This window comes from Anopheles coustani, chromosome 2 (assembly GCF_943734705.1).
Source record: "Anopheles coustani chromosome 2, idAnoCousDA_361_x.2, whole genome shotgun sequence".
NCBI lineage: Eukaryota > Metazoa > Arthropoda > Insecta > Diptera > Culicidae > Anopheles > Anopheles coustani.
In genome coordinates this window covers 30,165,952-30,287,847 of record NC_071289.1, presented here as the reverse complement: position 1 = coordinate 30,287,847, position 121,896 = coordinate 30,165,952, and the positions used below count along the sequence as shown (strand labels likewise).

General features: G+C 45.9%; 9 protein-coding genes across 14 annotated transcripts; 5 read left to right on the top strand and 4 right to left on the bottom strand.

Moving 5' to 3' along the window:
- Nucleotides 1-1,709: 1,709 nt before the first annotated feature.
- Nucleotides 1,710-40,393, top strand: LOC131267245 (aquaporin AQPAn.G). 4 transcript variants are annotated; one of them, XM_058270067.1, is made up of 7 exons: nucleotides 1,710-1,827; nucleotides 4,630-4,962; nucleotides 22,565-22,758; nucleotides 33,814-33,957; nucleotides 39,582-39,791; nucleotides 39,893-39,973; nucleotides 40,054-40,393. In XM_058270067.1, the coding sequence occupies exons 2-7, from the start codon at nucleotides 4,947-4,949 to the stop codon at nucleotides 40,159-40,161; spliced, it is 753 nt and encodes a 250-aa protein (XP_058126050.1). In that variant the 5' UTR covers nucleotides 1,710-1,827; nucleotides 4,630-4,946; the 3' UTR covers nucleotides 40,162-40,393. The 4 variants fall into 4 exon arrangements, with proteins under 4 accessions (XP_058126050.1, XP_058126048.1, XP_058126051.1 ...); XM_058270065.1 differs by lacking the exon at nucleotides 1,710-1,827 and adding an exon at nucleotides 1,839-2,094; XM_058270068.1 differs by lacking the exon at nucleotides 1,710-1,827 and adding an exon at nucleotides 2,440-2,532.
- A 4,608-nt stretch (nucleotides 40,394-45,001) lies between these two features.
- Nucleotides 45,002-47,727, top strand: LOC131265852 (SET and MYND domain-containing protein 4-like). The gene is made up of 6 exons (XM_058268184.1): nucleotides 45,002-45,308; nucleotides 45,668-46,427; nucleotides 46,485-46,637; nucleotides 46,707-46,880; nucleotides 46,954-47,290; nucleotides 47,385-47,727. Exons 1-6 carry the CDS (start codon nucleotides 45,002-45,004, stop codon nucleotides 47,598-47,600), a joined length of 1,947 nt encoding a protein of 648 aa, XP_058124167.1. The 3' UTR covers nucleotides 47,601-47,727.
- A 374-nt stretch (nucleotides 47,728-48,101) lies between these two features.
- Nucleotides 48,102-50,555, top strand: LOC131265410 (SET and MYND domain-containing protein 4). The gene is made up of 4 exons (XM_058267669.1): nucleotides 48,102-48,402; nucleotides 48,647-48,842; nucleotides 48,909-49,496; nucleotides 49,621-50,555. Exons 1-4 carry the CDS (start codon nucleotides 48,102-48,104, stop codon nucleotides 50,495-50,497), a joined length of 1,962 nt encoding a protein of 653 aa, XP_058123652.1. The 3' UTR covers nucleotides 50,498-50,555.
- Nucleotides 50,556-51,038: 483 nt separating this feature from the next.
- On the top strand, nucleotides 51,039-53,637 carry LOC131262839 (minor histocompatibility antigen H13). Its single transcript, XM_058264920.1, has 2 exons — nucleotides 51,039-52,471; nucleotides 52,544-53,637. The coding sequence occupies exons 1-2, from the start codon at nucleotides 51,375-51,377 to the stop codon at nucleotides 52,650-52,652; spliced, it is 1,206 nt and encodes a 401-aa protein (XP_058120903.1). The 5' UTR covers nucleotides 51,039-51,374; the 3' UTR covers nucleotides 52,653-53,637.
- Nucleotides 53,638-53,675: 38 nt separating this feature from the next.
- Nucleotides 53,676-54,582, bottom strand: LOC131262840 (proteasome subunit beta type-2). The gene is made up of 2 exons (XM_058264922.1): nucleotides 54,387-54,582; nucleotides 53,676-54,297 (listed from the first exon to the last, which is right to left on the bottom strand). Exons 1-2 carry the CDS (start codon nucleotides 54,475-54,477, stop codon nucleotides 53,771-53,773), a joined length of 618 nt encoding a protein of 205 aa, XP_058120905.1. The 5' UTR covers nucleotides 54,478-54,582; the 3' UTR covers nucleotides 53,676-53,770.
- A 388-nt stretch (nucleotides 54,583-54,970) lies between these two features.
- LOC131266733 (crossover junction endonuclease MUS81) lies at nucleotides 54,971-61,579 on the top strand. 3 transcript variants are annotated; one of them, XR_009178373.1, is made up of 5 exons: nucleotides 54,971-55,984; nucleotides 56,067-56,452; nucleotides 59,567-59,603; nucleotides 60,132-60,511; nucleotides 60,615-61,579. XR_009178373.1 is itself a non-coding variant. In XM_058269349.1 (4 exons), exons 1-2 carry the CDS (start codon nucleotides 54,980-54,982, stop codon nucleotides 56,442-56,444), a joined length of 1,383 nt encoding a protein of 460 aa, XP_058125332.1. In that variant the 5' UTR covers nucleotides 54,971-54,979; the 3' UTR covers nucleotides 56,445-56,452; nucleotides 59,567-59,603; nucleotides 60,132-61,579. The 3 variants fall into 3 exon arrangements, 2 of the variants coding, with proteins under 2 accessions (XP_058125332.1, XP_058125333.1); XM_058269349.1 differs by having other exon boundaries at nucleotides 60,132-61,579; XM_058269350.1 differs by lacking the exons at nucleotides 59,567-59,603; nucleotides 60,132-60,511 and having other exon boundaries at nucleotides 61,292-61,579.
- Nucleotides 56,478-58,252, bottom strand: LOC131264191 (venom protease-like). Its single transcript, XM_058266479.1, has 4 exons — nucleotides 58,132-58,252; nucleotides 57,819-58,043; nucleotides 57,478-57,745; nucleotides 56,478-57,066 (listed from the first exon to the last, which is right to left on the bottom strand). Exons 1-4 carry the CDS (start codon nucleotides 58,250-58,252, stop codon nucleotides 56,478-56,480), a joined length of 1,203 nt encoding a protein of 400 aa, XP_058122462.1.
- LOC131266735 (hypertrehalosaemic prohormone) lies at nucleotides 60,456-60,880 on the bottom strand. The gene is made up of 3 exons (XM_058269351.1): nucleotides 60,812-60,880; nucleotides 60,599-60,733; nucleotides 60,456-60,494 (listed from the first exon to the last, which is right to left on the bottom strand). Exons 1-3 carry the CDS (start codon nucleotides 60,878-60,880, stop codon nucleotides 60,456-60,458), a joined length of 243 nt encoding a protein of 80 aa, XP_058125334.1.
- Nucleotides 61,580-76,590: 15,011 nt separating the features above from the next.
- Nucleotides 76,591-97,854, bottom strand: LOC131261996 (rho GTPase-activating protein conundrum). Its single transcript, XM_058263883.1, has 9 exons — nucleotides 97,525-97,854; nucleotides 82,959-83,026; nucleotides 80,331-80,772; nucleotides 80,171-80,258; nucleotides 79,511-80,093; nucleotides 78,799-78,976; nucleotides 78,541-78,724; nucleotides 78,316-78,475; nucleotides 76,591-78,247 (listed from the first exon to the last, which is right to left on the bottom strand). The coding sequence occupies exons 1-9, from the start codon at nucleotides 97,736-97,738 to the stop codon at nucleotides 78,122-78,124; spliced, it is 2,043 nt and encodes a 680-aa protein (XP_058119866.1). The 5' UTR covers nucleotides 97,739-97,854; the 3' UTR covers nucleotides 76,591-78,121.
- Nucleotides 97,855-121,896: the final 24,042 nt, after the last annotated feature.

Here is a 121,896-nt window from a genome sequence, read left to right as displayed (position 1 = left end):
GGTTAAGGGCGCCAAGCGAAATGTCACCCTTTTCTTGCGTTGCTAGCTTTCGTTTTCTTTTCTCGGGTAGACCCTTTCGATAAGCTACCGTCGATGTTTATGGTCGTCTGATAGTAGTTGGCCCAGCGCAATAGGTTTTCCGACCGCGGTAAGACGTTCGCAAAAGTGCACCCGCAAGGTTGGGTTTGTTTAAAATCTAGCCATTCGCATTCCGGGTAAAGTTTGGCAAACATGAGAAAAAAAAACATCATATTGCAACCGGTTAAAAAGCTGTGTGTGGGATGAATAATCAATTAATCGTCCAATATCATAGCGGAAATGACGAACGGTAGGTCAGTTTGTTTTCAACCCAACAAAAGAACTGCCCACCGGAATAACTAAAAATGGCTGTCACGGGCTCATTGAAATGTGAATGATAGTGATGGCGCACCGGCCGAATCATATCTATGCTCTGGGCCGGTGTCAGTGCCTTATCAACGCGGAAACCGAAGTTGCGGAGTTCCGATATGGTGTCGGTACGTGTGACATGGTTGGACAGTTTCGGCGTCAGCTCGCAGTGGAAGGGGGTGTATTGTTGCGATACTTCCGCCATCACGGAATGGGTTTGATTGATGGGTGGTACACGCATCGGTGATCGATGGGGGCGGCATAGATGACCACCAGTTTAGGTTTTTTGGGGAATCCACGTTTAATTCCCAGACATTTTGGTGGGGTGTGGAGCGTTGAAGCGACAAGCAAGACAAGTTCGACTTATTGATGGAACAAATCGACTCAATTCTATCAATTAGTGTTTATTGTTTAGATAGATAAAATAGAAAACCAAACCCGCGCCTCACTTGTGGTGGAAACTAAAACCAGGCTCCATATTTTGATATTGTACAATATGTAACGTGAGATTTAATCGTTTCATTCACTATTTTCCCATATCCAAACATTTAAAAATAAGATTTTATTCAAGAAATGCTTTGCACAGAGATATTCCGAGGTCTTCTTCTGTCATAATTCATCATTTTTCAGGAGCTTCATTTAATGTTTGTGTCCATTTTGTCATACGCTAATTTTAAAATCAAATAAAAACAAAGCAATATCAAAACCCATTGCTGCTGATTAAATAAAAGTTGCTGACTCTTAAACAAAATTATAAGAATCAAGAAAATTATTGCTCGTTTGAACAATTCGTGTTATAACAGCATTGAAAGTTTATGTTGTAAAATGTTATTGGTTTTACGGTTATTTAACAGTATAGTAATTTATTCAACAAGGAAAAGTTTCCTATCCAGTGTATAACTCTTTTCTCGTTTCATGAACAGTTCGCTATGAAAAGTATAATTCTTTTCTCCTTTATGGAAAGTTCGCTATTAAAATTGTAATATTCTGATAAGCGTATAAGTGTATAATCTTTTGTTTTTTTGATCAGACCATTCAAAAACGCCGGAAACCGTTCTGTGAACGCCGCCAGTCAAATTGGTTTTTCAAAGATTTTCCAACTGCATCAAACGATTGCCGACACTCAGTCGCGAGCGTGAAGTGAAACCCGCGGATCCCGCGATGCGTACGTGAGCGACCGTCGGCCAGAACCGCGAATAATACGGCGACACTCAGCCTCGCGCACCTGAGATGCACGCCCGCGATGCCGTGGCGGCTTGGCTGAGTGCAGCAGCCGCACGATACGGCCGCCAACCGTCGCAGCAGCATCGCCAGTCGAACCAGCCGCCTTCCCGCAGACGCACGAAAACCGTGCTCCACAACTCCACCAGTATATTTACTTTCGCGCGCCACTTCCAGTTGCCATTTAAACACCGTCCGTTGCAGGTTGCAGACCGCGTGGTCAGTTCGATTTTCGCGTTCGAGTGTGTCGAATTGTGTGTGTTTGTTTTGTAATTTGATTTTGTCCAGTTCGTGATTTTCCCCACCGTGCATGTTGTTGGTCGATTTGGTCGTAAACACAGAGTGCTTTGTTTTTCGAGCCAAAAGTTTTCCCAGTTGCGTGTGTTTATCGAATCCGGGCGTACAGTTTTCTTCGACTTCTGGTCGAGAAACCGAGAACCAGAGTGTTGGCAGAGAATCTTATCCGGCCCGTTCTGCACGGAAAAGGTTAGTGTAAAAGGCGTGCGTTGCTAGCGCCAGCACCCAAAAAGCGAATAGCTGCACGTAGCAGACGATACGGATCTGTTGCCGGTTTTTTGTCCGCCTTTCGGCCCCTGGAGTGGATGGACACTCATGCAGCTGATAAGAAGCTTGCTACCGATGTTGCAAAATGTGGCGATTTCCCCGATGGGGCACGACGATGGGGCTGCTCCGTCTATCCCCTTCTTCTAGTGACATAAGAGAGAGTGTGTTTAGGGGTTTGTTTTATTTCCTTCCGTTTTGTTTCAAGCGTGTGTGGACAGAAAGATTTACGGGTCACGATAGGCAGAAGGTGTCTTATCTGCGGAGAAGGATCGCTCAGGTGCCACACGGGTTGTGGGTGCCGTTCATTCAGTGTTCCAAGTGCCCTCGGACAGAAAGATAGGCGAGATCGTTTTATCGCAGGTTTGCTCCCGGTTGTGGTGAATTGATCAATCGGAGGGATTCGGTTTGTACGTGCGGGTTTTTTCGCATCCCATTGATTTGGTCGAGTAGATAACTGGTGATAAGTCAGTGGGGTTTTTTTTTATTTTAAAAATTGAAAAGTGAACAAGAACAGTGTTATGCCAATGTGACATTGCCTTTCGTTTTATTTTTTTCATAAAAAACTGAAGGGAAATGTTTTATCTGCTTATTCAAAGTGTTTACTTTACTAGAAAATTTTTTTTTTCTTTTAAAGTCAGCACCATTTCCTGGCTTTAACTCATCACTAGAATTGCAAACGATCGACCAAAATAATTTGCTATTGAAATCTCTACTTAAAAACCGCCGTTAAATGTGTTTAAATCAAACCACCCGAATATAGTGGAAGTCGAAAAAGCATGACAGCTCCCGGTTGTACTTCCAATTAGCATATCCTGTCACGAGCGCTTTTTGCCCTTTCAAACACAAGAGAAAAAGGATAAAAAGGACCCTGACGGGTGCGGGTTGCATTCTCGAGTTCTGGCCCGAGAACGAACGACTTCCGGGCGGGCCGATGCGATGAGAGCCGTTCCGCGCCAACTGGTGGACCAAGTGTTGGGCGAAACAAATGGGAATGTCTTCCGGGGTTGTGCCTAACCCAACTCGCGACTAGTTATTTACGATAGTGGCTCAATCCGGACCCGGAGTCGTTTCCACCAGGCGTGTGTGCATGTGTGTGCGTGTGTGTATGTGGAAAGTTATGATGGGGAGGATGTTAAACATACGATTAACTGCAGCGTGCTTGGGATGGTTTTTATTCCTGTATTCGGTTACATATACCGTATCGTGCACACTTCACGCCAGTGGGTCAGTAGGAGCATTTGCTTCGCGAGTGCATACGAGCGATAGGTTTATGCTTCTTTGAGTTGGCCGCGCTCGGACTGCGGAGGACGATAAATTTTCCGACCCGTACCTTGAAGTCCGGCACAGGAAGAGCGCACTTCCTTTCGCGAGCGGGTGAAAATGGAAATAGAACGATGAAGATAAAAATACGACCGTGCACTGGCCGTGCCTGTTCGGTTGTTGCCAAAGTCGGCAGAGACGATGATCTACGCGATTCTACACCTGTTTTCAGGTGCTTTTAAACTGAAATTAGAACATTTCAAATAGTTGAAAGATATTAATTTTATCAAAGTAGATTTTAAAGGGGTTTTACTAAAATTCATCCAAAAAGTTCCAGAAGCTAGAGACATTTTTAACATAAATAAAATCTCTCCTATGCGACTACGTAGTGGCCACATTCCGGTCAGTTTGCCCAGAGTGGTCAAACGTAGCAAATGGCGATGCGAAATGTACCGTTTGCTGGCAGAAAATGCTGACAAACAGCACACATCAGTTCGCTGGCGAGATACAGGTTTGGCGGGCAGATCGCACGATCGTGATCATGATCTTGAGCCGCGCAGCATCATATTATGCCACGTTACTTTCATTCAGGTTTGCTCACGTTGGCCTCCTGCCCGCCGTGAGGTGCACGAAAGTAGGTGAGAAGGACAGGTTCACGCCGCTGTGTTTGGCGCGTTAGAGGAAGGCTGGCTTTGGAAGCGAACTGCGTGTGTGTCTGTGGAAATTAATTTTCCCGCAAGCAGTACACAATATAAACAGCTGATTAAGGGGGTTAAGAATTTTGGTTCGAATAATAGGTCAAAGATATTTTTCAACAAGATAAGATACAGTTAGGCTTGCTTCTGTTGCTTGCAAATTACATCCCTTTATGTTACAATTGCATGATTTATTTTTCCATTCGTTGCTTACGTCGGAAATAGACCTTCAGACTTCTATAACTTTTATTTTAATCTATTTTGAACAATAAAACACCAAATTAAAAAAAAAGAACAACTCCACACACAGAACAAACGGCTATGATTGTTAGGTTATGAAATTGGAGATTCTCCTCGCGGTACTTCCTTGTACCCCAAAACAAGCTGTTCAAATAAGAGCGCCCCTCTCTGGTAGCCCTCGAGCATCCAAACAAGTCGGCATCTTTTCTAATGATTTTCTTTTTCTCAACTACTCTTTCCCTCTCTTCCGACACAACCCCAGACAAGGTTTAGGTAAAGCGAATTGAGCTGTTGGAGTCGTCTTCCCGGCTGGAACCCATCGTGGCGCCCAAAGCTTAGTGACTGTGAAGAAGACTTCCCTGTCAAGAGGCATAGTCAAGCGTGTCAAAGGAACCGTAACGAAACGAAACGAAAAAAACAGGAAAAGAAAAACGATCCATCGAGAAATAGAAAATAGCGCGGTAGCGGAAAATTATAGTTCGTTCACAGTTGATTAGAGCTGCAAATCGGCTCACCCAGTAAAGACAACGGGAGAAAGCAGTTACGCTGAATCGTGAAGAACCGCCCAGGGCAGCCAAAATGACCGAAAGCGCAGGTGAGTGTTTAAGATGGATTTAATAATGTGCAACCCCCTCCCCCGGGCCCAGGTGGAACGATTACGTATTGTAAGCGAGGGAAATGGCGGACGTTGAACTTTTTGCAGAAGCAGTTGCCCGAATGTTTTACTCCCTAATTTGTTCGAAACGCTTTTTCCTTAAGTCGAAACGCTTTTTGAAACTTAAGTGAAAATTAAATTATTAAAAAAAAGCATATTTTCCAAACCACACCAAACCAAATCCCTGGGAAAGAGTTGATGCACGTGGTAACCTTAACCTACCCTTTCTTCAAAAACAGGATATTACGTGGCTTATGCAAGCTGCAAACCGCAATAGAACGGCAAGCAATCAAACGCTTGCCCGTTTAATAGATGTTCCTGCCATTTTCGGTACGGTTCCTACGGTGGACCTTCAAAAACGTGCGCAAGACGTTATTTTACGCTTCGCGCTTGTCAACCGTGTATCGAATAAACCACTTCCGGTGACTCAAGTACCGACGACGTGGCCAAAATTTGTGATGCTCCACCGCAGCCCATGTCATTTTGGAAAAAAGAGTCCACCTCGGTACCTGGGTGGTCCACAGACGATGGCCCTTCGTTCCCAACTGACACAGTTCCCAAATGTTCGGCTTTTTTTTATTTCGGGTAAACAAGATTCACCTGGGCGACATTTTGTGGCGGAGTGTTCTTCAGATCTCCTGCCCTATTGCGTGCCGGAAGGCAAAGGCCGGCGTACCCGGGCGGAGGAAATGTGGATGAAATTGTGGATGTGACATTTGAAGAACCAATTTGCGTAGCTGCTTAAGACAATCGAAGTTGACGGTCGGAGAACCGGTATATCGATTCGGTGGGGTGTTGGAGTTCGTGACAATTTGGATACGGAGGAGACGGGGAAAGGGATAAAAAGCAATCAGTTTTTTTTTTGGCCACAAGGTTATGGTCACAATTTGGTTACAGCGGCGTTGCTCTTAGGTCACCGCACAGTAGTTTGAGAACAGCCGATGACTCAGTGTCTCCCGGGGTCGAGTGAGCAGCTTTTTTTAAATCCGTTTAGTACACACACAATTACTTTGATTGTGTCGCTAAATAACATTAGGTGCGCAGCTAAGTTTGTGTATGGATTACGTCCTGTTTTTAGCCTGTATTTTCAACAACAAGTTCTAATAGGCGATTTATTGTTGCTAATTGTTTTTCATCTAAAACGAACTTTGACTTTTTTAATTTTTTAATCTAAAAGCAGTTCATTTGGACTTGTATATCTTTGGATTTTCAGGATGCTATCCTTACATGCCATATGCAAGATTACGTCCCCAATACTACGATCCACACTTCAACAAAAATTTGAGTAGAAAATAATTTCCACTGATGATGATAACTGATTTCCATTCACCTATACTCGTATTGAACGTAAAATAATAAAAAATCTACGAATATGGAGCGAAAACTTGCCACAAAGATTATTGCCTTCACCTCAACGACAATTGAAAATTAAGGGAATAAAATTAATAATTCTTGAATTAATTCGATTGGCTTAAAAATTTGTAAATTTTAATTACAAAAGCTTTTCAATCCTCACATTTATTTTGTTTACTGATTGGCTGAAATCTATTTCGAATAAGCCCTCATTTTTTAAATGGATCTCTCCGAATTACGTATTATGAGATTATCTGCTGCATAAGTTTGTCTGGTCAATGATGAAAATTGTCAATCAGATATCCTAAATAAGAAATTGTATTTTCTGTAAAAGCTCGTCCCTTGTTAAGACGAATTGACATGGTTGACATGGGTTTTAACAATAACTTAAGATTTTTGTACTCATATTTTTTCTTGTATTTTTTCTTTTCTTAAAAACTCACCCAAAGTTTACTATACACATAACGACTTGTATTTGGCAGCTTCGTTTTGGTCAGCTTACCTTCCCGAGCCAGACAACTAGCGAGGGCGTACGCGTTGAAAACTTACTACGCAATTATCACGCTTTTCAACTGTCAAACACCAGAACCGCTTGACGGCTCGGTGACATTTGCAGTCGCACAATACCGAACGCTCCCAAGAGCAATCCCAACCCGTGCAACCGGCTCCCCCCAGGTGGCAGGTGCGCCTGACCTTTTGCCCGTTCTAAGTCGAGCACGTGCCCAACCCAACCGAACCGGACCGCGCTTGACCGACGGTCGATCAAAAGGGCGACGAGGATCTTAGCAGCAAACTTCGAATCGATTAAATCGCCCAATGTCAAGTGCCAGTTAATTGTTTTTCCTTCCCTGACCTTCCCCGTGATTTTGCTCGATTGCCAGTGGCCCAGGTTGCGAGGTGCGAGGTACATAAAACCTCCGCCCTCCAGCTTCGATTTGCCCACGAGGGTTACGTTTACGGAGGGTGGGACGAAAAGTGAGCCGAAAATGAAAATGCCAATATCCGAAATGCCGTTCACTTTGGGGGAGATGGGGTGGCGGAGAGGAGGGGAGACGCGAGAAGCCCAAACGCACTGGCCCACATCCAACGATACGATGTCCATTGCAAAGGGCTCCAAAGCGGGCCAGCAGGAGCTGCTGATTTGAATTTCCGATTCCGTGGGAAACACTTCGCCAGCGTATTGTTGCGGGCAAAGAACGTGAGCAGGAAGGGGGCTTTTTTGTCGATCCTTTTCCGCACCGCCCGGAAGAGTAAACCGACAGAAAAGGCACGCGGTCAGCAATCAGCCACTATTCGTAGTATGTTAATGCGCGCGGAAGGAACAGAAGGAAACCCGAAAGCCGAACATAATAAAGTAATGACTGCGAAACGCTTCAGGACCTGTGCGGTCGGGCGGTCGGGCTTATGTAAATCCGGCACCGTGCCATGGTTGAGGTTGAGGTGAAGGTAACCGCGGGCCGAAGGAATGGTACCCGCCGATCGGGAAGAGCCGCCGCGCACGAATGCAAATGAAGACGCTTCCGGAGATGCGTTGAAGGTTGGATCCGGTAAAGGTTCGGCCGGCCGGCCGATCGGATCGATCGCGGATCTCCGCGGATTCGGTGCTCGATTTTGAGGATAAGCATCGGGGCCCATCAGACAACTCGTGCATCCGGTGATCTTGAGGCGCCGAAACCTTCACCGCCCGGGCAACGTACCTTCGATTTTATTTAAATTACATAATAAATTCGACCGCTCATAAGAAGACGTCTTCAGCTGCTAGTGCCCCTTTTTTGCTGTCGGGATTTAGTCTTCTCGCGTTTACCACATCGTTCTTAATCTTCGCCAAATAACTTGCACTACTTTGACAGCGGCAATTCTTCACAGTCAATTCCTTTGCATTACAATATGAGCAGCAAAAGTGAAAGTGGCACAAGGTTGCGTCTAACGAAGAAGGAGCCCCACGAAGGAGGAGGGGTGTGGGGATGGAAAAAAAGAACTAAATGAGAGTGAGAGAAAAAAAAAGATACCCACCGGGAGATGGTAATTGGCATGTGGTCGATTTGCAGTACCCTCGTTTTTTTTAGGCGCTTTTAAGTGTTGTCAAGCTTACAAAACAAAAAAAGAAGTTACGTTTAGTTTTGGCAAATTAACAGAGAGGTCTTCAAGGAATGTAAGAGTGGTCCTATTGTTCCGACAAAGAAGTGGAACGGGAGGGCAAACTAATGCGAAAAACAAAAAAAAAGGAAAAACACTTCATACCTTCATTTCATGCTGGCTTTTTTTGTCTCCAACATACACACGTATGCTCTATTGGATATATCGTTTTCAGCAACGGATTTCTGTTGGGATAAATTTGCCTGAAATGTGATACATCAATTGACGTCATTTAGGTGAACGTTAATGTGTTGAGAAGCCTTCTCTTGCGATGGCATTTCTTCGCTAGTTCGATGAACCTGTTTGCCGGGGGGTTTTTACTTCTCGAGAGAACCTGAAAGCGTGGTGCAAAATTTTGGCACTGAACGAATCTTGTTCTTGCCATAACGCGTTTTGCATGATTGGGTCATGAGATCATTTACGTCACAGGAAGAAATACGGCGTGAAGGAATGTTAATCTAAAACAAACCTACAAGACAAAGCATGAAGGTTTTGAAAAGAATTTTGTAAACAAAACAAAACGTTATAACTTGCTTGCGAGTAGTTCTCCATTCTGTAACGAATTTCTGGTAAAATGGGTTACAGAAGATGCAAATAATTTTTTCCAAAAACCTTACATTTAAGGGAAACAGACTTATTATCAAAGGAAATGGGTTAGCTAAGTGCCGTCGTGGAAGACGTACTACTACTTGCCTGATTTTATGCGTGACTTTTCGCAGTAATAATCCAAATGGACGCGAATGGTCTAAGAAGTGCTTCAAAGAGGAACACAAATCATACTCACACCATTCGAAGGACACTCTTTGCTACCACCTTTACCTACTCTTCATCGCGTATTCATGCTCTGCAATCATAAACGCGTGTTTAGTAATAAAACTAAGTAGTCAACGTGTTCCATCTACCAATCGTAGTAGTCGTCATTGCATTTTCTAACATTATGGTTTGGTTATAAATTACGTTACTTTAACATAAACTTCGTCCTAAAAGTGCCCCGAACACAACAGCAGCAATAAAACTGACCCCGGCAGCATAAGTTCATAATCAACGAAAGAAAACACGAGGACAGTTACAACATGTCCGAAAATCCATGCCAGCGCGGCCGAACGGAATCGATCGGGAACGGACGTGGTACGTAAACGTAGTGGTAGGCGCTTAACCGAATCAATCAATCGTTCGAGGCTTTCTTCCGCCGGTGGCATAAAAATCACACCCCTCCGGAGGTTGAACTTCCCTCCCTAACCGGGCGAAAGGGGGAGGAAGTAAGATATTAAATAAGATGCGCGAAAAGCCACACGCTCGCGTGCAGTTTGGATACGGTTCGTTTGTGCGAAACAAAAACGAAGACGTTCGCCGTTGGCCGCAAATTTTGACAGCTTAAGCCAAACGGCAAAAAAAAAATAAATAAAACAATCTGTGTGCAGAAGATGATGCGGCGATCGTTGGAGACGAAACCACACAAACTCAAAGCGTACTCCTCGGATAACCAAACTTACTAACGAAAAAAACGTAAGCCGCTCTCACGACCTTGACCTACACGCGCCGCGGAGGTTTGTGCACGTCACGAAAGGAGCACTCCGCGGCGAATGGCGTTCAAAGTGGAGGAAAACAAAAACAAGTCTTTCCCCCCACCCAAGACGCTGTAATCGGCCTACAAGCGGCCCGCGGGGTACACCTTTTGGTGTGATGGACAGTAAACAACGCGAACGAGCGGAGATTGGGGACGGTCGGAACTTATTTCGCTGTGAATTAACGCAGCGCGTTCCTCGTGGGATAGGGGTGGACGAAAATATGGGAAAACCTGACCGAACGATAAAGAAAACAGAAAATAGTGCCACCCTTCGCGGGGGCCTGGGATGGGGGAGAGCTCAGAGGGTTGATAGTGGCCGTGCTGGTTGTTGCAATGGACCGTATTTAAATAAGCATCGCTCGAAAAGGAAGCGAACGGTGAAGGTGCTTAAATCTGCGTCATCAATCCACCCGAGGAGTGGGAAGATTGATTTTCTTTCGTTCGATTCGAGCCGCGAGCTTTATATGCCGACCTTAAGGTGTTGGAGTGAGTGTTGGTCGGCGATGGTCAGCTTAAGATTTCTACGTTTTCTTGTGTTTTCTATGAATGGGTAATAAAAATATCATTTAACTGGACAATGATTTCCTGATTATTTTTCAAATAAGGAGCCTGCTATACAAATACTCAAGGTGCGCTGTAGTTTAGAACAAAGGACATCCCTCTGGATGTTATATAGTTTAAAATGTCTACTTTAATAGAGACGGGATATGCAAATGAAATTCAATAGTATGAATTAAAAAAGAGTAAAAAGTAAATAAAAAATCCTGCCTTCCATATTCGAATGGAAATTTGGTGTTTGGCGTTTGAATGCCTAGTTTGGATTAACTAGTTATTTATTAACCCTTCCTCAGGAAGACCTCGAATCCCAAACACTGGAAATCCCGAAGAACGGAAACAAATCCCGAAGGAGTTACAAACAATGTCAATATTTTTTAAATTGATTAGTAAGATTCAATCCTTGCAAAACAATACTAGTGGAAGCAAAACAGTTTGCCCTTCGGCAGAAATTTATAAAATATAAAAATACTCATTCCCACTGGCTTTTTTTTTGGCAGTACAAATTGGAAGTCTTTCTAAAATAACGCGTACGACAAGGTTTTGTCGACGCTAAAACCGCCCACAAAAGTGAAAGGTCGAAGGGCAAAAATAGCAAATGATAATATTTCATACTGTTTAGTCCTGTTTTTGAGAAAATTTATGATGTATTTTGTTTTATCAAAAAACGTCTGATAACTTGCAAATATGCCCACTCATAAATTTGAACAGAATATTTAGATATGGTGAAAGAAGGTGCTTGGTCGAACTTGGCCCACATCCTTCACTCGAGCCCTACCCGGTGAGAGAGCTCCTTTTTCCAGTGACGAGCCAATTAGCTCACATTTCCTTGCCCAAAAATAAAGCCATCGCCAATCGGCTCCATTGAGTGTTGATGAAGCGACATGCCTGAAGTATCGATTATCGTGAGCGCGTACTAAAACCCCCTTTGGCTCGATGGCGCGCCGTGGAGTGGTGGTTAATCCGTGGACCGGCATGAAAGAAGTTAATCATCCTGCCGAGGCGGGCTACGCCAAAAATTCGCCGTTTTGAAATGGAGCCCAAAAATGGGCAAAATACTTTCTTCAAGTGCCAGCAGCTGGCTCCCGTCGGTGGATTGGGGACCGGGTAAAGTCGAAGAGGTATGGGTCGGTGTGTGCATAATTTGCCCATCGTCATCGTTGTTGTTGTGCCGCGTATTACCGCTTCTTTGCACTTTTTCTCCGATCGGGGTATTGGAGCCCGATCCGCACGAGATTGTGCGGATTTAGCGATTTTGGAGTGCGCTCGTACGCGCGCTTTTCACCTTCACTTCGGCCATTTGGCGTCGCTACTTTTGGGCAAATAATTGAACCATCCACCCGGCGAACGAAGCCGAACGAATCGAAACACACATAAGGGGTTGCATCATGGCAGGCTGCGCCGAGCTTCGGATATGGATTGTTTTATTTGTCTGCCTCGTTGCGTATCCGAGTGGCGGATCGATGTGGCCGTTGTTCGGCGCGTTTAATAAGATTATTTCGCACCTAATGGTGCGTCTATGGTGCGCCAATTGGGGGGGAATATTGGTTCTTTTCTTTTCTTGTTGACTCAGCAAAAGACGACAAGGGTGTGAAGTGAGTTGTGGGTTTCTACTAATGTGTGTGCTTGAGTGTATCCTTGCGCGGGAACTCCGCAGCGATGAGAAGCTGAAGCAGGAGTCGGCCGGTTGTCCTTGCTACAGTTCGATTTGTTACGGATTGTGCTAGAAAACTGCAAAATGGGTGCACTTGAAGAGTCGTTTACTCGTCTGACATTGTGTGAAAAGCTTTTACGTGTTTGCAAAATGCGTCCTAGAGCTGTGCAATAAAACAAAGTGAGAAACATGGCACCATAGCATGGGGAGAAATGTTAAGTAATATTCTAGAAACTGGCTCATACTGACAGACATAAATCGAGACGATAACGATCGCCACAGAATTTACTACCAATAATTAGCATAGTTACATTGCGAATTTGTGGCAAACGTGTTACCGCGCCACAGGCCTGGATTGGAAATTAATTAAACCGTTTGTCTTCTTGATATTTACGATGGAGTCGTGGTCTTATCACAATTGCACCCCGCCTTCATAACATTACACGGGTTGAGTTGCGACTTATTGAACCTTCCACTCCGCACCTCAACGTTGCCCTTTCCTTGTGCGATTTGAAATTATAATTGTTTACCGGTTTCTGCGATGAGTGATGATGAATGTGGTCCGGTTACGGCAGACGTCGATGGGAGAGTCGTGCTGGGACTAATTGGCGAAGAGCGCTGATGGCACGCTCTGAGGGTACCATTTACCGGTCATCAACCAGAAAGTGCTACACCCTTCGGGGCAGGGTGACTTAGCAGCTTCCCGGCGGCCGCCCTTAGGAACAGGGAGCCACCCGGAGATAGCGAACAAGCGATCTTCCTAATGATGCCCAGCATCACCACCATGGGTTTGAAACGCGAGAAACGGTGACCTCCCCTTCGGTGGCTTGTCGGTGCACTTGCCAACTTGTGAGGATGCGCCACCGTGCGCCACGCCGCGTTTACGTTTCGATAATTGCCGAGTGCGAAACAATAAAATTGCACTTAAATATGCATTGCGCTCGCGTACTTAACAACCGCTAATTAGTCCACCTGTGTGCCATTATGAACCACCGGTAGGCACAGCCACACACACACGCTGAGGAGGCTGAACTCTCGGATGGCCACCCCCGAATCGGTCGGTCAATGTTGCCAAAGCGGTACCACAACCATAACATGGACGAAAAGGTCGTCAACCAGGGTGATGGGTGAAGAAAATGGCATATAATTATCCACATAGAGGGGAAGGCAAGGAGAGGCCGATCGGGTGAAGTTGTGGCTGTTCGACAAGTTGTTTGTTGCAGGATTTGAATCTGATCTTTGTTAATCTCAACTTGAGCGTCTGAAGGACGTCTCGGCATCATTTTTGGGGCTCCACGCAACGAAAGTGATCGTGATCTAGATCGGTTTGTACAGCATGGAACCACAAATGGATACAACATCGTCCGCGTAGAGGAAGACGAAGGTTAAGGTCCACTCATCTTTCCTGCCTATATCGGTTACCCGATCAACTGTGGGCAGTCTGTCTAATAGGTAGCTTGAAGAAGAAAAAATGATCCACCACCGGCTGGTCGCTCAGCTTTAGTGAATTTGAATTGGATCTTATCGGATTCACCATAACCATCTCCATATCAATGTAGTCCAGCGAGGCAATAAATTACCCGATCCATCGCCAACGATCAAAAGCTACTGTGGCTTTCCGCCCGGCTAACCAACCAGTAGCCTACGGTTTCATTAACCTGACCCCAACCCGTCACTTGCCACTCGAGCGGCCCATCAATCTAAAGTGCTGCCGCTTCCTCTTCGGCGTTGTGCCTTGTGGATTCCGTGTCGACGACTTCCCTCAGCTTGATCGCGGTGATAAATTAGCGTGAAAACATTTCGCACATATTTACCTCGCTGCACGTGCGGAACGCGCGTCCGAACCAACGACGCGAATCGGTGGCGATCGATGGGATTTGGCTTCGTTTTGTGGTTGGAGTAAAAAGCTTTCTAACAGAAGACACCCTCGTGGACGTTGCGGATAAGGTCCTCTGACGATCCATGAATGAAATCAGTGTCGGAGAGGTTCACTTCGATGATGGAGTGCCATCTTCCACTGAGATGCTCGCTGATGGTTACGCTGTCTATTCCCTAGAGGCAATCCAATGGACCTCACCCTGCGCGATAAAGCTTGGTTACGGCCTCCGATCGCTCCAACCTTGTACGCTTTCTGGTACTACCCGTTTCAGAGCTTAAAATGGTGATAGGCCGCGGGTACCGGTTGTGTCCCAAAATAAATCGGATGGATCTCTCTCCCTCTCTCAAGCTCCCTTCGGGCGTCTGCACCGCGTCAGTGAAGTTGTATAGGTGGCGATCATCTGGACAGGATGGAAGCCCGTAGAGAAAGGCCGATGCGCAGGCCTTTTCAAGATCAGACCACCGAACGATAAATCAACATCCCAACATCGACGTTCCAGCGCCGTCCACTTGGGTGTCGGCCACTGCGTGACATTGGGGAGAAGGTATAATGGCACGAAATTTAATTAGTTTGCACTGCACTTTGACAAGTTTGCGCACGTCACCATCGAGGGGGACGGGTTTGGAGCGGACGACGGGGCTTCAACCGACGCGGTGTGCCCTCAACCTTGGCGTGATCGCATCCGATCGGCGCCTGATGATCGGTGATGCAAGGCAACACCTTCCTCGACAACCCCATCCACAAACCTACCGCGCCACAATTGGCCGTATTTGGGTAACGTTGCAATTTTGGCCCCCGGACCAGACCTAGTCTCCGGGCGGGCGCGTTTGGAAAAGGCGGTGATGTTATCTCACGGCCCCATCGGATAATGGTGCGCGCAATGAGGCGATGGCTTCGAAACGTCTCACGCAGCGTCCGTGAATGGGGAAGGAAAGCAGTAGCAGCCCGTGCGCAAAAAAGATCGCCAGATTTGCGAATAGAGATCGATCGCGATCCGACGAATCCGTGCGCACGGCACAGGAAGTACTCAACGCGCGACCGGTAGCGTCGTTTAGTGTTGGCGTGTCTCGACTTCGGGGGCTATACCGCCGGCTGCGGGTAATTAATTGAGCGATATCGGATGACTTCGCGCAACGTGCGGATCCTTCAGAATGCCTCGTAAAAACTTCGATAGACTCACACTCATTAGACTGTCGGATGTATCCTTGGATGGCCAGGGGTTCCGTTCGGGAGCTGCAGAGCGAAAGGTTAGCCAGGAAGACGAGGTACCGGGCGGCGTACCGTGTAATTTACTTATTAACCATGGCAGATCAGCGGTGAGGTGTGGAGAACTACAGCCTCACGGTGTCTCGGGCGGATGTAATAAAGCTACTAAACGTAACATTAATGTCACGTGAATCAACGCACATTGTTGTGACGGGAAGTATGTGTAAGCGGTACTGCGTACCTTTTTCGCGTGGCGCTTTTCGGCCCCAAAACCAAGGCCGTGAAATAATTGAAACCGATTTTCGATCGCATTTAATCAATCGGTTTTGTGGCCGCAGAAGGAATCACGTGTTGGCGCGTTGCCTACCGGTGGCGATTAAAAGGGATTTAAATTACATATCAGCGTTGAACAGGTCTAGAGTCTGGTGTTACGAGACGTCCCGCAAGGAATGTAGATAACGACGCAGTTGCAACAATCAATGACGTTGTTTCGGCTTACGTTCTTTTCGCAACGATATTGTCAGGTGTTCGCGTCTGGCGCTTTATTAAGAGACGATAAGACTAGACTGATGTTGTCTGGATCCGCACGGCAGCAGCTATGATTTCGATAAACCATGTTTAATCAAATCGATAACTGGACAGAGATTAGTTACCGTCTATCCTATTTACATCCGTTAAGGTTTAGCGAGTTAACCTTGATGCGCATCGCTTGAGCAGATTATTCAGTGTAAACAAACCTCTTCCGGAACAGCCGTAGTTGTTTAATCCTGATCAAGAACGAAGTATGAAGAAAAATTTACTAATATTGACGGTCGTGTTACGCCACAGGAGACTATTTGCTACACTTAATTTCATGTTTAACAATTTCTAATTTGCTCTGATTTAATTAACTGCATTGAGATTGTTCTAGCTACTTACATAAACTGCTACATCTGTGGACCGCATTGCAACAATACCTTCCAGATTAATGCTAATCCGTTCATCGCAATCTGTTCTGTGCTTTATCTTAATCTGATTGCTAGCAACTTTATTCCAATTTGTAGCTTTCGAGTTGAAAGTGGTCGGCAACGGTTTCAGGCGATGTTGTTTTGCTCGCTTCTCACCCTATTATAAGTGTACCGGGCTGCAAACCGATGATGATCACGTTGCACGGCGCATACGAAGCTCCGTTAAAGCATTCTTACGTATTCTCATCACACTTGTGCACACACTGTGCACTCCGGCACGAACGTTACATTCCGGGCTGACCCCTTTTCGAGCGTGGTTTCATCCGCTTGGTTGGAGTGAACCAGGTCGACCGGCCGAAGGAATGGAACCATAAAGTCCACTGTCACGACGCGGAAGATGGACTCGGAATGGATACCACCGGTAACCCTGGACGTCAAAACGTTGTTACTAGCGGGCGTTCACGCTAACCCCCGTCGGGGACCGTTACCTATCCCTTGACATTGAATTCCTTCCTGGCGCATGCAATTGCCAACGGTCGTCGGACAGAAGAAGCGGAAAAGAGCGTGCTATGCGCGTTGCTGATTATCCATGGATTGATATGTCTATGGAATGTACTTTCAACTAATATTTCATGTTCAGCAAGTTGCCTAAATTGTTTACTTTGTGTTATACTAAAAAATTTTTATACATTTAATTTTTTTTTAGAAACATTGTTTCATGCAAATTTCATTTTACATTGTTCATGTTCAACAAGTTTCCTAAATTGTTTACTTTGGGTTGTACAAGAAATTTCTGTACATTTAACCTTCTGTTAAGAAAAAATATTTAATGCAAAATTCGTTGCAATCTATGCAGTTTTTAAAGCACATCACCCTGTGAAACAACAGAATTCGATGTTGTTTTATATTGAAATAAATATGCAACGAACATTTCAATCGTTTTCGCATAAAAGCTTTTCATCCCTCGCAAAACATAGCAAGTCTTTGCTACCTCACCTTCCGCCGGGTTGCGAGACAATCTTTATGCAACTATGCCTGCCTTGTTTCGCAGCACAGTAGCGATGGCAACTCCGGCTACTATTACGCTAATTTGAACAGCCGGTTAAAAACAGTTGTTTTTCCACCTTCACAACACAAACACATACACACATACACACAGACACACGCGCGTTCGCTCGCATGGTTGCTATTTTTCACTGCCAACTGCGACCGAAACGAACCGCAGCTACTTTATGCTACTACCAGTGTTTTTGCGCAGGTGGAAGATGAACATGGAAACGAGCTGGTGAATTGATTCGCGGCAGCCTAAGATTGTTTTACAAGCGTACATCACAATTCCCATTGGAGAGGGTTGACTCGTGGAGGAGAGGTTGCGGCAAGACGTATGTCTACGGGATGGCATTATGGTTGTTTATTATGTATTCGTACCAGCCAACCGGTCGGCTGGTTAATGTTCGGTCGCGTCAAACAAACATGTTGCCGACACGATGTTGCTGATGGATGTTGGAGATGAGATAGCGTGCGAGTATTTCCCAGCTGGAGAGCTGCGACGAGCAGAGGGGCCAGCAGCATCAATGAGCATCGAGCGTAGCGATGAAAGCATAAGCCTTCCGCGTGCCAACATAGATGGGATCCGGTGCGCAAAGACACACAGACACAGCTTGCGTTGGGCGCAAAACTGTGATGCTGCTTCCGAGAGAAAATCTTTCACCCCTAAGCCGCCGCAATGAAAGCGTGTTGAAGAAGAAACACGTGGAAAACGGCAATCCACCGTTGGTGGCGAATACCGCCAAAACTATTGTGAGCGAGGAAAAATAATGGCTATCGCGCATGGAGATGGAAGGGAAAAATTTCTCTTTTAATTATCATAAACACATTTATTATGCAGCCTCCAGGCGTGTGCATTCCGGAATGCAACGATGCAGTGAGGATTGGCGTTTGGCAGGAAGATGGATTGGTAAGCCCGTTCGATCCGAGCGGCCTGCATTCAGTTTGATTAGCTGTAATTGACGCGTATTTTATACGATTCGTTAGTTTGTGCGTTTTCATCTTCTAACGTCGATCTGTCACGCTTCGTGCAAGTCATAAAGTATGATTAGGCTTCGCTGGAAGCTCCTCGATTTGGTTCCGTTTCGATAATTGACGAAGCTTGCGTAGAGTTTGGGAAAGCTGGGATTGAAAGCGAAGGGCAGCGACCCGCGCTGTATCCTTGTGCATGAAACATAATTTGTTGCTGATTATTGAAGCGTTTCCGATAGTTCGTTCCTTTGAGAATGGATCTTGGAGTTGCGAGAAATAGAAATTGGTTACACTGGTTCTGAATTATAGAAGACGAAAAACTTGTTGCGTAAATAAAATTTGTTGCGTAGATAAATCATTTAAATGAAAACGCAATTAAAGGTCACTCAAAAACATGCATTTATGACGTTATCGATGCATGAAGTTCTTGTTTGAGAAAACCGTTAAACCAAGACCGGTGAATCAAGTAAAAATAACTAAGGTCAAACGATGGTCAGGATCGAACTCGATGCTCGCCGAACCGACGTTGCACTTTCCCACCTCTATTTTCCATGGCCTTCACGTCGCAAAACGATTTTTCCGAGATGTCTGCTAAGTCAATTAGCTCCAGTTGACAGATATTGCCAATTATCAGGCTACCGTTGGGGACGAGGTTTATCTTACTGGTTTGGTTATGGCGTTCATACGATACGGATATTGCAACCTTGTTTGTTTCTTTGATATCTCACTTCGTCAACACCTCAACCCATTCCACAATTCACTTAGAACGAACAGATTCAATTTGAAGTTCTAAAGATGAAGCCCTCACGTTGCTCACGTACCAATGTGTCCAATGGGTTCTTATCGCACCCCAATGGCGATAATGTTCTATCGTGTTCCAAGTGTTCCAATGTCTTGCCCCGTCCTCTCTCGAGTCCGTTCTCCACCACGTAGAAATTTCTTGTTCTCGACTTGTTGTTGGGAAGCGTCTCGTAACAACTTTTCAAATAGTCACTTCACATAGCGACACGTTTGGTATGTCGAAACTGATAAATGTAGTGGCGTCTGGGTGGCGCTACTCGCGGGAAAACAACATCCTAATGTACACGTACCAATCATTCTTTTCGAATTGAAAACAACATAAAAGCCTACGACCCCCCTACGCAACCCTTCGGCGCCCTTTCGATGGGTGGCGATAGTTTGTGGACGCACGACGATGTTCAAACACAAACGCGGCGGAGACAAAAATTGAAACAATCTTCCACTTTCGCTCACGATGGTATTTCATCAATTCTTATCTAAATTGAATTTACCACTAAGCGATAAAGATCAAGCATCAGCACGCGCAGGAAATGTACGGCCCCGGTCCGTGCTGATAAGCGGACGCCATATGGCTGGACAGCGTCGATTGACCTATAATGAGAAGTGGTTGGAAGTGTTAGTGCAACATAGGCTGCTCCCGTGTTTTGGTTTCGAAAAATTAAAGGTGTTCTATGAAATTCGGAAAAAAACAAACAAACCCCACTCTCGGCCCAAGAGTTAGTCCTTGTGATCACCTTTTTCGCAACGGCGAGTGTCAGAAGCCAATCCGAACGCATCGATGCATACGGCATGGCATGGACCCTTTTGCGAGCCAGCGGGAGAAGGGCACGCGGCGGGCTTGCGTTCGCATCGGCACGTGAAAGCGCGAACATGACCCGGCGCAAACGTGGTAGGAGACGCAAGGGAAGGGAGACGGAGGCCTGTCGAACATGCTGAAAGGGGTGCTGTGCACTGTGATTTGCAATTCCCTCCCACCCGCTTTTTCACGCGGCTGCAACTTCATCAGGGCGGGCTGGGCCGTGTGATTGTTTTGCTCCGGCATCGATTCGGTTCCCTCGAGCGCCGTCGTCAGTAGATAACTTTCCTTCTTCCGAAACGGAGGCACAAACCGGTGGAAACTCTAGCGTCTAGAGCCGAGAGCGTCCTACAGGAGACGGCGAACCAAAATCCGCGTGCTAGGAATTGATAAAAGTTGTGTGTTGCTGAACCGATCGTGTGTTGGTGCCGTTCTCTGTTTGTGGTTTTATTTATTTTTCAACCGTCGTTTAATGTGAGCAAGTTTTCTACAAAACCCTCGCTTGTGGCACGAAACAGCAAACGAATTGGAAAAGTCGATTCCATTTTTCGTGACCAACGCGACCAGTTGCGTGTCGGCGGTAGTGTGCACATCCCTTGGTGACACACCGGCTCCTCCTCGGATCGCTGGTGAAAAGAAAGAACACATTTAAATTAACCACCATAATTCCCCGGGTGCCCGATTTTCCCGAGGCGACTTACATCGATCCCTCTCGCGTAATCAGCTTGCCGAATCAAAACCATTTCGTCACCGAGCAGCAAAACAAACGGCTCCCGTTTATAGACCTCCTCCTTCCCTGTTTTGGAAAGGAAAACAGCGCGCCCGCTCCGGATGTTGTTGTACATTCGTTGATTTATTATCACTTCAATTCACCAACCCCATCCAACCAGCGAGTCGGAAACGCTAGCTCCTGAACATCAGCGCCTTCGTCATCCTTCCTTAGGCGATTGCAAAGTTTGATCAATATCAAAACACAGTTTGATAGTAGTAGCGGCTTCGGTTCTGCCGTTCAATTGTTTATTTGTTTGGCCGCCAGCCGCCCTGCCTGCACTCGATTTCGCGACATTCCGTTGGCAAATGCCTTCGGTGGCGAAAGTTCCAGTGTCCCAGTGCTGACGTCGTAAGAGTGTCGTGGACTGATAAAATAATTGTGACAACAAACAACACTGCATATCGAAAGTATTCGTCAGCGAGGTGAATTTGCACAATATCGGACTGCCTCATTAAGTGCTTTGCGAACTTTTCCAAAGTGCTCTAGAACCCGGAACACCTTCCGGTCTACTCCGACGCGTCATCGAGATGATACCCATCCTGAGCAAGTTCGATCTGAAAGAAGGTAGTGTAGCGTTACGGTGTACTGGTCTCCGCTACCTGGTGTCGGCTCCGGTACGCTAAATGTTTGCGGTCCGTTTTCATGTGCGTATTATGCAGGCGGGAGAGCAGGAACCACCAGGTATTTGGATCCCGCCGTTGCGGCCATCGCAGACGCGGGCGACGTTGCAGTGGTGGCTTTTGGCCTCGTTTTGCACCATGTAGCTCAAGTGCACCTGGTCCCTCCTGTCCCTCCTTCGGAGGGGTGGGTGAAAAAAAACGGGGGCACATCAACGAAACCCGATGTATGACAGGTTTTGTGCCCCAGAATGCTGAACCCCCTGGCCTGCCCTAGAATGATGCATGATTTGTGTTGATTTGTATCAATTTTATAGCTGTTTTAGATTTCGGTCCGATTGAAATTGGAAGGCTATTTATCCATTCTAACTAGAGTTGTGTTTTGCTGTGAAACTTTTGAGACACCAATCATGAATGTTTGTGATTCGCCAGTGATTCATGAGTTGCCAGGATTTGTGGATTTGGCGACAAAAACCAAAAACCACGGCTCTTTAAGCGTTCATGAATCTGTCGTCCAAAGTTTCAGATACACTAATTTGGTTTAAAAAGTTATTCTGATCTGAATCTAAATCGGAATTGGCACAGCTCTAATTCTAACATGAATTGGAAGATAGGATTAGAGACATCAACACATTGTAGCACTGTGAAACGATTCGTTAAACAAAATGAATAATTTATCATTTATGTCATGGAATATCATCCACTGAACATCTCATGAGTTCCTATGAATTGATCCAAAGTTAACAAGGTTGATAAAGGCTGAAACGGCTTGTGCTCTTGCTCAACATTTGGCTTATACATTATCATATCTATCTTCCTATCCTTCGTAGCCGTAGTTTTGACGTAATATGTAGTCCTGATGTCCCGATGGGATTGTCAGGCTTGTTTTGTTCAGATTTACATGGATTGAAACATAGGATTTGGGACGTCTATTGATCATAATACTATGAAGCAAGTCGGTTTCCCAATCAATCGTTACACTGAACGCTTCAAAGAACTTCAAAGAACTTGGAAACCGAAATCAAACTTTAGGAGGGCGATAAAAACCTCAACTGCTTCTGCTCTTGTTCAACTTTTCCCCTACAAAGATTCCGATACATTTACCCCCGATTTCATCCTAGCCGTAGTTTTGACGTAATACTGTGTGCCATGCTGGGAAAACGATAATGAAACAACACCGCTGAGTCCAACACTAATCGCATTTCTCGTTCTCTTTCCCAATCGTCGGTCCCATCCGCAGGAGTGAAACAGATCGTCGGCGTCTCCGATATCACCGAAAATCGCAACATATGGCGAATGCTGATCGCCGAGTTCCTCGGCACCTTCTTGCTCGTGTCGATCGGCATCGGTAGCACGACGGGCTGGACCGACTACAGTCCCACGCTGACGCAGATTGCGTTCACCTTCGGCCTGGTGGTCGCCACATTGGCACAGGTAGGTAACGTGGTACCAGCAGCAACAGCAGCTTCGTGCGATCCGCTTGATTTACGGACCAGTTTGTCCACTTCGCCAACCGGTGTACGACCGCTGACCTTCGCGACCGATAACGGATCATGGGCCTTTCGCGTGCGGCGACCAACCGAGCGAGTCCTGTGGTTTATTTTGTGAATGAATCTCGTTCACACGAGTTTGGTTAGGGTTTGAGGAAGGGGGGGACCACGCTCGTCGACCTCCCTCCCCTCTTCCAAAAGCCCAGCCTCGAGGGGCAATGAATGATTCATGCATTCGCTGGCCAGTGGATCCTGTCCTGGGGGTGTCCTTAGGAGGCTTAGATGAATTTAGATTGCTTCTTTCTCGAACTTCCAATCCGTTTTGAATGGCACCGGTAGAGGGCAGGTTTGCCTGCCAGTTGAAGGGGGGTATCCAAGCGGAGGTAGAAGAAGAAGAAGGACACAAGTCTACCACCGCTCGTGCGGACAACTCTCCGGTGTTGGAGATCTTGAGATCAGCACCCAGTGCCCTAGGGCATGGTCATTATTGCTAGTTCTTTTCGCTTCACGTGTGACTGGAACGTGTTTGTGCACGGGTATGTGCACTACTCTCGCTCCCCTTTTCCACCACCCACCGTTTCTCCCGAGGGGGGGTTCTATAACCCGAGGTGTGCGATTGATCCGTTCTGCAGCCAGGAGAAGGGGTACTTCAATCAAACCATGCTCATGTTGGTGTCTCGTTGATGTCAAACCGTACGACTCTGCGACTCGCCTTTCGCCAAGTTCAACATGTACGTGTCCGTCAGTCCGTCTTCGCACACTTACCCGAAGTCCTCCCGTCTGTCCTGTCTTAAATGATCGATCGTGTTGGAGGTGCGCAATTTGGCCATCTAGAGAGCTGGGTAAAGCCCTCCAACGGCACGCTGGGAGATGCTTTGTTTAAACGGCTCGAGAGGATATTGTTATCGTGTTACGCTGGACTCGATTGGTCGCAGCCTCACAACCGGTAAACAATTTATTACTTCATTTCGAAATCAAATCAGTCACAGGTCGTTGCATTAAAATGATCTCTCTGGTCTTATTAAAATGATTTGAGCTCGTGCACTTCAGACACTGGGCCTGGGAAGGTTAAGCGCAGGACAAACCCCGTTGAGCCCTATCGTTTGGGTCGGGTTACACCGATCTCTAATGCTGCCACACAGCGTTCGGTTTGCTCCAATTATACTCTCCATATGCGAACACAACGATTTCTTCCGATAGCGATCGCCTCCACGTGCCAGAATGATCACTAGAGAGCCCAGATTTCATGCGCCTTATCCTTCACCACACATCATCAGCGTCGTGCGTTTTTCCAGATACGCAACCACCACGACGAAGGGCTTGGCGGAATGCCGTTGAAAATTCTTTCGAGTGCATTGGAAATCCAACCAAGGCTGCCGTTGGTCGCAAGTGCTACAACGGACGCGCAGGCGTCCCAGCCTACAGAAGGAGGGACCGATGCGGACGATCAAACAGCGATGTTTTTGTTTTAATAATAATAATTGTTATTACCGAGACACGATAATAATCATTACCGAACAATAACCCGGCTATTAAAGAAGATTAGAATAGCGGGATCGGTGCCCTCTGACCGCGGGGTGGTGGCATGCGGGTGCATCCCATAATCTCCAACTGCAACTACCATGGGCGATTTGCTTCCCTCCCCGACGACGGCGGCAATGTGGCGCGACTGCGGTTTACAAGCCGTTCGTCCAACGCAGGGAGCACGATATCTAAGCCGACGTAGTGAAGGTGAAGGTAAGGGATGGTCTTGCTCTAAACGGGAGGCCTCCGCGAGCCAAGGGGGGTGGGTGATGAGACCTGGGTAAAAAGTCAACACATTCTCAACCTCGACCGGGAGGAATTTTTGCCAATGACGTCAATCGGTGAGTTTACCGGTTTAATGGCCGTCTAGTTCCGCTCGGAAGGACTGAGTTCGGCACGCCTGGCAAGACCTAGAGAGTCGGAATGATCAACTGGACAAGGAGCTTCATTGCGCTGTTAAATTGTTCCACCACGTGCTAACAATGACCCACGGAGGGACTGATGAGTTTCTAGGTTAACCACCTGACAGACAGGCAGTGCAATGTTGTGCGCACCCTTTTTCTCCGTCATACGTTTTGATGTGGGTAACCATTCGGATACCGTAAGTCAAGCCATTGGATCGGCGACCTTGGACTGACGATTTAACTGCAAACGGAGCTCCGATAAACACGACCTAGCACGTCCTCAACCGGTTTCGGTTTAGAGATTGTCAAATCAATGTCCTGACAACTGGTCGATCTGATAGGCTAATGTCCCACTGTAATCATCCGCGTGTCATTTTAATTACCCCTAATCTTTTTTTTTTATTATTATTAATCTCAAACTCGTGCACTGCAGAAGTAGCCCTCTCCAAAAGGGAATCTCTGCCCGAGTTGTAAAAGATCAATAAAACTTCAGCTGTAGTGCTGCCCGTGCCCGCCAAGTGGTTGGTTTAGCTACTTAAAGCGGTAAATAGACGATTGCCCGTAACAAGCACTCGTAAAGGGGATCAGTGGGGAAGATAAGGCAGACCTTAGCAAAACCCCCTCGACCACACACATCGCCAAGGTGCCCAATTCGGTATGGCTGGGGTGGTGGCTGATAGCGATGTGAAGTGGACAAGTTTGTTGCTTCCTCGACAGGCTCGGGGGGCGCCAGCTGACTCTCTCCTCTAATGGGACAGTGATGACAATTTACGATTTAATTACCCCCTCATAGCCTGGAGCTTGAGGATGTGGACAGTAGTAGTAGCAGTGGTAGTAGAAGTAGTAGTTATGGTAAAATCGTCCGGGGAAAGCCCTTCCCATGCCCCCAAGGTCGGGGGTAGTTGTCCCTGTGTTCGCTGAGTCCGCTGTTGCGCTAGTTTTATCTTCCACTTCTTCGGAGTCTGTGTATGTTTGACTAATGCGTACGATAATTAAAAAGATAACAACGGCTACTGCCGGCTCGCGTACAACACCCGGCCAATACCTGGCCACCTTTGCAGAAGACACCTGACGGTCGAAACAAAGGGTATTCGGTGTTGAAGTTCGGTTTCGGGTAAATATTGAATCTACCGCAAGGCACCGTTCCGTAAGGCCTGCAAATGGCGGCTGCTTGGGGGCCAATATTGACACTAGCCGATATTTCAACGACGTGCTGCAAGAAACCGTGAAGCCGGTGAGTAACAGCACATCCGTAGAAACGGGTCTCTAGTTATTGCACCAACTCGACCAAGCACAAGCTGCAGCTCATTTAGTTTGCAGATGGTACAATCAAGGTGGGTAAATATGCCGTGCGACAAACGAGGCGGCTGTAGTGTACTGGACTAGATTCCGTTGTACCGACACGTTTAGATTCAAATCTGTATGCAAATAGGTAGGCACGTCTCCGGGTTGTACCCTAAAATAGCAGGGCGCCTGCAGATAGCCACGTGATTTGGAGGGGAAAAAAATCTCTTATATTCTTTCACTGTAAAAGAATTTGGTTCGTTGCGATAAGAACTCGAAACATAACCTGTTCCAAATGAAGAGCATTTTTTAGTTCATCTATTGAGACATTGGATTTGATGAATATAGCTTCTAACAGCCCGTTGAACCTTCATGGTCACTATTGCAAAACTATTGTTTCGTGAATCACATTCACAACAATTCCCACGAATCCGTGCTCCGCCGGGCGGCAGATTATAATCATTCGCGTACGTGCTTTTCGATTCCAAGGGATCCCTAGCCTAGCCTTGCCGCTAAACATCGCCAACTCAGTGGTAAGCAATTCTTTCCACCTTTTTTCGCCAAATTATCGCCAAACCCTACTGACGTCGGTTGATCACCGCACAAGATTGCGAACGGAAAGGAAAAAGTCAAAAAGCGCCTGCAAATCTCCATTGGAGAACTGGACCCCACTCACCAGTGCAGTATCAACGGCAGCAAAAGGGTAACAGCAGTGCGCCCTGATGGCCGAGCCGCTATGTCGTGCTACACGAATCCGAAGCATTCGTGGCTCGGTTTCGCGAACGTACACACACGTTCAGGGTCAGCGACTGTCACCGGCGCGCTGTCCAGGGCGAGCTGTCCGGTGTGGCTACTAGAGTGTCCCCGGTGTGCCCTCGCAGATCTTGATCAACCTGATGGCAGAGTACGTTAAAACGCACCCCCCCAAGGGCTCAAGATTGCAGCTCCCGTGGCACGAAAGTTCGTTCACTCGCGTCGAGCAAACGGTACGTTTTCGATAGCGAATTTATATCACCTCTCCTCTACCTTTCCATTCCCATCTCCAATGTGGCCGTCCCCCGGAGCTGGAACATGTGGTGCGTAGGGTGGAGCAAACATGCTCTGGCACGACGTCACTGAGTCACTTCTAGGCTAGACGGCAATTGATTCCACGCGGCGTTAACCTGTCAACGCAGGCCTCAGGTGCCGTTCGTATGGATTTGTTGAAACCTGCCTGCTGGTTTATGGATTCCGAGCGAACGTTGGGCGTGTGGTTGGCGGCTGTGGTAGGACGCATGTCTTGCCAGGTCCGATTCCACAAAGGTTGCACTCTTGTGCTAGGGCTTAGACACGAGACGCTCTAGTAGACACTTAGATGGGAGTGAACCTCAAACCGAGTGGACGGCTAGACCGTTTGGTTTTGCACGGGAAAGACCGTGCCCCTTTGGGTTTCCACCGCGAATCATAAGGCTCTTTACGCGTTCTTAGCTCCCATGCGAAGAGGGTGAAAAGGTGCAAGGTTGATACAGACAGGTTCAGGCTCCATTTCAACCATCGACGATCGTCGCGATCTGCTGCCTCGTCACTCTGCTTGCGAACCACTGAATGCAACAATTGACAGGTTGACAGTGTTTGCCAGGCAAACATTCCTGGGCAACCCCTCGAGAAGCGTTGAGTACCTTAGGGTTTTTTTTTCGGAACCGATCCCGATTGTTTTCTTAACATTCGAATGTGGACTAGAATATCTATGCTTATTGACACAACCAACCCTTTGTTTTCGTTACCAGCATAAAATTTGGACCACCATCAGGTTGGTTCGAGATGGTTCGGCAATTTGCGGCCCGTTGTTTACAGCCCAAAGCTAGTTTACACGTGGTAAACAATAACCGAAACCTTTGCTCGGCCAGTAAACAACTCAAGGTCTTAGAATACGTTCTATAGGCTGAAAGGCCCATAAGCCTCCGGATCGCTTCTGCTAGATCTATGTGGAGAACGATCTCGAAGATTTATATGTATCCTCCAAATAATGACTTATTCTTGTCGAGGGATTTTCGCGATCCGACCCTCTTGACGATGACGGTTGCACCTACGTTATCCTTCCCTTTTTCTTCGTGGCGTTTTTTTTCTTGTTCGTGCTGCCTGCTTCCTTTCTCTTACTCTGTTGGGGAGAGGCCACCAACGGAGACCCTTTTCTTGAACCCCGCTCGCCGGTAACAGTGATTCCGATGTGCGTTCGGCAACTTGTTTAGCGAATACATTGCATAATACCGTTCAATATAACTTTGTAACCTTGACATCTCTCACTCCCACCCTCCCTTCGCGGGTTGTCGCTCTCGGTCGCCCAACACCTTGTCCCCCTGTTACTCGCGTATCCGCAGATTCTTCACGCTTCACCTGCGAGTGCTGTAGGCAATCTGGCGGGCTGGTGGAGAGGGGAGACCGCCTTTATTAAGTTTGCTGAGAGAACAGAAAGACGGAGAAAAGGATCGGCTAAAAATAAACAAAATGCAAAAACCTTTAAGAAAAGTAAACAAACCCAAGTTAACAAAACACGCCGCCGATGAGCAATTTTTGCGCACCACACTTCAAGAGCGGGCCGTTTTAGCGTGGCCAGTTGGTGAACCAGTTCTTCCACGCGGCACAACCAGTCTATACCCGTGCATGGATATACACTGTTCCACGCAACTACTCAACACGTGTGAGCAAACGGTGGCAATTATTCATTCACTGACGTAGTTTCTGGTTTTTCTTTTGGCAGTTTTTAAACTACGACCACAAAAAGGCAAACAAAACTACAATCAATCCACTGTTGCGCTTTCGTCGCCACCACTGTAGAGACTCACGCGAGCGAAAGTGAATGGCCGAGTTTGCGAAAAGGGAGTCAGTCAAAACGGCGCAAACAAACGCGCCGGGCTAGACAAACTGGAACCACAGGCTGCCCCGAACTCGCCGACTCGCTTGGAGGGAATTACTTTTAATCGGTTGATTGTAGTTTTGTCAGCCGCCGGCGGCCTGGCTGGGAGTCACAAAAAAGACCTAGATGGAGGCATGGGACGGAGAAAAAAAAACCTTCCCCAACCACCAAGGATGCTTAACCGTGGTTCGCGCATCGTGAATGTCTTCTTACTCCACCGCGGTTTTTACTTACAACGGCCAGGCGAACCTACTGAAACGATAAGCCCTTGAGGTGACGCACCTACTGCTCTTGGTTGCTGGTTGGTTGGTTGGTCGACGCTGCGCAACGAATCTGCTCATCCTTCAGCCGTGGATTTCCTTGTTTAATGCCAACTGACATTTCGTGTTTCGATCGTTAAACAAAGTCACCGGCTAATGAGTGAATCTGCGAAATATAATAACCATTTTACGGCCTGATTGACATCCATGCATTATAGAGTCCATTCTACCGCAAGGACTCTCGCTCAGATGTATCTAAGATCGGTCTGGGATTCACCATTCTGGATCATTCTTCTGCTGGTGGGAGTGCTGAAATTGATCTTGAAAGTTTTTAGCCAAACACAACCCTGACGTTACCTGACGTTCCAGGGTTTCAATTGGACATCATTTTTCAAAGTACCCGCGATCGGTATCTTTAGCCTTTGTGGTGGTTGTGGCCTCAGATTTAGCTTGAGACTGTACCGAAAATGTCAACCCTTTCGCCATCGCCTCCGTTCCGCTCTCGGCTTATCAACGCTAATAGTTCCGGACAGATCTCCGATCGATGTTGGAATCATCATCGACGGTTTTTTTCATTGTTATTTTTTCCGACATTTAATGGTTTGCCAAAAAGAACGCACCTCCGCGTCCCGGTGGTAAAGAAGACGACCGAAACTTGCATCGTTAGCCCCGGGAAAGGTCGTCGCAGCGATGAGGTTTGCCATTGGGTTCGCTCGTGCTTCGTTCATTACCAGGGTAGTTTTGCATCTCAAACGTGGCCAAAAATCGATCCCATCTATTCGAACGAGCGACGAATAAATGCCTATCGCCACGTGGAGCACATGTACGGTGCAGCACTTCTCTTCGCTTCGGAAAAAAATGGTTTGGGGCAGAAGTGGAAAAGAACGATGATGGTCTCGGCCTGATGGGTTACCTTCGACCCAATCAATCAGTTCATTGTTGACTAGTGTTGGGTGCGCGCTTGTTCACCGCTTCGGTTTCTTCCCCGTTGTGCAAAACACAACTTCGAGGCAAGTGATCGAACCAAAACAAAAAATAAACTCCGAACGACTCATCATAAAACGGCTTGGTGCAAAGCGCGAAACAATCTGCATGCGACATGAAATTAAAACCACACCACCCTCGGACCCACCAAAACCACTGTGGCCACAACCGGTCGATCTCTGTCAGGGACACTACGGAATGGACAGCCCACCCGCCGAGGGTTGTCCGTGTTGTTTCGTTTTGTTAGGCCTGTGTTTTTGCAAACCGTTCCGTGGCTACCATCGAGACGTTTTTAGGCGCGTGTTGTTTCGAAGCGCAGAATGCGGAGGTAACACGAATCCCCGGATCGTGACGGATCGTGGCCGGGATCGATTTCGGTTATCGAATATTTGCGTGAACGAATTCGACCTTACAAGATGTACCTACATTTGCCCTCCTTAGTTTGAGGAAATGCTTGTGAAATGAAGCGTCATAAACTCTGTTTAACCACCCGATATTAGGCCTTCAAATGCCATAGAATTTTAGACGTCAATCACATTTCTAACCAAAAATAATAAAAAAAAATTCAAGTACCTGATTTTTGTCGCAATTTAAAGCCCGAGGTAAACGGCAGTGAATTAAAAATAGGCGAGCTTTCGTTACATGAATATTTATACGAATATAAAAACTGCTTTACATGACGATTAAACATATTTATTATTAATTATTGCTTTCCTATCGCTCCGAAGAAGTGCACCCAGCAATTTATTTACCATCAGGCAGTAATTGTATCACTCGCAGTGGGCTCCACCAAAGCGATGTGATTAAAGCGTAACGTGAACTAATTATACACCACACCGTCTCCGGCGTTCTCGAGTTGAACGGAGTCTCGGAGCCGAGTAGGGGTTGAGGTGATAAATGACGCTCCCAAATGGAGACAACTTCTTTCCTCCCTTAACGACGCGGTGGGCAGTAGGGCGAAGTGTGTGCGGGGAAAATTCTCGACGACCGACAGAGTGTGCGTGTGTGTGGCACGCGTCCGCACTTGATCTGCACTTCGATGGGTTCCCGGGCGAGTTGTGCAGCTGAAGACATCTAAAAGACGGCTAGACGAGCCAGTCTTTTGTGGTCGGAGTTGTGCGTGGAAACTTGACCGTCGGGCCGGGTCGGGAAAACCGGTTCCCCACGGGTGGTTCACCCTGCGTCGTTCCTCTTCCCGCGTGCTCCTGGAAGGGCACACTTGCGAGAACGAAAGCAAAACCGATGAATGATGGAAGCGTTTTCATTCAACCGCCCGCGGCATATGAGCGTCTCGTCGATCCAGTTTTCTACCCACCAATGGGGGGTTTTCTGCCGCTAATTCGATGCAGAAGTGTCTGATCGATCGATCGATCGATTGTTGCACCGCGTTGCACACGTGTGCATTTGTAATTCTGATCGTTTCGTTAATCGTTCTAGCCGGTTGCTCGGTAAGGGGTTAAGAGGTCCGCGGCATGCGGCGTCTAGTGGCGGTCAACGCTCCGATCTGATTCCATTGACTCACAACGGTACTATCCGGTCGACCGGAAAGAGCTGCACGTTGCAAAACACCCGCCCGAGAGGTGCGACCATGCAGTTATGCAACGTTTCTCCGGTGCGTCAACAGTTAATCACCGCGAGGGAAAGAACTGAATCGGGTGCTGGAAAAACCTACATGCGTGGTGACAATAAAAACAAAAGATAAGTCCCCGAAAAAGAAAATCATCGTTGGGTAAAACCACCATTTTTGCTGGTGGTCGGTTGTTTATCATTTCACTTGGAATTGCTGATTTGCCTGATGTGATTGTGCTTTGCTTTTGGCACGATTTTGCACACTCACGTTTGGTGAGCGGCTGGTCATGCTGGTGATCGACAAAATTTCCCAGCCGGATCTAGAAGAAACTTTCACTAGGATTTACATTGGCGAAGATGATGCATGGGATTTAAAGGCAAAGAACAGTTATATCTGATGCCTCGCAAAAAGAGTTTCTATAAAAAAAACATAACAGAATAAAAAAACTTTAAGTATCAAAATATTTAAAAAAAAACATACAGCTAAATATAATCTCCTTGGTTGGTCCAAGTAATCATAGCCTCGATCAACCTTTCAAACATCCCACAATTGGTATCGTCAACTCGTCGTACGTTCGTTCGTTGAAATATGATTAATACCTTCCCTCTAACTTCATTGCTCCTAATTGACGCATAAATTAACCCTGCCATCACTCAACAACCCTTCGCTTGTTTGTTCCCCTCCACGATGCGAAGTGTTGGTTTAGGGTTTTCCTCTCTTTTTTCCAATTCGTTTGGTTTATTTCCACTCCCCCCCACTTTAGGTGCCATATCGATTGCAAATGACATTCGCGTGCACATTCGTGACGTTGTCGTCTTCGTGTGTGGGAAAAATGGGAGCAAACACTGCGACAGAAGCACGGTCCCTTTCCTGCACCACCGCCGCTGGAGCAGCGGATTTATTTGCGCTTCGCAAATGGTGGTACTTTGACATGATGAACAAACATGTAATTAATTTTCCATCACAAGCACCCACTGGAAGACGATACAGGATGGCGGTTGCCCTTGCGATGGCGGGCAGAGCCAGAGCAACGTCAGTTACGTGCCTATTAACCGGCCCTTGAAGAGGGTCCATTTGTGCCGCCGGTTGAATATGCAAACACAAACACGCACCCCGAGCTGCCCTGGGAGCTATATGCACCGGAGTCGGTGTGATCCTGCTAATTTTAAACTGCACGGTAAATGGGGCGAGTGAAAATCGATAGTTTGGATTTTAATCACATCAGTTATGGACCATTATGGAGCATCGGCTTTTGGTTAGAAGCACGTTTAATAGTTTATTTAGGAGAACATTTTCAAACGTGAATCAGACAATGATAATATAACTTTCTAAACTCAAAAGATCATACAAAAAATAGACAAAAGTAATAGTAAAACTATTGTTAGCAGCAGAAGTGAATAACTTCTTCTAATAAACGCGAAAAAAATGTGGCATAAGAAGAGATCATTCAACCGGCATGTAGTGCAATCAAGAACCATCACGATCACACGTCCAATAAACACCTACCATCATCACCTTTTTCGCGCCTCGCCGGTTTACGACTCCCGATGTGGTTGATGAAAAATGGCCTAGTCGACCACAAAAACGGCCACATTCGTCGGGCAAAAATCGTGCTCAACGTGATGGAACGGGCAGGTGTTAACATGGTCATCCGTTCACGTCGCACGAGCCTTCGAAAGGTGGTCCTTTTTCATGCAAAAAAAAAAAACAAAATATCTATAACTGTACGAAAAGTCGTGGGAAAATGGATCAAGAAGCGATAGGCAAGAGGAAGGGCGAGGCGTGAAGTTGGGCTAGTTCTAAAAAGGCACAACAATAAATCCCCTAGCACGCCGCCCGATACGATCAAAGCCAGCGCGCGCGTCTCACACGATGCGTAACGGATTGCGAATCCGATTTGCGTTTTCGAGCCGTTTGTTTCTTTTTTTTCCCCCCGTATTAAATGTGGAGCACGTGTCCAGGTGGATCGCGTGTGCTTGGGGGAAGATATGATACAGCAGCAATTGACCGTTTTCTCACCTAGATTCAATTGTGATGTTTTTTTCTTTCGTCTGCTCATTTTGCCAACTTTTTGTTTCAGGCTTTCGGACACGTGAGCGGATGCCACATTAATCCTGCCGTTACGATCGGCCTGATGGTGACGGCCGACGTGAGCATACTGAAGGGTGCGTTCTACATCGTTTCGCAGTGCATCGGTGCAATTGCAGGAGCCGCCGTCATTAAGGTGAGTAAACAACAAAATGTCAAATTTACAACTACACTCACGAAGAGCAGTTTGCTTAACAGCATCGTAAAAAATAATGTAATATAGGGTCAACCATGATGTTTTAAATCAATGTTACTAAAACTGAGCCCTAGTTTTGAGGCATGTTGTTTGTCCGACGTTTTAAAATTTTTAAAATATTTTTATTTGTTTGGAAAGACCCTAACGTCTGAGGGCCTGAATCGTTTTGATATGACCAGTTAGGAGGAAAAACTCATTTAACTGGGTATGTCATTTCTAAAGAAGTAAATGGAATGATGTTAAAAATTTGCCTAATGCAATAGAAAGGTATTCGCTATTAAGGCGCTATAAGACGTAGAAAACAATACAAAAGAAAAATAAATCGATTTACTGTTCTAGTGGTGAGTGCATGTTTTTGTACAGCATAAAAACTATAACTATAACTTAATTTAAATATTAAATGGATTATTTTTTATCTAAAAATGGTAAACTGCTCCTGCAGCAATTAACCAGCACGCACTCAAATGGATCGATTTATTTCTGTAATGAAAGTGCCTGGCTCGGCATGCAAATGCACTTTCGATGTCATTTGGCACAAACGAGCAGCGAAACCGAAACGTATGTACATTCGTGCGTGTTACATTCCCCGACCGTCGGGCAGACTGGCAGGTCCCGGCGCAGTAACACACCCAGCTTTTTTTTTGTAGTAAATTTTAAATGGCGGAAAAATATGTCAACAACAATAATGGCGGTCATGTGCCGTTCCCTCGGCCCGTTGTTGCTCGAAATCGAAATCTCATGAAACCTGTTGTCATCGTGCTTCAACGGGATCAATGGAACGGAAACAACGCCTTTGACTGGGTGTACCGGGGTTGATTTAGAATGTTTCCAAACCGAACACGAAGAAGGGAGAATGGTACAAAACGCAAGTAGAATGCAGCGCAAGTCAACGCGTCTCCCAATCGGCACAAAGGCAGATGTCAAAGATGAAACCTTCTTTTCATCTGTCAGCCCCGGTCTGAAGCCCGTTCGTAGGGTGCGCGGGACAGGAAACAGCCCCAAGCGTGTGCTGCAATCGTGTGGCATACGCGAAACATAACCCAAATTGCCTACAACCGACGATGTGCGCATCGCGAGGTAAACCGGTGTCCCTTGCGCATGCACATGCATGTGAACAACAATAGGGCAACCAGTCCCCCAACAAACCCCCTACGACGCTCCCTGTTGCCTACCTTCAGGGGCCCCGGTGCAGTAATGCACTGTTTTGTCACAGATTAACTCGGGCTGCGATCGTTTTGTGTCGCATTTTTATTGAAATGTAAATGCACTTTTAGAACCGACACCGGAAAGCTGAAAGTTCAAAGCGCGTACGCGTGGTAGGCGAGTCCTTTCGCTTTTTCCCACCCCTCCAAGCGCGGGTTCGTCGCTTGCTTTTTGTTTGTTCACCTACCGAAGTCACTTGTTTTGACGTGGGGTGCTGCTGCCTCTATTTGCTCACTGTCATGTGCGCGCACATGAAGACAAAGTGCGAGTTTCGTTGTTCAATCGCTCAATCGGGCGCACTCGATCGAAAGCCTGACACAGTCTCGTGCGGCATCATGTGTGCCATTTTGGTCTTATCGATGCATTTTGTGCCAGACACAGGGGAGCTCAAAATGCCAAGGTACGCCAGACCGAGGCAGACGGTTGGTTCCATTTCTTGTAACCCTTGGTCTTGGATCGGTCCTGTGGTGTTTTATCAATCATATCTCTTTCAGTTCCTTTTTTTCCCTCTTTGCTTCTCCATTCCTGGTTCCGAAGGTACATAATGATGGTGGTATAATGAGGGCAAACGGGACCGGACCTTTGCGGACCCTTCGGAGGTTCGAGTTCGAGGGCACCTTCACCTTCGCCCGGCAGCGTATAGAGGGGTTATTTTTACCGTAAAAATGGATCAAATAAACTTTGACATGTTCACCTTTAATTTGCGACCATTATGAGCAGAAATGACAGGCCTGGCTTTTGGTAGATGTTGTTTTCGTTGTTGTTTTCTTTTCAGTATCAAGGATCGGTAGGTCGATCTGTTTTGAGGACAAACTGGACCTTAAAAGGAGTGTAATTCGTATGACATTTCATGGGCTTTGACATGAAAAAGAGTTCACAGGGAAATCTCATTTTTCTCCGATCGGCGTGTAAGGCAAGGTGAGGCAATATGCAACCTCTTTAGCGGAAACCCTTCGTTTCTTGTAGTTCATTCGAGAAATATACGCCAAAGTTCTATACATTTCGGTTCTCTATTTCCAATTTTCAAGACCAATATTTTCCACACACGTGAAAAGAGTTTTGCTAATGCTTTATTATCAATGATCCTAACACGACCAGACAGTTCTTTCTAATATAAAAAAAAAACAAAATAGGTTTGAGCATTACAAAATACCCGGTTGACAAAAATTCAAATTTTTTGCAGCTGTCATGTAGTACCAGCAAGTTTTTCCATGGCAGATTGCTGGGACTCTTGCTGGAACTACATAGTACCAGCAACAATATCAATTTCTGTCAACCGGGTATTTAATTAAATTTCAACCACACACCAAATACAAATTTGATTTTTCCAATGATGTTTTCGTCCTATAAATCGATACGTCACAGTAACAAATTTAATCTTGCCATCTTGCCCCACCTTACCCTACGTTTATTACCATGCACCCTATCATGACCTTCATAATTCGATAGTGCAATACGTCACTGAGTGGTTCGTTATTTATTTTATTATGTGGTTTGTAAACAAGTCTGTTGCTTTTTTGACGCCCTTAACAACAATGGTCACATTATTGGATTCGTTTCCTCGGGCAGCCCAGTAGAAGACGGAGAAAAGGGACTCGCCCTTGTGATTTATATATGCCACCCGAAAGGGTTCACTTCCTCTGCGAGACGCGTGCACACCGCAACTTCACGCCAGCCAACCTGTCAGCCTTGTCCGGGGCGATGTTCCACCACCTGTTGCATTCGACATTCGAACCCGAAACCGGAGGAGTGAAGGTGGTATAGAAAAAAAAAAGAAAAAAGAACACCAACCGCCAACAAATGACAAATTTCCAACTGGCCATCAATCAGCGCGAACCGTGGTAGCGTGAACGCTGCTCCGTACGGCGGAACCATTACAGAACCACCCCGAGACGGTATGTCTGTCGTGGCACTACTGCAAGTGGTTTCCCCCTACCGGTTGCCCCTGGCGAATCTTGATACACCGACGGCGGAAAGAAGCGAAACAAAAAACCTCCAATCGCGTCTCGTGGTGTCGCGTGTTCGTAACACTCGCGCCAGCTGCCGAAATGGCGGACCGAGCACGCGCTTCGAACCGATAAATTCACCATCATTCCATCAGCTCCCCTAATAATAGCCTTTCGGGTCTGTGCGCCCCGATGTCCCGACTAGCACCATGTAGATGTGATCTATAATCCAATTTTCGGAAGACGAAGGGACGCTAAAAAAGAACGCATGGTACGCACTCCATTCGGTGGTGGAACTATTCATTAGTAGGAGGCAGTAGACGATCTCCCCTTGCCCTAAACCTTGACCAAGTGTCGAGCGGGGCCGGCGACCGGTTAGGCCCCGGTCGCCCCGTGCCAGCCAGCAACGGCAGACCGCAGATCAATCCAATTTTGATTTGCCGCCAAACATTTTGACGCATAACAAGAGAACCACCGGGTGACGGGGAGAAACTCAAATGACTCCGGACCCCGGAGGCCCTGCATTAACCTTTCGCACCCGCACCTCGGTGGGCAGAATTCGGGGGCGGGAGTGTTATGCTTGCTGGCGTGTATGTTTTATGTATGTTTGGCTGCCAACCGATACCGATTGGTGTTTTGCTGGAAAACCCGTAGCGTTGAGTGACTCCGATTAGTGTTTCTCTTTCGGTTCGCCTTGCTCTTGTCATGCGCTAAGGTCTCCGCCGACCTGACCGCTCCTCTCATACTAAGTTGTGTAGTAGGTGCATGTCTGACATGATGACACCTCTCAAAACCTGTCTCCACGGCGACACGGGAGGACCTTCTCTTTCCGAGCGTGTGTCTTCGGCGACACTTACAAGAATGTAGGGTGCAGCATCTTCTCACTCGAGGCGTCAAGTAGAGACGCTTGTTTGGCGGTAGCTCGTGCATCCCCTTGGACATGATGTTTTGCATGTTTCAACAAACCGAACCGCCACTCTCGGTCAACCCACAGGTTGTCGTGAACATCGTTGTGCTCTTTAACTCCGCGCAAACAGCAGTCAAATGTTGCGATTTCGAGAGACATCTTGCGCCTTCTTCTTAACCTATGGATGGTCTAATCTGTTTTAATTGCTGCATGTGCTCACTCTCCGTCCAATACTGTCCAAGAATCGAGCTACAAATAGATGAAGTAGAATTGACATTAGGCCTCGGTGTTTGCTTTGGTCAGTCCTCAGCGCGATTCTAGATCAGATTCTTGACGTTGGAGATTTTCCGCGACGATCGATTTGACCGGGTTGAAAAAACAAAAATGGACACCCGGCTTGACCGCTTCCAGGGGACCGATTATTGGCTCGTTAATTGGCAACCTTCGCGCGCCAATCGCCGGCTAATGGCTCGTCCGAAACTACGCACGTACCTAGAGCGAGCGCGCCGTGAACGTGCTAAATGGTGCGCCTAATGGCGAGTTTCGATTAAAACGTTGCCTTCTCTAAATGGTTCGCCGGTGGTTTCGGTGCTGAAGTGTACGTTCTAGGTTCGACCGGTGCGTTCTTTCGTACCACTTATTTTCGAGTGTCTCCCGTTAGCGTACCGGCGTCGTGGTCGCAAGTACACGTTCACGCACCGTGGGCTAATTTGTTTAGCGAATTGGTAAACTCATCGCCTCCCCCCCGGAGTCAACGCCAGCAGCACGTCTCGGAGTGCCGTGTAAGGTATCAATTAAAAAAGCAGTTTGTTTGATTCACGAGTAAAGCGAAGGCCCGAGGGTGGATCTGTTTTCTGGAACGGATTTTGGTTTAATGTCTCGGGAGTCCAATTGGGAGGATTATTTGGATTTCCTTTATTACAGACGAATTTGATTTTGATGCATACCATGTCGCCGTACGATTTGATTCCAATCACTCTTAATACAACCACCTCAAACAACTCAACTTTAAGGAGCTTTATACATACAAAAAAAAAGAGAACTTAGCAAACAACATACATAGCTTTGTCCAGAAGGTCATAAATCTACAAGCGAAATCCAAAACATTTCATAACCGTAATCAAGCAAACTAAGATAGGTTAAACCTGCAACAAGCTTCAACTTGAGCTTAACTCATGCTCGTGTAACTAAAAATTATCGACACGCCTTGATTAAACATTCAAATTTGGCTACTTTACACCTACCTAAAACGTAATCTATCGTGATTGAAAAGTAAACAAATTAAAGATGAATTAATTGTGAGAAAATGATACACCCCACGTGAATACCCTTGACAGAGAACATCACACTGTATAAGATATTAAAATCTACCCCAATCTATGCTGCATGGGACATCGTGCTGGAGCCTTCATGCAAGGCCAGCTGGTTGTAGCTTTCGTGTTTAGTGGCATTTTCCAACAGGCTGTTGTTTTTGTACTGACACTCGCTTTTCTCCCGATACCCCACAGGCTGCCACACCGTCGGAAGTGGTCGGTGGACTCGGCGTGACCGGCATCGCCCCGGGACTGACCGCTGGCCAGGGAGTCCTGGTCGAGGCGCTCATCACCTTCATACTGGTGTTCGTCGTCCATGGCGTGTGTGACAATCGTCGCTCGGACATCAAGGGCTCGGCACCGCTCGCCATCGGGCTTTCCATCACCGCTGGACACTTGGCTGCGGTAAGTTCGAAGCGTGGGTAGGAAGGAGGCCTTCCGTTTTCCCGATTGTTGACGCAACCAATAATTGTTACGATACGTCCGACTTTGCTTTAATTCCACAGATTAAGTACACCGGCGCAAGCATGAACCCAGCCCGCTCGTTCGGACCGGCCGTCGTTATGGGCAACTACACGGACCTTTGGGTAGGTAGAAGACCGCCGGGAAAACCAGCTCAAGGAACCAGCATAACAACAATCCAATATATCTTTCTCCTCCTTGCCAGGTTTACTGGGTTGGCCCGATCGTCGGAGGTATCATCGCCGGGGCCCTTTACCGTCTGTTCTTCAAAGTAAGAAAAGGTGACGAGGAATCAAATTCATACGATTTTTAAAACCCTCCCCCCAAACCACTTGTAAGATTTAGCCCCTTTTCACCGATCGAGCAAAAGTGAAAGAAATAGGCACGAGCATTGCCGTCACAGCCCGTGTGCGGTTTGGAGGTTTCGGAACAGCTTCTTCACAAGTATTTAAATTGGTCTTATTCTATCCTCCGCCGAAACGTGAAGGAGTGTGTCCCGTGGAGATTCTGTCTTCCTACTACACTAATCCCAATTCCATCGCCATCATGTTCACACACGAGAATTCATCTACAATCTTATTCAATATCCCTATTAACAATTCCTCTTTCTTTCGCATTGAACTCATTGGAATGTTGTTTTAACGGTGTATCTTCTGTCTGTTTCTCGTTTTTATTTCCCTGTTTTTTTACCTCGCCTGCCCCGCCCGGATGCCTAATATTCGTCCGCGTAGATGAACACTAACAAAGTAGGCCAAGTGACTAACGATGTTCAGTACATTTAGCCCGGAGCGTAACCCACTAGCCCATCTCCATAGTTTGTACTACGATTAACTATTACTACCACTACTACGAACCACTACCAAACATCGTGCCTCGGGAAAGTCCTCGCTGGAAGCGACCGTAAATCCGGGTGGAAAATGTGAAGAACTACTACTGGGATGACATTGGAAACACTTCGGAAACGGGACAAGGATTCGATAACACTCATACACACGAAACCATCCCTTGTGGAGGAAGGTGCTTGCATGGGACACTAAATCAACCATCTAATCATCATGCTAACCAAAATTTGATAGCTTCCGGAACTGGAGAACATTCAGCAGGGAAAACAGTGGGGCTAAGGGTGGTTATGAACTCAAAAAGGGCGATTCTATTACTTTCTCATATGTTTTATGTCGATGATAGTTCAAACAGGACACCGTTGAATAACACTGATATTAGCACTAACTTACACATATGCAAAGCAGATTGTTGAATGTTTGCAGACTTATCAGTCCTTCGTGTTGTTGTAAAATATGTAAACGCTTTCAACGTTTGCTGTATGTTTTACAGCATGATGAAGTATGACGTTTTTTTTAAAGAATAGCAATGAAAAACCAAACCAATAACCTCTTGCACACCTCAACGTACTCTCAACGGTACATCACCTACCTATCCCCGACCTTATATCTGACGGTTCTGCACACGGGACGATAGCGGTGCTCCACAGGAATGGTCGAGCCCCAGAAATGGTCGGGCTTGGATCTGGCCGTTACTTCCTTTTGCTCCGTATTATTTTTGTTTGATTGTTTTATTATCTTATACTTTAATTTACGTGTACCGTTTGCAAAACGGCAGGTTGACAACACCCGTGCACAAACAGCAAAACAAAAACCCCCCACAGAAACACTCGTTCTCCGTAAGATTATTGTGTATTATTTAAAAGAAACTCTGCTAGAAATGCTTCAGCTTTGCAATCCAACACGGCCGAACGAAATTGGAAAGCACACTGTAGCGAAACAAAAAGGGCCTAATGATAAAGCGAATGGATATGATAAACTAGGTCAAAAAAGGCAAAAATTTAACACATATCAGAATCTAACGTTAGCAAACATTGAGAAAACGCATAGTAAAAAATAGAAGATAGGGAAAAGTAGAAAGCAAAACAACAATAGCTTCATTCTGTACATTCAAAGGCAACATTAGGGAAAGACAAACAAAACGCAACGCTAATAAGCTGCAGAAAATACGAAACCAGAAAATACCAAAACAGCTAAACACCGCGTAACAAAAACATGAAAAAAAAACAAAAGAACATATACAAAAAAGGAACATCATCTATCGCTAGAAAGTTATTATCCGTAAGTTCTATTTATGTATCATATACATTGGAATTTACCAAAACAGTGTTGTTGTAGCAAAGAGAGAAGATCTTTAAATATATGAATAAACTATTTAAAATCAACCAATTTTTGATTTACTACAATTTAGAGAGAACATTGCGTTTTAATATTTGTTTTTTAAGATTGTGTGAAATGGTAAGTATAATAAATGAAATAAAGAAGAAGAAGAATAAATGAACATTAGAAAACAGGTCATTTCCGAGGTAAAGTCCAGCTGTTTAACTAGCATCGCTCTTTTCTTCATTGAACAAAGTTTACACGAATAATCAACATTGACGTCAGATGTATGCTGTTCTTCAGGCATTTTTAAACTAAAAGAAACGTCGACACGTGTACCCTAGATGCGGGACAGTTAATCCTCTTCGGATGCCACATTGATCCTTTCAACACTAGGTGGAAGCATACTTTGGCTTTGTCTATTTCGCAAAAGGATCCACTTCAACCGAACGATTGGGTTAAGTCTACGCGAAAATTTCAATGAACATGCCCTCTCGAAACGATAATGCCACGCGAAAAGACCACCTACACGCGCGTCCGAGGGACAATGGGATGGAAAAGCAAACAATAAAAAAGAACTCATCCACACGTAAAAAATATCCGAAGATGATACTCCTCCTCAAGGAGCTGCCAGCTCATGGCCATCGAAACGGACACTCTCGGCGCGTTCTCAAACGCCGCACTTCAATGGCACCTGTGGGCAAATCAATAGGAGTAAAGTGTAATTATCTTCGCAATACACACTTCGGCCCTCCTCGAAACGGCGAATTCATTGCACTTCAACCTGGAGGCTGCCTGCCAGCCGGGTTGGATGCTCTTGAGCTTGATCAGTGCCATTGGACATCGATCGGTGACGTCGCAAAGCCGTGACTTTCGCCCACCACTGCTCGCCCAAAGGGGATGGGAAAAGAAATCGTCACCAGCGTGTGAGGTGAGCATCTTCGCACACGTGCACTTCAGCCCCCGGGGATGCCCACTGCGCGAATGTGGGACAAAAACCTTTCGTGGCCCAAAAGGAATGTGACGCTCGTGGACACATGTGAGCGTGGTTTTTCTTCCCTTTTTAGCAGAAGAAAAGACGAAACCGTGGGTGTATGGTAAACATTCACGAATTAAGGGTGGACAATAAAATTGATCTATCGGGCACAGTGCCAAGGCGGCACACCGCAGCGCGACGTCAATGGGTCAACCGATTTCTTTTTCGACTCACACTGTGATGTCTTGTGTCACCGGCATTATCGTTCCAGGCGCATCGTCATCATCGCCATCAGCATCGTCTCGTCACGCCATTGGGCGAAGGTGTATTTTAAGATTTTCTACTACACCACCTTTTTGCTACGGCCCACCCCAAGGCGAGCTTGAAAACATGATCAACTGGTGAATGGCAGCTGCCCGAATTGAGTCACTGTTTGCTATTGTTTTACGTTTCGTCCGAAACATGTGCTCCTTAAAGCAGGTTTGCTTAGTTCTTTGCCCTTTTCTAAAATAGAAGTAAAGAAAATAAAACTGCCATCAGTTGAATTAAGTAAGTGAAACGCAAAACATACAATGACTAAAATTGATTTAAAATGTATAACAGATTCACACTGCGTAAGATGTTTTCTTCAAGCCTTTTAAAAAATGATTATAGTACTGAGCTAAGAGATACAAAGTTCGCTCAGCATTAAACAACCGGGTGCATGCATGCGTTATTACTTGCTCCATTGCCCTTGGCACATGAATATCAGGAAAATTGTTTCATTTGCCCCGGGGCAGAAAGTCCCCCGCCACCACCGCTTCCCCTTACCACCCCGGGGAGGGCCCGTCGGAAACACGTTTTTCTGCACGTCACGGTCGCTGGCTGGTAGTGTGTGGTGAGCGTTTTCGTTGCAGCCTCGCTGTGGTGCAAAAATAAAGCAGAGCGATGTAACTGAAATAAAATATTGTAATACTGCACCGGGTTCCGCCCAACACTATTGACGGTGGGAAAGTGTGTGAACATGTTTGTAATGTATTAAAAAAAATAAAATAAAAAGCAAGTCACACTCAATTGTGCACCATCCCATGTAGTTTCAACCGTTTACGTTCGAATCTAGAAAGTGCCAGATTGTTGCGAACGTTCAGTTTGGCGAGGTTGTACCACCTTAAATCGGTACAGCAAAGTGAACGGCTCTATAGAGAAGTTAATCGATGGCAGGAAAAATTAATAACGAATATTTTGGATAAACATCCGGACGGTTATTATAATATTTAATTTTTATTATTTCCTTTATCCCGCTGTGATTAAACTGCAGGGACGTGAGGTCATGAGAAGTAAAATTAAAATAAATTTTAAACCATATTATCAACGTGGATTGAGCTTAAGAAGTCACTTAAATAATATAACTAAAACTATCTTTTTTTTTATGAGGAGGAAATCTTCGGTAGACAACTGGTCAACCCGCCTGTCAAGGGTCCACGGTTAGTGCCGGATTTTTACCGGCCCAAACCCCCGACGTCTATTGGCCCCTGATTCCTCGCCTGGATCTAACCGGATGGCATTACTACTGGACGAGGGGGATCTAAAACCATCCATTGTTTAATACATTCCGCAAAGATTTTGTAACACATAATAAAAGAACAGGTGTAGCTTGAATATCTCGAATTTAAACAATAAATTAATAACGACCATCCGTCCGCATCTTTCGCTGATGGTTCATTCTGCCGCAATGAACAACAACATTGCGTATGCTCATGCGCATCCGGCCACACCGTTCACCGTTGCGTTTGTCAAAGGTTGCGCAAGCCGCAGAAGCGTTACGGTTACGGCCGTTGTTGTGGGGCGTTTGGTTTGGTTGGTGTCTATTAATAAAACAAAGACATTTTCACTGCCACAAAACCGAAACGCTGCTATGTCAGAATCCAAGAATCTCGCGTTTATTCCATCGCTTGTCGCCAACAGAAACAGTCCGAACAGTGCTGTGTGCTACTACGACCCCTAGAGAGACCCGTGTGATAAGTAATTTCGCGACGGCGATGGAAGTCAGCACCGAGAATGGATACTTCCACGGGTACGCGAAGAAGTTCCGCCGTGCGCTCGGGATGAAAGAGTTCGAGCAGTTCGCGGCTCTGACAACGGATCAGGAACGGTTTCGGTTCGTCAACGAACTCAAGTGGCGCGTTGTGAACGATCTACCGCTGGAGCGGGTGCAGGACGAGGGCAAATGTTTGGAAAAAGCGCTGGAGTGCCAGGCGGAGGGTCGCAGGTTGGCGCAGAATGAAGATTGGCTCGGTGCGTTGAAATGCTACAATCAATCGTATCTACTCATTCCGGAAGAAAATGGTACGTTAAAATGTGTAAGATAAAACAAAAGAAAAATTCGGTAACAACGGCGACGAACGTGGTGTTATAAAAAAAGCAGATGATCCTCGTTCCACCAAATTGTGGAATTTTTAATCCATAAAATGGTCATTATTTAAATTTATGGTCCCTCGCCACCATCTGGTGGTCGTAAACGAGCCATTTATTGTTGTGCAAAATGGTGGAAACAGACTTCCCACGCTCCTTCAAACATGGTATTAACACCTGCTGCAAGTTAATTTAGTCCAGCTAATACCATGTGATTATAGGCTGCATAGATTCAAATTAAAGCCATTTTCCACTGCGCTAAAACACTCATTTCATTGATTGATTTATTGCAGCCCACGAAAAATCACTCCTACTAGACTACCGGGCACAAGTTCTGCTGCAGTTGGGCAAAACCGATCATTCGCTCGAGGATATTGATCGCGCCATCGCCTACGGCTTCCCAAAGGATCGTTTGTCCGGCCTGTGGGAGCGTAAGGCGCAGATCTTTCAGTCCAAAAAAGACTTCAAGGCGGCAGTAGAGTGCTACGATAAAACGGTCCATTATCTCAAGCACTGCCCCGTGCTGACGGACACAGAGCGCGATGCCAAGATAGCGGAGCTCCAAAAGCTCACCGACACGGTGTACTACCAGTATAAGAACGTACAGAAGTACCTGGAACCGCCGAAAGGGGACCGCGTGTTTCGACCACATCTGGATGGTGGTGTGCTGTACGAGAGTAACGAAACGGACGGTCGGTTTGCCACGGCCCAGACGAACCTACGGCCGAATCAGTTGATTCTGAAGGAGAAACCCCACGTGGCGGCACTGGTGAAGGAGTACAGCTTAACGCACTGCTGCCATTGCTTCGAGCGGATCGAGATTCTCTACTGTTGCCCGAACTGTACGGACGTTGTGTTCTGCTCGGGGCGCTGTGAACAGATCGCCTGTGAAACCTATCACCGGTACGAGTGTGGATTCCTGCGAACACTGTGGAAGTCCGGGGCTACCATCGTCAGCCATCTGGCGTTGCGAATAATCGCCCAGAAACCGTACTCCTACTTCGAGGGAATAAGGCACGAGCTACCTAACCTGGTGCCCAGTTTGACTGACAAGTATGAGATACTAACCGAGCTAGTGATGAACGACAATAAGTTTGATTTTGTTCTTAGACTTACCAGCGATGACTATCGGAAAGTGTTCAACCTGGTTACGCACTCGGACAAGCGTGACCCGGAAGAATACCTCATCTGGACGCTGATGGCAACGATGCTGAACAGTATCCTCCGGCAGGGAAACTACACGACCATCCAACCGGACGATGGGTAAGTGGGACGGGTAATGGGACTTTGGGATGTTCCTTGCGGGCACTAACATTCTCTTTCACTGTACAGTTTTCTAGGGTACTTGCTGTTACACAACTTGCAAATTGTCAACTATAGTGCGCACGACGTCTCGGAAGTGCAGCGTAAGCGGCCGAATGAGGCAGGAACGTCGGTCGCAATCGGTGCGGCTCTCTATCCGATGCTGGCACTCTTCAACCACTCCTGTGATCCCGGTATCGTCCGGTAATTGCATGGTTCCTACGGAAAGAGATTAGTCGATGAGTTGAACTGTCACATCTTCCCATACACATTCCAGGTACTTCACCGGCACTACGGTGCATGTTCGGACGATCAAGAACATTGCGGCCGGTTCGATTATAGCGGAAAACTATGGTCCACTGTACACGAAGGCACCGCGAACGGAGCGCCGAGAATCGTTGGCCAGTAATTACCGGTTCGATTGTTGCTGCCAGGCCTGCGAGGCAGACTGGCCGGCGTACGCGGACATGGATCAATCGGTGATACGCTTTCGCTGCACCGGACCAACCTGCCAGGAGGCACTGCTGTTCGATCTCAGCTCGGAATGCTACACCATGCGGTGTAACGCTTGTGGACAAACGGTCGACATTATGGAGCGAATTAAGTTGCTTCAGGTAAGCCACGAGCATCACCTAATGGACGTACATGCTCGAAGGCTTCGTCGAGGACCTTGACACAGCCATTTCACTTCCTCCTTTTGCTCCACAGGACGCAAAAATGTTAAACCGATTCAACGAAGCAAGCCACCTTTATTCGGTGGGTCTTTTTGAGCACGCACTATCGAAGTATGCCGCGATCATGGCTATTATGGACCAAATACTAATGCCACCGTACCGGGACTATCACCTCTGCCAGCAAGGGATACGCCGCTGTTGCCTGGACCTGGGCAGTTGCTACGTGGAATGTCCTAACACCGAAAAGTAACAAAAACTTGCGAACTGTCTATCAAGATTGGTTTGTTTACCTTTGCATACACGATCTCTCGAAGGTACAATGTAATCTATGCGCCTCGCATCCATTCATTCTGCGCAATGGATCACGTTGCGTTCTCGTCCCCGTTGGCTTCCGCCTTCCGTTGCGTAAATAAAAACCGGCCGTTCAATGAAATCAACGGTTGCGCGTGCGTCGCTTTGAATACGCGGTGAACTTTGTAAACAACAACAAACCATCCGAAAGCAACCCGGCGTTGAAAATGAAAATGAAACTGAATTCGTGTGGTTCGCAAACGCAAGGCGGGCTGAGAAAATGAACGTCTTCTAAAAATATCCCCGATTGAGCACTTTCTCTCGTTCTCTAACCGTAACTTCACGTGGCCAGGGTTGACGTTTAGATTTTCCCCGTAGTACCATTGCAGCAGGCCATCGGGACGGCCATCTTTCATCCGCCGGGATCAGCTTCAACATTAGCAAGGGAAAACGATCGACCATGGAGATCTACCACAAAGATGGCACGTTCCCCCGGTACTGCGAGGCGGCACGGAAATCGATCGACGCCAATCGGTTCAACGAGTTCGCCCAGCTGGCCAGCAACGAGGAGCGGTTCCGGTTTGTCAACGGCTTGCGGTCCATCATCGACGAGCTGCAGCTGAAGCGTGAATTCAACGGAAAATGTATGGAGCAGGCGATCGTGTTCAAGACGCTGGGCAACAAGGCGTTCCAGGCAGAACGGTGGAACGAATCGCTCGTGTTCTACAACAAGTGCTATCTGTCCACGCCGAAGGCAAACGGTACGTTTTCACAGGCCATCTGATGGCGGTCTCCCCTAGGCGCACATAACCTCTCTGGCATTCTTGTGCGTTCTTCGGGCTATATTTGGAAGCAATGGTTCTGCTGACCTAGATGTGTGATTGTCGAAATTCGTACCGTTCGTTGACATTAGACGACGATCCAAATTAACTCTTTTGATAGTGCATTTCTTTATCGTATCTTGGGCAGGAGAAGATGATATTCGGATTTTTTTATTTCTTTCAGTCCAAGAAAAGTCGATCATATTGGCAAACCGGAGTGCCGCGTTGTACCATCTGGAGAAGTATGATCTCGCACTCAGAGACATTCAAAGGGCCCTCAACCATCAGTATCCCAAGCAGATGATGTACAAGCTGACCGAGCGGAAGGCACGTTGTTTTTTGGCAAAAAAGGATTACGAGGCGGCATTGGATAGCTTTAAGTATGAAAAGCTTAGCCAAGAAGATTTAACAGTTTGGTCTAATTGGTATAATTTGATGCATTTCAGGGCCACAGTTACAGCACTGGACGAGTCGACGCTTCCCCTGGAGCGTCGTCAAAAACTGGAACGTGACGCTCAAATCATGATCAACCTGCTGCCGAAGAACATCGAGATGGAGCAGAAGATGAAGAAAAAGCCTTCTTCGAAACCGAAGGCTCCGGCCAGCCAGCCAACGAAGGTCCCGGAACACTTTGTCGATAAGGCCCTCTGGTTCGACTATACGCAAGATGAAGGACGTTTCGCGCGCACCAAAAGTGATCTGAAGCCGAACACAATTCTTCTACTGGAGCGTCCGCATGTGGCGGCCCTGCTGGAGGACTACAGTTTGGATCATTGCACGCACTGCTTTAGGCGCGTATCGGTACCGATCGCATGCCCGCTGTGCTCGGATGTGATCTTCTGCTCGGACGAGTGTGAGGCCAAAGCGAACGGATCGTATCATCGGTACGAGTGTGGCTTTCTGCCCATCCTGTGGGGCTCCGGTGCGTCCATCACGTGCCACATGGCGCTGCGCATGATCACACAAAAGTCCGGAGACTACTTTGCAAAGATCAAACCGGAACTGGCTGCGCTGACAAACGAGCAGATCGATCAGTAAGTGCCCGAGACCTGCGGCTTGGCTAACCTTTTGTTGGGAAATTTATTTTTAATTCAAACCCCTTTTCTCACGTAAATAACCGGTTCTAAAATGAACAATTGTTCTGCTTCTCCCTGCTAGATTGCCGATCGATGATTACCGCAAGGTGTACAAGTTGGTCACCCACGAGTCCGAGCGTACTCCGGAGGATCTGTTCCAGCGCACGCTGATGGCGACGATGCTGAACACGTGTCTCACACTCGGAGGATACAGTGGGTTAAATTCGGAGACGCAGAACTACATCGGTGGCCTGCTACTGCACAATCTGCAGCTACTGCAGTACAACGCCCACGAGGTGTCCGAAATGATCCGCGATAGAGAAGAAGACGATGGACAGTCCACATTTATCGGCGGTGGACTGTATCCGACACTGGCGCTTTTCAATCACTCGTGCGACCCAGGCGTAACACGCTACTATCGCGGGAATCAGGTGTGCGTGCGGACGGTCAAAAACATCCCGGCCGACTCGATGGTGGCCGAAAACTATGGTCCACTGTTCACGCAGGTGCGTCGCGAAGAACGCCACCAAACGCTGCTCAAACAGTACCGGTTCACGTGCCAGTGTGAACCGTGTCTGCAGAATTGGCCCCTGTTTTCCGAGATGGACCCGAACGTGATTCGGTTCCGCTGCGATGGTGGGAAGATATGTTCGAACGTGCTGAATATACCGGCCGAGATAAACGATTTCATGGTGAAGTGCACGGAGTGTGGCGAGCATACGAACATCATGAAGGGTTTGAAGATGCTCCAGGATACGGATATGTTGTTCAAATCGGCTACACGGTTGCATGCGGCAGGGGAGTATGAGACCGCGCTGCTTAAGTACATGGAGATGATGGCAACGATGAACGAGGTGTTGGTTCCGCCGTACCGAGACTACCACCTGTGTCAACAAGGATTACGGGCCTGTATGCTGGAGTTTGGTAATCGGTACACTAGAGCAATAGCAAAAAAGTGAAGAAATCAAGATGCCCCCTGATAAAGACACTCTGCTCGACGCATTGATTTGTGAAATCGTCCGGTAGCATTTCAATAAAGGAACTGTTTGCAAATGTTTTTAATAAAAATAATGGTGCAATCAAGCAATACCTTTTTATGTAATTGATATTGTGCCTATTCTCTAATTAAATAGCCAATAGTTTGTTAACGGTAAATTTAAATGTCTTATTTGCGTTGAATCACCCTGTAACCAAGGAGAGCGATTTGAAGGTAAATTTCATCATTTTCATCATGGAAATGAGCAATTTCGTATAGGATTAAAAAAAATGCAGGTTCACGAAATAAAATGAAAACAATTATTTGACTTACAAACGTTGTATATTTTAGTGAAATTAGTATAAAAAATATGCAAAATAAGAATTTACTGAGCACAACCATCCCGGGGACAGCAGACCAATGATTGTCATAGATGTCATTTTTGTAAGCAAAACTAAACAACGCACCTGCACTAAATTCCTTGGTATTTGACACGCAGTCAGTTTGTGTGAAAACAAAATCTGTTCGCGTAGAGTGGCGAGTGAGGTGGCCTTTTCTGCTCTGCACCACTCAAGTAGAACCGCGCACGGGACACTTTTGGCGCTGGAGGCTACGTAGAGCCGTAGGAATTTATCTTTCGTTTCGATATCCTCGGTATCGTTTTGTGTTACATATTGTTTGCTGCCGGTGTAAGCTTGCGTGTGTTCTCTTCCATTCTGCTCCAACTTCTCCAAGATCGCTGTGCCGTCTAATCGGCCGTTGCGATAGAAACCGACGAGTGAGGTGAAAAATCAGACCCAAACTATCCGGTCAAGTAAAAGACATTGCACGACAAACATCACTTTGAAGGCAGACAAACCATGGCGGAAGTAGTGGAAGAAGTTATCGCTCAGATACAGGAAAACTTAACCGTTGCTGGCGACCTGGAGGGAGGAGCGGCGACCAATGGCACCACCAAGACCCCGTCGACCCCGGAGGGAATGGCCCTAGCATATGGGACGCTGGTGGTGATGGCCATGCTCCCAATCTTCTTCGGGTCCATGCGCTCCGTCAAGCACCACAAGGAACAGTCGACGGCCTTCGCGAAAACGGGCGAAAAGCCCGACACGATGTCGTCCAAGGATGCTATGATGTTCCCCATCATGGCCTCGTGCGCGCTTTTCGGGTTGTACATGTTCTTCAAGATATTCTCGAAGGATAACATTAACTTCCTGCTCACGGGATACTTCTTCTTCCTCGGCGTGATGGCCCTGTCGCATCTGCTGAGTCCGGTTATTAGCTCGCTGATTCCGGCCTCGATTCCGAAGATTCCCTACCACCTCTCGTTCGTCCAGGGTCCACCGGAGGGTGGCGATAAGAAGAGCAAGGAGAAGAAGTACCTAATCGACTACCGCTTCACGACGCACGACGTCGTGTGCTTCATTGTGGCGTTGGTCATTAGCGTGTGGTACCTGCTTCAGAAGCACTGGATTGCCAACAACCTGCTCGGGCTAGCGTTCGCCGTAAACGGCGTTGAATTGCTGCACCTCAACAACATCGCCACAGGATGTATTCTTCTGTGCGGTCTGTTCGTGTACGATATCTTCTGGGTTTTCGGTACGAACGTGATGGTGACGGTGGCAAAATCGTTCGAGGCGCCCATCAAACTCGTGTTCCCGCAGGACCTTATCACGAACGGTCTTTCCGCGTCCAACTTTGCCGTGCTCGGTCTCGGAGACATTGTAATTCCGGGCATTTTCATTGCGCTTCTGCTGCGCTTCGACAACAGCCTGAAACGGAAGAGTAACACCTACTTCTACGCAACGTTCACAGCCTACTTTGTGGGGCTGCTGGCCACGATTTTCGTGATGCACGTGTTTAAGCATGCACAGCCAGCTCTGTTGTATTTGGTTCCGGCTTGTCTGGGAACGCCACTTCTGCTCGCACTACTTAAGGGAGACATTAAAACTTTGTTGGCGTAAGTATTCCTTATGTAGATTGATTTGTTTTAACCCGACATTTTACATAATCCATTACTTTGCGGTTTCAGGTACGAGGACCACCCAGAGGAGAAAGTGAAGGAAACGAAAAATGCGGAAAAGTCCGCACCGCAGGTGAAAAAGGAAACGAAAAAGAAGGAGGCTAAAAAGGCAAAATGAATGCGATCTCAACCCCACTGACTCTCCCTCAGCCAATTGTTTCCCTCCCTCCCGCAACCAACCAACGGACATTCTAAGGTCCGATCTTCCGGCTCGTCAGCATACAGCATGTTACAAACGAAACTGATCGAAACGATTGTGTCCCAATAAGTGCAAATATTAAGTAACGGGCCATTTCTCTGGCAAACAATCAGAGTGTAAAATAACGATCCAGGATTGTAGCATAAATAATATACTGATCTACCCAATCTATCTTCTTCCTAAAATTCGGCAGTTACAGGAAGCTCCGCATGTTAACTTTATTAGAATATTTTTGGGTTGCCTAATTGTTAGTTAGTTTTGGGATTTTTGTTTCACGTTCATCGCTTTTGCGTCTTTCAACTGCCTTTTGCAAATAAGTTTCTTTTTGTTTGTAAAAGTTATCGATAATCAGTGCAATCTAAACGTATTCCATCAGCACAAATACAATTTACTTACGCGAACGTGGCGTACCGCTTAAGCATAAGGTTGGAGAATTCTAGCAATCAAGACAGTTTTCACTGAAAAACAGTCAAGCGTTCGATCTGAGCTGATAGTGGGTTTTTTCTTCCGACTGAAAAACGTTATTATTTGACTGAGAAACACTCGAGTGAGAGTGTTTGAATAACGCATGTTTCCGCTGTAAGTGTGTTTTGCGTTCTGACGCACAGTAAGGAAAGAAGTAGGGTTTAAAGTGTAGGTAAATTTTGATAAAATGCGACAGTAGGAAAACCATTCGACAGCAGCAGCATCCACTGAGAAGTAGGATGTAAAAGAAACAAACATTAATGCTTATCCAGATGGTCATCCATTTCGGAAAGTATTAACCCCTAAAATGCAACCAATTAAGCTATGGATGAGCGATGCACATAAAGTATTTTAATCTCCGAAGGATGCTTTATGAATAAATCAACGATCATGCGTGGTGATCAAATGTTCACACTTCAATTTGTTTGTTTTCTTTACCCAAATTTATATTTTCGGCCGACAATTCAACTGGAGTAAGATATATCATAGTGAATGATTTTATTTCAAATACGCGAAAAAAATGATCCTTCCCCCCTTAGCAAATTATTTCCAGCACAATCTAAAATGCTCCCTTATGCTGCAGACGGTTTCTTCAGGGAATCGGGCGTAATATCATCGAGATACTTCACGCCATCCTTATCTATTACTGCCACTTTGAAGTTGGGAAGATTCAGAATTAAACGTTTGTGAATTTCCGTAACACCCTTGCGGAAAATTTCGTACGCTTCCTTCTGCGTGATTTTGTCGTGATGGTACCGATCGAAGATACTATTCACGAACATTCCACCGTATCCATGGGCGCCGTGTTTCACCGGTAGTGAATTGGCCAAGTAATCGATGTAGTGCAGCTGTGGACCATCCACTTCATCGTATCCACCGACGAGCATGTTAACATGATACGGTGTACGCGAACGAAGGTAGTCGGCCAGATTTCGGCGAGTGAAATGGGCCGCCGCTTTCGGGCCCAACTCGTACCCGTTGCGCATTTTGTACAGCAGAATGTTTTTGCTAATGTACTCGGTAAACTGAACCCGATCGCCCGGTTCACCCATAGTGGCCAGCATCAGGTTGTCCGAGACCTTCAGGATCTTGTCCTCATCTGGAATCGATGCACGAAGGCGTACGCGTTTAAGGTTAGAGTGTAACGATGACCAGCGGAACTGTTTTGTTTTGTTGGCGAATGCTTACCGTCCTTTAGAACCATGATCGAATGTGCGTGCGTGCAGTCGGCGGCTAGCATCACAAAGTCGGGACCACGAATACCCATGAGAGTTTCCATTTTAACAGAATTTGAGAACTATTTACTTGTTCACGGTTTAATTACAACAATACGAAGCGCTGCACCGATCGAACCTACACCGGAGAATGACAAACAAGAAATTACGGTCGGGTATGTTTGACGTTTCATGCTTTCGATATGTCACGAGCATACGGTCTATATAGAAGAGAGGTTTAGCAAGTCATGAAATAATTTTTACACCGGCGCATATAAAAGAAAACCATCAGCTTATTTAACAGCCATATCAATATTTGATTTAATTTTTCTTGGAATAACAAGATCTTTCACTACCTTTGTAGTGGTCATTTTCAGTAAACAATTTCAGATGCTACTGTCATAGACATGGCGGGTCAGGATATAGTTATGCATAGACCTCTTGCTTACCTAATGAACCTTGAACTAATCCTTCAAATCCCAACCGGCGAAATCGTGGTAAACATTCGGTTAAATCCGCGTAGTTTGTTGCAGATCGCGTTTTTAAAAAACCTTTAGCTATTCTCGCATGATGCCGCCGGTTAAGTACAACATAAAAATAGTTAAAAATGTGAACATTGAGTCGTTTTCGACCGACGACGCACGAAAGTATCGTACAATCAGTGCACGGCTCAAGCGTCCCAATCCCTTGTTCGAGAAGTGGCTGGAAGAAATGATCGCCAAAGCGGAAGAGAAGAACTCGATGGGAAAGATGGCTCTCCAGAAAGCCCTAACATCGCTACGGCGCTACCCACTTCCGCTGGCATCGGGTCGGGATTGTATCGCGTTGGTAGACTTTGGAAAAACAATTTGTGAACATTTGGAAAAGCGCTTGAAAAGCTACCTTGCCAGCGGAGGTACGGTACCTTCCAATCATAATGTAGCCATCGAAAAGATTCTTAACGACGAAGAAAGTGATCACTATCGGGAGCTTACGAAAGGTTTGCAGAGCGCAGCTATTGAGGTAGATTCGGAAACGTCTGAACCCGTTGAAGATGCCATGCCGGACGATTCAGTATTCAATTATGTCCCTGAAGCAGTAGACGGAGGCAGTGATTCGATTGCTATACGGAATCCAAAAGCAATTCTTCTGGTCGATACGGCTGAAACGATCGGCAAATCGAAGAGTAGCCTCGACAGAACGCTTAAAGAGTTGGCTCAAAATAGCGTCGAGCACGAGGTGCGTCGTCTGAGTGTTGGAGATTTTGTTTGGATCGTTCGGGATGACACCGGACGCGACTTCCTGCTGCCATACGTGATCGAGCGAAAGCGAATGGACGATTTGGCGAGCAGCATCAAGGATGGGCGATTTCACGAGCAAAAGTTTCGTCTCAAACAATGCGGTCTGGCGAATGTGATATACTTGATCGAGCACCTGGGAAACAACCGGCAAGTCGGGGTACCGGAAAGCACGCTCACGCAGGCGGCTCTCAATACATACGTGCAAGACTTTACCGTAAAATATACGGAAAACCATCACCACACCGTGATGTATCTGTCGGTAATGTCGAAATTTATCAATAACTCTTTGAAGGTAAGCACATTTAATAAAGTAGGATTTTTAATTTGATCATAGGTAGCATTATTACATTAAGTTGTTTTCGCACTCTTTGCAGAACAAAACATTCGTGGATGTCACAAACCGCCCCACGTCCGAGGTACCAACAGCATTCCCTCTTTCGAGTCACGCCGTTCCCCTGCTTTCGTTCGATCATTTCTACAAACAGTCGTCGAAGACACGAGACTGCACCGTCCGGGAAGTGTTTATGAAGCAACTGCTGCAGATCAAGTTGCTCACGATCGAAAAAGTAAATGCAATCGTCGGGAAGTATCCTACACCCCAGAGTTTGTTCCGGGCTTATGAGCGTTGTCCCAGCGAGACGGAACGGCAGCGGATGTTAGATCTCCCGTTCGGTCCCACGAATCGAACCGTCGGTGAGAAGCTGAGCAAAGTAGTCTACCACTTGATGATGAACGATCGGTACATCTCGTGAAATCTGAGGTAAGTCATTGGTTGGCATTCTTTTTTAAAATATTAAATTCTCAATCCACGAAATGTACGGATACACGGTGGTGTACACCGCCGGCACACCGGCCAGGCCACAGTTCTGACCGAAAGACGTCACACCGATGATGGTGTACGTGCAGTACACGTTGGCGTCGTTGTAAACCTGCAGCGGACCACCCGAGTCACCCTGACAGGTGTCCTTGCTTGAGTTACGGGAACCGGCACACATTTGGGTGGTACTGTTAAGGCCCGTGCGAAGCTTTCGGCTCGGCTCGAACGCTACCTTGCATTCATCGAAGGGGAAACGTTCGAGCGTCACCTTGAGGAGGGCACTGCTCTGCTCCAGCCCGAACCCGATCGCACCCCAACCGCTCGCGATGGCACGCTTTTGCGGTATAGTGGCTTGCACCGGTAGACATATCGGACGGATGTAGGGCGAGAATATAACCTTACGGTTCAGCTTCAGCAAAGCGATATCGTTGTAGTGCGCGGTCTGTTTGTATTCCGGGTGAGCGATTCGCTCGGTTACGTCGAAATCCTCCGGAAATGCTTCATCCGTGGTGGAGCTTAGTGATAGTTCTCCCAAACGAACGACGGTAGCTGGGCCACTAGAAGCAAACATACATGAGATTATGAATTACTAATTTTGAGAATTTAATTAGGTTTTTGGAAACTGAAAAAGAAGTTTGGCTCCCCGAAAAATAAAATTGTTCTACATTGATTCGATCCCATGCTTCAAGGTCAAATCAATTTGCTTCTTATGCATTCGTCGTAGTTTTATTGCTTTTTCGGCAGTACCAATTGGACGAACAATATCAATTTGTATTGATATGCTTGATCTCGTGCCTGTCAATAAACAATGTTGGGTGAGCATTTGTGTTTGGGTGCAGAACGATTGGGTTTACTTAAATTTAAAATCAACGTATTCTTTGTCTACTGAATCACCTTAGCCTTCTTTTTCGTATATTATCAAAGTTTCCAACAGTCACAAACCATTTAAAACAATCCTTCATACTTACTACAAAATGGAGGCTAAACAATGTCCCGCCGTAAGCACGAACCGATCGGAAACGAGCGATCCTCCACAAAGGTACATCAGTTCGGGTGCCGCTCCAAACCCAATCAGAGCCATGTGGGGAAATTCACGAGCCTTCGCTAGCTCCCCGTCGACGATCAGTTCCACTGCCGTGTGGCCACACTTATCCAGGGTCTGCAACTTCGGTTCATCGGCAGTGAGCGAGTTAACGTACTCCTTGGAAAATACCGCTTGCCCATATTCGGCGCATTCTACAGAAGAAAAGTAGAATCCACATGAGAACTGGTTGGTTCTTTGTCTAGTCAGTCTGTCAGTCCGACGCACTATCCCTGATGCGCTGATGTTCGTTCACCGGTGACTGCGTGGTGGAGGCGGCCGTTGTTTTAGCTTGATCACTCGGACAGCACACGATCTGCACCCGCTCGACAAAACCACATTTGGTGGGATTTCCCCGTCGGTTGCGGATATCGTCGATCACCTGTTGGCATTCGGACACGGGACGGCAGATGCCCGGTTCGGACGTTCGTTGTACCACGCACGCATCCCCCACTGGTAGAGAGTAGATGGAGATATTAGGAACGAGTCACTCAACTTCACTATCGATAGTTTTCCCTCGACACGCAGAATAAACACAAACCTTCTAAATCGGCGTGCACAACGCTTGCAAACACTACGACCAACAGCAGTAGAGCCACCGTGAGGGGCGATGCTGACGCACTCGTGCCCCTCCACGGGCGCGCTCCGATGCGTGAGCTCATCTTTACTGCTCCAGATCTGCGGCACGAATGAGCAAACGAAATCGACAGCGGCCCCCGGGACTGCACTAGAACACAAAGCAATCAACCCGCGAACCGCGTCCGGTCTGTATTGCTGAAAGCTTTTAATTTACGGTTCTCACGGAAAGGTGGTGAAGCGCGAAATGTTTGCCGCGCGATGTGCACCGATCGATGCCTTCAAATGCGAACCTCTTCCGTTACCTCCGCCAGCCGTAAGGCGTTAGGTGGATTTGAAACGAATCTTCCCCACCAAACTGTGCCTTCCCGGGCGAGTTTGTTGTGTGTTCTTCGTTCAAGAATGAGTCGGGAACTGGTTTTACCACAAATGCACCGGTCGCGCAAATTATGGGTCTTTGTGCTTGGCGTCGCCTTCGATGGCCTGTGGTAACTCCCCGAAAAACTAGTTTGGGTTAATTTATTTCATCATCATCCATTTTTTGTGAGTGATTTATATAGGGTCCTCACTAGATTATTTTTTTGCAACGCGCCTCATTGCGAATAGCTTGATAATTTACTGGTTCTAAATTGGAACAAGATGCTTACATTTGAAAAATTATTGTCCTTTATGTAGCACTATTCATTCGGAAATTTGCATATAGCCGAGAAATTGAGTTTAATTCTACCAATGATGGTAGAATGATTATGATTGAAATGATCAGGATGAAAAAGGAAAACTTCAAGATACCAGCGTGGAGTTTGACTTCATATATTGTTAGAAATTACGAATTTGAATCCTCGGAAACATGTTTTGCAAACATTCTTTGAATACGCTACACACACTGTAGCACAGTTGATGTTTTACATCATGATGAATTTGTTTGCTTTTCAAATCTGAATGGTAAATAAAGAAGAAAAGTTTACTTTTCAAAAGATAAATGATAAACAAAATATAATCAATGTTAAGTTTACATAAGTCATAATATAACCGATGTAGCAGATCGAGTTTGAAAACGTATTTTTATTTCCCGATGGTTGAAGGTTTAGAAAGAATCGTATTTTCATAACTATGCAACGAATTTTGCTGCTATCACAAGTCGTCTAGTCTGAAATAAAGACTAATTTAAAACGAAGCAGATATCGCTACAGTACATGTAGGAAATATGTAGGACAAGAAAATGGCACCGTCTTCACTTATCCAAAGTGAGACGGTTTCTCGAAAAAAAGTATAACATGTTTTAAGACACTTTCCTAATCAACCCCTTTAGAAGTATTCCAAAGAATTTTGTAGTTTTTGTACTTTTCTGTAAGCTGATAAATTACATTTGTTTCTCTTCATTTCTTCTTTTCTTTAAATAGAATTTCCCGTTGCTCACATTTGTCGTTAACTGTAATGGTAAGATCAAAAACCAAATTCAGCTATATTAGCATGCTCATTAATGCTTCTTTTGGGTCTGTGACGAAAAACTGCATTTGACTGAGGGGCATGATCACGATTGCTCGTTATCGAACAATTGTACAATCGCAAGACCTCTCAGTGTGATTCATATAGTTTTCAATCCGAGACCATCAAACTTCTGCGTGGAATGATGATAAATGTGAGCCGTTAGAGTCAGGGCAGAACTGACCCGGTTGGAAGTGTTTGTAGGCACTGGACGGAAGCGTTCTCGTGTACGTTAAGTTTGCCTCCGCTTCCGAGGGTCGCTCTGCTGCTTGATTCATGGCTCTCTGACCACAGTAACGATGCAAAAGAGCTCATTTCTAAGTATCGGACTTTCCTAGAACAGTATCGGTTTTCCTTGAAATATGATACTCTTGATCTTCTATTACTTTTCTTTCGTTAAACGAGAAGAACACCCCCACATTATTCACTTATGCCATTTTGTTTATTGTTTCACATTAAATATTCTTCCGTCGATGATAGCCGCGTGGATTATTTACAAATTGTATCCGAGAACGAACCTGAACATCAAACTGTTGTCGTCGCACGGAAACAACACTACGATCGAGGACGCCGGTGTTAAGTTGGATGAAAAAACGAGGAAAATCTGTAACCTGCCAACCTTAGGGAAAGCGAATGGTTGGTGTTTTCACTTTCATTCTTCCCAAACTGCCTGCCGTACCGAATGGAAATGGAATGGCCGAGATAGTGTGCGAGTGCGGGCGATGATAAAGGATGTTGAAGAAACTTATCACTGAAGGGCGTTGCGCTATTCCGTTCATCCTGTGCAATGGTTTCGATGGGGTTCTACTTCTGACTGCAGTCGACAATCTTCTGAGCTTCAGCCTGCGTGCGGAAGAAATGTAAGGAAAAGATTCCCATTGTGTTTACGCGGTTCGGGCTTAGCAGTTATGCCCAGTGTAAAGTAGGTGAGCATAATTGAAACTTACTTGTATCATCCGGTAGATGACGAGAAGGGAATCGACCGGCGTTTTACAGGCGTCCTGCCCGTACGACGTGCCCGCCAGCGGGCTCATACCCAGCGCACCCGGCGACCGCTTCCCCCAGGCGGGCGTGAAAGTTAGCTAAAGTTGAAGGAGGAAGAAAAAGTTAGACGTCCCCGGTATCGGCGTGCCATTGCTGGAAACGCTTCTGCTGCTTACCTGTGCATCACAGACGAACATCAAAGCGGCACAGATCAACAGCATGCTGAACAGTTTGACGGTATCCATTACGTCGGTGGTTTCGGTGGGCCGGTCTTTCTCCTTGGACGAACGGTATATAATGCGTTACGGATTGACGCTTGCCTTTTGAGGTCGGATGTAAGAGTGCTTCTGATTTGTGCCAGCTTCCGCGTGGTACTTTTTATAGTGCTGTGATGCTTGAAGGTGATGTTGTATGGTTTCAACGAGCAGTCCTGTTCGTACCAGAGCGAGACTAATTACGGATATTTTTCGACGAACAATTGAAGGTCATGCCGTCATCAATCACTTTGTTTTAATTTTACCAGTTAGTTAAAATGTTGTAGTCAGAATTTGGTTTATTACAATTTGTAAAAGAAAACAAGACTATATCTAGCATTTACAATATGTTTAGCCAATAATGCTCACGTTACAGACGTAACTGTTTTTTTTAATTGCAAGTTTTAGCCATCATAAATGCCGCCTTACACACTATCCACGAGCCTGCCGCAAGGAGAGTTAAAAGAAAGGAGATGCTCCTCTGGAAGCCTTCTAACTATTGTACCGTTCTGATAGTGCCTTTAATTAGTTGGCCTCACTCATAAAACCGATCTTGCGGGCATCCTGCAGTAAATTGAGGTTGGAAAAACGAAAGAGGTTTATTTGTTTCCTGTTGCAGTGAAGACGTGGCAGACATGGAAGTACGGCTTGTTTCTCGAGTTTCAAAATAAGTGGAATTAAACTCAATATTATTGAAAAATATGCTCCAAAACTAAACAAAAAGTGTAATTACTCACAGCAAAAAATATATCACAGGAGTTTTTTTTAAATGGTTGTAGGCATTAGTAGTTATTCGTTGTTTTGTCGTTTCAAGTTGGTGCCGACACAATACGCAAGGCACAAAAAAAATGCAATAAAATACATTAAAGCGTGGAATGGTTGGTAAAAATAGAAAACAATAAAAGGTATAAGATATAATTTCTGACGGTTTTTGTTCAGCCAATAGAAATCTATCTAGAGAAAAGAGTCAATTATCCTGTGTAAAATATCCTTTTCGGTTTCTGCATTCGGGCGATGTTTTTGAGCAATTCAAATTTAAATTGGCACTGTCGATGATTTTTATTTTGAATATTGGCCAACGCATGCGCAGGGCAGAATGGAAATCTACCCCTCAGGAAAGGTTCATTTAAGGGGTAGCACGCATACAAAGGAAGATTCCTTACCAACACAATCGCACCGTATTCATCCGAAGGTAGAATGAATGGAAACTCGGATGTTCGATGTTTTTTTCCTCTTGCGAGGATGCCGCACAGTTCGTGCGCCGTGTTAGGTCCTTCGGGTGTGTTCACCACGTTCACGTTCATGCGATTCCGTATCAGCTGATATCGAACAAACATAATGGAGCAGCAAAACAACTGGCGCACACTTGTCGCTCGCACACCACCCGCCCGGTTCGTTCTTCTTCCACCGTGTTCCCCAAGCACCTGTGGCCCGTGGTTGGAATCAACCCTTGATGGGTGTGAGGGGCCCGCTGATGAAAGCACGCTCGTTTCCTTCCACTTCACGGTTTAAAGTGAAAACACTTTCCATCCCCCTCCCTCCCCTTCGCAATGTACCGAATTGGTATGCGCGGAGGCAATGGTCCGCGGAAAAGGCATCCAAGATGCGTTCCCCGTGGGAAGTGCGTGGTGGAAAGTCTTATCGAGCTGTTGTTGTTATTGTCGTCGATGAAACACGAAACCGCAACAAGAGGTGCGGGGGGAATGCAGGCGATTTCTTACCCATACCGGACCCGTATGGGCGCGGACCGTCCTGAGGCAGCCGAGGACAGGGAGGTGACGACATATTTTCGTTCTTCTTCCCGGCACCGTCGGCTTGACTTTTGTGGTCGGGCGCTTCAGGGTGTGGGGTAATCAAACTTTCTCTTGAATGTGCCGGAATGTGGCTCGTTGATGAACAAGAGTGGGGAAAAAGGACCATAAAGGAACGACACTTTCACCCAACGCGTCTTCCTTGGAGAAAGGCATGAATTTTTCATCCAAAGCATCCCCAATCGGCAGCTGTCTGATTTCGTTAGAAAGTTGCATATTTAGTGTCGATGGGTATGGAAAATATCGCCATCGGGAAAGTCACAGATATTTCACACGATTTCCCATTTTGACTCTTTTTCTTTTTGTGTATGTGGTTTAACTTTTTTGATTGAGAGTAACTTTAGAGATGTAATACTTTTCCCATTTTTTTAAGGCAATGTAAAAGCGGCTCTTCGGTTGATATTAGTTTTCTCCTCTCAAAGCTGTTAGTGGATGCTGTTGACTATGTTTTGGGGTTTTATTGCTTTAGTATTGGCTTCTTTTGATTGCGTTTTAAGTTTTATTAAATTTCCGATACAAAGAGACGTTCAGTTCAAAAGAAATTGAAGCTCGCTTCCATATGGGCGTAACATTTAAATTCAAACGTATTCTCAAATCGAACGAAAACGGGACATTCTCAAGAGGGGAATGCTAAGAATGTTGCATTTTATCAGACCTCCCAACCGGATATGTTTCTGTTCAGATGATTCCACCCGAGTGTGCGGCCGGAAAACAGACTACAATACCATCATCATCGACTCATTTCCAGCCGCAGCGTCTTCTTGCCACTCGGTCAAGACCCACTCGACGGCACAACACATCACAGCTCACTGTTGTGCTGGCATTCAGCGGCCCACAACTGGTGAAACTGCTTTCGGCCTTCGGGTCGTAAAATTGATGCTAATGGGATGATGATGTACTTCGAATTGCCTCATAAATATCCTCCGGTTCTTCCTCTTGCGAGCTTCCGAGAGGCAGCAAGCACGGTGGCGACGGTTTTCCGACGGACAAAGCGTTTTTTAACAGGTTACGTGATATTCCTGCAAAGCCGCAAATGTTCGGCAAACGTTCTCGGGGATCCCGGTTTTGGGCATTCGATTCGGTTTGGCGTTTGTAACGGTGGACTCCCTTTTGGAGCACTCACAAGGCACAATGAGCCATGGGGCGTAAGTGCAAGAGTTGGTAATGGAGTTGGTGAATCGAAACCATTCGCCCAATCGCGTCCCGGCCCCTTCCCCCAACCGGGGTCAGGAATTATTGCCCGGCTTATCACCTAATGGGGATGTGACCGGACGGACATTTGAATGGTCCCGAGCGTTCAACGGCGACGAAAATCCGACTAATTAATCGGGTCAGCTTTGTGCAGCGAATTTAAATCTATCACAAGCTGACTGAAGCACTCACCTACTCAACATCACGCTGGGACGAGTTGTGGTGGGGATGGGGTAGGGTGCGGGGTTTACCTTAGGGGCCGGAAATTGGTCTGCAAGTCATCGTTTATTTATTTGCGGGCCTGACGCGCCATGACGCGTAAATCGTACGTACATTTAAATGTTTTGGTCAATTATTTGCACTTGCAGTTTAATTGGCATAATAAATGTTTTATGATGGCGTTTAGTGAGGCAAATGCGGGATCGATTTTTTATTATGTGATCAACCGTACTACCATTAATTGTGGTTCACCGGAGAAATCTCCGGTAAACATGGATGATGTTAGGGGAAAATATTTGTGAGCCCGTGATGGAGACGCCCGGTGTTTTACGGCGGGAAAAGGAATTCGAGGTTCGTTTAAAGGTGAAGGGGATTAATGAGATGCTGATAAACTCATGTTTTGTTTGAGGTGAATTTTATCATGGTCTAATACAGTTCAATTTATGAAAAATTAAGAGAATCATCATTACAATGACGAAGAACTTTGAACTGCGATGTAAGATGCTTTAATCTCTTAAATCCAGAGAGATATTGAATGGCTTACACAAATTTATATGTTAAACAATGTTGATTTACATAGAATACATTTTCTGGATCCTTTTTTAGTTCTCATAACTTTACCGATTTTATACAACACTTTAGCATAGTTTTGAATTGAGATGAAATGTTTAAAAAAGAACGAATTTTTATTCCACTTTGAAAATGCGCTCTAGAAAAACCCTTTATTTATGTATTATTTCCTCGATTAATAGTTTTACTGTAGAAGTTTTGTCTAGTTTGAAAAAGTCAGCCAATCTGTGATTTTCCCCATCGGAATCAAGCGCCAAAGACTTTGATTGAAATAATCGATTTAATTTCACCAATTCGGACCAAACCGGCGTACCAATCGATCGGGAGATTGACCGGTCAGTCCGGTTCGCACGGTCGGTCAGCTGACGCACGGAAGGAAGTCCCTCGAGACCTTCACGAACCACGCTGATGCCGCCGCCGCCGACGATGATGATGATGATGATGATCCGGGGTTTTCTCTGTTTGAAAATGGCAATCCATTTGGCTTCAGGTGGAGTGGATCCTATCCCTAGCTGGCTGCCTTCACACGTTCGTGTCGGGTGAAAATTGATATTTATGTTCAACCCACACACACACACGCGCGCCCGCGCGGCTAAGCCATTTCTTGGGATACGAAAGGGTTCTGCAGCCACGCGCCGTGGGGATAAAGTTTGTTACGATTGAAAAGTTCTTCCGCACCGGGATTTGATGCAATTTTGATTGGCAGTAGTTCGTCGGATTCGAATTGGAATCGTTTTGGGGTTTCGAGCGCGTGCGGGAACGCAATGACGGGGGCTTTTTGATGGATTCGATCGAATTTCCCCCGGCCCCGGCAAGTGGAAATCCCGGCCGGAAATGAGACGGAACGGACGTCCGCATAATTCACGGTTTCGAAATGATCCGTGCTTACGCCGACGGTGTGTTGGCTTTCGTTCATATTCCACCGGTTGCCGGCTCGGTCGGGTCAACAAAAGGTGGGTTTGCCTAACAACACTGGCGATGCATCATCGCCATCATCGCCATCATCATTACCCTCACGTGGGTAGGTTGCTTTGATGTATGTATTTCCGTACGATGCGTGCGATCGGTGAGAGCGTTTTCATTGCAGTTATTAGGGTTTCGTGTAGGCGTGGGGCGCTCGGAATGGACTCTTTTCCACACCGACCGTGCTCCAATATGGTGCTTTCATTTAGTGCAACGAAGGGGGGAGGAAAGGGTTGGACAATGATGAGGATCGGAAAAGTCAGTGATTGCTGACCGTTTCGATGGAGGAAAAACGGGACGAATTTACCTTTGCTGGGCCGAGCCTAATCGTGGGTTATATGAGCTAGTCAAATACCCATACCAACATACCCAAATATTTGCTCCATAAAGGTCAGAGTAATTTAAACGTTTGGCATCTATCTTCCACCACACTTTTGGAGACGATTGAGCGTATTAAATTGATTGGACTCGGTTTTATTTAGTTCTATTTTTTGCTGCAGCTGAAACCCCTCATTTCACCCTACGAGCACAGATTTACTTGAAATAGTTGTGATTTATTTTATTAAAGAAGATTATATTGGTTGGTCTTATTTTTTTTTTTGAATTGTTTTTTCTTTGAAACTACTAATTGAACTTCCCCGTTTCATCATACGATGGGGATTTAAGGATAAAAAGTAAAACTTGACTTGATAAGAGGTAAAACAACTCGACACCAGCTTTAAAACATCCTGTCTCTTCCATGCGAGAAGAGCAGTTGACTTATAAATAAATAATCGATCTTGATAATAATCGTTGAAATGCTCTTCAAACTTTTCAAAATGTCCTTTCTAGTGTACCTACTAATAATTAAGGAGATTGAAGGAAACATTTGCAGGGATGACTTTTGATTAAACTGTTAAGATTTCTCACTGAAAGAAATATGCATTCCTTCTAACATCATATTCATTGCTTAGACTAAATGTTTGAAAAGGAAATTACTAACAGTAAGCAAACAAGGAATAATTCGTTTTTCATTAATAAAAAACAAATAAAATATGAATATTGATAGGTTATCATTAGTGGTTTACAGGTGACATACATAAATGCACGGAAATTTGGTTGATTAGACAATAACATTTTTAATTTGATGACCTTTTCGGCGCCTAAACCGAACAAATAAGCAACGGATAAATCAAATGTCACTAAACTTTTCCCCACAAAACTATCCAAAATAATCCATTTCAACACCCATCTATCTCTTCGGCCTCATCAATCACACTTTCGCGTGTATGCAGTGAACTGGAACCCATTCCAAGCGTCAGGTTCGAATTATAAACATGCTACATTTAATCCAATTACTTTTGCTACGAACATTCCCCGGCACGAGCCGGGCGTTTGAAATTGCTTGCCGGGAAACGCATGACCTTCCCCCTCCCCCACCGGAACCAGACCGGGTATTACATCGCGGCAATTAGCTGCTGATTCTCGAGATGCTCCATACTGGAGGCTCGTTTGGAAATGATTTAACTGTGGGGCGGTCTGGCTGGAGGTGGCGCACCGTACGAGCGATAAAATCGAATTAACCACCCCGGAATCGGATTAGAATTGTCGCGCAGATGGAGCAGAACTGGCACCGACCGAACACCACCGATCCGACGATACCAGAAGCAGGCGAATTGTAATAGACCGGGTGGGATTTTAGTAGCTGTTTAATACGATTGACATTTGCTCGGATGTCCATTATCCGCCTTTATGGGGCATTTATTGCAAATGGACGTGTTTTGCAATCGGGAGATTAGCAGTGTGTTTTCATCGCCAAATTATTTATATATTGGAGTAAATCCAAGGGGTTTTTTCCTATCGGCAATTATTTTGGAGGTTATCAGTAACTAAGTGACTAACGATTCATTTTACCTAAGCATCATCAGCTGGTCGTTCGTTTCTTCGGACAATTTAGGTAATGGCTTTTCACTACTTTGTAGTTGGCCCTGGTCGACAGTTAATGGCAAAACTTTAAGAGCGCAACAGTTCGCAGAACATGAACTGCAAGGACCACGTGCTGGGATGGATCTCCGTTGACAGAGTTCGCTTCAACACAACCGGTGTTAATGAACTTGGGAGGTTCCGAGAAAGGACAAAATCGGTTGATTTACCTCAACCTTTCCAACCAACGAGCGTAGTTTACCTAGCACTCGAGAAACAACCACAATCTTCGTGCTTCCCCGGCTCGGAAAGAATTTTCGTGGAAAGTCACACTTTCCTTCTCACGTGAAAATTGGACCGAACAGCCAGCGGGGTTGGTGCATATTTTATGTGACCCTCTTCTATTCAATTTGCTCCAAAGTTACGGGATTCGGCCGTCGTAGGGAAGGTGTCGTGTCGTTAGTGTAGGTCATCGATTAGTGTTGACGTGGGGTTGATGTTCATTCCGGGAAGTCCAACAGACAGACAAACAAACAAACGATTCTCGGGTGTCAAATTAATGTCCGGCATGTGGACATCCCAAGTGGTGAGCCAAGTGGCTTTGTTTGCACTGGTTGTCCCTTTTTCCGTTGATGAACCGGAGATCTCGGGCAAAGCGCTTTAATTATTCCGTTCGAACTTGGTTTGCATCGGGTTAAGCGTTCCGTTCAACGTTCGGTTTACGATTTAATCTTGAAAATGTTGAATATTCTGTTGTCGTTATCTTTTGTGAAACAAACACTATTTCATGTTCTTCACAAAGGACATGGTTTTCTTCTCTTTACTTTTTCGTAAACAAAACGATTTATACTCATCAAAGGTATTTGGAAACGAAATTTAAAGTAGGAAATGAATCTCAAAAATGTGTTTCTTTAACTTTTCATATCCTTTTCGAGATTATATTGTTTGGCACTTGATAACAGTCTTGATAGAAAAAGATCGGTTACATCGAGTTTTTACATTCAAAAAGGTTCTCTCATTTACAAAAAATGTGTAGTCTTTGTACAAATTTTAGGGACAGTTTTTTTTAACATTAAACTTTTAACCTAATGTTTGCTATATGATTGCTTTAATAACGGTAAAAAATCATACGAAAAAGATATTTTGGTTAGTTGATAACCTATAAAATGAAGTAAAAAGTCAAAACCATCACTATTTTAAGAAAACATCGTTCATGTTTTTTTATATGTTTCCAAGTAAAGGTCGTTGTTGAATGCAGGGAACAAAAAGGGCAAAACAAAGTTCATCTCCTTCCGAAACAAAAACCCAGTGAAGGGTGTGTTTGCACTTAAGTTAAATTTCCCATCTCATTTTGATGGATTTTAATCATTTAAGCTAACACTGGCCACTCAGCCGGTACCCTGAGGAGGGTTGGAGATAGTCCATCGTACCACCGGAGAGGTTTCAAGCGCCAGACAAAAGTAGAGAAATTTGTGCTCTGTTCTACAGTATTCCTTTTTTTTGTATCGTTCGGATTTTTGTTTTGTCTCTTTTGTTGCGGAATCTTGTTACCGGTGCTGCATTGTTCAGGTAAATTAACTTAAAGATAAACTCTCTATCTTTCACTCACACACACACACACACACACTTACACAGGGTAGGGCAGAGAAAAGCTGCAGTGAGTAAAACACCTCCCCCAAGCGGACGACCCCAAGGCAGACTTCCTTACTCTTCGCCCAAGCGGCATCTAGCTTTGTGTTCCACTAAGTAGTTGCATTAAGAATGGAAATGAGTTGCCAGTCCATCGAGCGAGCTGAGCTGCTTGTCTTTCCGAACTGACCTGCAACCATTCCGGTCGAGGCTGTTTGAAAGGACGCGGGATGCGCACTTTAAAACGATTTTCCTCTCCATTCGATTGCCTGTCCCCCGCTGGTGGGGTATGCGTATTGTAGGGAGTAAGTTTTTTTGAGCTACTTTTCCTAACTCCCCTCCTTTTGCCTACAGAAATGCTAATCGAGCGAAGCAATCTTGCCCGAGCTACCTAGGCTGCTGGGAAAACAGTGGACTGTTCCGATGGACTGCACACAACTGTGTCCCCATCTCGGGTGCAAATGTGCAATGGCTCGGAAATGGAAGTCGTGATTTCTTATTTTCCCCGTTACTTTACCTTTGCGGCCCGGCGCAAGTAAAATACGGTGAGCAACGTTTCCCGGTGAGCTGGGAGAAAATGAACTACAAGGCTTGAGACATTAAAGGACGGACAACGATTGCTAGCAAAAGGACAAGTGAATGTTGATTCGAAAAAACAAGCAACTTAATCTTCTACACTAGAACTTGTAAGTTTCTGCAGTTAGTTCTTTTGCTGGAGCTATCAGCTGGAAAGATTTATCATTTAGTTATATTTCAGGCGTTTGAGAAACCAAGTTGAAGGTGTTGTTTTCCACTGGATGATAATTTAATTACGCTGAACAAACACTTTTTCCAGTCAAAGACAAGGGGACTGCATAATTCTAGTCAAACATCTTTTAAAATTATTCGAATTTCAGGAGCACATAAAGCCATGAATTTTTTTCTCTTTAGTTCAATTTGCGTGTTTGGCTAATTTCTTACGTATTTTTTTTGGTTGACTTAAGTTTTTTTCTCTGTTCATTGTGTTACTTGTTTCGGAATGTTTTAACGGAGAGAAGCATCCAAATCTACACTTTTCTTTTCTTGTTTTATTTGTTTTCTTTCAAGTGTTCATCTTTTTGAAAATAGTTTGTCATGAGACAAGGTTAAACTTTCAGTTTTGTTTAGTTCTGCTTTTTATTGTTTTTCTTTTGTTGTCCGACTATTTCTTTTACTGAAAATATTTCGCATAGTAGAGCGGTTATTGCGTGTTTTTATTCTCATTGCGTTTTTTTTTGTTCTAATCTAAAGTTGATCGTCAATCGTCTAATCTAAAGTTGGGGGTGCCCATGGCGCAGCGGTAGCGCGAGGAAACACCACACCACAGGTGTGGGATCGAATCTCGAGTCTGGCACCCCCCGGTATTACGAACGGCTAACCACCGATCTATAATATACCGTCTTTCGGTCACACAAACTCTCTTCGGAGAGAGGCCTTGTCCCACTAGGGGATGTCGTGCCACATAAAAAAAAAAAAAAAAGTTGATCGTCACGCAAAGACTTTAATGCAACAGCGGTTTTTAGGTCACACCGTTTATTTTTATTTAAATTTTCAAGCAGTTTCTTTCATATCAATTGTATACAGTTAGTGCACCAAGTAAACAGAACGGTGAACATTTAGCTTTGCATAATCCACAAAGGTGGTTTTGTTTTATCTGTTTTGCTACGCTTCCCGGTTAAATATCCTTCACGCAAAATCATCACCATAGTTATACAACCCGATGATAAATGGTGCAAACATTCCTTCCACATAAAATGCCAACGGAAAAATAAATTGTTTACGGTGTGGTTTGCTGGTTTGTTTTATCTTGCCAGTTACTTTCATTCCGATTGCGTTCTTCAACCCATGTCTTCACATGTTCTAGCCAAATGGTTCAACCGTAAGCAGCCATTTGTAGTATTACTGACTTTCTGCTGAATGTGGAAAATGTGTCGAACGTAACTTATTTTACTAATTTTCTTGTGAAAAGAATTTTGCATCACAATAGGAGTTCCATTGCCAATTAAAAAGTAACTTAATACACTCCAGGATGCACTTGAGACTGCAAACAAAACACACCTAGTCGGAACCCACCACCTAGCATATGTAATAGGCTCATGGAAGGGAGTTTAGTCTCGCCGGACTTGTTATAACCTATGGCTCCGGGGCATTTCTTTCATCAAGTTGCAAGAAAGAATTGAACGTTGTGTACGGAAGAAACTGTTTTCTTATTTACCAAGCGAATGGGGAATAAATCGTTAGCCAGAGGCGGTTCCTGGTGGGAGGGAGGCGGATCGTACAACTCGTAGTACAAATGTATTTATTCACCATTTAATAATACAACGAGAATCGTATGCGGGAGTCTATAAGTCCTAAAGGATTTGTAGATAGTTACCTCTCTTCGCTGAGTGGAGTAGTCTGTCCAAACAATGCTTTCCTCGGTCGTCCCGGTCCCAGTCCTATTATTTGATCCTAGGATGGTCAGTCAGGAAATCAGGGAACAAATGGGCGAGCTGGTCTTAACCTTCGGTGCATCCCCCGTTGGAAGGTATTTCATTCGTTTATCCAATGCAAATATTTACGCTTTACATCGCACCGATGGAGAGGATGAACCGGGCAGGGAACGGTCAGGTGGAAAACGCGTACCAGTTTACGGGTTCAGAGCCACACCACGGTAGTGCAGTCGCAGTGCTTGATTTAGCAACTATTTCCCGCAGGATTTGTGCGGAAAGCCGGAAGTGTGCCGGACGTTGCGAACTGCGGCGAATTCCCTTTGGATGCAAGCCGAGATAAATTCCACATTGTTGTCAGCTACGCGCGTCGCCTGTTGGCCTGTGCTTTTGCGGACAGTGTAATGTTTGCCGCTCTGTGAGAAGTCCTTCGAAGTGCCCATTGAACCAGGAACCATGTTTGTGCACCGAACCTCCGGTCAGTCGCCGGATTCGATTGTGGATGGGTGTAATGGGGCCGAATTCAAGAGTGTTTGATGTACCACGCGTCTGCACGTGACCATTCCCGGGGACGTGCCTGCTGTGCTTTGGCGAGAGGACAATAGTTTGTCTGTGTTTTAACCCGGCCCATTTGGAACTAGTGTATGGTTTTGTGCAACATGTGCGATTGCAAGTTTGGAAAATGAAAAAAGGGCCTTTTCAAATTAAACGATTTCATTTATTAGCACCCCCATTTTAATTAACAAACGTTACAAAAATTAATTAAAAGCCATTCCTTGTTTGATTGCGCTTATTGGTACGTCATTTGATGAAATATTTCAACATTTGTGTTGCGCTGCCCAATGCAATGGAAAGTATTTTTGATTAGCTTGTTTCGAAAGTTTCCCTCTTGTTTCGTTTCCATCCACGCGCTCCCGCTGTTCGCATCGTGTCGCCTTTTTCCGGCGATGTAATATTTGATCGCACCGGACTAACATGCCCTCTGGAGTGCGAAGTTGCACGAATTCCACCCGATCGGCCCCGACGCTCGGCGTGTTTATTCAATTTTCTAACCGCCAGGATGCAGGGGAACTTTTGTTCTATTTGAATGCGGCGGCAGGGTCGAGGGTGGGATGGAAATTGATTTGCTGAACGGGGGAGAATAATTTATTAATACCATTCCGGTATGAATTTAATTGAACAACTTTCAACCACACGCCACACCGCTTCCGTCCGCCCCGGTTACCGCCATTATGTTGCGCGCCGGGTCAACATTGAGCGAGAGAATTGGCTGACGACGTGCTGGATGGAATATTAAATATGACAGAATGCAACCAAATGGAAGAAACGGAAGGGCAATCGGCAATCGGTGGACCACGAAGGAGTAGGCTACGATGCAACAGTTTACAAACCGGGCTGCCAATAGCAACGGGACCTGGACTTGTTGGTAGATTGGCAATAATAATAAGCAGCGTTGCACCGAACGTTGTTTGTTCTTTTGCTTGTAACACACGGGGAAGAATTAATATTTGAAATTGATGAAAACTACTTAGTTCATTAATTTGTGAGACGATATGTTTAGATAACCCTGTTTGTATATATAGACTTAGTAGGTGGTGTTCTTTTTTTATTTTCAAATGCGGTACATTTTAAACCCGAGACTCCAAAACAGAAAAAATACTCATAAGTATGTATGTTTTGTTAGTGAATAATCTCAACGTCGGCTCAAAACAATAGGCAAACAATACTGTTATCTCGGAAAATAACTAAATAGTCGTTTTTAGTAGATGCTTTCATTGGTTTCGAATTTCTATCTATATTTCACCAAATTACATTTTCACCTAACCGATTCCATGTCGTTTTTCCAAGTTTGATAATATGTTTCTATTCTTTTCTGGCAGCGCTAACAAATACCTTTAATTTTTTGATAAACTATTTCATTCTTTCTTCTTGTTTTTATATGTGGAATAATAACGTTCCATGACCCTTTTACACTTTCTCTAATTCGTTATGTTGAGAAATTGGGAAGGTCACGTTAGAGTCGAAATACATTGACGTTTTGAGTATGGTTTTTTGAACGAAGAAGGTTTACAGTTCTCGTAATGTTTCCATGTCATATTATTCACAAATTTAAACAGATACGGTTGAAAGTTGTATGAATCGTATGTTCGATGTAGATATAACTGAATAAAAATATTTCTTTTTTATGCTCACAGGGACGCTTCTCTGTAAATAAAAAAAAAATACAATCTTGAAACAATTGTGTTACATTAGGGACCAACTTTTATGGCGTCGGTGAAATAAAAAATTTGGCAACAAGAGAACTACATTCAAACTAATCACCACTTTGCCACAAAATTTCTAGACCATAGCAGAAACAAGTCAGGCGTGCGAGGTTTTTAGAAAGGAGTTATTCTGTCAAACATGATTTGTCGAAAAAATGTCTAAGCTCCTATGATGAGTAAATATCTAAACAATTAGAAACTCAACCAGCTGTGGTTATTAAAAGCTGATCAAACGGCTGCCATGAATTTCTTTCAATGTCGGAGGACACCGATCAAGCAGAAAAACCATGAACCGAAATGAAAATCAGCATCCTTCGCCATTGGCATCGCTCGCAAAAAGTGCCGATGAAAGTGAACTGAGTGTGCGTTGAAAGATGGCAACCACAAACCGATTTAACTTTTCATTAGCCACCCAGTCGGTTTCCTTCGGCATTTTCTTTGCCCGCCGTCCGAGTTGAAACCGAACGCAATCGAGTGCACTTGAACTTTGGTGTCGTTTCAGAACGCTTATTTTGCAACAAAACAACTCAATTCAACTAACTTTCACCGTTCGGGTGGCGCGGGAAAAGCCGGGGACTGAGTAGAAGAGGAAAGTGCATGTGCATCGCATTTGCATCATTCCGAGCATCGAAAGGACGCATGCACCCGGGTTTTTAGGGTGGTGAGAGCAACTTTTGTACAACCCTGCTGAACGGGTGGGGGATGGGGTTGGGAAAGTGAAAAGTTTCCCGAACGGCGTCAAATCAACTCGGAGTCGTCGGAGTCGTTTGAATTTCCCAAAGCGAACGAGCGGCATAACTTTTCCCACGTCAAACATTAGCTGTCACATCCTTTCGCGGTCCGGGGGCCGCAAGGACCGAAGCGGTGGATGTTTGTCAACATTTATTGTCCATCTAGGGGGAGTTTGTGTCTGTGTCCGTGTGCCTGGTATCGTGAACTTCAAATCTCGACATTCGCATAGCGAACATTCGAGCTCGGCGACGGTTTTCACTGCGGATTGCGTACTTGGTTTTTGAAAACCGCTCGTTTGTTGTTGCGAGACGATATTTCTATGTGTATGTCGCTCGAAATGATCTTTTAATAATTTATCGTACACGTTTCCCCTGGAGCACACTTCATCTCACACATGCTGGCGATTCGGCAGCTTAAAAACCGTGGCTTACACCTTTGGGCCTGAAGTTGCTCGTTGCTCGAAGCCTCGTTCCCGCCAGCGAACATTGTTGTTCGGTTGCCGTTGCCAAAGGCCGGACGGACTTCCGTCGGATGGAGAACTCCACTGCTGCTTCATGCTTTTTGTGAGAATGGACAAAACGCAGACTCCATTTTGCACCATTAAAGTTGTTGGACACAAAACGGTTTAGGTATCGGTGGCTGTTTTTCTTGATGGGATGAATAAAAATGTGCATTAAATTCGTGTGTAACAGAAAGCAGGAATAAATGTAGCAACAATTTAACAACAACCCGACTGATAAATATCTACATTGCATCGGCTGTTCGCTTCGGAATTCAAGCGTCCAGCTTGTGTGAGCTGACGGTATCTGATTTCGGTGGTTTTCCAAACGGCAAGTCGACTGCCTCCGCAACTTTGAGACTTTGTCGTTTCAATTAATAAAAATTAATTTATCGCATTCTTCCTTCAGTGCGGTTTTCATTTAACTCCCAGCAACAGTGTGGTTCCCTCTTTTTTTGTGAGTAGCTTGCAAGTTTACACACTCACATAAATTTTGCTCTCATTATTTGTCACATTCCATGATGGGATGTGGGTGGGGACCCAGTTTGCCAGACAATGCAAACGCCCCCCGGTTTCTTGCGTTGGGCTTCGTTTCGTTTTTGGCAAGCTCACAACCATCGTCCGTTATTATTCACAACGCTAGGACGAATCGAATGGCACACATGAGTTCGGAGATTTATGAATTAAAATTTTGCACGATTGTGATTTCTTCCGGCCTGTCGGTATGGAAACTGACCACATTCAACTTCAACGTTCAACAGGCAGACTGGTAGCAGGTTTGGAATGTGGGTACCAGCATCGCTCACCAAGAGTAAGAACACAAAGTACATTAATAAACTTGTTTGAATGCATTGTTTATTAGCAACAGGAAATTTTTGCGGCCGTTACAAAATGGGAAAACAATGTAGAATATTCTATCTTTTTATAAAATTTGGCATGATTTGACGCTTTCTTTTAACATAACTATCAGTAAAATTTAATTAAATATGATCCTTTTCCAGGATACAGCTCTTTCATGTCCTTTGAAGAATCCTTTTTGTAAGCTGTAATAATAGAAATAGAATAGAAACGCTTCGAATGTTTAAGCCACAAAAAGCTTTACCTACCGGATGTGTCTCGGCTAAACCCTTGAAACTTTTCCAAAGTTCATCGACAAAAGTTCGTCGATGAAGCGTTATTTACAGCGGCACAATCTTCCTGTACACTGTTTTTATATGATTTTACAAAGTTTTAAAGTTTTTTAGTTCTCGAGAGAATATTTTATTTTTGAATGTAAAAATTTGCCCTTGGAATTAGGTAAATTTATATATTCAATCGCCAATTAGCTATGCGTTCTGCATAGAATTTCTGTTCCCCTCAAACTGAAAGTTTGCATAATTTGAAACAGAAAAAGAATAAATACTCATTAAGAATATGGCCACAGTATTAAAACATATCAACATTATATGGAAACAGAAACAAGCAGATATGGGAAAATCATTTATTTGAGGCAACACTTTCATCACACTCACATTAATTATTGCTGAACGGTAGAGTTCTTTCACACGGTACCATTTTTTATACAAACTCACGCACAAAAGCTGTGTTAATATAGGTAGTCTCACGTTCGGAGCGTCACGAATTCTTACCGGCTATAATGCTCGTTACATTTTACAGTTACATATTATATGCTCCAGCGGTCGATACTATTATTGCGTTCACCTAGAACCTAAAGCTTAGAACACTAAACTGTTCGTTTTCGTATGTATGGATAATAAATACGCTTTTCTTTTCTGCAGGCTGTTGACTAAGTTGAGTACACATTCTAACGTTCAAACACACACTCACACCATATGCGCAGCTTCTTATAAAGTGCATGTCGTTTTAATTCACTTAAATGTGAACCTTCCTCCTCATCCGCGCGGATCGGTATCGTCTCGAAATCGCTAAGTTTTATGGACGAACCCCTTAGTAACAGTCTGCCCGAGTGTCAATTTCAACGCTGACGGCTTCCACTCTCATTCCAAACTCGGTCAGTCTAAATTTAGTCAAACTGATCGACCGAGTGCTGGAGCCAAAGTAGATGCGTCGGCAAACAAGGGTCGGCTAACCGAGCACTTTCGTCCCGTCTACGTTCCATTTCTTGAGAAGATCACTTCCCGAGAGCGGGCGGATACTTAAACTCACGCCGCATGTTGCTTTAGTTCTGGTCCGAAAATAGAACCTCGACATAATGACGCATGGTGTGTATACCATAAAAGTGGCCGTCGGCTTTGAGCGATGGAATTATGATCGATTCCGGACACCGATCGCGCGGGATGTCGCGGTGGAAAGTGTACCTATTTTTAAGCTCCATTCCTACGGAACGAAGACGAGCGAAGCCGCGTGGAGGGTAGAGCGATAGGGCTAGATTTAAATGCTGACTTACAGAAAGAACACTCCCGTTCGAAAATCTTCGTATATACAAATCGGGGGAGAAATAAAACACAACACAAAACGCGGTTCTAAAAATACCTCCGATGCACGCGCACCTGCACCCTTTGAGGTGCTGAAGAACTAGAGCGAGCCCGTGTCTAAACAAAATACTGTTCTTATTTTACACCTCCTCTTCCCGCAGCACTCATTATGCAAACGTGTTTTGGAAGCAACGAAATGTAACCCTCAATCCTTTCAATCAACGCACGCCTCCTAATCTTCTAATGAGGTATTGAAAATGGGGTGTGGAGACGCAATGCGCACGCAGTGGACAGTTACCGTGGCCTTTATCGTTCTTCTTCTATACAATTACACTCATCTTAAATTTAGACACGACTCCTTACGGCTAGTGCAAACATAATAACGCTAAAGCACGGACACACCACGGCGTAACGGGGATGCCTTTGGGAGACTAACATTAAGCATAAGGTTTCTTGGGTTTTGACGATTGGTGATATATAGTAAAGCTCATTGGTGGTAAAACCTGTTTCAGTGGAGGCATCGGCCGTCTTAAACTCCTTTCGCGATTTCTCTTCTCCGCCCTTTTAGATTTAGATCACTAACCGGTGGATGTGGTTGGTATCGAACACAAAGTCGCCCCCGTTCGTGGCACTTCGGTTGATCGCGATAATGCTGCTGCTTCCGTTTTTGGTTTTACGCGTAAGCTGTCGCTTGGGCTGGAAGAAAGGACGTTTGTTAAAGGACTTCTCAGTTGCGAGTTAGCTCCTTTGGCCACAATCCTTACCTGCCCATTCTTGTTGATCATCTTGCCCTGCTCGATAAGTCGCTGCGGCACCAGCCAAAGACTGTCCGTCATCGTGATGAGCACGTTCGTCAGATGGCAGCACTGGGCGGCCATACGCACCTGCGCCCCGATGTCGTTCTTGTCCGGCGGATGGACAAACCTTTTGGGCGAGAAAGACTTATCAGTAAGCGGATACGGTCGGTCATATAAATGCGTCGTGCTTACCGTGGCGGGAAGAACGACGGCGCGATGATGGTGGCCACGTTCTGCTGGGACATCTTGTTGCACTCCTGCAGGTCCACGACTCGGCGGAAGAAGTTGAGCAGCTCCCGCAGTGTGTTACGGTTTTCGTGCGGCAGCAGCTGGCAGAGCACCGTCAGCGCCTTGTACTGGTCGTGTGGAGGTAGAACTGATGGAAGATCGAGTAACGGGCGTTAGAACATGAATGCTCATCGTCCAAGGAAACAAGGGCCGCTCGCTTACCGTTCGTTTGATAGAAAAGGTGTACCAGATCGTTGGCCAGCAGTGGTTGTGGTAGTTCCCGTAGCCATCGTTTCAACAGTGCGCTGAGATCGTGTACACCGGCCTTTTTGATGAGCGGTTCTATCTTTTCCGGCTTGCAGTAGAAACTGTGCTCGATCTCATTGTAGAGAGCTTCGGTCTTGAAATGGAAAGGATGGTTCAATTAATATGAGTATACTTTATGGATTCCCCTCTGGCTCGCGTCTGAGACTACAAGCTAGTTATGAGAATAAAAATTCAGTAACGTGAGTCAATTAGGAATGAGTGAGTTGGAGTAGGGACTGATTTGTTTAATTCATTTAGAATGAATAGACTTAGTGAGAACGATTTGTCGCAGTCAGCGTGAATTGTCTCATTGAATGTTATATGAATCAGTGAGATTGATTTGACTCACGCAGCATGATTTGGTTCCCTCAGAGTGATTTCGCTCACAAAGTATGATTCAAAATCACTCTGAGGGGCAAATCAGGCAGAGTGAGTCAAATCATTCTCACTAAGTCAAATAATTCTCACCAACTCAATTCATTCTCACTGAGTCAAATCCTTACGCTCTGAGCCAATTCATAAATGAGCTTAAATAAGTCATTTTTGTGAATTGAATCAATGCACTCGTTGCGAAGACTTGACTCACTCACTCACTCTGACTCAGTTTACACTTCACCACTACACCAACCTTCTGCTTGTGTCCGGGAACACGCAGGATGCCTTCCTCCTTGGCGCCGCGCACCGACAGCTCCGCCAGGATGGCCTGCAGTATCAGCGGCACCAGCGTGGTGTCTTCGCCCGTGATCTGCTGGTCACGGCGCACGAGCGCATTCAGCGACACGCCGAACACGTTGCCCTCCTCCTTGCGCTTCCGCTTGAACGGTTTCCGCTTGTCGAGCGACACGTGATGCTTGTCGAACAGGGATGCCAGCTCGAGCCAGAGCAGCGGCTGGAGGCGCTTCTGTTCGCCCTCCGAGATGAGGTCGATGTCGACGCAGGGTTCGCGCGACGCCGCCGACAGCGGCTGCCACTGGTCCGCGGCCGACGGGGTCGTCTGCTTGATCATGCTCTCGAAGCTGACCGGTTCGTACGACGAGCGAAGTGGCGAGTTCTCCACTGAGCTGAGCAGACTGTTGCGCGGCGGCGAGCTCGGGGGGCTCTGCTCCGACGACGAGTTGCCCGAATCGTCGTTGTCCCGCCGGACCGACGGGCTGCCGTTGTAGAGGTTCGTGTGGCTCCGTGTGCCAGAGATGTGTTGGCCTGCGTGCGGACTGTGCGAAGGAGGAGATGGAGGATGGGGATGAGCATGAGCGAGTTTGGGATGAAGAAGGTTGAGGCGAACACTTACCCGATGGTGCAGGATGGGTCCGACCCCGACCGGATCCTCGGTATGTGAATCGTACCTAGTCTTTGGAAGTTGAGCAGCTCGATACCCTCTGTAAGTGAATGGGAAATTTCGAATGAAAAATCGTACACCACACTCTCTTCCTCTCTTTCTCTCTACCTACCATTGTGAATCGGAATGTCGCACCGGATGTGGGAGCCCCGGAAGAGCTCGGCCGAACCGCGCAGGGGTGCACTGGGCGTACGTCGCAGGTGCTGCTTGCCACGGATGGGCGTCGGCCGGACAACGCCGTTGCCATCGAACACGGACACAAAGCTCGGTATGTGATGGTGATGGTGGCCGTTGTTCACCGATCCGTGCCACGCGTCATCGCCGGCCAGCGAGTCGAGTGAGTCCGGTGTCGCGCTGCGCGACCGTGTCCCCGTGCTGGACGAGTCCTGGTCCCGGAACACGTCCCGAATGTCCGGCTTCTTCGTCGAGCGGTTGCGCGTTCGGCCCCGCACGGTTCGATTGAGCGCCTTCACGCGCTGCTTGACCGCTTCCGCGTGCATGCTTGACAGGCCGGAGATGACCGGAGCTAGTTCCGTTGCCGATAGCTCGCGACCCTGGAGAAGAACAAATGTTTGTTTAGTTTGAAAGCATGCCTAAAGTGTTGGATTTTGCAATGTCACTGAATGCATGGTAAACTTTGATTGATTGCATAGGATGAAGAAGAGATGCTTGAAGGCTGCTTAACCCTTGAAGGACAAGATATGTTTTAATAGAAATTTAATGATTTTCAGTCATTCATAACATCATTCCAGCTACCTAATTAGTGTGGCAAAGACTTTGTTGATGTTTGCTTATGCCAAGGAATTTAAAAAAAATCACCTTTTGACAATCACCTATTTCCGCTCCTTTACCCATTTCTGTTCTCAAATTTTATTCCTTGCTGATAACAAATATAAACATCTGTTCTGTTTCTGTTATTCGTTTTCTAACAGATAATCGAAAAATAATCTTTCTGAATCTCAAAAACCAAAAACTCATAACAAAAAACATTTCGTACTGGCTTGGTTGATCGATGTCGACACAAGCATGAAAAATCGATGAGTGATGGAATTCAATATTATTTTCTAACACCACATGGTTCAATGGTACCGCTGATTATTGACCACAAGTCAAAACATTTATCTTCACTGAATCACGAAACAAAGCTCTATTTCTATTCCACCGTATAGACAGATTATTTTAGAACCCGATCGTAAACCTGTTTTACTAATTAGTTCTTCTTTATTAGCGTTCGAACAGATTACGTTCGGCATCGATTTGCAGATGAACATAAATTGCCGTATGACTGGAGACTAATTAATAACCAACCGAAAGCCGACCCGTGCGACCTCTGCGGGATTAAAACGCCGAACCGCGCATGGGGTCGCGTTCCTTTTTGTTTTCTGACGTTTCCAGACGCAGGCACTACGAAGTCAAGGGCAAATGTGCGAATATCGTGTAGGAGGAAGTGGGCAAATAATAACTTACGACACTTCTCTTCCCGAAAATGTCGAAGAATCGAATCGGGGGCTAAGACTCGTTCGACCTCGGTTGGCCGTTATGGGAAGCTAAAACGGAAGACGATACGAAAAGAAGAGCAGACCTTGGTAGCAGACTAGTACCTTGGTAGATCTTGCTGGTCGGCTCAACAACAACGAAGCCACCAGCCAAGCTCGAGCGAGGAGCGTGTGATGAACCAATAATTGTTAATATCGTTTCCTTCCACCATAGGTCCCTCTCTGATGTGATTCTGGCACGAAGTTCTTAATCACCTGAGCAAACAATCGGAAAGCGAGATGATTGAAGTTGATGGCAACCCGATCCTGCGTCAAAAGGATCACGGCACACACGCACACAGACACACACACGCACACGGGAAGCAGTCTTGAATTGAAACTAAACGAACGTACTAAGCATAGCCTGTGCGTATCTGTCAAGATCAAAGCAGCTTGAGGTTGCTTCCACCTTGCTCCTTGGCGGACTTCGCCAGAGCCTACCGTGATCGAACGCACAGCGGGATCTGGCGCGTCACAATAACTCGTTTACCGGTGTTTTAAATAGCGTGGACCCAACGTCCGGCAGGAAATTAAACATTTCCTCCGACACCCTCGGCTCGTACGAACCCGTTGTATCGATCTTGCAGGTGTAGTGCCTGCCCGAGGAGAACCACCAGCAGTCTCAGTTGCGCGAAAGAATGTAATGAACACAGCTCCCTCGGGCGGTGGCGTCTTTGTTTTATCCTCTTGTTTGTTGGTTTTTTTGTCTTATTCGCTATCGTCTTTATCGTCCAAATCTCAATCATGTAATCAATCAACGCAGCCATTTCCAATTTTACTCCGGAGGAGAACCTCGCACGGGGCTGCGTTCTGGTTCGGGATGCTGGCGCTTCCCCTTCGGGTTTGGAAAGACGCATGGTCGGCGAATCGAATAATTAAATGTTTGTTCAATCGCAACAACGCTAACGAAACTGCTGCGGGGAAGCTGTTGCTGTTGTGTCAGAAGTTGATTGATACGTGACGTCAGAACCAACGGTTTCATTGGAGCGTTTAGGACGACTTGCGCACATTTGCGCGCAATTTAATTTGATAATATCTGCTTCCACATGTCTGTTTGATTTTTTACTTCGCTAATTAAGTCAGCCTTAGTTTTGTTCACTGCGTCACATTTATGGCGCATTTTGCTCGAGATCAATTAAATGTGAATGGTTCTATGGATGATGTTTTGAAGGACATACATTTTTGTGTATGAAAGTCAAACTTACCTCCTCGAATGCTTTGGTTAGTTGTGGAAATCCAGCCGAATTGAGCCATTCCGCTTCAAGTTCTCCATCTGCGAAGGAAACAAACACAAACGAGAGACAAATAAGATCAGTATATTATATCTTCCATACTGCCGCTTGTTAAGAGCAACCAAGACTATATTCTTCGCCCCCCGGGTAATTACACCACCCTTTTGCCGTACCCTTTGGCCGACCTTGTGTCGGGTGGCAGAAGCCTACGGAAACCTTCCGGAAGAAGCGCTGCTCGAGCCGTCTCGCGGATGGGTGTTAATTTTCGTACCTCTCCTGTTCCTCCGGACAAAACCTCTATGCCCGGGGGATGTCTTTTCTTCGAACCGAACGATTGGGGTCGCCAGTTTGTCCATGTGTTTTGTAATACGTTTTATTTTCCGTGGTGCATTCAGGGTGCAGTAAACGTGCAGGCAATTAGTCAAGCAAAAGCTCAAAGCTCCGGCAGTTCGTAGCTCCACACACAGGAGAGTGTGGAATATTTTTCCCGCAGGGTACACAAAACAACACGCGGAAGTTTCTCATTAGTCAACAGACGTATCGCAAACGTGTCTATATAAAAAGCAACCCCGAGCCTGCCGGTATCTACCTTCCATCCATCTGGTCTGGGCATCATAGTTCGATGATGAGATTATATGTGCTTCCTGTTTACGAATCGACCCACTCAGTCCGACTGCATCGGCAGCCGAAAGTTGTCTGGAGGTGGAACGCATCGTTACAGAGGAAAATAAAATAGGCATTGTGAACCTCCACACAACCTGTGTCCTACAGAGGAACGTCTCGGTCACAAGTTTTATTTTTTAGAGGGACAAGGCGTACTATACCACTACCACACTGCACTTGTGCTCGCATTTGTCCGCAAAAGGTCGCCCTACCAAGTCGCCCACCGCAAACGAAAGCGCGAGTTGACCGCGAAAGTTCTAGGTCATGCGCCGAAACGAAAGCTACTACTCCGTCATGAGGTCCTCCAATTCTTGCGCCAAGACGAAGGTTCCGAATTACGAGCCAATGACAGAAAAAACTCCTTCTCTCTCCCGGTCGGTGAAGGAAACACAAAAAATAAACAAATGAAATATAGAAAAAAACAACAACACGAAATAACGTTAGTTACAAACGGTGGCCAGCTTATGTAACAAACTCTAACCGGCAAGGTTTGTTTGCAAGCAGCTCCCCACCTTAAAAAATGGGCCTGTGAGTTTTGGGGTGTTTAAGTGAATTCGTGTTTCGTTAAGAGTGTTAAAGCTGGTCACGTGGTTTGCCAGAGTGTTTTATGTTTGTCTTTTTTGATAGTCCCAGACAGTGATAGCACGAATAGATGATAAATAAACAGAAGCCAGTTCGGTAATCATTTGGTGGGTTTGTAATATTAAAGGGAGAATAGTTCATGGTAAAAACAAATGCTTGCCCCATTCACACACATTTCACATTTTTTGTTGTGATGCAGAATAACTGATTTTATCAGGATCTGAAATTTGTTTGTTTATACAAAATCAGAGACATATTAATTTCCATTTTCCTATCATTTTTCAGAGTTTTTCAGCAATGCGGAAGTCTATCCTATTCTTCGTCATTATCATTTTTATCTTCGGGTGCTCTTTATACGATCTGCTCACCACATTGGACCGGCGCATTAATTAATCTGCTTTCATTTCATGCAAACAAATCATCTACGTGTGACGCGAAAGAAGTGATCAAAATAATCCATATTTAACTCGCCATCTCAAAACCTTCGCAAACTCCGTCTGAAACTCGAGACAGACTCAACAAAAACAACGTGCACCTGGGATCCTTCCTTCCTCTACCCATTTTCCACCTTTCGCGACAATTTTCACGACGGTTTTGGACTCACGCCCTCCGCCCCGCCGTTCCACTAACCCATTAAAAAAGGAAAGGGGTTTCGCGCGGGCATAAATTAATAATTAATTAATCCACAACGCGCGAAACACAAAATCGGAGTGTGGCACTCGAAAGTGGAGTTCGTTTCTTTCCCTTCGACAACCTCGCTAGACCGTTGGAGAGTTTTATTAGTTTGGAAAATGAGTGTGCTTTAGTTAGTCTACTTGCATTAACGATGTCGAGCAGTTGGCGGAATTACGCTGAACAGTGATTAGCTCTGTTTTATGTTTCGGTTTCTTTCACCGTCATCAGTAATTTTAATTTTTCCCTTGTGTCGTCGCGCCTGTATGATCATCTTTTTTTTGCTTCTTTCTTTATTTTTATGTTCGTATGGCTTTTCCGTGGCAAACTTTTTTCCCTAAACCACCCATCGTTTGCCCAATTTTCTCTACAGATAGTTAACTCCCATGCTTTGTTGAGGGGGGGTGTGTTTTAATTTTTTCTCTTTAAAAGATGCAATTTCATTGCTAATTAATAAAGATGCAGACAAAACCACGATCCGGTGGGAGCACGAACACGCGTGCCCTGTCAAAACAGTGGACACAACAAAGGGCTTGGAAGAAAAATCACCCACCCGTTGGTGACGTTCCCCAATGCTTCTTCGGGGCTTCCGGGCGGAGTGAAACTTGGCAAAATCTGCGCCATTTGGGGGCGAGGGGGCGCGATCTTTCACGCAGAATATGCGCTAAGGTTTTAACCTGTGGCTGGTGGAAGAAAGCGGAAGAAATCGTAATCTTTTTTGATGAGTTTAAAGACCTCCGCGGGACGACGGCGATGGAGCCGAAGCTTGGTGGGGTGCTTGGTTTGGGTTAATTTTATTTTTGCCACGGTTTGTCTTGCCCCCTCGCGCTTTATTTACCTCCCCCGACACGACGAACCGCGATGCGTGATGATACCGAAATGTTTATTTTACGCTTGCTACACGAACGAAACGAGCTGCAATCGTTATCGCGGTGTGTGTTTATAGGCTGGCAAACATGAGACGCTAGGGCTAGGAGTATATTTTAACAAAATTTATCGCTCACAAGAAAAGGGGGGATTACGTAAATAAGGGTGCTTTCTCTTTCGACGAGTAAATGTTTAAGAATTTTGTACCAAATATTAGGAATGAATTATTTGACCGCTGATTAATGTTTGCATTTGAATAACTTCATGTTTGTTTCCATTCCATCATCGTTTTGTTCAATATTTAAAATCAGATCTTAAGCAAAGCTTCATTTAAAAAAATATGTTTTTTGCTTTTCCAATTAAAAAAGAATACCCTTAGTAACTGTACTACCCTGGTTTTTCTCGTTTACATTTTCGGCCCACATACGGTATGTGTGCTAAATTCGTGGGTGGTTTCGCGAAAACTGTACCAAAAACTTCATCAATTCCGGTACAGTTAGTCGGTGGGATGAAGATAGGTTTTTTTTTTCATTATTAGGCCAATATCCAACAAACCTTCTTCAATTCTTCGAGTCAATTTAATCCAACAATTGCGTACCATTTCCGCACGCGGTGCTTTGGAAGTGAGGTCTCATTTTGCCAACCAACCATCATCATCATCATCATCATCATCCTCACCCGGAACAGTATGGACGCTTCCCGGCGGATTTGATTTTCCTTCTCCGACGCAACGGGAACGAATAACAGAGCATTGGGCCGGTGGAATTGTGGGACTGATTTCCCGTCCTATATACATACATGGACACACACACACACGTACACGCATAGGTGCAAACACTCCACTCCTGAATACGGAACATAAAGCAGTGATGAAAACCAACATAGGTGCGTTCCTACGCATAGAACATGCGAGCGAGGTCGGCCCATTAATGATTTGCATTTGTCGAAAACACCCAGTCCCACCCCCCATCCCTCGCGGGCTTCGGAGTGCGTCAAAAAATGGAGTCTCTTTCCCGTACGTGGTTTCAATAACAATTGCATCGATCTTGATTTGTGAAATCGACCCTCCTCGATGGTCGCACCCCTGGGTTCCGTTGCGTTGTAGTAACGTTGGGGTTTTATATTTTAAGCAAGACTCCCCCACCCACCCATCGAACTACCCCCTTGCCGCCTCCCTTTCTTTCGATGGCGTCGGTTTCGCGAAATTGGTCGATTTGAAAACGCACTAAAATTGCGTTCGCTCCGGAGGCGGATGGGTTTGCTTGCTGGTGGGATGAATCGGCCCGGGGATTCTTTAGCAAGGAGGTGGTGAAACGTACACCAACGTACGCGACCTCGAGGCCCGGTTATTTGGTATAATTAGGTGAGACAGAGCGCCAACCAGCGATCAAGGAATGGCCAAGTCCAGTTGAAAATTGTGCGTTCAGTTGGTTCGAAGTGGGTTCGAATCGAAGCCACTACCAAACCCTTGGCGTTCGCAAAATACACGAAATATACTCAAAAACTATTGCTCAAAATATTAAATGATACGATCAAGTTATTTTTCGTGTTGCGACTTTTTTTATTTCATTTGAATACCTTAAAGTTAAAGGTGTGCAATAAATTTTATTGCCACGTTATTGGTCACGTTGGAGGTTAATTTTTTAAAATGGCACCTTTAGCTCGCTTCTGCACCGACGCCTACGAAACATCAAACCCAACCGTAGGAGTTCGATTACCATTTCGCGCCCATCCAAGTGTTGGGGTTAAGTACGTCGTTTTATTTCGGGGACCTCGTCCATCGGCGTCCAACGGTCGTAATCACCTCGACCTTAATCGCCCGCGTGGGACCGTGAGCCTGAGGGGTGAGACACACATGCACAAGTACGCAAAAACGTCCACACAACGCCCGCAAGGTCACGCGCGACATCGAGCCGGTGGCATTTTACATTCGATCGAGGTTAGGTTCCATCTTGTATCGATTGCAATCATAATCAATTCGCGAGAGTTGGCAACAATGGCATAGAAGTATCGGACGCGTGGAGACGAATGTTTGTGCTGCATCTTGTGTATGCAACTCGTGGTGGCATTCCATTCGCCAGTCAGTCATCAGCAAGTCAACAATTGACCGATAAAATAAATAATTACGACACACCAGCCACTCGGCGGTATGATGTGTGGTGTGTGTGTCCGTCATCTGATGTACTTCTCCATGATCATGTTTTTCTTCTCCTCCGAACTTTTTGGAAGTGTCACGAATGGGGTAAGGGAGGTGAAGTAGTTTACCCCGAGTCATCCTGCGACTCACAAGGAAAGGGTTGGTTCCTACCCATTTCTTTTACTTTTGTAGTCTGTTCTCCTGCTAATGACATGAGCCATCGAAGGCGGAGGGTTTCAATTGAATCGGGATCCAATCCAATCTGCGAAAACCTCCCCAGGCGCCGAAAGTCGTACGGCAACAACTCTGAAATTCTGATAATGTGGTCCCCAAATCTTTGCTTGTTGTTTCGCCAATCGTAACCAATGCAATGTTGCAACATGACATTGTGCCTTCGATGCTCGAGCTCTCGGACGACCCATTTTTAAATTACGGAACGGGGGTTGGGGACTAATTATCGACTTTATGGGACGCCCGTCCATCCTTGTGATCGTTCGAAATTATCACAACTGCTTCATTACGAGGACGGGCGGACGAAAAAGGGATTGCATGGACCCGCTTCCTTGGCCGTGGTGGTAACTGGTCGCCCCGGGGATGGTCAATCGAAATTGCATTGCCATTTACCAAATTGCAGACCGTCGTCTGCAGATGCGTATTATCGTTTTTCGCATTTCACTTCGTACCGTTATGTGCTGGATGTGTTGCAAGAGAAATAATTTATACAGTCCTTACTTAATTTTATTTTTAAGGCAACGAAACTGATTGTGTACATTGTGTTGAAGAATATTCAACTTAATATTTAAGACAGGCAGTCTTTTTATAAATACAGAATGCAAGCATAAGAAGGACCGTACCACATTTGCAAAATACCACTTCTACCTTTTTGACTAATTTCGATATAAATATGTTTGTCTTACAATTTCTTTTTTCAAGGTTTTTTCAAAAATTACATGGAATAATTCATCGAATTTCTGTGATCAAACAAAATACCTTTTTTACGCTAGTTATACAATGCTCGCGCTACATTTATGTTTATAACTACAACTTTTCTTAATTAAACAACAGTCATTTACACTTACTTGTGCTTTTCCAAATTATATTTTAGTTTGATCGAGCTTTACTTTTTTAACACTAGAACTACCGGCCCAGTCATTTTGACTGGTCAGGTACTTTTTCAATCACATTTATTTCTTAAGGTTGAACAATTCTACCAAATGTTAATGCGTGACTTTCACACATCCAATGGAATCTTTATTTTTAATGTATAACAAAAATAAAATTTTCTTTTTAATATTGAACATAAATCGCGGTAGCTCTAGTGTTAATTTCTCTGCAATTTCTTGTTTAGTGCTAAACAAGGTTTATATATTTTTTACTTTTCATTTCATTCGATAAAACTTGAAAGGGAATGCAGAAATTGATGCAAACAACATTTGTACCATTTGTAATGCCATCCCTAACGTTCGAAATCATAATCGCAGTGGTGTTAAACACGCGAAAATGCGGAAATACTAAAACAAGGAATAATAAAAGCAGGCACAGTATCGTCTTGAGCCGTTACGATTAGAAACAACCCGGGCATGTTTTATTTTCTGCTCAGCCCTTCACGTGTTTCCAATCGCAAACTCCCATCCAGTCGGGCTAACCAATCCACCGAGTTAACCGTTGCGAATCAAAAACAAATACATCATGTCACATTCGTTTCCAATTGCCGATAAACACACCGTCGGGCATCGCCGCATGGTTTATTTAGCCCGCCTTAGCCTCGCAGGCGAAAGGGCTTCGGAGTGCCAGATTGGCATATTTATGCTTCGGCACGTAGCCTCTGGTGGTGGTTCAGTTGAATCGAAGGCGGAGGGGAGTGAGGGGGGAAGGATTACAGGGCGGGTTTGCGTACCGAGAGACGCTTAATTTATTTTCCTGCGCGCGCTGCCCAAGTGCTACTCGCGGACTCCCAATACAATGTCGCACGAAATGCAACACCCGGGGCGGGATAAGAAATAACAAAAACAAAACAGCCTCGCTCAGCGCAGCAAAGGGCGTACGACGAGCACTCTGTGTGTGTTGGTGTCTGTTTTACTTTAGTTATCGCCATGTGTTAAGTTTTGTTTCGCATTTGCTCGACAAAGTGCGCGACAACCGTCGTCCACCGCCGTCTTCAGGCGACCACATTACGGGCTGCAATTGTTTGCAGGAGCATAAAATGAGGCTCTAAACATATTGCACTTAGCGGGCGACACATACTACCTCGGCAGGAACAGACGACGATCGTTCGTGCATGCAAAAAAGGGGTTCATTCGGTGCGTGCCGGGTCTAATGGTAGCCGGAACCCGGACGGCTTGGCTGGAATGTGCTACTTTGTCGGTCGGTCTCTGTGTTCACATCCTCATTCCTCCGGTTGGTTCCAGGTCGCCACCGCATGAAAGCATTTCTCGAGGGACTCCATTAGAAAAGGAAGTTAGTTCCTACTCTCAAATGGTATTCGCTATTTACAATTGTGTATTTGTGAGGTATTTCCCTCTGCAGATATGAAATATATTACCATCATTAGTTTGCCAAATTATAGTAAGCCCTGCTTTGATACTCTGTAGGAATTTTTATTTAAAGATCAACTCCTTCAGCAACCTCAGTTAGAATGGAATTTAGTTTATCGAAGAACACTTTCAAGGGAATTATTGTCTTAGGCTATTAATTCGCTAGGCACTGACCATCCGGAAGCAAAAATTTACATTGTTGAATTATGCATCTTTAATAGACTTTAAATAAAATGTCTACTTTAATTTTGCCATTACAGAATCCACGGGATGCGTACCGTAATCATAAAAATTATTGTTCGGTACCTACTCATCCATTGCACAATAAAATGATCGAAGGTTCAGATAACAAACACACCCCTTGGTTACCGAAATCGCCAAGATTGCGCACGTCCACGACGCGTTATGCGTCCCAAGCCCGACAACCGAGGGACGCCAGCCCGAAAGAGGTTATGAAACATGGTCACGTTTAATGGACAGCCATGGTCCAACCGGGTAGTATACGGCATAAGAATTAGAATTTATTGCAGATGGTCCCACCCGGAGGACGCCGGTACCGGAGGATAGGTCAAGCCAACGACGCCGGCACGAACGAAGCCGCTGCAGTCGAGTCGCGTCACCATCCGTAACGAGTTGACATTTGGCAGGCGCAAATTAACTCCCACAAAGTGTGTGTGTGTAAATAATATTTTACGCTGTCCAGGCACGTTGGACAGGGTGTTGAAAGGGCCATTTGAAAATTCTCCTCCAAATCTGCGCAGAGGTTTCTTTTCGACCCGATGATCATTATGGATACATTCTTCTGTGGCAAGCAGCTTGGCTGAATACTAATAATTCGGCACCACGAAACGAAGGCGGGTTGTCTTCTTCTGTATGTCGACGATTTGGAACGAATTTGGACACCTTTCTTGAGTGCGGCAAAATAAAAACATATTTCACCGAACGAAATGCAAACGATTACGCAATCCACAATTCACGAAATTCGAGTCCACTTCGCGTAGTGTACATCCGTTGCGGTGGGCGCAAAACTGAGCTGGCACATTCTTTTGCGAACCTTTCACGACGAACCACAACCAACTCGGCAAGAATGCTGCCACAAAACGGCTCAACCCTTCATTGCGAGTTGGAGAAGGTAAACTGCACATCATAACTCAATTGTTGTGCGCCACCTCAAGTCAACAGCTGCCCTACAAGAAGCGAAAATTGATGCTGCTGCCAAAATTGTTGCGACCACGATCCGGCGGGAACGGATGCGTACGCGCTGGAGTGTGGAGATCGTGTCCCTAGGCGGATAGGGGGTGTAGAGAAAAGCACTTGCGTAACAATTAATAAGCACAATCGAAGCCGGCGAACGGGAAGCCAGCCAGTACTTTTTTTCCCCCCGCCATGGGAAGCTCACGTCACGAAACACGAAAGACTTCGTCGGTCGTCAAGCGACGAACCGCGGGCGACGACCGGATGACCTCTTCCGTCGAGACGGGCGGTCTCCGGAAAATCACTCATCGATAAAAACAATGCAAAATCGCAATTCGAACATTATGCTTCGGTGCCTGCGCCGCTTTTCCCTTCCCTCGCTGCGCCTCCGACACCCTTCAGTGAACACGACAACGATTTTAATGAACATACATATGTACTTGCGTTTAATTAGCTGCTCGATTTTATTTTGTTTTGCCTTTTTTTTCCCCTCACTGCCCTGCGCTTCCATACGGAGAACAATCGATCTATCGATCGCTATCTTAAAGCACCAACGGCTTCAACGAACCCTCGTTCCCGTCGTTCGCGACCGGAAAACACTCTTCCACCATCCCAAGTCTCAGAGAGGAGGGTCTTGGCGTAAGAAGACGATTTTGTAATACGTCGGTTCGGTTAACCCCTGGTCACAGCTTTGCGCAACCGCATGCGCTTGCGTTTTTTCCCATGGGAGAGATAGGAGCTGTCATGGGCTGTCACCGCAGACGCAAGACCTTGCGGTTTCTGTACTAAAAAATCAAACGAGTTTGATTCTTGCCGCAGACTCTGGCGTTTTTATATGTCAACTGTAAATATTGTTCCTAGTAGACTTTAATGAGATTGTATGCTCATATAAGTGGTATATTCAAACATAAAAGTATTATTTTTGGCAAAAAGCTGTGCTCGTTTGACAGATCAAAAACGCAACCGCATGCGGTTGCGGAAAGCTGTGACCACAGGTTTAGCGATCGCAGCCATGCAGAACGCAGCGGAAGGCCCACTTTTCTTCTACCCGTCGCGATGACGCGATCATGTTGGCAAGCGTGAACCCGACCTCCCCGACAATTGTTTGACATGACTGACTGTGAGTGTGTGTGTATATGTGTCCTACAAATGGACAATTTAGCAAAAAAAAAAAAAACAAAAAATCGACCCCTCATTCGATCAATTGCCAATTGAGGACGGGGGTCAGTAGTGAGGGTTAAGTATGGGATTCCTTGCGCTTAAATTAGCGAACGATTAGTTACCGACCGGTGTTCGGTGGTCCGTTAACAACGTTAACTACAGGGTAGTAATGGAAGAGGAAAAATGAGAGACAAATCGTTCAACGTGTAGTATAATTTACCCACCGACCGTCTTAAGCAGACAGACGGATGATGGAGTCATATGAGTGGAAGAGTTTATTTATTCCTCGCCCGAACGGACAAGCTGCTTACCTTCTGCTAGGGGAGTATTTACTTAAAATTTTAGTCGATTCGAAAAACCACCGACATCGGTCCGGCAAACAAAAGGTGTGGTCCGCGGACCTGTCCTCCTCGCTCGTGTTCGAGGATGTTCTCCAGCGTGGCGTAGAGATTTGGGGGTTGCTTTTTCTGTACGCTTCTCGAGGAGTCTGCTTTTTGCGCCCTCGGATACGGCGAGCGTCGATACGGGAAGGCGGAGAAAAGTGTCAAGAAAGGGAGGTGAAATATACACCGAGGGATCCCACAGTCCCAGAGACCGCGTGATTGCGTCATACCGCCGCGTCGCCGATCTCGTCGGGGCGATGGGGCTTAATATTTGATCACGATAGTCACCAGCCCGGTTCGTTCGTTCATTCGCCCCGAAACGCGGGTTCGGTACACGCCGGAGGGTATTAGTATCGATTGCGGTCGCATATCGAACCGAGACCGAGGGTGGCGCATGTCGCAAAAGGGGATGACACACGCCGAAACATGTGCGCCTCGGCGCAGCCACCGAATCGATGAGGATGAAGATGATGATGTAATGATCGGCTCTGGATACAGCGTTTAACCGTTTGCAGCTGCATCGTCCACTAGCCACCGCTTAACAGCTTCGCTGGCCCAGTGGCGATGACCTCGTTCAATCACGACGGTGCCCACCCGCAGTCACCTTCCCCGGTGGGGGGGAGGAGGGGGAAGTCGAAAACCCTTGGCCGGTCGGTGCTTCTTAATCTGAAGAAGATCCTTCGGCTCAAGCCGGCCCCGCGCGCTTTCATGCTTCTGCAAGCACATAATTCGCACAAGTTTTTCATACCCCGTTTTTTTTTAGGCTCGTTGTGTCCTGCATACCGCTTAGCTGGCGTGAAAATGGCGGCGCCTTTTATGAGCTGCTAAACCGGTGCCTGCGTACCATAAATTGATCGCCTGAAGTTATGCCAGTTTATAACGATCGGTTGACCATGAAGGTTTCGGTGCCAAGCGATGAGATGCCACTGAACTTTCGATCAACTTTCGTTTCGGATGAGTCCGATCGGTGTCGAAATGCGTCTCGCTGTTCGTATCTATACGATCTTTACAATGCTAGAATCCAAGGTTAGAGAAAAACTTATTCACTAGTTTTTGGAAAACATAAATCTTTCTCATAAACCTTGGAAAAAAAATCAATGGGTTTGTATTTTGTGTTTATCAAAATAGAAATGACGATAAAACTTTGGCATTTGTTTTTGAAAATTGCTCTATGGTTATAACATTCCATGAATTCTATGTTAATTTTAACATTGTTTATCTTTCTATATAAGAAAGAAAAGAAGAGAAGTCTGTTTGGGCCTGAAACCTGTTGCAGAAATATTTTTGTATTCGAAAGGGTTGTTTAGGGAACAATGAAAAAAATCTTTAATCTTTGTATTTAAACAAATAACACGTTATCAACCAATAGAAATATGCACCCGGCAATGTGAACTAATAAGTGTTTTCCAAATATATCCAATGGTAATGAACAAATTAAAATTGTGCAACAAAAAAACGAGTGTTCATTTGAAATTAAAACCAATTTGTATGGTCCTTGTTTTATCAATGGTACTTTTTTTTTGGTTTGTAAATTTTATTTAAAAATCATTTTTCCATGCTATTTCAATAACGCGTGGCAAGGAGTTGTTCTAGTAAAGCGGTTTTGATGGGTTCTGGAGAATTTTATTGTTATTTTAGTGTTTTATGATAATAAACGATCGAATCGAACCGTATAGTTTGAAGAATTTGTGTTCAATGTACTTCGAAGACTTGTGTTCTTCGTTTAGGGTTGCATATTTCCTCATTTTCCTACTGTATGTTTTAAGCATTTAAAATTCATAATGGAGTAAAGAAACATGTTTACAAAAATATTGCCTAGTTGGATTCATTAAAGGCACACTCAAGTCAACATTACGAAAGCGTACTGATAGAGTCAGTATTCACGATCTTTCGTAAACAATATCATCGAGCCACCGTTTCTTATTATCCACTTTCTTCACACTTGACATTTCTTCAATATTTATGAAAAACTATCTGCTTGCGTTTCCTCGCTAAATGTCGTCGATATCAATTTCAATAACTCCCAACGACCTCCAACGGTTAGCGTTCGTTAGGAAATGAGTTGTCGGCAAACGCTTCCAAAATCATAACCTTCGTGGACGATCAACTCTCGCGTAGCCGAAATTGGCTTCGCCCAACAATTCGCCGGGGAGCAAAAGAGTTTTTCCGCTCGTAACGCCTGCAGCAGTTTCTTTGTTTGTTTAATCTTCACCGAAAATTGCCTACCTCAGCCACGGAATGGCGGCGGTGTTGGTGCACAATTGGTGCACTTTCACGATTGTGCGCCGCATTAGCGACTGGAGCTGCACTCTACCAGCCGATGGCACTTACTGAACTGTCTTACTGAGCGCGGGTGCAGGTGGTGCAAAGATTAGCGGATTCCGCGAAGGTGCATCGGGGCACCATTATTTTTTTTACTGCACTGCACTGCACTGCACCCCTGGTCAAACGGATAAACGCCGGCAATTGCATTGCTTTACGGGAAAGGAGGCGGCAAAGAGTGGCGATTTTAAGCACGGCGAAGGAAAGCAGCGGGGAAATAAAATAAAATAGACAAACTGCGTTGGCAGACACACAGTTGCATTGTAAACGAGTGCAATTGCACACCCAACGGGCGGGTGGTTATCATGGGTGTGTGTGTTGTTGGCAAAAAGTGCACGCGGTCGGAATTTCTAACGACGCTGCACATTTGTTTCTACTGCAGTTGCAGTTTCATACGCCAGCTCTCTTTCTCGGATGCATTTCATCGAGTGGATGATTTATAAAAATTACCAGCGGCGCCAATTACCATTTTGGCTGCCGGGCTTTCGGTCAGCCATTTTCCTCCGGTACCCGGCAGGGGAAATTATGCCCCTGTCCTTTTCCCTAACGGTTTCGGGCCGTGCAAGGGACCGTTTAGCCGGTCACGAACAGGGGCCCTAATTTTATCTCCGATTGCATTACATCATCGTTGAGAAAAAAAAACACATTAGCCAGGCTAAGAGGAAAAATTAACGTACACTTTCCTCTAATTTGATAAGTGAGCTGTGTGAGCCCTTTTCCACCTGGTAAGGGCTTATTTATCTCAAAGAACGGATGGTAAAGTTGGAAAAGAGAAATGTACCACCACGACATAAGGCGTCTAAAAATAATATGTGTCTTTCGCTTACGTCGCATCGCAAACAGTTCCCAGCTGCCACGGAGCGGCACCCGTTATCTAATCCCACGTGGTCGTCGTTATTGCATTTATTGTTTCGCCAACGTACCTCCCCAATCTTATCGATGACGTGCAGGGGGGGTTTAAGATTCCCCTGTGACCTAGATAAGATTGATTGCGATTTACTGTTGTTTTACTCTTCTTTAGCTCGACGAACAAATAAAGCAAAAATCGCACACAAACAATAACGTGGTACACGTTAGATATCAGTTTTCGCTTTCGGACCAATAAAAGCCAAAAGTTCGATCACCCGATTGCTGGCCGCTGTTTCGCACTTTATCTCGGGAACAGTTCGCTTTTGTCTCGAGATGGATGGCAACTGAAGAAGCCAATTTCAAGGCGTTGAGGAAGAAAACGGTCGGCCCGTGAAATATAACGCCACCTGTTGTCCCTGCCTCGCAAGGACGCGAATCTCGACTGTTGATAGCCGTTATCGAGCGCGTTCAAATATCCCGATCGAATCGTTAACGGGCCGTGCAGTTGAAAGCCCGTGTTCAAATAGGGCACGCTCAAACAACGCAACAAATTGCATTCGATTAGTATCGGAGCGCAAACAGCGCAATCGCACAACATCTGCTGCTGTTGTTGACAAGCATAAGGAAATGCAGGTTGATATGTGGGTGGAGAAGAGGCTAGGTGGAAATGAATGTCCGGTGGAGTAAACTGAACGGTCTGTTAAAGTGCCTGAAGGACGCGAACTACGCGTAACATGTTTCAAGTGTGATCGTTTTATACGAGCAAATATTATATTTGAAAACACTCGTAATTGTTGCATGGCGGTCGAATAGATAAGAAAGATAATTTATCAGTCAAAGGGCTAATAGCAGAATAAATTTGATCCCAATTTCCAACATCCATCCGTTCCATTTCCAGGGAAGTAAATTTATTTCCATACTGCATTTTGATGAAATTGAGAATGCATAGGCTTTAAATTTGTCTATTTTTCGTGTATAGCATTAGAACCGTATTCTCCAAAATTGTCAGAAAAATGTCAGTTTTCGTTTTGATAAGGAAAAACTTGACTCGTTTTTTCTCGACACGTAAGAATTATTCTCAATAATAGAATTATTTCGTTTGAGGAAATGATTTTTTCCGGTTGCTTGCCTTTGCCAGAACTTGTTTCCCACTTTTTCTTCGCTAACGTACTTACCGGCATAGTGAGCTATCGGTTCGATCGGTGCCTGCAGCTTGTACTCGGACAGATACTCGTCCAGATCGTCCACGTCCTGGTGTTGATCCTTGTGATGATGATGCTGGTATGTGCCGGTCGGTCCCATCATCATCATCGGCGTCGTCGCTGTTGATGAGGTCGCTGGCGAGGGCGGTGTTGACGGTTGACCGCCGCCACTGATGCGTGATAACATGTTGATTGGGCTTTCGTTTCGCTTCACTCGGCACTTTTCACTCCACTCGACTCCACTTCACTTCACCCGCGCTAATTTTGCACTGCACTGTTGCCGCAGAGAATGCAACGCTGACTTACAACATTGGTGCAGCGCGGGGTTTTCCGACCTGAACTGACACAAAAGCGACAGCACCCTCACACGGGAGTGCCGGAGTTGCGCCTTCAAAATCGTGAACTATTACAACTGCTTCCGGTGGATTTACTTTCCTTTTATCGGCAGCTAAAAATAGAATTAAATTAAGACAAACAATCAATTCGGGTGATCTTAGGTGGAAAACACTTTCCGGGGTTTTGACGCACTGCAAACAATGATCACGAAACGCACAAGGAGGGAGCACACGGAATCAAGCAGCCAGTAAAACCCCTCCCCCCCCTCCACGATATCAGTGAGCTGCACATTTCTATCCATTTGTGTTTTTGTCTTCTCACCAAGATTTCATAATATCATAATGACCCAACTCTCTTGGGTAAGCCAGATAAATTTTCACCGTCCGCATTTCTGGTCGACTGTGTGTGCGTTTGCCTTTTGCCTTCTATTGATTTCACTTCACTTCCTGTTCCGGAGATTCGTGGTCCCCCACGGCAGCAACCGAGCCGGCGGATACTGGCTACCGATCGGAGGAAATGACCCACGCTTTGGGTTTGGAAAACTAGACGCCACTAGCGACTACTGCGTCCGTCGCGCGGGGTAGGGCCGGGACGCGGTATGACCGAGGGGCTCGTGATGATGGTGATTTGTCGGAAATGGTCGTATTGCTGCTAATTGCCACCGGCAAAGCGTGGCTTCGCCGTGCGGCCTTTCGGGGCGTGCGATCGTCGTTGGGAGTGGATTTAATTATAAAACAAATCTCTTCTCACACCGATCGATGGGCCCGGGATGCGGTAATCTGTAGAAATGGGAAGGAGAAAGAGAATATGAGATAATTTATTAAATTTCATTTGTTTCAAGGGAAAAGGTTATTGCTAGGACAGATTTGATGATATCAATAAAAGCAATTGACCAATTCTTTGAATTTTAAAATAGTTTTGTGATGTTTTAAAATATGAAGTTTATAGTGCAACTCTTAAAAGGCATAAAAATATCAACAATATGACTAACAAAGGGAAAATTAAGCAGAATCTATTCAAACAATCAAAGATAGTTAACAAAACATTTGTATAAATCTTCAACAATTAAAAACAATTTCATTGGTGACTCAAAAGAAGCAAAAAACATGTTTTCCAAATCGAACAGCCCTTAAGCTCAGCACACCCTCAAGCGACATTCCAGGCAGCTTAAACCACCTACAAAAACTTACGGCGGAGAAAACATGTAAGAAATCTGTTCACCCACTTCGGATGATGGATAGAACTAAGCCCCATGTTAGGGACCAGCGACACATTCTATGCCCGGCGTCATCAATCATTCTGTACCGTTCTGGGTTCTATTTTGTACCACAACCTCTAAGGAAGTGGCACAACAAGCCGTTGGTTGAACGTTCGTCGACTGGTTTTTTTTGGGGAAAGAGATCTGGAACACCACGGGCAGCTCATGCCGAGCGCCTTTCGGAACAAATGATAATTATACCCGGCTCGAGAAACATTTCACTCGTCGTGACTCTGTGATTAAACAACATGCGCGGCTTGCGGTGGTACTCCTGATCTCTCTTCAACAAATTTTGGGAGTGGTTGAATTGGAGGATCCGTGGATAAAAGACGGATCAACACTTGACCACTTGCAATTACATAACATGGCCAAGGGGGAGGGCATTCTACGAATGCGAGCATCTTGAACGTTCATCTTGCGTCATGCGAGGTGTCACTGGCTTGGCGAAATCATGCGAGATCATCACCACAAGCAGGTTGGGAATCGCTTCAAGAGGTTATCACTCGGGAAGGGCATAAATGCGACGGAGAGATCGTTTTCTTCATGATGATCGTTATAGCATTTGCTTTTCTGATATAACACTAGCAAATATTTTTAATCTCCTAATCCACATACAATAAGCTGAGGAGAATAAGATGGTTTTGCTTTAGATAAGTGAAGAAACAAATTAAACTGTGTTACAACAAAACTCTTCTGTAATGCCAGTAATTGTGATTTAATTCTTGACGCAAATACTGACGCTGCAATCCTACAATCCCATTTAGTCGGGCAGCGAAAATAAGCGCTTCGGCTACAGGAAAGGAGCTTTGAAGCACGATCATTCTCAGCCTCCCCAGCGGGCATCACGGAAAAGTTTTATCGCAACCGAACATATCCTTCGCTCGCATGATTCAGCAGGTGAACAAAAATAAAAAAGGTACAATTTTGTGGAAGAAAGACATTAACGAGTACGTTCGAGCCTCTCACGTATGTCGCGCGATTCGTTTCACGCCACACACCGTCCTGGTATGCGATTAAAGTGAATTTACTGATCACCGATCTTCAAGGGGGTCCTGTTTTATTCTCCGAGGTTGCGCGAGGATCGCGAAATAAAATCCAACAGTCGGCAACACCAACGGAAGAAGAAGCTCGACCCGACACGACAGCGGGAATAAATACATTTACGTGTCAATTCGTCCCAAAAGGGCCAGTGCGGAGGGGTTTATCCCCGGGACTTTGCCTTCTTCACGAGATTTCTGAGCCGTCAACGAAGCAGCAAACGTTTGTTTTTATTTATTTTTTCCCCTTTGTCCACTTTGTACCTTTAACATCCAAACTCCCGCCTGGAGTGTTCTGCGTGAAGAATTCAATTAAACGTACCTCCAAGAAGCCAACCGGGCGTTCCACGTGCGTCCACTTGTTCTTTCCATGATCTTCAAGCGTTCGGTCAACCGCGTGAAGGTTACTGGGCGAGCGAACAATGGAAGTTCCATCTTGGCGGTACTCGTTCGCCTCAACTTCTTGTGCACTCGTGAGGAGGGTGTTTTTTTCCCCCTTCTAGCTTAATTTTTGCTTTCCGCCTTTTGTATGTTGGTTTTCCGCATCTTATATGCGCAGTGTGATCGCACCGGAAAGTGTGCGCTGGACGGGCGATGCTTGATCACCACTCGATCACCACCACCCGAGGGGGGGCTCGATCAATTACTGCTCAATCAAACCTTTGACAGTGATTTTTTTTTGTTTTTTGCTGAAAAGTGGTTTCATTCTTTTGCGCTTTATCTTTACAATTTATTGCTGTTCTTTCTTCTAACAAATCAATCACAAATCGTCAACCTCTTAAAGGGACACTCTTCTCCTCTCGAGTTGAGAACACCGGACGAGATCGGGGTCGACGGGAAGACGGAACGGGATCGTATGTCCGGACATTATCGGCTCGTAAAATCGTCCATAACCGGTTGCACAATGCGACTCCTCACCATGCTTCAGGTGGCACACATAAGTTGCAGATCACTGCTTTTGATTGAATGGCCACACTGCGTTATTGGACGGGAAATAGGGGTGGGAAAAGGGAAAAGCACATCAAGGGGATACAAAAAGGAAACAAATGCACCGTTCAGCGTTGTGCGCGTGTGATTACCAACCCCGATCCCTAATGGCGAGTACAGCACTCAACGAGGCGTAACGGATCGGTGCTGCTTTGTGAGTTACATACGGCCAAGCAAATGAAGCTCATTGATAGCAATTGAATGTTTTAAAAGGCTTCATAATGAAGGTAGTAGAAAAAAAGTGTGTGTGTGTGTGTGTGTCCGTCCGAGAGCACAATTGGTCACGAACGTGATTCTGTGAGATACAAAATAAATGGGTTAAGTGAGGAGAAAAGCTGGACAAAAAAAAGTAAGGCAATATATAATTGATATCTTATGAGCTTAAGAGGAATAAACCTGCATTGAATCAGTTGAGAGAAAGTACAAATGTGTGATATTTATAAATTAAAAAAAGATTGCCTCCATAAATTGAACCACTCAACCGAAAAAAAACCCGGTAGTCCACTTGACGCTGCACCGAACCGACATAAAACTGTCATTTAAATCAACACCCAACATGGGGGCCCTCACATACGGCTCTTAACTCATTTCCCTTATCTGCGAGGCGGTAAAAGTTGTAGCGCAAAACCATATCCTTCACACACCGCCAGCAGCAGGAAAACCGAATGGGAAAAATGGCTACCGCAACATCATCATCGTCGTCGTCATCTGGATCGTTTGCCTTTGGCTCGCCGTGCGGTCGAGCATATGTCAGCTTTTAAACTATTATTACATTCCCGCCCGGCCGGTTGGTTTGCGAAACACCGAACCCCCCAAAACCGCAGAACCGCACGGACATGGCCGGCGGTGGAGTATCGGATTATGCATTTTCTAAAACCGGCTCTCGAGTGCGGTCATGTGATAGACCTACCACGGGCCGGTTGGAGTGCATTCGCCAACTATCGGACAGAGCAGCACGTTCCACCGACGGTGTACATATATTCGATTCCGGTTCATGAAGTGGAAGCGCGATCCATGGACACAATTTTTCCATTGCTGTCCAGTCTAGTAGGTAAAGACATACCGGAAACCGATGGAGCTGGCCGTTAGAAGCATGCGGGTGACTTCTAGCTTCCCACCTTTCCAGTTGCAACTTTGCGGTTTCGGTTGCGACCCACAGGCCCAATGGACGTCGTCCTCCTGTGCGAACTTCGGACCCAAGAGTTCCGGACCTGGTAGGCACACTCTTCCTTTCGGTAGATTTATTGTTATATTCTCTACACGGTCGAGGAAAGCCACCGGCTTGTCACCCGGAGACCGGTGAAAACTCGTTGGCAGTGAAAGTGATTGCGACAGGTCGCAGCCCACCGAGGGTTTGCAAGTACCACCGCCGCCATATCCGAGGAAGCACAACAGGTTTTTGGGTACACCGTTTACGGTAAAACACCCGTTGTTGGTGTGCCTGCGGAAAGCAAAAGTGCTGAACTCTGGGATGACCTGCGCGTGGACATCAGCCGCCGAGACGTCGACCCCGACACAGGTTGGAGCGATAAAGTCCCCCACACAAGGGGGGAATTTTACTTCGGGGAACTTTCATCCCCGGGAACCCGGAGCCACTTGCCAAAACGAATTCACAACAGTTCCCGTGACAGTGGACCCGTCCCCGTCTCACTTCACCTAAAGAGTCGCGGTGATTAAATTCTCATTTCGTATCGAACCTGTTGACCTCCGCGGAGGTTTGACAGTTTACATAGCGCCCATGCAGGCAGCCGAGCAGATCCAGGAGATCAAAGTGAGAGTTTCTAGAGGGAGTTGGCGTGCAGGCAAGATAGTGTGGCCCGCAAGCGTGCACCTGAACGTCTAAGAAGGCTTAGGCCCCTAAGGTTCGCTACAGCGTACGAGTAAAGGTGCACACACTTCATTATTAAGACTGGACCAGAACTGGTTTCCTCCTTTGGACCGGGTTTCGACTCGCGGCAATCGGGTGGAGTCCACATACAAGCACACACGCACACACAGCACGGCGTTGATTCGAGCAGCGACCACTTTGGCTGGTTCGCTTGCAACCTGTATCAGCAGCAACAACCACTACCATCACCACCACCGAGACCTTGCCCGGACCGGACGGGAAGGCCTCTGGGCGGCGCTGCGGATATAGGTATCGCCGAAAGAAGAGTGTGGTAACATTTCGAATTACAGGCTACAGCGCGGCAGCTGCTGCTCTGGCCTGCCTCTATATCCACCGCCTATCTTCTGATGTGTGCGCTCTCCCCCCCGAGGGCAAGTTCGTCGCGCAAAAGGTTGCCTACCCGCGAGGACACACACCACGCTGGAACAAGGAATTCCTCGTGGCCACGAATCGTGGGTCGTGCTGGCATCGGTCTTTGAGTCGTAGGTTCGACTCATTTCGGTGTATCGAAGTTTTCGCACGAGGAAAGAAAGTGAAACTTCCAACTGACGTCAGCGAAGACGGTTGCCGGCACCGTTTGCCCTCTGTACCCGTGTGCGCCGTAACGCAACTTTCGCTGGAATGTCACTACTTTTTGGTGGGCACCCATTGGGACACGGGATCCTGATGTGAGTCATGTCTGACACACTTCGATTAGGTTACCGGAAGCACCCTTCAAATTTTTAAACCTTGTAGGAGTTAGTCCTCTGGACATTTTGGAATAATGTTGTCCTATAAATCTATTTGCCTTTAACGGTCGTACCATTTCCCACGATATAAACCACAAGTTCCTTCCGTACGAAATCTCTCCCAAAACTGAAATACCGGACGGGTATCATAAATATCGATAATGTTACCATGTGGTAATCCGCCGACATACAAAACAACAGGACAAACACATGCACTGGAGGAAAAACAAAAACACCACCATCAGAAGTCACCACGGGTTGGGAAACTAGATTTTATTCAAATCCCCATCACTGCCGTCCACTTTGACGCGGCTAAAAATATGAATATTCAACGATCGCTGCTGAGACGTAGTTCTAAACGATTGCTTGAGAAATGGTGATACTGTCGAATTCGATCACCAACCAAAAGCCTTCGCCAGAGCCAGAGATTTTGGACGACATACAAGAATATAAAGCTACGAGAGCGGCAGCTTGCTTCAGCTCACCGATCGACAGGTCTTTGAAAGGTCTTCCGTCTTCGGTGATAGAAGATTAACAGTTATAGTAAATTAAGGCCTAATTTTGTGCCACTTTTCAGCGGCGGGCTGGACTGAAAGCGGAGGGAACTGCGAACGCGCGGAAGTTCGGACACAAATACACGGAACGGCGGCGCAGTAATCAAGCGCGCATGGCGGTGGATCGATGACAAACGGCCATCGGGAGTGGTTTTATGGTGGAGTTGCACTGTGAGCTTGGACGTTTTACTGCCTGCGCGAGAAAGAACGAAGCAAATCCCGCCACAAAAGCTCTAGCGGTAATTGGGAAATTGTGTTTTTGAGAAGAGAATTTCAGGTCATTAGAGCTTAGAGCTTGTTAGAACAAGACAAACGAGAAAGCAATCGATTCGGAGCGAAGGTATTAACCTAGTTTCGGTAAATCCTGTTATTCCTAAATAAAATATATTGTAAAAAGACTAAAACCAAGTTAGGTTGACAAGAAGATGCCATATATAACAGTGTCACCTAGTTTCTTTGGATAAAAAGCCTTTTCCTGCTAAGATAGGTCTGATTTGAAGATGTTCAAGTACGTTGTAATTAAAGTAATGGATGGTTAACGACACAGGCACCACCCCCTGTTTCAAAGAGCACTCAAGATCGTTTTCCATCCAGATTTTCCAAGAAGACAACGCCTTCTAATGTGGCTCTGTTTGGTCGCACTTCTTCACTAATGTAAGATTAAACGATGAAGAAAGAGTCGTTTGCTTGAAAATGGAAGTCGAAGATAGCACCGAAAGATGTAGATAGCCAACGCATAAAGGCAAGTTTTTCTGGAAATTAAAACTAATTAAGCAGGAAGAAATACTAAGCACAAGGGCATGTGGGAATATTATTCGTAACCGATATGGGAAGAACAGACTTCACAGAAGACGGCCACTATAGGAGATTTCCCAAAACTCACTATGCATATCGCGGAAGTCGGTGGAAACCACTTGGATAGGCGGCTAATTTTCTCAAAGTCGTGACCTCGCTTAAGACACGCAATTTAAATTGGAAATAAAATCAACTCCACACGGATCATAAATTGGTCGATTTCATACGTCGTATGTGAACGATGTGGCGTTCAGGCATGCGATACGCTTGTCCTTGAGAGCCCCATAACACACAGTTCCACCTTCGAAAAATCTCGAAAATCTACAACCGACATTAAGTGGATGTGTTTTCGTTCGTTCGGAAAACTAAATTTTCTATCCACCCGTTCCGACCGGAGTGGTGGCGGGTCGTAACTCCGTCACGCCAAGTTCCTGTTGAAATATGTAACGATCGTGAACTTGAAAAATCCTTTCCAAGCCCAACCGGCTGGAACTAAGGGCCGCCGCATTAACATTGCTCGCGAATTCCATGCGGTTGAACGGGCGAGGCTTTTCCTGGGCGCGGTGTGGTTTATCCATTGTGTTCTTCAACCCGTAAGCGAATCCATTTAAGTTCTATTTCGACATTCTAAGATTCTTTACGTCGATCGCTAGTGGAAATCGAACACCGAAGAAGCGCAATGTTTCTCCGGAGGAGAATTTCAGACATTAGAGAAACCCCAAGTCGGGTTGCTTCGGGTCGCTGTAAATTGCCATCATTAACGCACTTAACGCAAGCCGGTGTCCACGTTCGATACCAAACCACAACTTACCGCTCGCCAGCCTTCCTTCCTTTAGAACTTTCCGAATACTCGTCCTCGAACGTGGGACGCGCTATGTCGCAGGTTTTTTTTTCTCGTTCTTCCTCTTTTGCCGACGCCATTTACGCCGCCACCACATCAAACAGGCTTGGCCCGGCTTTGGTTCGGAATACCGAGCGGTTCGCTCAATTGCTTGACAAACAGTTTGCCGTTTTATCGTAAATGCCACATCGCTTCCGATTAGGATTAAAGCCGCAAAAAGGCGGCCCTCGAGAACGGAACAGGGGTTGGCAATATGGAACGTAATTACGGTGCAGTTATTCCGAAGCGGAAGGAGTGCGAAGGAAGGAGAGGAAGGTTGCGGTGTGCACCGTGACATTGGCCGTTCCATTTGCGTATCAATTGCCTGTCCGCCACCATCACCACTGCGCGCACACCTGTGCACCGGAGGGGGTCCTCAAGTGTTTTTGCGACGTTATTCCGGCTGCCTCGTGCGTTGCCTCTTGTCTCTTTCTTCTGATTAACTTAGAACAAACGACACTCAAGTGCCACAAGTGGCCGTAGTCTCCAGCAGATACGCGAGTGTGTGATGCCGAACTGCTGGTACAAGTCGCTGTTGGCGGTGGAACTAACCGGTGTTTATCTAACGGGTCCCACGTGAGCGTATGGTATGTCTGCCCGTCGGGAGTCATAAGCCTGCTTTGGGCTTCTGACCAGTTGTACACGCTTGTAAAACTATCGCCAGAAGATGTCGACTCGGGTGCCAATTCCTCCAAAGCAATGCGCTAGTGGAAGGTATTTTAATTCCTCGCTAACAACTCACTCAATACCATCAAAGATATTACCGAGGTGCAAGAATCCAAGCTGGTGACCACTCGACCACCGCCGCCGGAGCTTTCCAAAATGTCACCACCGGGTCGCATGCAGCGCCATAAAACGCCAGCTAATGATCTCTGCCCATTCCGTCCCAAGGATTGCAAATGAGTCTTTACACCTACCAACTTTAGAGCGAGCGGAGGTTTTTGTGGAGTGCCTGGGTGTTATTACTCAAGCGCCGACTTTAGACGAACCAGACGAATGTTCGTCCTGCTTCGCAACAGTTTTGCATTGCATGTAGGTACACATCGGAATTGATGAATAATTATTACAATTACAATTTCAACACGCGATCACGAGTGTTGTTACTCCACTGCACTGCACTGTCTTGTTGCTGTTGTCCGGAATGGGTTTGGATTGGTTTTTCGATTAATTCGCATTCCGTACGCCACCAACTTCGAAACGTTTCAAGCGAATAAGACTCCACAGAGTACCGACGAGTGAGAGGAGAAAAACACTCAATCAAATTGTGCATTTGAATGGTTGTTTCCTTTTTTTTCCTTCTGGCGCCCGCGACTAACGATCATTTATTTAAGTCGTGAAATCGACTGCTGAGCCACGAGCGAAAGAAAAAAGTGGCTTGCAACAACGAAACCCATACGATCACCTCGTCGCACTAAGTACGCTTTTCTACTTCTTGTGGTGTCTAGCCATTTCGGTTCGGAGCGCGGGTCATTTTAGGTTTTACCTTGAACACGGTGTCACTCACACTCGGCACGGACGCAACTAACCGCATCCAAACGCCAAAAACCGACACCGAGGTGGTTGCTCCGTCATTTCTTCCAATTCGATTAACCTTCGATCGTGGTCGGTAGGCGAAGATGCGCCACCGTCCGATTGGTGTCAGCCGTCAAGGGTTTTGCTGATGTTCTTTCTATTTATTATTCGAAACCCTCTCGTAGCCCGTCAAGGAGGCTTTTCAAAAGGTGCAATTTGATGGTTGACTACCGTTTAAATCTTCTTCCAAGGTCGTCCATTTGTCGGTGGAACTGATTCAAGATGGTTTCTTTCTTCGATAGGCATGCTGCTGTGGAAAACACTAACTGACGCCTCAGTCCAAGTCGTGACGATTACTGAGTGATGACACGAAGGAAGCTGCAACGAGCTGAATCTCCACGGTGACAGAACATGGTAGGCTGCGTTTTAGCCTTGACAAGGTAGAGCCAATCTATCACCGGTTAATCTGGTATTTAAGTGCTGAGGAAGAAAAACAAACATGATTCCGGTGTGGCGTTTCTGTCGATTGAGAAAATTGAAGGTACGTTGTATTTGGTGTTTGCATTTTTCAATGATATTTCCATCAATTTTCAGGCTAACCTTGCCATTGAAGAAAATCACTGTTCATCAATCTGACGGCTAATGAGATGGTAGCAGCCACCGACAAAGTTTTCATCTCGGCGCGAGCGCTAAACGGACACTAGCACCCCAGTCAGTTTCGCATCCAAGCAAGCACGCACCTCGAAACTTCCAATGGTTGTCGAACAAGCCTTGACTGTTGAGCCCGAACTGCACGTAAAGGTACGGAAGGCTTTTACTGGGTCAACGGAATAATTTCCCGCCGGGGCAAAACTTTCGCTCGTGGCCCAGAGGGGCGCTGAAGGACGCGTGGCCACGAGAAAACAGTAGCGGAAAAGTGCATTTTCCCCACCCGGATGCCCGATGGTGTCGTGTGGCTGCTGGCGAGCGCCAAGAAACCCCACGTGAATTAGCCATGATTGAGGCAAATCGATGGCAATAAGACGCGCAAAGTGGTGCTGGCCAGTCGTTTGGCGCCAGGCGGCACGCCAGAGGAAGTCATAGTAATCGACCGGCGCTTGTCGAGCGGTGGAACAGCGGGCAAACCGACCCGATGTGCTGGCGAGGTTTCTGGCTTCGGTCGTCCGGCCGAAGGTGACGGAAGAAATCGAAACCGACTTGAGGTTCTGGCGAGCACGGCACCGTGACAATCGTGTGTAAGTGCACGGCCCTGAGTGGGTTTCCGTAGCCATTCAGTTAACACGCCCGGCCAAAGGGCCATGTGTACACTTGCCCGGCCTTTGTACTTGATCACTTCCGATCCGGCCGCACGGAACCAATCCACTGCCGGACAAACGCATAACGTCGAGCGACCCGATTCCGACACGGTTTTCGAACCACCTTTCGCGGTGTCGACCTTCCAGTGGAGCGCGACACAGCACACCCTTCCTCCCTTCCTACCTCCTCCCAAACGGCTTGAGGAAAAACGTTAAAATGTTTAGAATGTCGCATGTTTTTCGATCGCCTTCGGTTACCAATTTGCGCCGCCTGGTAGCTCACTTTTAACATTCAACTTCTATTTCCTCCAAAGCTAGTTTTTATTTTGTTTACCTCATCGTCCCTTTTTTATTGTTTGGCTTGTCTTTTTCTTCTCTGTGTTGAGCAATGTTTCGTAAGATCTAGATGAAGCGATGTGGTTCGAGTCGTTAAACGAGATATCGCAACAAAACCTGCACCGACGATCGAAAAGGATCGCTCCGGCCGGTCAAGTTCATGTCCCCGGGGACCAGAATAGAAAGGGGGTTAATTAATTACCAACGGTACCGAAAAATAGAAGCGAAAAAACACCGTAGTTCGAAATTATGTTCGACACAACGATCTGCGGTTCGAACTTTGCGCTGAAGCATGAAATATTGCATGCATGGTCGGTTGTTGGTCCACACCTGTTGCGCGGTGCCGAAACCAGTGTCCACGGGCCCGGTTAAAATCTACACCGTGTAGATGTGTAGCGCTTGGAGCAAGATAACACCACATTGTACATACTACCACTGAATTTATCGTAGATTGATCGCCGGTAGATAGTAGTGTCCGATGCTGAAACCGTTGGTAGGCAATCATGTGGACATTCGTTAGTGGAACTGGGTTCGCAATAGCACTCCAGCAGCTAGACCGCGCACCAATCCATCTTGGAAACCGCACGGATGACGGATGCGGTCCGAGAATGGTCCTGCTGGTTGCGCGGTTTGCTGCTTCTATTCCGCAAGTTTGTGTACAAAAGTTTTCGTAACGCGGCTCGTGATAATTTCTCGCTTGCTTACGCGATTTAAACAAGGCCGTGAAATGGTTTGTATTAGTGTTTATTAGCTGAGGTAGAAATTGCTTTGGATTAATTAAGTTCCTTTGTCGGAATGTCGGCTCGAGAAACAATGGAGGATGGTTATTGATTGAACAACACAGTTTGAAACCTTGATGTTTGAAAGGCTGAACGTTAAGAAGTATTATTAAGAAGAAGTAAATTCTTAAAAATGGTTGCAAAAGCAGAAAACCAGCAAAAGTAACAGACATTATTTTAAAAATGTACAAAAAAAACTCAAAGTAACATTGTGTTTTAACTAAGAAAACCAATTACGGCTGACAAATTTCCCCTTTTTGAAGACGTTGTTAGCTCGCGCGCGGTCGCGAAAGTATACGGAACGAATTGCGAGCTTCAAATCGAACGAACCCCAACACCCCAGCGACTCCACTTAGGCGGCACACGAGCATCGATCGATCTCGAGCGTATCAATCGATCGATTTGTTTCAAAACTGGCGCTGCTCTTGGCAGCGATCGATTCGCTACCTTCCCCCCCCCCCCCCCCCCCCCCCCGCGGGCTTGTGTTTGCGTTTTTCATTTGGTTTCACTCGAGCATCAATTTCTCTTCCTTCTCAAACCGATTTCGGTTTCGGTGCTCCATGTTTACCTTAATGCTCGACGCTTATGCTGACAAAGGGGACCGGGTTCGGTGTTGGGTTTTCCACCCGGGGCTCGGTGTGTGCGATCGATCCGGAATCGGTTTTGTTTACCGATCGCTTACCACTTTACCACACTGGCTGCCATTGCTGGCTTTTTTTCCCGTTTAGCCAACCTCGGAAGCATCTCAGACCGATTGGCGCTTTTTCTTGGCAGTGGTTTTTGCGTCCGTCCACAATTTTCTTTCCCTTCCGCAGACCATTTCCACGGTAGTACGGTTGGAGCTTGTGCACACGGTGGTTTCACCTTTATTTGATTTATGAATCAATCCGAAGAAAGTGCAATCTCGAAACCACCGGGTGGAGGCCCGCCCGGGCTGCGTCGAGATCGAAAGTGATCGTCACGGCGGTTCGTGTTAAGGGGAGAAGAGGAGGGGGGCTGTAAAAAATCGCCACCTCGGAAAATCGCTGTTGCAAAATCGCCACCCGACACCCAGGGCGGGGCTGTTGAACCCGGGCGGCGATTTAGATGATCGCAAACTGTCTGCGATGATTTCACCCCAAAATGAGAGCCGAAGGTTAAATCAAACGACTCGCGCGACTCGAGATCGATTGCAACTGTTGCGACTACATAGTTGTGCATCGGTGAGAAGGTGAAAGATGGAAAATACCAGCCTGATGAAATCATCGACTGTGATGAAAGGCACTACGAAAGGCGGCAATCTTTGAAATGGTTGTTTATTTTATACGAATGGAACAATACAATGTACCGTAAAGCCGTTATTTGATCAAAGGCTGCTTAAATTGACTTTTTCACTATCATTTTGTTTCATTTTTAGAACAAAAACTATAGTAAATAAAGTGAATAAATATAAACTTGCTAGTTACAAGCTGCAAAGGACACGCGCGAAGATAGAGAAGGAAGTTCAATCTCTTCCGATCCCACGCTTTTGCGCAGAAATAACTACAATTAATTTAATTAATCGCTCAATCAATGTATCAAACCTTCAATCAGTTCCAATATCAATGCACACCCATGGACGAAATTACTTTCTTCGCAAGCCAATCGCTCTTCAAACACTTTCTTCCCATGACGATTTCATGACGATCGACGACGGAACCAAACACAGGCGGCAAAAATGGCTAGACACAGTTCCACCGTAATTATCTCAAGTAACTTTCGAAATTACCATCGAATGGAGAAGTAACAAATAGCAACCACCGGGAAGAGGCCGGTGGGCAAATCGGTGACTTATGGAACGGAGGGACCGGACAGCACCGTGGGACAAACCGTTTGTTCGGTGCTTCGATGACTCGACCTCCAGGATATGGGTACAGATTCCATTGAGCGAGGGCACAAGTGGCTTTGTGGGAAGCTTCCAATCTCAAGAAGGCAACTTCCGCCACGGCTATGAAGCTGAATGGCACGCCGAATGGCTTTGGGACCTCCTACATCCTCCACCGTGGTTGTTCGTTTCATAAGTGATTTTTAACCCCTTTTGTGCCCAAGATAAGGAGACATTTTTGGGGAGGAAGTACATGTGGCCCGTTTTTGCAACCCTTGCCCCAAAACAGAGAGGTTTTTAATTTTTTGCGACCGCTTCGAGAATCTGTCAAACAGTCACAGCGAGCGGAGAACCATGAAGAAAGGAGAAGATAATCACACCACAACACTTAAGATGCTCCCCACACCGAAGCCGGGGGCCCGGTCAGAGTCGATTGGTTCCTCCCTTCAAAAACGATGCCCGAAACCGACCGACCACGGCGAATTGTTTTTTGCTATTTTTTCCCTTTCTGTGTCAATGGGTTACGCGTGTTTTGTTGCGATTTGCGAGGGCCATCTTTCTTCAGTTTTTTCTCCCTCTTCCAATGGTTCGATTTATGACACTTTTCACAAAAGAAACACTAACGAGACAACGATGTAAGAGGCAAACGGGCATTCAAAAAAAAAAAGAAAACACCTAACAACACTTGATGGCACTACAAGACAAGTGTTTAAATTTCAAATCGATGACAAGGACCCTGAACGCGACGTGATGGAAATGGCCGGAACGGAAGGAGGGCTCTCAGTTGGGGCGATAAGTCGATTTGGTGTCTCGTTCCTTTCGGTTGTCCCAGCACTTAACGGGTTTCCCTTCATGGCGAGCAATTTAGTAAACATTAATGTTGTGGGCCATCAGTTACGTAGCGGAGGTTTTATGTTTTACTGTTCGGTTGCTAGACAACAACATTTTAACCTTTTTCAACTCTTTGTGGCGTTAAAAGTGCTGCTTCAATATTCATATGAACAAATAAAATAACCTAACATGTACTAATACTAACATTTCCGTTCGCGATTTGAACTCACCTCAGACGAGAAACCGGCGAAATAGGCACACGACCGCCGCAACCACGTCCATCGTGTCCCGGCCTGCAACAAACAGAAAAAAAACAAAGAAGAAATTAAGCCAAACGCTTTTCGCGGATTTCGCTTTCTCGCCCAGCGAGCGGCGAGAACGATGCTCATTAACCGTAAAACACCTACATGCAGCCGCCATCTGCCCCAAAACGGCTGGAGCAGCCGACGGAGGGGAAAGATGAAACCCAGGCACCGGGTGCGCCCAGCAGCAACGGGCAGAGCTGGAAACAAAACAAAGCCCCGCGAGAAAGAGGAAAAGCCCCGCGTTTCCTAGTGCTCACACGCCAAAACGCAAAGCGCTAATTGACATAGAAAGTCGAGGCAGTAGTAGTACCCGTAGTCGAATTTGGTAACGCCAACGAAAGTGGCCGAGATTCGCGAGCGCTGACACTAATTCAGGGCCCACGCGTCCCGCCACGAGATGAATTAAGCACGGCCGTTGAGTGATTTATGCGATTAAGATCGCTAAGCCCGCGTGTCGGTGCACTGTGTCGATGCATCGGACTTCTTTTTGCTTTCTTTAGTGAACGATGCGGGTAAGGTTTGTGTTAAATGTTTCTCTCTTTTGCAAAGTAGTATAATTAAAACAAATATTAATCTCAAACGCTTTTTTAAACTTTTTAAAAATGTATTTTGTTAACCTTAATCCTTTTGATTTTTCCATTTAATTCCTATCCTCTTCTATGTTTTCTTTTGCAAGCGATCTTTGTATGGTTTGTGTTTAATTGGTCTTTTTTACAACATAGTTTAACTAAAGCAAATACTGATCTCAAACTAATTTGTTTATTATTAAGAATTTTGTTTAAAATTGGCATAATTCATATTACCCTATTTTAAATTAAACTTTGGCTGCTGTTTTTTGCATGCAATGTTCGTAAGGTTTGTGATTAATTGTTCTTGTTTTGGCATTTATTAATCATTTCAAATTTTGTTTAAAAGTGACCAACCTATTCTATTGAACTGGTTTCGATTAAACCTAAGCTTTAAAGTGCATTACGTCGTCTCACATAATTGCCACGATTCGTCGTACACATTAAAGCGATGAAATCGATTATCGCTCAGTGCGAGGGCCATCGTTCGATGAATGAAAGTGTGGCATGTGCCGCTTCATCCGACCCCACAGGTGTAACACTCCTACTGGCGTGTCTTATTGAGCTACAAATCTCATTCTTCAAGTTTTCGTTCGTCCAGAAGCGTGAGCGTTCGGTTGGCGGTCATGATCGATCGATTTCTAACTCGACCGGTCGGGAAACTCTCACTCCTTCCACTCACTCGCTCCAAACCCGAGACCTTCCCCCCCCCTCTCCCATCGATGTGTCATTATCGATTTTCCGACTTCGATTTCACCCAGAGTCGGTCGCGTGAGCCCAAAAAGGGAGCTGTTCGAACCCACGATATTCCGATTCCGGATTGGGTTTTAGATGGAAATGGTGTGGTGCGGAGGAGGAGGGCGGTGGCCTCGATCAGTCATTTCCAATTTCGGACCCAACGGGAGACAGCAGAACCCCCCCGCCCGTTCGGAGACAGGAGGAGACACTGCAGTCTGGCAGCGAAAGTGTGATGGGAACGATCGATTGTCTCGTTCGGGTTCGCCGGAAAAGGGCCGAATTTTGTTGTACCCGTTTTATTTAATCTTGCTCGATCCATCGGAGGACTGGGTGTTGGCCAGCAGGGATAGCAGGCTTCTTGCTTGGTGAGCCGTAGCGGGTTTTCATTCATGCATTCGCAGGGACAGGTAAACCTATCGGAGGAAAACACGCTAGACGGTCGCACGTCCATCCCCTATCGGAGCTGATTGATCGTAGTTACGCACAGTGGGCCGATTAGAGGGCACAATAACGGGAAGAAAATTAACTAATATATATGCCTTGTGGTAATTATTGTTTGCCTACATTTTCTTCAAACGCTCCTCTCTTCAAGGATTTATGTGTTATTTACTTGTCATTAAAATTATATCTGTTTTTGCTTCATCTTCTAATCAATGAAAGCGATTTTAACTATTATGTTCTTGAGATATTTTGCCGACTGCATTTTGGTGGATATTTATTAGAGTTTCTATGAGCCACCAAAAAACAAAAAAAATTATCCAAAGATTAGGCTTTCCCAAACATAATAGGTGTTTTGAAAATTTTCTAATCAGTATAATTTCAAATTTTTAAGTAGACTGTTTTCTCTTTTCTAATAAACTAAGCAAGAGAACCCGTTGTGTTTCGCAACTTTCCTTCGTGAAGATCCCGTTTAGACGGGCGTCCCAACATCAATGGCGACTATTACTATTACCGCCACGGCGTGGCCTTTTCTCGCAACTGGCAGCGCATGTATGCTTTATATGGGCCCTTCCACAACCGGGGCACAAACAGCGCGTACGTTTCCGCCCGATCCGGGCACGTTGATTTTGTTTTGCACGCACCCGATTCGATCCGCAGTCGGCTCCTTCTCAGGTTCTGTGCACGCAATTTCCGAGAAATTTGTCTCCTCGCGTGTTGCACCTGGGAAGGTGTGCCCGGCGGGGGAGGGCGGGAGGGGGGGAGTAGTGGTTTCGCTACACGCGGACGAGTTCCAGCGCGTTCGTTCACTTTTCATTCATAAAAGATAAAGGGCTTGCGCGTGTCGCAAGCGGGAGAAAATGGCGTCCCGTGCGTTTAGCTCTGGGTCATCTGCCGGGTACCGGTTTACGTGCACACACACTCACACACACACACCAACCCGTTTGTCCCTTTGCCAACCGGATCGCGGGTTCAGCGTGGAGATCGTTCGGTTTGATCGGATCGGCTTCTTGTCATCAGGAGGCAGCATGAATGGATGATGCACGTGCAACGTCGTGCCATTGACTCATCGCGGTTCGTGGCGCCATTGCAGACCGAGGGAGAAACCAGCCGCCCGGCCATAGACGGTGAGGTGTCACTATAGAGGCCACCGTGCCTCGGAACACCCACGGTTCGCCTTCACCTTCACTGCCGGATCTCCCCTTCGCCCAACGCGTGGAAAGCTCAACGACTCTCGGACGTCGGAAATGAGCTGGATTGCTCTCGAGCGCTAGCTTACGGAATTCCGGACGCCAACGCATCGCCGGCTCGTTCGTTAGTGCCATACTTGACACGATCCATTGTTCAGGTTCACTCGTAGGAGAGAAGTTTCCAACCACCAGACGAATGTGTACAGACTAGAACGACACAAACAGGTTACTTGAAAGCCAAATAAGGTATGTTTTACTGTCATTGAATTTAAGTTTAATGAAAGTCTTGTATTTTTTCTATGAGATTGAGGTGCTTTCCATATTTTTCAACTATCTTTAGCATCTTGTCGTATTCCATACATCATTTATAAGCATTAATTAAAACACCAAAAACTGTCAAAATTATCAACTCGTATTTTATAAACATAACAAACCACAGCGCAGTCTCCTACATAATTTCATAATGTAATTCGAGGCGGATGTAAATTTAAGCTCATCCGTGTTTTGGTGAAGTTCATCTGAAAGGTTCGATATTGATATTTGGCACAAATAATAGGATGCTGAAAATTGGCCACAAAAACAAAGGCCGAAACAAAAATGAAACTTTTTCCCCGCCAAGCATGGCGGTTGGCCATCCAAACTCGTTCACATAAGGCTTGTTTGTGTGCGTATGTGTGTCTGAGTGTGTTTTTTATGTTTCTTATTGTACTTGCAAATGAGCTGAGGACCGGGTCCAGCATCCAAATGCAATGGCGCACGCATGTGGAAGACCCTCATATCAAAGCGGATCGGTTTTTTTTTGTTTGGCGATTTTTCGGCAAACATTTCACTCGCTCGTGGTCCTTTTTTCCCCCAATTTATGTATGGTTTTGGTTTTTTAAGTGCCCGTGTGTTGCCCCATGCGCTTTCTTTTGGCGCGAGCATCCGGAAGATGGAATTGATGAGCATTTGCATCATTCGCGTTAAAGTTTTGCTCTGTTTTTTACTGTTTCTGTTTCTGTTTTCGTTACGTTAAAGTAAGCTCATTTACCATTCAGCAAAAGCCTATTTTGCGAGGGGAAGTGATTACGTTGCGGCCACGGTTCGGGTGCCGATCCCAATGTAGCCAAACGGATCCGAGTGCTTTGGCGAAAGTTAAGCCTCACTTCCTCCCGGAAACTTTTGGGGGAGATTTATGGAATCGGGTCCCATTTGACAATGATTACATTACCAACTTCGAAAAAAAGGTGCCGGTAGGTCTAGAGTAGGCTTAGCGGCCTTACCGAAGAGTGTATATACCATTGAAACACCACACAACATCACTTCCAACGTGACAGCACTCGTTGTGGACTGATGTCAGGCGCACGAGCGTTCAGATTAAAATCGCTACCACCGAAGTCTTCCATTAGGAGGAGCTGCCTGGAGTTCCACACTTTTCCCGGGGTCTCCGATTCAAATAGGTTCCTCCCAGGTCCTCCCCCGAATGGCGCTTGAGTGACGCGATCGAGAGAGCTAATCGATGTTTGTGGAACGATCGGACGCACGATATAGACATGAGGCGCTAATAGTTTACCCACGCTCTGTCGAGCGCGCCTCGTGAGGTCCCCAAACTAGTTCAGGGTGTGCGCAGACCAGCGCGTCCCACAGGAATCTTAGGCCTGGTCGTGAGTGTGTGTGTTGATTTGATTGTGCAATCCGATAAGAGAACCGGGAAGAGAGGAAAAACCGGTCCGATGTGGAGAAGCGGAAGTATTGCGGTCAGTGCTGACGCGAGTAAAGGCCATGTGGGATGTAATGTATCCGGTTTTAGGGTTCCCTGTGGATACTCTCGTTGTCGGAGGTCTAGTTCTAGCAAAACAGTGTTATGCCATAGGATATGTTTGTTTCCAATTTTTAAGCGCCTTAAAAGAAACATTGGAGACCCACGATGTTAATGTGATCCAAAGAACGAATAAAAGACACACCATTTCAACCTGACCCGAAGGCAACAGCTACTTAAATATACGCGTGGACACAGCTGACAAATGCCCACTCGCATCGGCATCGTAAAACCAGCTATTTAATATCGGGCTTTTATCACCCGACCCGCCCTCCCACCAAGAGCCGATCGAACCTGCCGAACAGATTAATGGACGGCGGCGCTGGTGTGTGGGGCCGCAACAGGTCCTATGGATAGTCCTATGCATGTAGGTATATCAGATGACCATGACACCGGATCGACACTCCGCCGACACTTGCGGTGACGTAATGCGAACCAAATGCAGGGGACGCACGAGTAATTCTGATGTCACTACAGGTAGGCCGGCAGAGTGTACAGCTGTTCGTGCAGAGAAGGGTGTATGTAATTTCATCTTGCCACAACCGATGCGCACAGTTAAAGTTGCCCCGCGGGGTTGGTTTTTCCTAGCACGAAGAATGTCCCAAATAAAAAGCGACACATTTCAACGCCGAAGAACCTTGCCGGACTAAGTGGTAATCGTTGCTCGCGTTCTGGTTCTTCAAATTGGTCCAAAGAAACAGGCGCGAGGTCTCGAAAGAACAAAACGGGTTTGACCAGTCACTTGTGGTGGACTCGAGCGTTAGTGGAATGGGGAAAAGAATGGACTGGAGCTAATCAAAGAGAGAAAAACACACGGCATAAGAACGCTGGTGCACTTCTTGGTCCCGTTCAGCAAGATACAACTCCGAGGGTGCGGTAGAACGGTAGGCTTGGGAATATATGCTTCGCGCCTTAAACAACACCTGCACACGTGCCTTCCGTGCCCTGTTATCCAGCTGGCATAAGGGGGTATTTATCGCTGGCAGGTTCTACAACCACAAACATCCACTCGGAACCATTCGCACTCTGATGTACGGCGGTTCAAACAAGGCCTGCAGTTTATCGACACATCCCGCGAGGCATAACATACTCGAGCCGTTTTGTACGTGGCTGACGGAGGGAAGATAATTATCACTCTGTTCTTGAGAAGTGAAACTCTCACGGGGACTATTCTCTTGGAAAGACTTTGTTTCAGGAAGACCATTGCTTTCCCATTCTTGCGAAGACGCTCTACCATCTGACATTGCACGAATGACACACCACCAGATGGCATCGCATCGGTAGGTCCTGTGACCTCTCTCAATTAGCCCAGGCTACACGGTAAACATATGTGAACCGGTAATTATCCCCAACGGAGATTAAAGATCTCTTCTCCACCGCACATAATTTGGTGGTCTCTGATTCATCCAAAATTTACTTGTGGTTTCCTTGGAAACGCAGATGTCGTCTGCTTTTCGTGTGCAGAAAAAAGTAAGCAGCGACTAACACTAAACCGCTGTTTAAACTTGCCTGGAATTCCCGGTGGCGGGAACGGGAAAAAGTAGCCCAGATTCGACAAAATATCCAGCGGGAACGAACTTATTCGTCCGATCTGTCAAAGTGAAGCTTTGTTTACGTTTTAGTTTGTTTACGTGATCTAAATTGGCGGCAGGTAAAAGTGGAATTGTGAGTCATTATCAAATATAAAGTTTATGAATGGTGTTGTTGAGTTCCTCCTCCAAAATTTTGCGTCGAAGACTACTTGCATTTTGGTTTCTCTCCAACAACATCGGCCGCATCCATATACGTTGCCCATACCGACGTTGTTGTAGCAAGCGAATGAAACTTTTCATGAAACGTTTCAATTAAGCAAATGCGTCCGTTCCCGCTGGGTCGTAGTTTCGCGTTTTTTAAACATAGCGGGAACGAAATCCGTTTTTTTCATATGGAGTTTCCCGTCGTCCAGCGGGATTCCCGCTGGACGGCGGGAATATTCGTGCGAATACCGCTGTGTCTAGCCGTCGCTTAAGGAACGCCAAATAAGGAAGTATGAGGCAGGGTTATTTCCTCCTCCGAAAAAACCCTCTTCTCGTTAGGTGCAATAATAAAAGCATGATTCACGAGCACTTCCGCCTTCACGAGATATAGCGCCCGTGTTTCATAACGAACCCGTGTGTTTAACCCGATCCCAGACTGCGGTGGTCAATCAACTGCGGGTCTTCGATCTGGTGATTCAGGTGCTGTCTGCCTCGTTCAGGTGACGCTCCGTTTATCAGTCGTCGACAGGCAGAACAGAATCAACAGGAGCTGGTGACACGATGTGGTTATCCTACACATCTCCACCCGCTTATCAGTGCCGGTTATCATCCAGTTGATGGATTGTTTACGAAGAACTTTGGTATGAAGTACAGTTGATAGTCTATTAGCTTATGAATTGCGTACAAAAGTGACTCCTTTCTTCTGTTTTTGAGCACGTGGGAAACTTCATCCGGAATTTCGGGTACTAAATGCAGGCTTCGAGTTGCGGAATTAATCATTTACAGGAGAACAAACAAAAAAGGCGCGTAAATACCACAACTCTACTGAGAGGAGTACGTCAGAAGGCAATCAACATCGCTGTGTTGTTTGCTGGCGAGATGGTCGCAGACTTGTGTGAAATTTGTTGGCGCAATATTCTGCGAAATATGTGTTTACTTTTGGGTATTGCAATCATTTGATTTTCCTGCGGTTCTCTTCAGATTCAACACGCCGCGCGCCGACAAGGTGACAGAATAGCGCGAGCGTGCAAATGAGGACTCAACCTGGGCGCTGGGCGGGTATAAGAGGCTTGGACTTGGGCAGGGTAGAGATAAAACAGAAAACAAACAGCAATGTCGTCGTCGTCGTCGTCATGGTTGTCGTCTTCCGATTGGAATGTGTCACATTTGCATACCGGTTTTCGGTGAACGGCGTGCATACCACCGCCGTTCCACCGTCGTCCTCAAGATCCGCCATCCAATCGGTGGTGGGGAGACCACGATCGGCGGTCAGTAGAAACGGATCATCGCGAGGTAGGGGTGGGGGGCGCGATCGCAGCGTGAGGTGAATCTCATTAATTTCTTCATCGCCAGCAATCGGCCTCTTGTCCGTCCTCCAACTTGCTCTCTGCTCGCTCTTGGTATCTCTGGCGCGTCTGTAGCGTGGAAGGTCAGCCGGTTCGTAAAGCGAAAACGAAGGAAATGTATTCATAAGTCGAAACACATCCCGCTGACGAGCGATGATCACGCGAGTGATTGGAAACGCCACAAGACCTGCCACATAGCCGGATTTTATCACGCAGAACGAGAACATAGACTCCGGTATGGAAAATAGCCAGACTAAGAACAAACACCAGTGGAAGCGTGTGCCCTTGAATGTCGGCCGTTTGCATCTCTACCGGCTCCGTCCAGTGCTCCGGAGTCTTTCCAGTCGGGCGGGAAAATCACGTCAAATACCGTCCCCGTCCGCCCGGAGAATCCTGAGCCGATAATAGACAACGCCTCTTCTAGGCGACACGCATCCCATTATTGGCAATATGAATATTCATACACTCCAAAACCACGCACCAGTACGCGCTCGGATCGGACCGGTGTCTCGCGCCTAAAACGTGGCTCTCTATTGGAAATCCGCGACTATTTGTTACACGAACCACGTACGCACGACGCCCAATCGGAGGTGGTTCGTTTTGGGATCCTATTATTATTACTTTACATATCGTCTGCTTAGGTAGCGAGGCAACGCAGCCGAGGGGGAACGGGTCACCAATAGCCGGACTCCATCATCTTGCGGCACAGGTTTTCTATCTATTCAGCGCGGGATAGAATTTTAATATGCGTCAATCCTCGCTGTAACAGTGGGCTTGTCTCAATCAATCTTATCTCGCGGCACTCGGAGGCATTTTGCTTCGGATGGAGTGTTTGGAGAATACTAATACCGATGAGGAGCAATATTTTACATTGTTTAAGCCACACACAGCACACGGTCCTTAAATCTTCCCTCGGTTACCGGTTACAGAAATAGAAACAAATTATCTTCTTCAAATTGGAGATAAACCATCGGATGATTAATATTTAACCAAAGGGTACCTTGTTAAGAGAAGAAAATGAATTTTACTACTTGTAAACGATCAAATGATTCGTTAATTTACATGAGGAAGAAACATAAAGGCAACTTTCTGAGGAACCTCTAGGAGGATCTGTCCTGTCTTCTGCGCAATTAGGAAAGATAAATCGCTTCACATTAGTGCCAACCGAT

Coding starts and splice junctions, on each gene's coding strand:
- LOC131262839 (XM_058264920.1), top strand. CDS start 51,375: ATGGCGGAAGTAGTGGAAGAAGTTATCGCTCAGATACAGGAAAACTTA. Junction 52,472..52,543: donor GACATTAAAACTTTGTTGGC/GTAAGTATTCCT, acceptor TTGCGGTTTCAG/GTACGAGGACCACCCAGAGG.
- LOC131265852 (XM_058268184.1), top strand. CDS start 45,002: ATGGAAGTCAGCACCGAGAATGGATACTTCCACGGGTACGCGAAGAAG. Junction 45,309..45,667: donor ACTCATTCCGGAAGAAAATG/GTACGTTAAAAT, acceptor GATTTATTGCAG/CCCACGAAAAATCACTCCTA. Junction 46,428..46,484: donor GTGCCCAGTTTGACTGACAA/GTATGAGATACT, acceptor TTTTGTTCTTAG/ACTTACCAGCGATGACTATC.
- LOC131265410 (XM_058267669.1), top strand. CDS start 48,102: ATGGAGATCTACCACAAAGATGGCACGTTCCCCCGGTACTGCGAGGCG. Junction 48,403..48,646: donor GTCCACGCCGAAGGCAAACG/GTACGTTTTCAC, acceptor TATTTCTTTCAG/TCCAAGAAAAGTCGATCATA. Junction 48,843..48,908: donor GCGGCATTGGATAGCTTTAA/GTATGAAAAGCT, acceptor GATGCATTTCAG/GGCCACAGTTACAGCACTGG.
- LOC131267245 (XM_058270067.1), top strand. Junction 22,759..33,813: donor TGGTCGCCACATTGGCACAG/GTAGGTAACGTG, acceptor TTTTTGTTTCAG/GCTTTCGGACACGTGAGCGG. Junction 39,974..40,053: donor GCAACTACACGGACCTTTGG/GTAGGTAGAAGA, acceptor CCTCCTTGCCAG/GTTTACTGGGTTGGCCCGAT.
- LOC131266733 (XM_058269350.1), top strand. CDS start 54,980: ATGATGCCGCCGGTTAAGTACAACATAAAAATAGTTAAAAATGTGAAC. Junction 55,985..56,066: donor TTATCAATAACTCTTTGAAG/GTAAGCACATTT, acceptor CACTCTTTGCAG/AACAAAACATTCGTGGATGT.
- LOC131266735 (XM_058269351.1), bottom strand. CDS start 60,880: ATGGATACCGTCAAACTGTTCAGCATGCTGTTGATCTGTGCCGCTTTG. Junction 60,734..60,811: donor TGTTCGTCTGTGATGCACAG/GTAAGCAGCAGA, acceptor CTTCAACTTTAG/CTAACTTTCACGCCCGCCTG. Junction 60,495..60,598: donor TCATCTACCGGATGATACAA/GTAAGTTTCAAT, acceptor TTCCGCACGCAG/GCTGAAGCTCAGAAGATTGT.
- LOC131262840 (XM_058264922.1), bottom strand. CDS start 54,477: ATGGAAACTCTCATGGGTATTCGTGGTCCCGACTTTGTGATGCTAGCC. Junction 54,298..54,386: donor GATCATGGTTCTAAAGGACG/GTAAGCATTCGC, acceptor CATCGATTCCAG/ATGAGGACAAGATCCTGAAG.
- LOC131261996 (XM_058263883.1), bottom strand. CDS start 97,738: ATGTTATCACGCATCAGTGGCGGCGGTCAACCGTCAACACCGCCCTCG. Junction 80,773..82,958: donor TAACCAAAGCATTCGAGGAG/GTAAGTTTGACT, acceptor GTTCTTCTCCAG/GGTCGCGAGCTATCGGCAAC. Junction 80,259..80,330: donor CGACATTCCGATTCACAATG/GTAGGTAGAGAG, acceptor ATTCACTTACAG/AGGGTATCGAGCTGCTCAAC.
- LOC131264191 (XM_058266479.1), bottom strand. CDS start 58,252: ATGAGCTCACGCATCGGAGCGCGCCCGTGGAGGGGCACGAGTGCGTCA. Junction 58,044..58,131: donor TGTGCACGCCGATTTAGAAG/GTTTGTGTTTAT, acceptor ACTCTCTACCAG/TGGGGGATGCGTGCGTGGTA. Junction 57,746..57,818: donor ACATCAGCGCATCAGGGATA/GTGCGTCGGACT, acceptor TTTCTTCTGTAG/AATGCGCCGAATATGGGCAA.